This window comes from Amblyomma americanum, chromosome 1, assembly GCF_052857255.1.
Source record: "Amblyomma americanum isolate KBUSLIRL-KWMA chromosome 1, ASM5285725v1, whole genome shotgun sequence".
In the NCBI taxonomy this organism is placed as follows: Eukaryota; Metazoa; Arthropoda; class Arachnida; order Ixodida; family Ixodidae; genus Amblyomma; species Amblyomma americanum.
In genome coordinates, this window is record NC_135497.1 from 377,393,032 (window position 1) to 377,514,927 (window position 121,896).

The 121,896-nt window shown below is 48.1% G+C and overlaps 2 protein-coding genes, 2 long non-coding RNA genes, 1 other non-coding gene and 1 pseudogene across 5 annotated transcripts; 2 read left to right on the forward strand and 4 right to left on the reverse strand.

Moving 5' to 3' along the window:
- Nucleotides 1-6,524: 6,524 nt before the first annotated feature.
- Nucleotides 6,525-6,596, reverse strand: TRNAA-UGC (transfer RNA alanine (anticodon UGC)). Its single transcript has one exon. It is a non-coding gene; the product is annotated as a tRNA-Ala (tRNA).
- Nucleotides 6,597-59,668: 53,072 nt separating this feature from the next.
- LOC144101351 (uncharacterized) lies at nucleotides 59,669-72,281 on the forward strand. The gene is made up of 4 exons (XM_077634465.1): nucleotides 59,669-59,808; nucleotides 60,181-60,302; nucleotides 62,884-62,996; nucleotides 72,061-72,281. Exons 1-4 carry the CDS (start codon nucleotides 59,802-59,804, stop codon nucleotides 72,242-72,244), a joined length of 426 nt encoding a protein of 141 aa, XP_077490591.1. The 5' UTR covers nucleotides 59,669-59,801; the 3' UTR covers nucleotides 72,245-72,281.
- Nucleotides 72,282-80,380: 8,099 nt separating this feature from the next.
- LOC144122289 (chitotriosidase-1-like) lies at nucleotides 80,381-88,270 on the reverse strand (annotated as a pseudogene).
- Nucleotides 88,271-92,345: 4,075 nt separating this feature from the next.
- LOC144101355 (uncharacterized) lies at nucleotides 92,346-95,100 on the reverse strand. The gene is made up of 3 exons (XR_013307986.1): nucleotides 95,031-95,100; nucleotides 93,345-93,570; nucleotides 92,346-92,514 (listed from the first exon to the last, which is right to left on the reverse strand). It is a non-coding gene; the product is annotated as an uncharacterized LOC144101355 (long non-coding RNA).
- A 9,052-nt stretch (nucleotides 95,101-104,152) lies between these two features.
- LOC144101358 (uncharacterized) lies at nucleotides 104,153-105,449 on the reverse strand. The gene is made up of 3 exons (XR_013307994.1): nucleotides 105,395-105,449; nucleotides 104,555-104,613; nucleotides 104,153-104,202 (listed from the first exon to the last, which is right to left on the reverse strand). It is a non-coding gene; the product is annotated as an uncharacterized LOC144101358 (long non-coding RNA).
- A 2,958-nt stretch (nucleotides 105,450-108,407) lies between these two features.
- LOC144101362 (protein argonaute-4-like) lies at nucleotides 108,408-118,068 on the forward strand. The gene is made up of 5 exons (XM_077634491.1): nucleotides 108,408-108,452; nucleotides 109,855-110,135; nucleotides 113,990-116,029; nucleotides 116,508-116,735; nucleotides 117,629-118,068. Exons 1-5 carry the CDS (start codon nucleotides 108,410-108,412, stop codon nucleotides 117,938-117,940), a joined length of 2,904 nt encoding a protein of 967 aa, XP_077490617.1. The 5' UTR covers nucleotides 108,408-108,409; the 3' UTR covers nucleotides 117,941-118,068.
- Nucleotides 118,069-121,896: the final 3,828 nt, after the last annotated feature.

The following is a 121,896-nucleotide window of genomic DNA, read 5'->3' on the forward strand; positions in this document are numbered from 1 at the left end:
TCAGTCGTCTGGTTCCACTTTTTAAACCAGGGAAATCACGCTCGACCTTTCATCATACCGTCCAACTGTACTCGCCAGCTGCGTCGGCAAAGTCATGGAAAGATTGCTGCTACACGCGGTGAATAGTACTTGGAGTGATCAGATTTATCCAACCTTCATGTCTGGGGTCCGACGGGGCCGCTCTTCTATCGACAACGCGGTTGACCTTGTAACGTCGGTGCAACGCAGCAAACGTTTGAAAAGATTGACCGTGGCTTTGTTTTTGGATATCAAGGGCACGTACGACAACGTAACGCATCAGGCCATTTTGGACGCAATAGAAGCTGCTGAGATCGGAGGCCACACGTTCTGCTGGATACGCAGCTATTTATCAAAAAGGTCGTTTTTTGTCCTGACTGCGGACGGACCAACGTCCTTACGCCGAAATTCACGGGAGTTCCTCAGGGTGGGGTGCTGAGCCCAGTTCTCTTCAACCTTTCTCTCATCGGCCTGGTCGACGTATTGCCACAATCTGCTCAGATCTCTATATATGGAGATGATATCTGTATTTGGGCATCAGCGGTGACTCGTCCTCAAGTTCGTGCAAGACTTCAAAAGACGGCATCGATATTATCATCTTATCTTCGCTTGCAGGGCCTGAACATTTCGACCGAAAAAGGTTCTCTTGTGGCTTTCACACGCAAAATAATGTTACGTTACAGCATTCGCATCAATGGCGAAGCGATTCCTTATGAGAGAAGCCACAGCTTCCTTCGTGTTGTGATCGACAGGAACCTCACGTGTAGTCCACATTTCTACATGAGAATGAGACTAATTGCAATTTTCCACGTCCTCTCCTTCCTCGGGGGAAAGTCCTGGGGCGCAACAGTGCGCTCGATGCTACAACTGCTCCGTTCCCTATTTCTGGGCTACATGCGGTACAGTCTTCCGATATTCAGTTCCCTTAGAAAGACAAATATCAAGACTTCAAAGTGTGCAAGCGCAAGCTCTCCATATCTGCCTTGGACTGCCTAAATCTGCATCAACAGCAGCAACTGATCTTGTTGCCCGGGAACATCCTGCTACTAACATTCCTGTTGGCACCATGAGAACACATATTCGGCACCTCACACGGGTTCCCTGTCATCACCTCGCATCACTCCCAATAATTAGGTCGCGTACTGCATTCGCCAAAGTCATTGAATTCCATCGCTCATATCTTCCATTGGAGTCACCCCTGAGTCAAGACCGTGCTCGCCCTTATCGAGTCTTCATGAACCTCGGGTTCACCTCTATATTCTTGGCATAACGAAGAAAATTGGTGTATCACTGCCCGCTCACAAACAACTGACATTGAATCACCTGCATTCTTACCACAGTCACCGAATACATGTTTGCACAGATGTATCAGTTCACTCGACCAGTTCTGCGGGGTTGGTGGTGATACCGGCCAGATCCATCTTTATGAAAGGGAAGATGACCTATCCAACATCTTCAACTGCTGCGGAACTCACAGCCTTAAGGGCTGCGGTAGAGTTCATCAGCCAAATACCTCCACGTGTCTGGACGGTTTTCACCGACTCTAAAACAGCCCTTCAAGCACTGCAAGCTGCGCTACGCCGCGGGTCGGAAGAACAACTTGTTGCTGAGATCCGTCTACTGTACCACGGCACCTTAACTATAGGTCATGACTTCAATTTTTAATGGCTGCCAGTACACTGCGCTTTTAACGGTAATCACCAGGCCGATGCGACTGCGCGTTCTGCTCACAGCAACAGACTTTCAGTGAGGATCCCAATATCAAGACCCGACGCTGCGTGTGGGCTTCGCCCTTCGGCGCTGGAGCTCACACTTTCAGCGTGGAACACGAGAGAGTTTTGCAACCTCCGCCTCAAGGCAGTGGACCCTGGACTGCGCCATCGTCTTCCGAGTAACTTAGCACATCGCGAAGCCACATTGTTATGCCGTTTATGGATCGGTGTTGCTTTTACCAACCACTATGCTTTCCGGATGGGGATGGCCGACAGCCCTGCGTGTGAAAGCTGTGGTTGTGTGGAGACCATCACTCATCTTCTATGTGAGTGCTCTGCATTTGCGAGTGCAAGGCATACACTATGTTGTGCCCTGGACCGCCTCGGTCCTCGCCCATTAACAGAGCAAAAGATCCTCAGTCCTTGGCCGCAGCAGTCGACTGCTCTCATGGCGTACAAGGCACTCTTTGCCTACCTGAGAGCTACTGGATTGAGTGACAAATTGTGACAGCGTTGTGCGTGCGTGTGTGTTATGCCTTTTTGCCCTTCTCTTTTCCTTCTTTTAGTCCCCTAATTCCTCTTCTCCAGTTCAGGGTCGCCTGCCCTTCCCTGCCTTTCCCTCCTCCTCTTTATCTGTCTATCTAGAGAATGCGAAAGCATGTGGTTTAAGGAAAAGAAAAAAGCGCAGCAGCTCTCAGATCAAGACATCTCGATGGACACCTACACCCCACGAAAGCATCATCTCTGGCTCTGGGAAGGTCATATTTAGCGACATGCGAAGAGTGGCTTCACCCAGAGTAGTAAACCTTCGCTTTGAATGAAAATGTAACGAGAAGAGACTCGGTTGAAACTGGCGTCAGGAAGTACATCACGACCACGCAAGGCGCTTGGCATTTTCTCCAAAAGCCAGAAGACGAAAGCGCGAAAATAAATGTTCTAATTCAGGCATACAAACCTCTTGGTGCTACAGATGATCGAAGTGCGCAAAAAATTAGGCAATTCACGCACATGAGAGAAACACAAGGACTGCAGCTGTACGGGGGTTGTCTAATTTTTTGCGCACATCGATCAACTGCGGTATTGTCATGCAGTACTAGGCCCAACAGAAGTGTTATTGAAGTTCTTGGTGCTAACAACGCCACTTTTTAACTTATATATCAATGTGTAATGTATTGGGAAACGTTTCCGGTGATTTTTTTCTTTTTCAATCGACGAGCCTTTCGAAGACATAAGATGCCATGGCTATGGCCAGGCCAGACCACCAGTCGTCTGCACTGTTGCACCAAAACACATTTCGCGCGCTGGAAAACAGGTGAGCCACGTTTTTAAAGCAATGCTGCTTGAAAAAAAACCCAAAAAGTTAGCAAGGCTATTGTTTTCAAATCGCAGTCAGCTGTTCACATACGGCGTATGGCACACGGTGCCGTGTGCGCGGTTTGTTACGCTAGACGAAGCGTTCATTTTTACTACGCTGACCTTTCAGCAGGGCTGGTTTCAGAAAGCCGCGATAGAGAGACGAGCTTGGAGCAACAAAGATTGCACGGAAGGATCAGCTCCTGAGGTTCGGCGCCATGGCACCCTCAGCACAATGTGCAGCTGCCGCCAGGAGGAACGTTGGGAGGAGGAGGTGGAGAAACATTTATTCATAGCATAAAAACTGGGTGGGTTCAGTACGAGAACCCATTGGTCGTCATCAAAATCCGGCCCCTCTCAACCAGTGATTTCTGGTCGAGGGGGCTGTGGCTATGAAGGGTTGCCTCCCAGCGCTCATAAGTCGGATCGGATTGCTGCCCAAGTCTGGGTTTTCTTCACATCCCCAAACCGCGTGAAAGAGTGTGCCAACTGCTCCACAGAAAGGGCAGGACGAATCGTAGGTGTCTGGGTACCATTTACTCATTAGGTAAGGACTTGGCAGAGTATTAGTTTGTAGTCGCCTGATTAGTGCTCTCATATTTACTTAGGGTTTTATGAGGAAGAGGATATTTCCTTCTTGTGATCTTATAGTACTCCGTAATTTCAGCGTAGCTTAGTAAGTTTGAGGGGTTGTAAACTGTGTCAGAGAGAGGCTGCGTGCCAGATGCTCGAAGCAGGAGAGCTCGAGCAGCTGTGTTGGCCGCCTCATTGTCCGTTGTTGAGAGGTGCCCTGGCGTCCAGAAGATCTGGAAGTTGGAAGGATTAGACCTCTCCAAAATTTCCCAACACGGAGCGCCAACGCGGCCTCTGAGGTAATTGCGTACCGCTGCTTGTGAGTCGGACATAACCGTTGCCTCGCTGTTCTTTGATATCGCTAGTGCGATAGCTGCTTCTTCAGCCGATGTGGTATCCACCGCTTGGATCAGGCTGCTTGCAATGATATCCCCACGGGGTGAAACTGCTGCAATTGCCGCGACTCCGTTAACGGGTCCAGCCGCATCGACGTAGATCGTGTTCTTGTTTCCATCCCAGCGCTTAGAGAGGTGTCTAACTCTGGCTAGTCCCCGTCCTCTGTTGTATTCCTCATCCATGCATTTTGGTATGGGGTGAGTCGTGATATGTGATCTCATCTGCATGGGCATGTAGATCTTGTCAGCAACTTCTCGGGGTGGACTGATTCTCAGCTTCTGTAATATTTTCCTGCCAGGCTTTGATGTTGAGAGCCTGACAATTTGATTTACACGGTGGGCCTCTATTAGTTCGTCGATGGTGTTATGGATACCCAGCTGTAATAAGCTCTTAGTGGATGTGCATAAAGGGATTGCCAGCGCCGTCTTAACTGCCTTTCGAATAATAACATCTAGTTGGTCTTTCTACAGTAAACGGCGGCTGTCTCGGGCTGTCTGCTCCTCGAGGAGCTTTTTGCCAAAGTTCCTTTATTCTAAACTTACGACTTAGCAAAGAGTAACGTTGGGAAAAAGCTCCTCGAGGAGCAGACAGACCGAGACAGCCGCCGCATCGGCACTCCCATCAATTGTGGATGCAATCACCGTGGAGCATGGTTTACAGGAGTATGTTGGCTTTGGCCCACCATTTACTGGACCGTGGAAAGACAGGGTGTAGGCGCAGAGCTGGCAGAGCGCGCTCCGCGCGTAGAAACAGAATTTCGTTTTTCTGCGCCTTTTTCTTCAGCCACAGCGTCCAGGGTTATCGCGTTTTGGAAATTCTGAAAAATGATATGGCATTTACAAAGAACTAGCTAGCAATCTATATTTCAGCCGAATGCCTAGCTGTAATAGCGAAAAGTTATATTACCAGGAATTAGTTTTAACCGCCTACAGATGACGTTATTCATCTGTGTTAAGATGTCCTCCAACGCACGTAATATTGTGCTGCAGAAACCGTCCTCATGCTTCTAAAGCCCATATTTAAAAAAAATTTATTATCCTTCAATGAAACAGCCAATTTTTAGCTCCTCTATAAATCGGCATATGTGTGTGACTAAGTTGTTGGTGAAATAAATAAATAAAATAGATCAGTGGATAAGTACCTAATAGGCAATAGGAGGTAAAAAAAGATGAAAGAAGACGGATCGTAAAATAAAAAGAAAAGAGAGCCTTTAACAAAAGAAAGGGAAGAGAAGAAAGCGTTGTACTTAAGGATACCCTATTGTATCTGACTCATAGTTTTCCATTCAGTAGCGAAGGCTACGTTACCGAGGGCTCGCTGCCCAAGTTAGAGGAGTTAGGCATTGGTCATATATCTGGTTCATCTTCTTTACGAGTTCTTCAAGGGCTTGGTATGCACCTTGGTGTTTAAATATTTCAAACGCTAGGTGTTTGTATTTTGTGGTCTTTGGACATTTGCATATCAGGAGTAGTCTTTCCTTTCATGTTAGGGGACATTCTATAAGTTAGTCACGGATGTTATGTGCAGGTTTTCCGCATTTGCAAAACTTGGGGTAAGTTTTGTTGATTCTTAAGAGGTAGTACGGAAATTTACAGTATACAGTAATTTCCTCGCTGGTGTATTCTTTTGTAGTGTAATGCGGTGGTATGAGGGCAATATTTTTATCCACTCATGTGTGGTTGTCCCTCTCCATGTGTAATTAACTAGTCGGCCAATTTTTGTGAATCTTTTTATGTAATTGTGATTCCATGAAGAGCTTGCTTACTGGTATGGTGAGTGGCGTGCCTTAATTTGTGGTTTCTTAACCGGCCATCATGCCGCCACTGTTGCACTTCCTGTTGATCATCGGCCTCTTTGAAAGCAGTGGACTACACAATCACCAGTTTAAAAATTTAACTATAGCTCTTGTCAAAATTTTGATTTCAGCGTAAATTGCCGGCAAGTGGAGGGGCCCTGCTCCCTCTAAGAAATGTTGGGGTGGCGCCCCCCCTCCCCGCCCTCCACCCCGGTTCCGGAGTCCCTGCCGAGCAGGTTCGCCGCCACTCCTTTATGTAAGCTTTTATCAAATTATAAATAGCCCATTTAGAACATCTTTCATAAATTTATTACTGAGCAATGTAGACATATATACCATGAGAAAAGAAAACTTGCGTTAAGCTCCTCTAAGTGGGGTGACGACGATAGCGGGCAGCCGTGTTTTAGGGTCAGAGTGGATCTAACCTGGATCCTTCCTCCATGGTGTCGGCGAGAGCAGCAAATTGAGAGCGAGAAAGGGAGAGTAAATTTATGAAACGAGGATGAGTGTGAGGGTTTTAGGGGAAGGCGAGCGAGGAAAATGCAAGACTCATGGTATTTTTCTTCCTTTGGCGACAGCCACCCCGGACACTAAACTCAAAAAGGGTTGAGCGGAGTGAGTATCTTTTCTGTTTACTCATGCCCCACGGTGTGACGAGGAAAAAAAAGCCGGTCTCGTGGAGGTGCCGGGGATCGATCCCGGGGCCTTTCACATGCAAAGCGAACGCTCTACCACTGAGCTACACCCCCCGGTCTCCTCCCATCGGCGATAAAGAGTACACCTCCGAAGGTACCGCAATAGGCCGTTAGATTGCAAACATTACGTCTACTGTTCAACACCTGATCAGAAGCTGGAAAGTCGGAGGGGAGCCCCGGCCTGCCTCTCCCTCTCTGCCTGCCTCGCACGAGCACACATACGAGATTATAAAGCCCTCGAAACATAGAGAATAAGGCAGCAGCTGTTAGCCCAGCGCCGACTCACGCTGTCAGGTTAAAGCACTTCGAGGGTTAAACACACAGGCACATACGCAGCTTATGATAGATATGCACGCACTAGAAGAATCAAATCGATTATTATTTAATTACAGCTGACGTGTGCACGAAAAGTAAAGACTACCGTAGAAAACCAACGGGGAACGCTTTGGCGATAGCAAAAATGACAACAGGAACAAAAGTACGCGTGTGCCGTCAGTATATGCTACTGGCAGGCCGACTCGGGCTGACGCTGTCAAACTAAACATCTCTATTAAGGGCTCTAACCTTGGAAGCTAATCGAAAACCGCCGCTTTTAGTTTGTGCCTTTGAACAAAAGCGGGTAGAGTCCAGAGCCTTTCTTTAGAGACCGGGCAACTGCCATCGTGCTTACGCAGCGCCGTCTAAGATTTATCGTCGCCATGATAGAATGTGGGATCGCGCAGTTGTGCTTTGGCCTGAGGGTGAGCGGCAGCTGTTTTCTTTTCTAGTCGGCTTTAATTTCGGTACTGCAGTTCGCATGACGCGAAAATTATTTCTCGAGATTGAGTCAAGCTCCCTGAGACGACATGCGCGGAGCTTCAGGTAGCAACGAAGCTCCACAGAAGCTCGTCGAAACGCAACAGTGCGCTGGCTGTGCCTGTGATTAGCATTGGAGGTTAGTGACGGCTCGTTATAAAAGCATTTGCCTCGAATGGCTTACTAGATTGTTATATTCCAGTTGTAAACAGCGCGAAGAAAAAGCACGACAGGCCTGCAGCCCTTTTAGAGATGGCCATTCGCACTGCACCGGGTCTTCCATTTCTGATCGAATGTGTGTGCGCGGAAGCTTGCGCAGACTCATCGCACTCCCACCCTCAGAGCATGCGCCCAGCTAATTATACTTACTCTTCGTAACTTGCTTTTCTATTTCACACCAATCATAACCGCTGCTGGATCTATTGCGGCCGATCCATCGCTGGTCGCATTGTTCATACGCTCGTTTCGTTCCTTTATCGGTAGTTAGGCAAGACCGCAATATAGAATCGAATGCTTTCGGAGAAAAAACAGTCACTTTGAAAAGTTGCGCGCAGACACGACAGGCGCATTTACTGCGGCTTTCCGTGCGGCGTTGGCGAGTTTAACACGCAAAAAATCGAGCCCAGATTAGACTACTGCGTTATCAATGTAGAACAAGGCAGCTTTCGTCGACCGGCCTGTGGTACTCGGCTTTCGTCTTTTTGTCGGCACATGCATCGCCATCCACTTTTCACCTGCGTGAAAGTTGATTCCAAGGTATAAGTTTTGCTGAAAAACACAAATAGCTCAAACATAATTGAAACAGTTACTCCCCTTTCCTTTGTACATAGGTTGAAAAATTGGCGTTGAGGTCCGTTTTAAGTGTACCGAGCAGACGCAAGAAGTCTTTCCTGTTAATGCTTGCAACTCAAAGCCGTCGGTGCTGTTCGTCCGCAGGAAAGTGATGCAGCTGAAAAAGCCTGCAACCATAATGCGGCTGGCCATGTGTTACGCATGCTGCCATTTGCAATTTTTTCGCTTTCGGTAGTTGCTGCATCCGAAGACGACGCAATGGTTTCCACTCAATCTTGAGTTTTTTGCCATGAACAACTGTCATCAATTAAATTTTACTTTGTGTTTGGAATGTGTTCGTCTTGATGTACTCTTAATTTTATGATCGTGAATTTTGGAGCGTTTCTATTTTGCTTTTTTTTGTGCTTTATTGTTTGTTGTGCTGTATTGTGTGTATTATTTGTGCGGTATTTTCATACATAGAAAGTTATAGTACGAAAGTTTGCCATGTATAATGTTGCTGTACACGTTCCGAACATATTTGTCTTCCAAGTGTTATAATGCCAAATTCTTGCAAGGGAGCCTGGGCCTTGTCAAGCTGTTCGTCACAACTTTTAGCCCTGCCTCCTCTTTTTCTATGAAAAAAACGTAAATTGACTTGGCTAAATACATGGTTTGAGATGAACTTTTTTGGTGCGAGATCTTGGTTCGAGGCCACGCTATGGAAACTCTACAAAATGAAGTCTAGGAATACGGCCGCCTCTATATTTCTTATATAAAGAGCATGCTAACTGCAGCGACTGAAAAGTTTATTAATTATTTTCGTTAATCGCAATATTGACGACAGCAGTTCACCTCTGAATATGTGTGCTATGGCCGCATAGCCTGAGTGCGAAAACGGCGTTCGTGTACTGCTCAAGCTGTATATTTAAAAAAAATTATGAAACTAACTTTGAACCCACTGTGCTGATGAATCTCCTTCGACTTCCTTCGACTTGTGTTGGTTTGTTAGTTTGTGTTAGTTTCTGAAGGTAGCACATCCAGTTGTTACCCGCACTATGCGATAGCGGCGCTCTTGATTGCTGCTTACGTCACAGGTCGATGTCTGTCCACAAAAAGTAATTAAGTTACTCTCTCTTTGTGGAAAAGGTTTTAGTCTTGGGATCTGGGGAAAATTTAGAGCAGCGGAAAGCGTGTTTGCTGCTTCCGCCCCTCCTTTAAGCACTCCCAGCGATGTCCAAAAAGCTACAAGTTCGAGCTTGAATAGGACAGTTGTAAATAAAATAATGCAACATGTTTTTTCGTATGTTTTTCACCTCCTTCTAGAGACCTGTTTCTGGAGTTTTAACGAAAATTTTAGATGGTTTTTTCCCTTGATTTTTTTAACAACCTCACTATATTCACAAATGCCAGAATTAGGGCAATACTTCTTGAACTTCCCTATATTATACAAGAATATATATCGGTACACTCTTCTAGCACCTCGATGCTTATCTACTGGGCGAGTTTGAAGATGTCCTCTATATTCGGGGAGAAAAAATTTTTGAAAGTAGCCTCGTTTGAGACTTGTGCCATTTTGAAATTTTTTACAGAAAGCGATAACTGCCGCGAGATGGCGGAAAGAAGCCCGACATATTCCTGCTCACGTGTACATTTATCGCGAAAACTATATTCATCACGGTTTTCATATTTTGATTCATACGTCATTGCAAACTCGCGATATTGAGCACTGCGTGAAAACGCTGCCTCGGCCATGACGTCAATTACAACTTTTTTTCTCCTGAATTATTAGCATTTTTTCGAAACAAAATTCACTGTTGGCCTGCTGAATAAAGTGAGCAGATAATATAAACTTATCACGAATAATAAAAATTTCAAATATTTAAGCCGTTTGATCTCTCGGGTAATCACCCAGCTGGTAAATCATTCCAACAAACATGCTTGAATTCCTCCTGAATTAAGATTTGCCAATGTGATTCTTGTACATAAACATAATAGTGGCAGCTATTTTCTGGTAAATATTGGACCTATTTCATTGACATTCAACGTGGTTAAATAAAATGAAAAGGTCATACTCCTAAGTGTTTCGGAGTTTGTGGACCGCGAAAATATCCAAAATTCTCCCTCCAAAATGTTCTATATGGAACGCTCACGCTGACCTCGAGAGTCAAATTTTCCTTGCTTGGCACCAAAAAATGCATGCTGCTTTAATGATATTACATGTATCCAAAGCTTATGATGGCGTGGAACATAGCATATTATTGCAAAGATTGCAGACTGCAGTTCCTACCCTATTTCATTGCGTGGATAGCTGCGTTCCTCATAAACATTATTTTTTGTGTTCTAAATGGTGTCAAGTCTGGGAGATATAAAAAACCAGAGGTGTTCTTCAAGAAGCAGTCCTTTAGTCTATGCCCTTTATTATTCTACTGAGCTCTATTAGAAGCATAAAAAATTCGCACGCACGTCTATGTGGACGACTTTGCATGTTCCACGGCTGCCCTTGACATTTAATCTCTTTATGCGCGCCTGCAATCGTTCTGAATTTACTCAAGAGATGGTTGTGTGGGTTGCGAGTCGCCTTAAAAACGAACAAGTACGCTGTTCTTTTTTTTTCAAATGAAAAATGCTGCTCATCGGTCTCTAACTTACTATAATTGGTTTTTATAATTGGTTTTTTGGGGGGGAAAGGAAAGGGCGCAGTATCTGTCTCATATATCGTTGGACACCTGAACTGCGCCGTAAGGGAAGAGATAAAGGAGGGAGTGAAAGAAGAAAGGAAGAGAGAGGTGCCGTAGTGGAGGGCTCCGGAATAATTTCGACCACCTGGGGATCATTAACGTGCACTGACATCGCACAGCACACGGGCGCCTTAGCGTTTTTTCTGCATAAAAACGCAGCCGCCGCGGTCGGGTTCGAACCCGGGAACTCCGGATCAGTAGTCGAGCGCCCTAACCACTGAGCCACCGCGGCTGGGCCTCTAACTTACTAGCGATAAAATATTCCTCAAGTCATTAAAATACCTTGGTGTTATTTATGTTGACAATCTCTCATGGAGCTTTCACATTGCCCATGTTGTAGCGAAAGGGCTTCGTGCTGTCGGCATGTTGAGTGCATTAGTGATCACCGGTAGGTAAGGCGGAGCGAAGCACTCTTACTGCTTTATGCTGTGTATGTCCGAACAATTTAAGAATTTGAATGTGTGCAGTCTTCTGGTGCAGCAGATTACAAAATTTGCAAGCTCGTTGTTCTGGAGAGGGTGCCGCTTCGGTTGTGCCTTGGGCTCCCCAAATTTTTGGCTAACAATGTCCTTTACCTTGAAGCCCGAATTCGACCTTTATTATCAAGATTTAAATTTCTATCTGCTCAGACGTACCTCAGGATATATGAATCAAATTTCAACTGCTCTTTCTGTATCAGAAAGGAGGAAAATAAATCAGATCAAATTGAATGAATTCCTTGTCGTTTTTTTTTGCCAGCCGACTTCCTTTTTTGGAGTCTACTGGCCTAGCTTTCATACTCCACAGGTAGTTCTGGTGAAAAAATTGCTTGAGCTTGTAAATGTACCTCCGTCTAACATCTTTCCGACACAAAAAAGCGGGCCTTCCGTTGAAACTGTCTATGATGACTTTTTCCCAAAAAGTGCTAAGCTATTACCACGCCTCATTTTAGATGGATATTTACAAGACCATTTACAAAGCCTAACTATGTGCATAACGATAGCAACTGATGCCTCCCAATGTCACGAAAAGGCAGAGGTCGAAATATATTACGAGCTTCCAGACTGGTCCTTTTCTCCGCGCCTTCTGGATTTCGCCGCAATTTTCCAAGCTGACTTTCTGGCGGTGGTGCTTGCTCTTCGCAAACTAGGCCCATCTTTCTCGACCAAGGATTCTCCTATCTTAAACACCTTCGTATCATTACTCCCTCCACATTTGAGCCTTGTTCATATGCTATGAGTACGACGTCATAGCTGTGTGACAGTCAAATTGCTGATAGCCTGGAAAAGGCGTCCTTCAATGACCCCGTGCTACCTAACCTCCCGTCTACAGCGTACATGATAGGAGCGAGGTTTCGGAGACATATTTTATTAAGCATGACAACTTGATTCCTTTTAAGGTCTGATGATTATCTGCATCTCAGGAGGTTTTTGAGCAGGAAATCATGCCATTCACGGAAGCTTGAGGTCTCTCTAACAAGGCTGCGCTGTCGGATCCCACATTTAAATTTTTATTTGCACAGTTATCGTTTGGCGCTTTCGCGTGTCTGCGCGTTTTGCGGTTAGCAGGAATCAATAGATAATTTCTTGTTGTTTTTTCGCCGCTTCACCAAGATGAGAGAAATGTTCTCAGAGAAGCCATTTGGCCATACTTTGAACTGCCCGATCATATTGTCGTTTGGCGCCACCATACTTTGATTGGTACAGCCACAGGTCTGTTTTTGCCGCCGTTCAGAATTTCTTCCTGGAAACTAATCGACAACCTTGCTAACACTTTTTTTTATTTTGAGTAATATTTTTGTTTTAAAATTTTATCGTCACCTAAAAATCCCAGTGTTCATCTCCTACTTGCATTATGCGTTTTTCGGTTTATCTCGCTGTTCCTCTTTGTTTACTTCTCTTTTCTTCACCAATCATTTTATTTCTTCCATGAAAAATTCATCTGAATAACTCTCTGTTCACCTGAATTCTCGGCCGACCCCCCTGGGGGGCATGTGTCATTGTATGAGGATAACAACAACAACAGCATGTGGGAAAATGTGCGATTCGTGGCTTCATGCCTCAAATGTGATATTTCTTCGTAAGCCTATGACGTTTTTCAATGAAATATGGTTTCGTTTTTGTACTCGAAAGATTTGCCTTGTGCAATCTCTCCTTGACCTCTCAAATGGACGCGTTTCGGACATCCTTCCTTCGTGTGCCGGCTCTACATCTGTTTAGATTGGTTTTTTTTAGATCTTTCCAAAACATGAAAATTTTTTGCCTTTCCGTTTATTACAAGATTAGTTCATGTCCTTTCACTCTGATGTTCAGACTTCGGCAGACGCCTCACAGTTCGAATAAAAGACTGGTATTAGAATTTTCTCTCTTTGCTTCGATTTTTCATTCTTAGTTCGCCTTCCCGAATTCGACCCCTTTTTATTTGGCAGAATTTTCAGCAGTAGTCATCACTATGTGCAAGTTAAACAGCCCTTTGTCTTCTGCCATCATTATGACAGATTCATCACTCTTGTGTTCTTCTCTAGCCGCGTCTGCGGAGTTACAGGCCCTCCGCTTACTCAAATGTTTGTTCCCACCTCACATGGGTTCATTACAGTTGGCTTGGGTCCCTGGGCACAGAGAGTTCATTTAAATGAGGTTGCTGATACCTTGGCGAAGGCATCTCTTCAAGGCCCCCTCATACCTTTCCTTCCGCCCTGCCCATATATTTGCAGCGGCCTGGTTTCGCGGGTATCTGCTATTGAAAAAACTCTATTGAAAGAATGCTATTGAAAGAGAAGGTCTCAGCACTTATTTCCTCTCCTGACTTCCAGCAACTTCTCTCCCCGTGGTGAAGTAAAGAATGCCGATCGCTCAAGCTCGAGGTTTCTTTGACGCATCTACGTTGTCGCGTGCCTCTATTAATCTTCTACCGAGATTGATCTGGTCAGGCGGTCTCCAATTGCGGCCGTCCTGCGCTGAACATAGAACGATAGATCACTTCTTATTGACCAGCCGCCACTGCTCTTTACGGAGGCGCCTGCTAGAGCACCCATTATGACAGCACGGTCTATGTGCTGGTTTTGTTCTATCTCTTGGTGCTGCCACACTTGTGCACAGCAGCAGGAATGAGCTCTCCGCCATTCAAAGTTTCCTTTCAGACACGAAACGGCTGCCATCCTCAAATCTTTCGGAATGCCATCTTCTGGCTACTCATGTTGAAAATTCATATGTTACCAAAACTTCCTAAACTTTGCACGCTTAGCCTCATTCTAAATTTCAGTCACAGATTTCGCACAGTTCTCAATTTCAATCACCGAATCTGCATTCCTTTCTGTATTTATTTTAAACATTTGAGCACCTGTCAATCGCCGCCTGTGTCTTGACCAATCCGACGCAGTGGGTACGCGCCATTATCTTCTTGACGACACCAGTCACAGTGAATATCTTGATGCGGTGAGCCAGGAACTGCTGCCAAGCGTTAACCTTCTTCCTGCATCGTGCAAAGGCTTTCAACTGATTCGCTGCCGAGGCTACAGTTGAGCAATGCGCGTTTTAGTTGTCAAAATGGTACTTAGAATATTTACATAATTTGTGTAGCTTGCATCGAGTTTTGGGAACCTCGAGGATTTTCATACTTCGAGCCATTGGGCATGCCTAGCTCTGCGCCCGAAATCTCGCTGGTTTGTGAAGCGTCAGCTGTCAGGAAATGCCACATGAGGTGACCAGAACAGTGTGTAGACACTGTTCTATGTGCTGTAAATTGTACGAATTTTTGTGTGTGAGAAATTCACTTTTCGCTCAGGAAATCTATGATAATGGACTTCGGAAGATTGTTTACGGTGCGCACCTCACTCGCAGCACACGAGTGTTTTCGCCTTCCATTTCAATCAAAATGTTGAACCTGGGATCGAGATTGCACCTCCTAACCCGTTCTCAGGACCAAACCTCCAAGGCGTGTAATAGCTGGAGAAACAATTTTTTTTCAGCTTCTCTTCGCGCACTCCTACCGTGCATTGTTTTTTTCTTTTATGGACTTGTGCTGAAAATCGACAAAGCATGCAAGATCGTATTGAGTCCTCCGGAGAATATGCACTTTAAACGCGCGTTCACGTTGACGCCGTCGTCAAAGAGGTGAACGCCCGGAGATGCCACGCATTTCGCCAACATCCACGCTGCCAGCAATGCCTGACATTAACGGCACGTCGATGCAAGGAGACCTGGGATGGCTGACGTTACTCCCAACCAAGGAGTAAGTCGACAAGTAAAAACTTAGTCGTGGGAATATGTTCTTGTCCTCTAGAGTTGTGATTTAGGCAAACGTATTTTGTTCGTAGTTGTTACAGTTCTCGCTAGCGAATAGGTGAAATAAAATCTAAAAATAGGTTTAATGATTGTCGCACATTGAATAAACTTCCAGAAAACACGTTTCATCACGCACACATTCATAACGTTCAAAGAGGTGGAACACAAGCACACACACGCACACACGCACACACACACACACACACACGCACACACGCACACACACACACACACACACACACACACACACACACACACACACACACACACACACACACACACACACACACACACACACACACACACACACACACACACACACACACACACACACACACACACACACACACACACACACACACACACACACACACACACACGATGACGCTGTCTCCCGCGCAGTTTTGCATACACTTTACAAGCCGCGGCAGGATAACCTAACAATGATAACCATTTTACGACGAGCCAGCGAGCAGCTGGTAACAAAAAACGAAGGCTTACAAATATTCCTTAATAAAAGAATAGTGCTTAAAATTAATGCACTGGGCTGATTTTCCACGGCCTACTATATTCCTAATTAACAATAGGCAGATTTGAAGTTTACAGCTTCATCCCACAGTCATATGGATGTGAAATTAGCAGGTGCACATGGCGATAAATAAACCGTTTACGAGGTGCACACGACGTAGCGAGTGCACACCACGTGGCCTCTTGTTCTAGAAAACTGGTTTACGTGGGATGTTATCTCGCGTGGTTCATTTCGGCGGTAATCGATGGCGTTCTCGTCACTCAGGAAGGACTGTACCAGCACATGAGTGCCTGGATGCCGCCATTCGGGAGAGACCTGAGGGCAGTACTGAGGCTTTTCCGTCACTCCAACTTCGCTAACGGCGACAACCACTCGCGGCGTTTGGAAGCCGCAACGCAGGCGTCCCGATCGCACCTGGCGTTTGTGGTGTCCAAGTAGTTGCTCAATCTGTTCGTCTTTATGCGCAGCAAAAGCGACGTGCGAGGTGAGTGCTCACAGACGCCAACAGCATGAATACAAATAAAAATGTAAATTGGTTGTTGGAGATAGGAAATAGCAGTATCTGTCTCACATCTATGGCGACACTTGAACCGCGCCGTAATGGAAGGGATAAAGGAGGGACTGACGAAGGAGAGAAGAAAGAGGTCCCGTATAGGAGGTCTCCAGAATAATTTCGACCAATTGTGGATCTATAACGCGCACTGACATCGCACACTACACTTGCGCCTTTGCTTTTCGCCTCCATCGAAATACGGCCGCCGCGGTCGGGTCGAACCCGGCTACACCGGATGAGTAGCCGAGCGCCCTAACCACTGATCCACCGCGGCCGATGGATAGAACTCACGTGCTACAAACTCTTTTTTGGGTGTTAAAAAGCCTTATGTCGTTTTATCTGTTGTTATTTATTATACTTTCGTGTGGCCAAAGCCGTATGTTTGTGATTTCCCGAGCTTAGGAATACGCCCATTATATTGAAGGTAGACGAATAGTATTGCCAGTTTCGAAGCCTTATTATATAGAATGGATTTGTGTTCCCTATTTGAAAAGGGCAAAAAATCACATTTTACGGCACAAAGTTTCTGTAGAGTAAGGTTGAACAAAAATTGGAGGGGACACTCAAGCTCTGCTTTCAGGGTGTGACGCGATAGCGTAATGAGTTAATTCCAATATATGTAGAAGGTTATTCGCCGCTTTGCATTCATAGATCCCTGGGAGTCCTGATAGCACTCCACTGCGGCGCGTTGATGTAGCGGTTAAGCGATGCGCCACTGCTCTGCGATGGCTGGTGTTGCCATCGGTAGGCCTTGTGCGGCCCAGGTTGCTCTTCCCAGGCCACCAACTAGTAATTCAATTACACTGCCACCTGCAACGCTGGACAGTTTGCTCTCTATGCCTGGGCAGGTTTTCGATGACGCCGCAAGGTCTTGTGACCTAGGTGGCCCACTTCCCTCTTACGTTGCTCTCTGGGCACCTCCCTGGCAAAGCCGTGCCGGTGATTTTTCGCCCACAACGCCGAAAGTGTCGCCTTAGATCTTTTCGGAATTTTTGCCCACCCTGTTGCATCGTGTAGTCCTTCACAAAACATTTTCAACATTGCACACTGATCAACACCAGCCTGAGGACGAGAAACGCGAGAAGGCACCAATAGAAATGACGTGAACACCGCAGCTATATAACGTCGTACTTTCAAATAGGAGGAATGCTTTGATAGTGAACTTCGACCTACTAATGTTGAGTTTGCCGAAGCAGCTTGTTTTGTCTCCGAGTCTCTTGGAGACAGAATGCGGCTGGCATGACTTACCGTACTCGTTTCACTAATATTAAGTGAGCGCTACGACATCAGATGGAATATCGCATAGTAAGAACGGTGGCTCAATTTTTAAACTTTAGTCTCTTCACGCAATAAGTAAAGGTTATCCGGACGTGAGCAAATAGTTCTGGGTTTTTTAGTGGCAATTTATTATTGTATTAACAATGGTAGGAAAAGATGTTGCTAGCCGCGGCATCTACCGTCGAAATCTGAAGCGCAGGAGCGGCGTCTAGCGGGAGTAAAGGACAGGGAGACGGAGAGAAAGGTAGTATGAAAAGATAGGGGTAGGGGGTAATATACATTGCGTACAAATTTAGAATATGGAAATAAGAACAAAGAGGAACAGATTAAAATTCGATAAAAAAATTGAACGTCTGGTAGCAGAGAAGTATTAGCACATGTTCGTGCTGTGGGGTCACAACAGATGAAACTCCTGCGATGTACTTTAATTGAGCCATTAGGTTCATTATTTGAGGCCAGCATATGGTTGTAAGCCACGACTGAGGCGAGAGAAACCTTAGTCGAAGGAGGGCAATGAAAGTTGCGCATTTTCCTCTTAGCTGTGAGCTCCAGTTGCTCTTCATATGCAGCACCCGGGATGCCAGCTTGGAACAACATGTGGCGAATGTCAGTATGCATCCTGAAAAGCTGCCTCAAAAGGGTTGAAGATCGCACGTAAGTTCGCGGTCGAGATGTTTGGAACTTGGTACGGAGTTCACAATTTTTACTGACAAGCTACTTCAGCACCGGTCATTATTAGGCTAGGAAAACCAACACCGGAAACACAGTAGAGTAGAGCAGGTACAGAAGCAGCGAAGAAAACTCTAGGTTCTATGCTCTTTAATACACATTAGATATGCAGCGAACTCGATACATACATTTCCTGTTTCATCAGTTGCTACCACTCGGTTTCGTTGCATTTATCTTGAACTGGCGATACACTCGCACAAGGGCGGCAACAAGACACACAAACGCGTAGTATTACCTACACTTCGTCTCACATGAGGGACACATGCACTGACGCCTTCTAGTGTCGGCACGAGGAAAACAGCGTCCAGGAGGAAACCTCTTTTACTTCATGCCATTGAGCGCGGTCCCGTTAGCACAAGCGCAGTGCGTGCCAGAAAAACAAGACAAGACATGTAGATGTCGACGCGCAGCTGCAGTTCAGGTTTCTTATAGTCACGTCTTTTTAATTCGCGTCGCTAGCCGTACGTGTGTGGGGGGGGGGGCAGTGTTGCTAGACCGCCATGAAGTTTCGCATATCGTCTATTAGGCTTTACGTGAACAGCGCACGACAAAATACGGGTTTCCGTTGAGTATATGTCTGCCTGTTACGACGCAGGGCTCTTTTTATTTCGGGCGACGACTGTTGCTTGGTCGCCAAGGGCGACCTGCAATGAGCTGCATTTGAATCCGTTCCCTTGAACTTGTCGCTACTAGCCGCATGTGTTTTTGATGCCACACTCGGAAACCAGCTGCCACGCCTGTCCGGCAGCTGCGGCTGTATAGAAAGCACCGTTCAATGCACGCACATAAAATTCGATGACTCCCCGCTGCATTTCGCCACAAGTTCCAAGCGAAATCGGTACATTTTCTCCTTGAATATCTTCTGCGCAGTGACGTGTTCCCCAGCGATGTGTTTTGTCCGTGGTTCACGGCAAAGTTTGTAATTTTTACAATTTTTTTCTGAATCATTACTACGTATCCAAGGGTTTACTTCTGTGCGTGCCTATTGACTACTATGTGAAATTATGTGCTGCAGCCAATGTACAATTAGTTCTTCGCAGTGGTTTCCAGCTTTTTGAGTATGTTTATTTTTCCTGGTTTTAGTGCGCAAGCGCGACTTCATGGGGTCAAACCCAACCAAGAATCTTATGGCGTCCCTGACCTTGAGGATGCAAAAATAAAGTAAATATTGCCCCAGCTAGATTTTGAAACCGTGGAAGCGCCAACAGCTCATCTGCGCTGTCCACTGCACGAGAGCCACCATGCTATCTCCGCAGACGATCATCCCTCGCATTGCACTGCAACGCACTCTCGTGCTGTGCATCGCACATAGTCGTCTTCATCAACTTCCCTCTGAGGCGCAAAACCATGAGGCTAACAACTTGCTTCTCAGTTTACGTTAGTAAAGTACCACTTTTTGTGGGTCATTAGAACTGAAAGATAGGAGTATTATTTCTGAGTTCTTGACGTGTTCGTGTGACATTCACGAACCTTGATCTATGGATTGAAGTGCTTGGTTTCCGCTACACTTGATCGAGACCAAAAGAAAAAACAGAGCATGGAAATGTTTTACTTACTGATTGTGCGATCGGCCACAGGCAAGGTACGGTTTCTTTGTTTTGAACATAATTCGATCACGTCTAGCTAGCTTGCGAAGTGCCATTGAATGAGGAAAGGTTGCAAATATCAGTGTTCAGACATCAGAGGCTTTTTTTTGTGGGGGGGGGGGGGCGAATGCGTTGCATAGCGAATCTGAAAGCGCTTTCTTTGGTTTGCAAAAGCTGCAGGTACTGCAGCCATATTCTGTATCTCTTCGTAGATGTTGTCATCCTCGCGACTTTCTGGTCGCATCACCATGAGAGAGTACTAACTTAACGTCTACTTGCCTGCGCAGCCAGTGACAGGTTTGCTCTAATCTGCTGCTTGCGCCCGAAGTTTAGCTGGGCTTGAAAGGACTATAGTCGGACACAACTAAATAAGGAAGCGGCTTTTTTCCGTCAAAGGACCCCCTTCCAGCCAATGCAGCCGGCTGATTCTCATGAGCCCGCTAGCGGTAAAATGCAGAGAATAGAAGATGATAGATGTTAGTGCCCTCCCTGTATTGTAGGGAATAGACGCCACTCTGCATTGTCATGCTAGTAGGTTCACAAGGATTGGCCGACACCAGTGGATGGAAGGGGGTCCTTTGACGGGGAGATCCCGCTTCGTTCTTTAATTGTATTCAACAAAGAGGGTCATACAAGTAAATGAGAAATACGCATGCCTTGCTTGAGAAGCTGGTTATTTGTTTTCATTTGCAGCGGCGGTTAATTTGTTTATTTCCAAACTTTATCTTGCCGTAAATACTGCCGTAGAACACAGTTTCGTAAAGCCACGGAGAAGAAAAATAGAAAGCTTGCACGTTCTTTTTTCAGTTTTCGGTATAGTTATTGGCACGTCAGGGATTTTGTACTGGCCTTTATACCCATGCACATGAGCGCAAAGAGACCGGCATAACGAGGATGTCCCCTGTATCACTTACAGGCATCTTGCGCAATGCCTTCCAGCTAACATCGGGCAATAGTTAAAAAATACAAGATACACAAGCAAAAAAATTGAGACCAAGTGCTTCAAAAATGCACTCACCCCGAATATCCTCATAGACTTCTCTTTTTACAGAGTTCAGAGCACTGGATGCGTTTTATTTTGAGGCCCATGCCCAGCCCGGGCCCACAGATTCAAGCCCGAGTCCCGCCCAGGCTCGCTTATACGTTTATTGCTTTACTCCTCTCGACAAGGCGATGCTGCTCCGGTCAACTTGGAGCCCGCGACAGTACGGCGACACGTTTCCCCTCTCCTGGTGTGGGTGACTGGTATTAAACAGGAGCATCGCATTCCAGCCACGGCTTCAGCATCTGAATGAAATGGTGAGTCGGAAACTGTGGTGCATAAGTGAGTAAAGCCACCTGCTCCAAGCACGGGGTCGAAAACGTCGGTCTGCACCAAGATGTGGCTCGGCCGGAAGGTCTCGCATCATGGGACCTTCGAAAGCTTTGCGGATCCAAGAGGGATACTGCGCGCGCATCGAAGCCCGCTTCACTCAAACAATTTCGCAGAACCTTGCTTTGATGATTAAACCCTTACTGTGATTGTTCAAGCAGGTCACAATCACTGTAATGGGAACTTCCACGACAGCAAGCTGGTTCAAACAAACCTACCACTTTGTTCCTATATCGCCGGGTTTACCATGTAACAGAACACTTACACTTGAGTTGGTAGCTAAGATATGCCACAGGTCAACGAGGCGTTACCTTGGCCAGCTCCATTAAGCAGGCTAGACATTTGTCGGCAAATCAAATACTTGTAGCGTAAAAATACAATTTATTTATTCTTTTATTTATTTATACCTCCCGCAGCCTCAAAGTGGCTATTGCAGGAGTGTCTACATAGTATACATGGTAAGCAGTTGCTTTTGCGACTCAATTGGCCTAGTCGGGCTGGAGAGAGACGAGGAAGATCGGAGAAGGAGTTAGGAGGAAGGCAAGGAAATTTTTATACAACTATTTATATTACGTACACATACAGGAACTGATAGGGCTACTCTGTAAAAAAGTCTCGACGAGAGGCAGCTACTCGGCTGTCCGCCGCGCCGGGTTTTTGGAGTTCTTCTTCTCTGAAATTCCTAGATGGAGGCTTGGCCTGCCTAGGAAGGCGTGTCTTGAAAAGTTCACTGTGGCACTCTTGACGCACTTTGACTGTATGGAACACGCCTCCGTCACGAGTTGAGTTTGAGAGGAGGATTGCAACCTTCATCGCGCAGGCACCGGAATGTCAGCGAGTAGCGTTCCCACGGTTCGCATGTGGTCGCACGTGTTCCTCATCACTGCACGGCCCGGGTTACGCACAAGGCCACGCCGCGTAGGGAAATCGCTCGCCGACAGCTTCGCCCTTTGAAGACGAATGGCGCTGATGAAGACTGGACCCCGCTGCCCCCGGATCCTCTCCAGACGGTCAATTACGGCTGGCCTCGGCAGCTATCTTCGTCATGTAGCTTCGTGTGCGCTGTCTGAGCGGCGCTGGTGGCTTTAAGGGGAGGGTTACTGTCGCCGCTGCCGTGGATATGCCGTGGGGTTGGCCCCGCGTCGCCTTCGCCGTCGGCGATCATTGTGTTGACTGGCGCTGGCGTTGGCAACGTTCTCGACTTCAATGATTTTTAGGAAAGGAAATATAACTGGCTCCCTGGGCCAGTGGATACCTCAATCGCGTTTGTGGTACCTGGCGGTGGTCAGAAAGAGATGTGGGCTGCATGCATATGCGCTGACAATGTAGGGCTGCCCGTGAGAGAGTCCGCTGCAGTCGCGCCCGTTGACTGAGTCTTAAGCTAATTACAGTGGCCCGAAGAAGTGGTCAGCAGGCGCAGTATAGAGAAGGAACCTTTTTTCCCTGAGAGAGAAGTCATCCGGCAAGCGGCCGTCGCGAGGTTGTCAGCTTGGTTTACAGCTCCCGGATGTCGCTTTCTCCGACCGGCGTTCCTGGAACTATGATCATAACAGTTGCCTAGAAATCTTGACACATACATGCATACATACTTAAACGGACATACCGAATAGAAGATAAAATGAAGAAAGCATAGAGGTCAATGACATTCAATTGCAGCCAAAAATAGGGGAAGCGCAAGTGAACGAATTTCACCGCGCATTTCTAGCTTTCGTTGGTGCGTGGGAAGAAGCTGTATTTATATATATCATTTCTGCGTAAGGTGAAGAAATATTTAAATCATGATGGCACCTAGTTGATAATGAACTAGAAAAATTAACACAGGTGCTCATTGCCATGAATCGTGGGGAGTTAATGAGCATTAGAGAGCATTAGATACATTGGAGGCACTCGGAGTGCGGACGTCTTGAAAGTTGGGTTTGAGATAATGCGCTGAGAGTAGACGAGGGTGGAAATCCTGTCTTAGTGACGGTAGGTGAAACGAAATGCGTTCGTCTGGACAGATTAAATTTTCCTGCAGTAGAGTTCTTGCTATGGGTTCCGAACAACCAAGCCAACCGTATTCGATAAGAATTCAGATTAGCGTTTTGTAAGCTAAAAGTTCTGTATGACGTGGTACCGCACGTAATGTGCGCTGAATGTTTTCCAGTCTTTGAAGTGTTCTACTATATGTTAGAATGATGTGCTTCAACCAAGACATTTTGGAAGTGAAAAACGGCCCGAGGTATTTGTATTCGGTCACTTCATACAGGAACAAACCATTAAACGAATATGTGAAAGAGAAGGACACCAGGATCTGCTAAAAGACATGAAGACCAGTTCACTGAAGTTATTTTTAATCTACCGCGTGTCACAAGACTGACAGAAGGTGGAAAAAGAATGATTTAAAAGGTTTTGATCCCGAATAGAGGCAATCGGATGGTACAGCACGCAATCGTCCTCATATAAGCGAAATTTAGTAGATATGTTGCAAGGTAGTTGCCATTAATGTACAACAGGAAAAGAAATTGTCCTAAAACAGACAACTTCGGGACCCCTGAGGGTGAATCCACTGAATATCTGAATATGTGGTCGAGGTGAAGCATACATATTGGGATTGAAAGGAAAAAAAAAACTGGCAAACTTGTTGAGTACCGTCGGATTGTTTAGTATGGCGTTAAATTTTTATAATAGGTTAGTATTATGAACTGTATAAAACGCTTTCGATAGGTCAAAGAATATAGCGTTAATCTGGTTACAGAGATAAGGAGAATGAGTGACGTCATGAGTGAATTCAATTAATTGTGAAATGGTTCCAAAGCCGTGGCGAAAACGGTGCTGAAAATCACTGAAGATATTGTTAGCTTCAAGAAACTCCACAATTTGGTTGAAACTATTGTCCTCGAGGAGCTTACAAGAATGGGAAGTTAGCGACAGTGGTGCATAAGTTTTCATAATTCAGCATTTCCCGATTTTTGAAAAGGAAGAAGTTTGGCTAGCTTTAATGGCGTCGGAACAGTGGCGCTTTATAATGATTCCTTAAATATGATAGTAAGGTATTTGCTAGTCCATTCCGCATAGCGTACAAGGAATAAGTTTTCAATGTCCTCCGTACCAGGACTTTTTGTTTCTAAATTCAAGATGAGGTTAGGATTACCTGGCTGCCTACAGAGTTGTCGCTGATGGAGGTACAAGGAGTACCTGCGAAAGTCTGAATTTCGCAGTTATCGATGGTGAATACTTATTGTAAATATTTATTAAACGCATTTGCTATTACGAATGCGTCAGTGGTAGCAAGATCAATAAAGATTAAAATATTAGAAGCTTAAAGAATGATAAGTGTGATTGCCAAAATATTAGATGGTTACATTTTATTTGGTTCTGAAGTTTGACACGAAAAGAGAACTCTCTCGCAGAGTTAGTCTGCAGTCGAAGTTCCTCATTCGCTTTGTCAGACTGGGCAGTCCTCAAAGGGTGTCCAGAACGCTTCGCAGAATTCTGTCGCAGCCTATTGACATTGGGAATCAATTGAAGGAATTGCCTTGTAATACGTGGTACATTATCAATTATCTTTTTACTTTTCGGCACATAGCGCTGAATGCATTCTAGGACAAGGCCTAAAAAAAGTTATAACAACATTCAAGGCACTGCAAGAACTAACATGTTCAAATACTTCATATGCGCTACATAGTGCATTGATAATAGACAAATCGTTGGCATGTCCAAAAAGGCGAAGAGTAGAATATACCTACTGTGTGTTGCGGACCGATCAAGCAATTGAGATCACGACTGTTTTATGCTCAGATAAAACGTCAGTTGATGAATTCTCTTCCACATCACTTTTAACCAGAAGAGCACTGACATGGGCCAAGTCTAAAATTGTCTACCAGGAGTTCCATCGCTAACAACTTGTTTTAATGCCAAAAATAAAGATATGTTCAACAATTCCATATGTCCAGTTTTACCAACTGCGTTTTTTTGTTATTGATGTCGAAGTTTTTCTTTCTTACGATTCTCATTTGTATTCCGCGCACTACACTGCTTACGAGCATTTTGTGACGTTCAAACTGATTTTGCGTTGTTTTCTCACTCACTCAAGTGTGAGCAGTGTATAATGGAGACAAGTTTCGCAGCATGAATAAAACGCACACAGAAGACAAGAAAGAAACAAGACAGGACTGTGCTGCACTTTCAACTGATTTTATTTGAAAAAGCTCGAAGTTTAAGTACATTCAGTCATCATGAAGTGAAACCTAATCGCAATCATCCAAAAAAGCCATTTCATTCTCCAACAATGACAGTGAAGGCGTGCTGACGCAATTGTCACCGGCTTTCCTAATAAAAAGGCTTCGATGAATTCACGCTGAAGCTTGTCCTTGGCGTGACCCAGAAACTGCGCCTTCTTAAACATAGGTTTGCATTTGCACGACCGGCAGTGTACGGTAAGATGGCTGCTTATAGCATCTTTTACAAGATTGAAGTGTTGTAGCGCTCTTTCATTAAAACAACGCCCTATTTGGCCAATGTGCACTTTTCTACACGTAAGAGGAATGCTATAAACGACCTTCGTTACACATTTTGTGAACTTTGTGACGTGCTTAATACTGCACGGCGTCTTCTTCTTTCTCGTTATCATTGGGCAAATTTTTGAAAGCTTGCATGGTGCGGAAAATACAACGTTAACGTTGTATCGGTTGGCGATGTTCTTCAGATTGTGAGATATCTTATGTAGGTACGGTATTACCTGAGTGTAATTCTGTCTCTATCTTTTATCATCCGTTCCTTTACTACTCTTTCTTTTCTGCATTAGGTTCTCACAAACGGCTGAAATACCATCATCAGGGAAGCCAGACATGCGTAGCCGCTCGACTTGCTGGTTGACACTATCGGTAATTTGATGCGGGCAAGTTTTTTCTAGGGCAGCATTGATACAGTTCATGGCAATTCCGCGTTTAATTATCTTTGAATGAGCGCTGTTAAAAAGGACAAGGGACTTTTGTGACCTAGGGTTATATTTCCAACATATGTGGTTCGTTCTGAAAGTAATTCTGAGGTCTAAAAACTATGTCGTGAGCACAGGGAAGTGCGTACGTGAATTTCAAACCTCTTGCTGCAGCTTTAAAAGCCGTGATAATTTCTGCAACTGCGTCGTCAAGGGATGAAATATGCGAATTGTCAAGAATCACTATGTAATCATCGACATATCTAAACATTTTTTAACATGAAGGCCCTTTACTGAATTGTTAACGCGCTTATAAACAAAACTAAGATAGATGTCACAAAGTACGGAGCTACTGATGAACCGATGCAAATGCCAGCGTTTTGGGTATAAAAACTATCATTAAAATTGATGGCCGTCGTTTGAAGATAAAATTCTAAAAGCGTTAAAATGTTATAACTGCTGACACCTGATAAATTACGAAAAGACACATCTCCCGTCTCTTCATTCAACTGTCGCACTTATTTAAACAGTTCATCGTGCGGTACGGAGTAATAAAGTTCCTCAACGTCTACGGAGAAACCGATGGTATATGAAGCAATCAGGTTTTGCTATTGGCTGAGTTCTTGGACGATCTCGTGCGATCCTCGAACCAAGAAAGGAGCTTCAAACTTCAAGCTTGTTAACTGTCTTTGCAGGTATTGTCCAACAGCAGATTGCCAACAGTTCTTTTCTGAGACGATGACTCGAAACGTGTACACGAGTAAACAAACTTTTTACGAACTGTTTAGCTACGAACTCTACGCGTGCAAATTTTTCATTTTTGAATTTCTGTTACACAACTTACACAGCATGCTTCATTAAATATTCCGTGAGTTTTTAGGTACTCTTTATAACAGAAGAGATATTTCGCCTGCTCACTCATTGTGAAGGCAGGAAGACGCAAACAAAGAGCCAGAGGAACAAATGAAACCAGAAGGCATTTGAAGTGCATGTCGTCTTCTTCTTTCTTGCAGGCGCGGTTTTTCCTGTCTGTACAACATTAGTCACTGAGGCGATTTCCACAGCTGCGAACAAAGCCATGTATGCAAAAATGGAAAATACAATGCAAGATGCTATACAATTATGCTTTGAAGTACGGGTACTAAGACCTCAAAGCCGCATACCCTAAGTATGCAAATTAAATCACTCGGTATTAGCGACAATATGTATAATGATTCGAAAGATGTTACTAATCATCTACTCCAAATATATCTGAACAGCCATCTCTATGCTGCTTTCGTTTTGAATCTGCCTCCAGGTACTTCACACACTGTCGGGAAGACGACGGCAGAGCATAGCTAGCTTTTGCGCGGTGTCAAGCGTTCTGTTCCAACGCTTTGTCTACGTGTCCCTTAGCATCTCCGCGGCGGTGCAGAGCCATTCAGCTCTGCCTGTGCTTCCTGGTCTGGAGGAGTGAGCCGTCAGCAGTCGGGAGCTCTTGCGCGGCCACTGTACGGCGCCGCTCTAACGTCGTCACCATCAGTCCTTCAGCAATTGCCACACGCCGAGATTGCCGATTTTATGCTGATCATGGAAAGATGACAACGAATGTGCGGCCTTCGTGCTGCGGAGGACTACCCTTGTGAGTGTAACTTGGGAGTTCCAGGCGAGCTGGTCATCATGAATTTGCCAGCCGAGGAGCTGCTGATTTCATTTCCGCGCGCCCTCAATAGTTCAGAGTATATACAGACTACTAAGAAGCTGGTCAGCCGCGATGCACTATTCACGACTTTGACAGAACCCGAGGAGCGAGATAATACGGAAGAGTTGGCTACATTAGGCGTGTTGATGGGCACTTATGTCCTCTTCTATTCGTCGTTTCAAATTATTCGAGCTCTGAACGGCTCTCCCTCCGATTTCTACGAAGTGTTTGCCGTGAATCTGCGGCACAGTTGCGCTGTGCACCCATGCACATTAGCGACAACCGAGACCGGAATAACGGGAAACCACAGCGACGACGACGACGACCACAAGAACAATGATGACCACAAAAACCACAAGAAATACCAACACGTCCACGACAAACACAAGACTATGAAGAGCAGGACAACCACGACAGCCTGGATGACCCCAATGAATATGACAACCACCACGACACCAACAAGCACGACGACACAATAAGCAGGACAACTAAAACCACCAGAACGACCGCAACCACAGATACCGCGACAACGGCGACAGGTCATTATGATGACCCCTACAAAAAAGACAACCGTCACGACCACAACCATGACGACGTGAGTATAAGGGCGCCATAACTGGGACGACCACCATAACGACGACAACCGCAGCAAACGCAGCAACCACGATGAACACAAGACTACGAAGAATAGCATGACCACGAAAACCAGGATGACCTCAATGATCATGACAACTGGCACAACCCCCACAACCATGACGAGAAAAAAAGCAGTACAACTACAACCATGAGGGCAAGCACACGATTGCAACCACAGCTATCGCAACGACGACAACACAGAATCATCGTGACCACTACAACCAGGGGAACCACCACAACCATAACCTCGACAACATGACCACCAGGGGGCCATAGCTACTACGAGCACCAACACAACGACAACCACAGCAACCACGATGAACACATCTCTACGAAGAACATGACGACGACTATCAAGACGAAACTGATGACCACGACAACCGCTAACACCTCAAGAACCACGAGGACACAAGCAGGACAACTACAACCTGACGGCAGCCACCATGACCGCAACCACAGCTACAGCGATATACGCAAAGACCACTACAACCCCGAGAGCCCCCACGACCATATGCACACTACAGCAACGACCACGATGAATCGATCAAGAGGACGAATATACGGACCACCATGGTCATAACTAAAACTGCAGCTACGGCCAGGACTGCCAGGAGGACCACCACAATCACGGCGACACAACCAGGAAAGACACAACTATTGGACGCCCACCATACCCATGACAACTATGGTAGGAACCACGCACCAAAACATCAGCACAACAACCACGATCACAACCACAACTCCCGCGATGATTACGATGACGAGACAACCAGGATGCACACCCTAACAGGAAAAACCGCCCTGACCACAACCGCCACAAACACAACTACAACGATGACCACGGCATGAAGACAACCAGGACCAACCCTACAATAAGGACAACCACGACGCTACTGCAACCGGGACGACTATAACAGCGAGAAGAACCGCAACGACCAACACTGCAATAACAGGGACAGCCGCGACTACCGCAACCACCAGAACTACGGCGATAACCACAGCGCCACCAACCGCCACGACAACAAATCCAGCGCCAACAATGACGACCACCATGAGCACAAAATCCACAGCGACCGTGAAACGTACTACAACCACGATGAGCATGACCACTACGATGACCGCCAGCACGAACGCCACGATGAGCGCTAATGACGACCACCACGACTACTACCATGGTGACGTCCTGTTCAAAACAATGTGATGATATATGAATCTTCCAGTAGTGAAATTGACCCAGGGAGTTATCAAGTATTTCTATCAAACTAAACGTATTACGAATGTGCATTTCTTTACGAACGCACATTCTCTCCAATAGAGGGAGTTGTTTGTTATTGTACCGGTGGTGCAGGTGAAAATGAATCAATTTTTGCGGTCTATACCAGCAGATAGGAGTAATAAATCAGGGTAAATTAATGCAGCGCCAACTGATGTTTAAACAGCTAGTAAGAAGAAGCCAATTTCGTATTGTTCGTGTATGAAAAGGGCGTTTCCTGTGCTTGGAACAAAGTGTGCGAAATTTGAAATAGTTTCAACAGGTGAGCGCGTTTTCGGTTTAAAGTCCTTGGCAGCGCTCTAAAACTGGACTTTGCCGTGGCGTGACCAAATTTTTTCAGCTGCAGGCGCTGCCTGCTCTTGCAAGCGGCCACATTAATGACCATTTGAGGCTCTGCACGCTATTTCAGAGGTTGGGAGAAACATTCAAGAAAAGAGCGAGACCAGATCTATGATGAACACAACAACCCCAACAACCACAACGGCCACGACGAACACAAGCCTACAAAGAGGAGCACGACAACGACAAGCAGGATGACTTCAATGACGATGACAACCGCCACAAGCCCAACGACCATGACGACACAACAAGCAGGACAACGGGCGTGGTTGCAGACGATCGTGAGAGCAACCATCACAACCACAACCGCAGCTACCGCGACAGCAACGACGATACGCAAAATTGCCGTTTTTAACAAAGGACTCGTCCTAAATACAACAAATTTTGGCTATTGTGCAAATGGTTGAGTTGAAAATGGATAAATAATTTTGTTGGCTCTCGGCAGCAGCAAACAGCGGTAATAAATTAGGCTAAATTAATGCAGCACTTATTTACATTTCAAAAGCGAGTGCGAAGAAACCATGGTCCCAATGCTGGTGTTAGTGCCTTATCACAAAAGCGTGTCCTGTGCTTTGTATCAAGTGCGTGAAATTTGAAATAGTTGCAGCAAGTGAGCCTATTTCTAATATCAAGTGCCCCGCAGTGCTCTGATAATAGCTTGTTGCTTAGACCACCCAAATTCCCCCATTCGCAGGTGCTGTCTGCGCATGCAAGCGGCCATAATCTCGTTTGAGGCTCCGCTCTCTATCCTAGAGTATAGTATGGTGGAAACTTTCATGTAAAGTTGCCGTTCCGTTAATCCCCCCATTTTAGACGTGTTCTGGGCGCTACAAATTGTTAACTGAAATGTTCGGCGTAGCAGGAGTAGTTGGAGAGTTTCCACATTTTGACCTAGTTTTTCGAGCAATGCTGCCTAAATAGTGCGCATTTTTAATCTGAGAAACTGCTGCTGGACGATGCTTGCAGTCTGATTCTTGCGGCAGGTACTAGTTATTTTAATGCGCAGGTGTGCATTTGAGGCTCTCTTACTAAGTCTCCTTAGAAGACACTCGTGTCAGCACCGATACGGGTTGAAGGTTACGCGCACAACTAGGACAGTCCTGTGCCAATAAGCGTTTTGTATGGTATACACAGCCTAGCAGACTGGAGAAAAGCTTGCAGTATAGATTAGAGGAGCAAGAAGCAGTAGAAAGCCGGCGAATTCACAAACGCGCCTCAACACTACGCTCCAGACGCGAAACGATTTTGATTTTAAGAATGCGATTGGGCGCTTCCTACGACCAGGAGCTCCTCGAGAAACCTTCCTTTAAACCACGTCATTCGAGGAAGCCTGAATGGCGTATGGGCTCTAGATTAAGGCGAAAAGGTGGCCGCGAAAAGGCAGGACACTGTCTATTACTTGCGTGTTTTGTCAAGTTGTGAGAAGGAACTTAACTTTACAATGAACCTCGACGTTTACAGCTTGTAAAGCATCTTTTACGAGATTCATGACCAAAGCAGTAGTAAATATGGTTGGTTGGTTGATGTGGGTTTAACGTCCCAAAGCGACTCGGGCTATGAGAGACGCCGTAGTGAAGGGCTGCGGAAAATTCGACCACCTGGGGTTCTTTAACATGCACTGACATCGCACAGTACACGGCCTCTAGAATTTTGCCTTCACCGAAATTCGACCGCCGCGGCCGGGATCTAACCGGTGTCATTCGGGCCAGCAGCCGAGCGCCATAATCACTCAGCCACCGCGGCGGCTAGTAAAAAAATGGCTTGAAACGCTTGCACGTGTGGCTACCTTCGGGACCGGTGAGGTAGAGTTCCGTATGGATTTGGGAATGATGTGAAAGTACTGCTGTTGGTAATTTGGATGAAATCTCTCTCGCCTGCGGACGCAGCGGTGCATTGTTGCCTGCTTTTAGGCAGTGTTTTGCAACGCATGAGCCCGAACAGCGAAATTGACTTTTCGGAAGCCACCACCGTTTGCCGACTGGAAACCAGCTGGGAGCCATAAAGTTTAATGCCCATGAAAAGCCATGTTCTTTCACCGATCGCGAATACCCCTTCAGCGATACGAGCTAAATCACCCTCATCTTCGACAACGGCGGGTCACGTTGAAGGCGCACTTACCCTAAAGCACTGGGCAAGCTATTGATGCGTACAGCACAAACGTTCGTGCTCGGCTCCGAACCCGAAAGACGCAGGTTTGATTCCGGCCGTGGTGGTCATATTTCGATGGATGTAAAATTCTAGAGGCCCGTGTACTGCGCGGTGTAATTGCGCGTTAAAAAACACCAGGTGGTCAAAATTTTCTGAAGCCCTCCACTACGGCGTACCTCTTAACCTAAGTTGCTTTGGGAAGTTAAACCCCCTTAAACCAGCAACCTTTCCAGTGTTCTGAAGAGATTGTGCGAAATTTGAAACTGTTGTAGGAGTTGAGTGTGCTTTAAATATCTCGCGCCAGAGACCGCTCCCTGATAGGTCTTTGGAGTGACTTACCCAAGACCGTGAAGCCGCATGCGCTCTCAACTTCAGAAGTGGCTAAAGCAACTGCGTGTTTGTGAATCTAGACAGGAACGCTTAGAAAAAAGTGATCTTCGGGAAGTGCGGGTACTTTTTTTCTGGGGAGGGGGTGGGGCTTCTTCGAATGTACAGATTTCTGAGGCATTCCTCATAGCTGCTTGGTGTAAAGGTTCATGTATTTAACAAATTAGTTCGGCAAATGAGCACTAAAACTATCGTCTGTTTTCTCTTGCTGGCTGCTCAAACACGGATTCAGTTTCAGGAACCAGCTTCTTTGAAGAAGAAATGCGTTCTATTAATTCCAATCCGAACTCACATAGCACCACTCTTGCGTGCGCACTGGAAAGTTGATATGAGCTGACAAGTAAGGAATCCATCTATTTTGGAGGTTAGGTTATCCAAGTCATCCATCTGGGATGTAAAGAAGATTAATGCGTAGCTGTCGAAAAAGAAGGACACCTCGATTATAGCACTCACTTGGATTACAGTGGAGCTAGCCGTGGACGAGCTAGTTCTTCTCTGGCGTGGTGACGTGGTAGTGACCTGACGTCACCAGCAGTGAATATAATGACTCAACTAGCAACGCCTTTTTCAGTGGGCGAGACGGCAGGAGTGCTTGCACCATGATGTTGAACTGTGTGCTTTTTGCGCAGCTACGTCGCGTTGAGAATGCAGGTCGCATTCGTTCAGGTGATCGTAATTTGCTTATGCTTCGTCGCCCACCCTGCCATGGTTGCGGTTTATTTAGTTTGTCTGTCTGTACTCTGAGTTAGTACACTGCGTTTGTAGCCTCCTATAGAGTGGGGATGTAGAAACTAATCCTGGACAGCATGGATCTCAGACAAAAATTCAAAGGAAGATAACAACCAGAGCACGGTCATATGATCAATCGGTCTCTACTTGCTCGGGGACTGCTGACAATAGCAGCAGCGCCAGCATTGCCGTTGTTATGCCCTCTGCAGCGGATATGTTTGTAGGCTTGCTTGGTAGCCATAAAATCGTGGCACACAACGCTGGCGAAATTAAATCGTTTGATCTTTCTGTAAATCAATGCTTTGAGGCTTTCGAATCGCGTTGTTACTTCACTCGAATCAACTTCCGTGGATCCTAGCGTTTCCACTTCATCCCATTCCGTATTAAGTGACCAATTTAGGTCTCTCACTGACGTTGTTAACATGCTTACCTTAAAGAAGAATCTAGGAAACCGGTGCCGAAGAAATAAGATCATCAGGCATGGCCTAGTAGAGACTGCTGGCGAGAACAGCGATACCCCGATAACAACTGTGAACAAAACTAATAGAAAAATAACTGAATATAGATTGTCCCGAGGTTGAAAGATGCCACAGGTTAGAGTGTGTTCTGCGTAGCGCTTCTCGCTGTCATCTTTATATTAGCGGACTCTCATGTGAACCTTGGAATCCCTAAATGTGCCTCAAAGAAAGAATTGGATATTTGCTCACCGTAGACTTCTCAGCTCATATCTGTTTCGTTCGTAAAAAGCTCTGGGACGTTTCCACTCCTTTCAGGGACAGTGATGCTAAAGTTCTTATGCGTTTTGAACATTTTTTAATAACGTACGTTATGACTGGTGTGACACAATTAACCCCATTGTGCAAAGTTCGTATGCCAGGCCAAAATCTCCAACTAATCAGTCACCCAGAGACTCTCCTTGGATTCGCCGTCCTCCAAATATAACCTTAGCAATTTTAGGATCTCGAAAAATATTGCTAAAAGCACTGTAAATAAGTTTCCAAGAATATTTTCGCTCATTTCGTCGCATTCCTCTCACATCATTGGCGTCACTGAAACATGGTTGAATAACTATATACTGGACGCCGAGATAACCCCGCCAGGATTCAACGTAGTTCGAGCATACCGTCATTTTGGTGTGCTCCTGACATTTTCAGTGCTTCCTGCCCCAAACGATATCGAATCAGTATGGTGCATGGTAAATTTAGAACTCAAGTAGATAATAATTGGCGTATATTACCATCCTCCTGGCTGGGATGAGGTTGTTGAGCGCACAACTGCGCTAGCAACGGCAGCTCAGTTTGACCTCTCTAAGGAGGCAAATAGCCGCGGTGAAGGGCCGCGCGTGGTCCTTTGCCCACTGTGTAACACGCGTGGCAGTGATGCCGCGCAGTACCGCGAGTCGGCTAGCGTCCCTCGTGGGCGTTTTTCTATGGGATGGTGATACGGCGCAGGTAGCTCGGCGCCTTTGCCAGCGGCCGCCTTCACGGGGAGGAGTCGGGCTACCCTGTGTAGCTACAGTTGCGCGGGCTGTCGGAGCCAAATTTGCAACCGCGCTTTGCAACCAAATTTGCAACCGCAAATTTGCAATCGACATACAAGCTGGCAAGCAGAGAGGCCTTTGGCCTTCTGCAGAGCAGCAGCGGGACTTAAGCTGTCTGTAGACTATGATCTACCGGAAGTTGACCTGAGCGATGTGCCTGCATCGAGATGGCCGCGTGAGCTCGCCTTGGTCCCGACGACCAGCGGCGCACCGCGGTACGCAGGTGGCGTACGTGGCGTACCAGTAGCCTCCCTACTGAGTTCCGCGACTTTGAGTGGAGGAGGAGACGGTGCGTCGTCCCCACGGGAGAACTACTCGCATCGTGGGGCGTTGTGCCCAATGCCCAGTGCGCGCAATGTGGTGCGCAAGAAACGGCGCGCCATATTTTCTTCATGTGTCCCGTCACGTGGGCAATGTGGTGATTGGTTTACCGCATGTTTTCTGTTCGTGCAGGCCAGGTGTCCGCCAACCACGCAGCCAGTATGGCAAACTTGTTTTTGTCTGCGCCGCGTTTGTATTGCGGCGTCGGCGCTGTCTGACCGTAGTCTGGCGGCTGCCGGCGAGTGGAATGTACCCAGCGTTGCGGACTCTAAGTCTCCTCATCAGGCAATACCTGTCTGACCGACGTGCAGCGGATGGGGAGGTGCTGTTTCTGCGGCGCTGGCACACCCGTTTCTTTGTCGTACGGGAGGGCAGACTAGCTATGCCGATGCTAGGGTAGTAGCTAGGCCGCCCCCCCCCCCTTCTTTTCTGACTGCTGTGCACATAGATTGTGGTTTGTTTGTTTGTAGCTGTCCTGAGGTGTAGCCTTGGGAGTGTCCCCCCCCCCCCGCTTCCCCCCCCCGGAAGGGGTGATTCTTTTGCACAGTGCCGCGCCAATTTATCAAAAACTATTATTGTTAAATAGGTACTGTGTACCTTTTGGTGACCACCCGATGCTTAGGTGATTAGCCTGTTACACTCGTTGTGGTCATGTACAGACGAGTTTTGATTGTGTAGATTTCGTTTAAGAGTGTCAAAAACTTCCCTTTACATATCTACGCTATTAACGCCATGTCTACTTGCGAAGGTGAATGTATCCGGTAACCTTGGCATGTGTACTTATGTAAATAATTTTTTTTCCAATCACGATATCTATGCTGAACGCCACGCCCTGTGTGCGGCGACACCCAAGAAAGAAAGAAAAGAATAATAAGTGCGGTTTAATGAATTAAACGTTCGGTGAGTTCCGCGCTCTTGCGCCCAGCTTGGCAGGTGGCACTAATAATTTTCAACCATTGAACGTTGTGTCCTGTTGCTGCAGTCTTCAAACGTGTTAAGGTAAACGAAGCATATATGCAAGAGTTCATTGAGCAACATATATGCTATGAACTAAAAGGAAGAAATAAAAGAAAATGCATCCTTGATCATTGTTTTTAAGAGTGGGATGCGAAAGCGTTGTCAAGGGGTCCACAGAATGCCATCGCCCGTTCGGCACGATGCCTTGCCTGTTGCACAATTTAAGAGAAGGAAAATTACGCCCGTGTGGTATCTCGGTGTACACCCGAACCACGCCGTAAGGGAAGGAATATTTCCGACGCGCGGTGCCGACTACTTCTATTACGATGCCGACGGCTTTCGACCGAACGAGCTGTATACGTTGTCGCGTAAAAAGCAAAAAGAAACGCAAAATTGCAAAAAAAAGAAAAATGCAGAGGGAAAGAGGACACGACTAGGAAGGGCTTTTGCATTTCCCCTCATTAGCAGACTGAAAAGTGCAATCCTGTAAGTTTTTGTCAGCGCTAATGCATGCAGTCCATCTCTCTCTCTCTCACTACCACGACGTACCTGATGGATGGATGAAAAAAAAGTGCTGGTGGCTTAGCTCTGGTTAACCGTGGTCAAAAGCGAAAAAGCTGCATCTCCTTGGCTGCCTTTGGGGTCGAGCGACTGCCGGTTTTCAACTTCTATTTTCCTTCACTTACGGCGTGGTTTGAGTGTCCATCGAGATATGTGAGACAGGCGTAATTTCATTTCCTTAAAACCAATTTTCATTTCATTTGCCTTCCCTTACGGGTGCGGTTCGGGTGTCGGTCTCCACGGCAGGCGTCGCATCGATCACACCTAGTGTTCCGCTGAACGCATCAAAGTGCACCGCCATTTTATGAAGAACACACTTTCTGACCTGCGCATGCGATGCCGGCAGACACTTTCCCGCTTGACCGTAGGTCAAGGGTAAAGGTCAAGGCTCAAGGGTCAAGCTCAACGGTCAAAGACGGGACAGTTGGGGTAACAGCCGCTGGTGTCGCTGCTGTAGCTGACGTCACATGTGGAACCTGACTATCGCCAGTTAGGCCCATGGCTTGACGTCTACCTACATTCAAGGGGAAACTTTCGGCAACCTTGACCTCTGGCTATATTCAAGGTCAAACTTGCGGCCCCGTTGACGGCTCGAAAACCTGGCGTAGTGGTGCTTTTAGCTTGAAAACTTTGTTTTCGACAAATTTAAAGTGTTCTTGACCCTTACGGGTCACTGGGCGCCGTGGTCGATCCTCGGTCCAGGATGCCGCACTTGACTGCTGCCATCGTGGCTCGGCGTACGACAAATCGTTGCGCTTCCTCATTCTGGCTGGCCGGCAAGTGGCCCACTGTGTCACAATCGGGTGTCCTATTCTAGGCTCTAAGTCTGCCTTAGGGCAGGTCCATGCGCCCTGCTCTAGTGTAGAATTACCTGGCACCACGAATATTCGTCTGCGTATTGTGCAGAAAAAATCTTGTGTAGTTTGTGCAGGTGCGGGTAGGTACCGGTTTTTGTTCTAGCACAGTCTACCGTCTCCTCTTTGGTAAGCCCTTTGTGTGGGGCTGGGTAGCGTTTCTGCTGACCCGTGTAATGATCGAGTATGTCTGAGTACGTGGGGTTAAAAGGGTCAAAGGTGCCCGTGGTGCAATGTCTTGAGTCTGCTGGGTACCCTCGAGCTAACTCGCCTGCTGCCACGTTTACCCCATGCCCTCATGTCTCGGAGCCCACACTATGTTTAGTGGTTATGCGTCTTGTCTTCGTGTGTAGAATATGATTGGCGATGCTGTCGATTCTGCCTCTTGCGTAGTTTCTGGATTCATCGTTGGTGTCTGTCAGTATAGTGAGGTTTTGTCCTGTTGCGTTGCTGTGCGATATTGCCAAAGCAAACTCGGCTTCTTCAGATACCTCTATGTTTGGGTTGTTTATTGTTGCGCTCGTTATTTCGTTTACCGTATGGTATATCGTTGCGCTCGGCGTACCTGAAAGCGCGACTCACGCATTCACTGCCCCAGGGAGCCAGTTATGCGCCTTCACATTGCTTTCGAAGAAAGTTTGATTAGTTTTGAAAATTGTTTTTGCGGAAAGGGAATAGCGCAGTAAGTGTCGCACATATATCGGTTGACATCCGAAACGCGCCGTAAGGAAGAGATAAATGTGGTTGGGCTGAGCGCCGTTCAAGGTCGTTCTGTGGCCTACTCCATGACTGCTTTACCTAGCGTTGTGAAGATTTCGCTTTAAAAAATTTGGTTTTGTTTTAGCTAATGTTAAACCTGGCTAGACAGCAAAATCTGTGGTGTATCGGGGCAAGTAGGCGCGGCTTTGTGTTTTTTACGTTGAGTGCGTTCCGCACACCTGATAGGTATAGCCCCGCTCTGGCTCAGTGGTTAAGGCGCTCATATACTTAGCCGGAGTACACTGGTTCGAACCCGACCGCGGCGGCCGAGTTTCGACAGAGGCGAAATGCAATCGAGGGCACTTGGGTCTGCTTAATTTAGAGGAATGCGGGAAGAAGTTGTTCTTTATCAGAACGCTGCCTTCACGTCTCTGCAGTTTTTTGGTAATTTGTGGTATATTCAGGGAGGCGCCGCTCTCTTTTTGCCACGGCGATAGAAGTGGAGGCTGGTGGGCCTCTATTGGAACCTGGTGGGTCGGCAGCAGCCGCCCAGAGGAAGCGCCTGCACTGCCAGAGTGACTCGAGCAGCCTGGGCACTGTTGTGTACTCGGTGCCAAGTGAAGACTCCTCGTCCTCGGCCGACGGCGGTTTCATACCGGTTGTTGGCAAGAAGGCCAAGCCCAGACTGCGACAAGCCGAATCGTCCTGATCGAGCACGTCAACGATGCCTTCATCAAGCACGCCAACGTTCATCACGGCGCCAAGTTCCTCGGCGCATACAGCCTTGTTTGTGCCGTTAAACCCAACGGACAGTTCGAACCTTCTGAACAGGCAAGCCATTTCTATTTATCTGGACAGCCTCGTACCTGGAGGAATTAAAGATGTCAGAAAACACACGTTCAAAAACGTCATTGCCATTGATGTGGGGGGAGGGAAGTGCACTAGATAGTTTACCCGCAGTCACCAAACTCGGCAACATCAGTGTACGCCCCTTATTATCCAGGACAGCGGCACTACGGCTGGCGTATTCTGCAACGTCGACATTGCCATATGTGACGCAGATTTACCCATGTTTATCAAGCCGGCAACGAACGGTATTTCTATCATTCAAGTTGAGGGGTTAGGAAGCTCTACATGCATCAACCTGACTTTCAAGGGTGACTGCATACCATCGTACGTGGAGGTTGGGCACTTTCGTCATCCAGTTCGACCTTTTGTGCCTAAGCCACTTCAAAGCAGTAAGTGCATGAGGATCGTCACGTGATCGGTGTCTGCATCAACTCCATTGTGTGCCCGCGATGTTCCGAGTCACACAGCGGTGACGTTTGCAGCGCGACTACCTTGAAGTGCGCCAACTGCCACGGTACTCAAGACTGTTCCTCGAAAGTCTGCCCCCGTCTAAAGACCGAGCGGGCGGTACTGAAGCAAATGGTGCGAGACTATTCTACGCACAAAGAAGCCGCCTCAAAGGTGCGACGACGTCGTTCGCGCCGCCGAAGGTCGTCGAAGAAAGCAGTCTCATTTGACAATAATGCCCCAAACGCAACTGCAGCTTGTCCACCTCCACCAAAAACCGTACCAAATGAAGGGAGCCCGGCGCTTTGTGAGGCTGGACCGGCTGCCTCTGATGCAACTTGGCCACCACTGCCAAAGCCTACTACGCCTACTGTGCCAGGGATGTTGGCGCACTCAGGGCAGTGTGCAGCGCCTACGACTGATCCAGCCAACAGGCACGATCAAGGCCATGGCCCAGATATGCAAGTGGTGGCAATGTTAATGTCACTAATGAATGTGATGTGTGCTCTGCTTTCCAGCCTGCGCACGCCAGCAGAAAATAGCTCACTTCAAGTGCTGGACGCGCTATATCCAGTTCTTGGTGCTCTAAAATAGAGGCATCATGGCTCCTTCGTACCTGTCTTTTCAAAAGAAAGTCAAGCAAGCTTTCATTTACCAATGGAATGCTCGTGGACTCCAGTCCCGGATTTACAATTTACGGCACTACGTCTACGACAATAACTTCCCCATTCTTGTGATTTGTGAACCGAAGACCCCGGACATTAAGCGAATATCCGGTTATGAGGCATTTGCATAACCCACACGCAACAGATCCAGCAAAGTCATCGTTTACATTCGACGTGAACTTACATATGAGCAACATTCAGTTCCTCCGAACGAAGACAATCAGTACGCTTGCCTGACAGCGAAGAGCCGAGACCAGACGTTTACGCTACTGGAGGTGTCATCATCATCATCATCATCATCATAATCATCATCATCATCAGCCTTGATACACCCACTGCAGGGCAAAGACCTCTCCCATGTCTCTCCAATTAACCCTATCCTTTGCCAGCTGCATCCACCCTTTGCCTCCAAACTTCTTAATCTCATCCGCCCACCTAACTTTCTGCCGCCCCCTGCTACGCTTACTTTTTCTTGTAATCCACTCCGTTACCCTTAAGGACCAGCGGTTATCTTGCCTTCGCATTACATGCCCTGCCCAAGCCCATTTCAGCACGTTTGCCTGACAGTGAAGAGCCGAGACTTGACGTTTACGCTACTGGCGGTGTACTTGGCGCCATCAAGTCGTTTCAACGCCACAAGTTTCAGTGGTTTGATGGCAGCTGCACCTGCTTTGTGGGTCTTTATGAGTTACTTCAATACTCATCACAACATGTGGGAAGGCGTTAGGATGGACGTTAGGGGAAGACAGCTTGTGTCCTTCGCCTCTGAACATGACCTCCAGTGCTTTGATGACGGATGCCCGACCTATATTCGAGGGGTGACTTATAGCAGCTGCTTGGTTTCGACTTTCGTTTCACAGTGCCTTATCAACAGCGTCCGGTGGTCTTCGGATGTACAAACCCATGGCAGGGACCATATCCCAACCTATCTGATTATTACCGGCCATTTCACATTTTCCCCAGCCACGTGTAGGCAGCGCATTGACTGAACAGTTTTTAAATTACTTATGGAGGCTGCTTGCACAGAGGAATTCTCTACCGGTCATGAACAAAAAATTAAGGAGGCCATGGAACACGCCACCTGCTTCTTTATCCCTGTCGTAAACTACACCGATTTTGACTTCGAATTGCAGCGACTGTGTTCACAACGGCGTAGGGCAGAGCGCAGATACCGACACACAAAGTCGCGCCTAGACCTAAGAGATGCTAGGCGCATACAGAAGAAGATTCAGCGCAGAATTAGGCACTGCAAACACAACGCTGGAGGACATTTTGCCAAACAATTGATCCACGGAAGCCTTTGTGACGCGTTTTGAGTGTAATTGGGATTCTTCGGACGTCCCCTCAACAGCGCTACCCGTTCAAATCCGTTGCGCTCCACCAAAGGCGCAGTGTGGTTGAGGTAGCCGAAGATTTCTGCGCAAGAATAACCGGCCCCCAAATCCAGGTGCAACGCTGCACTGCAACAATGTTCCACCCTCACGGAATTCTCGGATGGATATACTATTCTCCATGCAAGAACTTGATGCTGCGCTGTTTTGTTGTAGAAGGTCATCATCACCAGGGCCCGATGATGTGACGTACTCCGCACTTGCCAACCTTGGCCAAGAAGCTCGACGGGCTCTTTTGGACACTGGTAACAAGTCATGGACTGCTGGCATAGTTCCTCATGATTGGAAGACCAGTTACTGGTTCCACTTCTTAAACCGGTGCAATCACCGCTAGACCTTTCATCATACCGTCCAATTGCACTCGCCAGCTGCTTCGGCAAAGTCATGGAAAGAATGCTGCTACACGCGTGGAATAGTACTTGGAGCGATATGAGATTAATCCAACCTTCATGTCTGGGATCCGACGGGGCCGCTTTTCTGTCGACAACTTGGTTTGACCTTGTAACGTTGGTGCAACACAGGAAAAGTTTGAAAAGATTGACCGTGGCATTGTTTTTGGATATGAAGGGCGCGTACGACAACGTAACGCATCAAGCCATTTTGGATGCATTGGAAGCTGCTGAGATCGGAGGCCGCACATTCAGCTGGATAGGCAGCTATTTATCAGAGAGGTTGTTTTTTGTTCTGAATGCGGACGGACAACAGACCTTACACCTAAATTAACGCGGAGTCCCTCAGGGTGGAGTGCTGAGCACAGTTCTCTTCAACCTTGCTCTCATGGGCCTGGTCGACGTCTTGCCACAATCTGCCCAGATCTCTATATATGCAGATGGTATCTGTATTTGGGCATCAGGGGTGACCCGTCCTCAAGTTCGTGAAAGACTTCAAAAGACGGAGTCGTTATTGACATCTTATCTTCGCTTGCAGGGCATGAACATTTCGAGCGAAAGTGTTCACTTGTGGCGTACACACGCAAAATAATGTCACTTTACACCATTCGCATCAATGGCGAGGCCATTCCCTATGAGAGAAGCCACAGCGTTCTTGGTGTTGTCATCGACAGGAACCTCACATGGAGCCCACATATATACTACATGAGAAAGAGACTAATTGCGATTGTCCACGTCCTCTCCTTCCTCGGGGGAAAGTCCTCGAGCGCATCAGTGCGCTCGATGCTACAATTGTACCGTTCCCTATTTCTAGGCTAAATGCGGTACAGTCTTCCGATAGTCAGTTCCATTAGAAAGACAAATATCAAGACTCTTCAAAGTGTGGAAGCGCAAGCTCTCCGTATCTGCCTTGGACTGCCTAAATGTGCATCAACAGCAGCAACTGATCTTGTTGCCCGGGAACATCCTGTTGCCTCATACATTGCTGTTGACACCATGAGAACACATATTCGGCACCTCACAAGGGTTCCCTGTCAGCACCTCGAATCACGCCCAATAATTAGGTCACGTACTGCATTCGCCAAAGTCATTGAAGCCCATCGCGCATATCTTCCATCGGAGTTCAACCCTGCGTCAAGACTATGCCCACCCTTATGGAATCTTCATGAAGCTCGGGTTCACCTCTATATTCCTGGGATTACGAAGAAAGCTGGTGTATCACTGCCCGCTCTCGAACAACTGACATTGAATCACCTGCATTCTTCCCACAGTCGCCGCATACATGTTTACAGAGATGGATCAGTTCACTCTACCAGTTCTGCTGGGTCAGTAGTGGTACCGGCAAGATACATGTTCTTGAAAGTCAAGACGAGCTATCCAACATCTTAATGTGGTGCGGAACTCGCAGCCTTACGGGCTGCGGTAGAGTTCATCAGTCAAGAACCTCCACAAGACTGGACGGTTTTAATCGACTCTAAAGCAGGCCTACAAGCCCTGCAAGCCGCGCAACGCCGCGGGTCACAAGAACAACTTGTTGCTGAGATCCGGCTACTGTACCACGGCACCTTAACCAATGGTCATGACATCATTTTTCAATGGCTGCCAGGACACTGTGGTATTAACGGTAATCACCAGGCCGATGCGACTGCGCGTTCTGCTCACAACGATGGACTTCCAGTGAGGATCCTAATATCAAGACCTGACGCTGCGTGTGGGCTTCACCATTTGGCGCTGGAGCTCACAATTTCAGCGTAGAACACGGGAGAGTTTTGCAACCTCCGCCTCAAGGCACTGGACCATAGACTGCGCCTTCGTCTTCCACTTAACTTAGCACGGCTCGAAGCAACATTGTTATGCCGCTTATAGATCGGTGATGCTTTTACCAACCACTATGCTTTCTGGATTAGGATGGCCGACAGTCCTGCCTGTGAAAACTGTGGTTGTGAGGAGACCATCACTCATCTTCTCTGTGAGTGCTCTGCATTTGCGAGTGCAAGACATACACTGTGTTTTGCCCTGGACCGCCTTGATCATCGCCCATTAACAGAGCAAAAGATCCTCGGCCCGTGGCCTCTGCAGTCGACTGCCCTCAAGGCATACAAGGCACTCTTTGCCTACTTGAGAGCGAGTGAATTGAGTGACAAATTGCAACAGCGTTGTGCGTGCGTGTGTGTAATGCCTTTATCCTCTTCTCTCTTCCTCCTTTGAGTTCCCTAATTCCTCTTCTCCAGTGCAGGGTAGACAACCGGAACCCCTTTCTGGTTATCATCCCTGCCTTTGCCTCCTCCTCATTATCTATCCATCTAGAGGAATGCGAAAGCATGTGTTTTGAGGAAAAGAAAAGAGCGCAGTAGCTCTCAGATCAAGACATCTCAATGCACACCTCAACCCCACGAAATCATCATCTCTGGCTCTGAGAAGGTCATATTTAGCAACATGCGAAGAGTGGCTTCAACTAGAGTAGTAAAGCTTCGCTTTGAAAGAAAACGTAACGAGAAGAGACTAGGCTGAAACTGGCCTCAGGAAGTACATCATGACCACGCAAGTCGCTTGGTATTTTCTCCAAAAGCCAGAAGACGAAAGCGCGAAAATAAATATTCTTATTCAAGCATAGAAAATTCTTGGTGCTACGGATGATCGAAGTGCGCAAAACATCACACAATCCACGCACATGAGAGAAACACGAGGACTGCAGCTGTACGTGGATTGTCAATTGTTTTGGGCACATCGACGAACGGTGGTATTATCATGCACTACTAGGCCCAACAGAAGTGTTATTGAAGTTCTTGGTGCTAACAACGCCACTGTTTTAAATTATATATGAATATGTAATGTATTGAGAATCGTTTCCGGTGCTTTTTTTTTCTTTTCCTATCGACGAGCCTTTCGAAGCCATAAGATGCCATGGCTATGGCAAGGCCAGACCGCCAGTCGCCGGCACTGTTGCACCAAAACAAATATCGCGCGTTGGACAACAGGTGAGCCACGTTTTTAAAGCAGTGCTGTTTAAAAAAAACACACAAAAAGTTAGCACAGGCTATTGTTGTTTTCAAATCGCAGTCAGCTGTTCACATACGGCGTATGGCGCACGGTGCCGTGTGCGCGGTTTGTTACGCTAGACGAAGCGTGCATTTTTACTACGCTGACCTTTCAGCAGGGCTGGTTTCAGAAAGCCGCGAAAGAGAGACGAGCGCGGAGCAACAAAGATTGCACGGAAGGATCAGCTCCTGAGGTTCGGCGCCATGGCACCCTCAGCACAATGCGCAGCTGCCGGCAGGAGGAACGTTGGGAGGAGGAGGAGGAGAAACATTTATCATGGCATAAAAACTGGGTGGGTTCAGTGCGAGAACCCATTTGTCGCCAGCAAAATCCGGCCCCTCTCAACCAGCGATTTCCGGTCGAGGGGGCAGTGGCTTTGAAGGGTTGCCTCCCAGCGCTCATAAGTCGGATCGGATTGCTGCCCAAGTCTGGGTTTTCTTGACATCCCCAAACCGCGTGAAAGAGTGTGCCAACTGCTCCACAGAAAGGGAAGGACGAATCGTAGGTGTCTGGGTACCATTTACTCATTACGTAAGGACTGGGCTGAGTATTAGTTTGTAGTCGCCTGATTATGTGCTCTTCATATTTACTTAGGGTTTTATGAGGAAGAGGATATTTCCTTCTTGTGATCTTATGATTCTCGTAATTTCTGCGTAGCTTAGTAAGGGTGAGGGGTTGTAAACTGTCAGAGAGAGGCTGCGTGCCAGATGCTCGGAGGAGGAGCGCGCGAGCAGCTGTGTTGGCCGCCTCATTGTCCGTTGTTGAGAGGTGCCCTGGCGTCCAGAAGATCTGGATGTTAGAAGGATTAGACCTTTCCAAAATTTCCCAACACGGATCACGAACGCGGCCTCTTAGGTAATTGCGTACCGCTGCTTGTGAGTCGGACATAACCGTTGCCTCGCTGTTCTTTGATATCGCTAGTGCGATTGCTGCTTCTTCAGCCGATGTGGTATCCACCGCTTGGATCAGGCTGCTTGCAATGATATCCCCACGGGGTGAAACTGCTGCAATTGCCGCGACTCCGTTAAAGGGTCCAGCCGCATCGACGTAGATCGTGTCCTTGTTTCCATCCCAGCGCTTAGAGAGGTGTCTAACTCTGGCTAGTCTCCGTCCTCTGTTGTATTCCTCATCCATGCATTTTGGTATGGGGTGAGTCGTGATGTGTGATCTCTTCTGCATGGGCATGTTGATTTTGTCAGCGACTTCTCGGGGTGGACTGATTTTCAGCTGCTGTAATATTTTCCTGCCAGGCTTAGATGCTGAGAGCCTGACCATTTGATTTACACGGTGGGCCTGTATTAGTTCGTCGATGGTGTAATGGATCCCCAGCTGTAATAAGCGCTTAGTGGATGTGCACTAAGGGAGTGCCAGCGCCCGCCGTCTTAACTGCCTTTCGAATAATAACATCTGGTTTGTCTTTCTACAGTATACGGCGGCTGTCCCGGGCTGTCTGCTCCTCGAGGAGCTTTTTCCCAAAGTTCCTTTATTCTAAACTTACGGCTTAGCAAAGAGGAACGTTGGGAAAAAGCTCCTCGAGGAGCAGACAGACCGAGACCGCCGCCGTATCGGCACTCTCATCACATGCGGATGCAAATACCGTGGAGCATGGTTGACAGGACTCTGTTGGCTTTGGCCCACCGTTTACTGGACCGTGGAAAGACAGGGTGTAGGCGCAGAGCTGGCAGAGCGCGCTCCGCGCGTAGAAAAAGAATATCGTTTTTTGTGCCTTTTCCTTCGTCCAGCGTAATCGCGATATAGAAATTCTGAAATATGATATGGCATTTACAACCAACTCGCTAGCAATCTATATTTCAACCGAATTCCTAGCTATAGTAGCTAAAAGGTATATTAACAGGAATTAGTTTTAACCGCCTACAGCTGACGTTTTTCACCTCTGTTAAGATGTCCTCAAACACACGTAATATTGTGCTGCAGAAACCATCGCGATGTTTCAAAAGCCTATATTTAAAATTTTTTATTATCCTTCAGTGAAACAGCCTATTTTTAGCTCGTCTATAAATCGGCATATGTGTGTGACTAAATGGTTGGTCAAATAAATAAATAAAATAGACCAGTGGATAAGTACCTAATAGGCAATAGTAGTCAAAAAAAGACGAAGCAAGACGTATCGTAAAATAAAAAGAAAAGATATTCATTAACAAAATAAAGAAAAAAGAAGAAAGCGTTGTACTTCAGGATACCCTAATGTATCTGACTCATAGTTTTCCATTCAGTAGCGAAGGCAACGTTACCGAGGGCTCGCTGCCGAAGTTAGGGGAGTTAGGCATTGGTCAGATATCTGGTTCATCTTGTTTACGAGTTCCTGAAGGTCTTGGTATGCATCCTGGTGTTTGAATATTTCGAACACTAGGTGTTTGTATTTTGTGCTCTTTGGACGTTTGCATGTCAGGAGCAGTTTTCCATTCTTGTTAGGGGACAGTCTATAAGTTAGTCACGGAAGTTTTGTGCAGGATTTCCGCATTTACAAAAGCTGCGGTAAGTTTTGTTGATTCTTAAGAGGAAGTACGAAAATATGCTGTATACAGTGATTGCCTCGCTTGTGTATTGATTTGTAGGGTAATGCGGTGGTATGAGGACAATATGTTTGTCCACTCATGTGTGGTTTTCCTCTCTATGTGTAGGTAAATAGTCGGCCAATTTTTGTGAATCTTTTTATGTAATTGAGATTAAATGAAGAGTTTGGTTACTGGTATGATGAGTGACGTGCCTTAATTTGTGGTTTCATAACCGGACATCATGCCGCCACCGTTGCACGTCCTGTTGATCATCGGTCTCTTTGAAAACAGTGGACTACACAATCACCAGTTTAAAAACATAACTATAGCTCTTGTCAAAATTTTGATTTCAGCGTAAATGGTCAGCAAGTGGAGGGGCCCTGCTCCCTCTAAGAAATGTTGGGGATCGCTTTGGCGATAGCAAAAACGGGAACATAAACAAAAGTACGCGTGTGCCGTCAGTATATGCTACTGGCAGCCCGACTAGGGCTGACGCTGTCAAACTAAACATGTTTATTATGGGCTCTAACCTTGGAATATAATCGGAAACCGCCGCTTTTAGTTTGTGCCTTTGAACAAAAGCGGGTAGAGTCCAGAGCCTTTCTATAGAGACCGAGGCGCTGCCATCGTGCTTACGCAGCGCCGTCTAAAATCTACCGTCATGATAGAATTTGGGATCGCGCAGTTGTGCATTGGCCTGTGGGTCAGCGGCAGCTGTTTTCTTTTCTAGTGGGCTTTAATTTCTTTACTCTAGTTTGCATGACGCGAAAATTATTTCTCGACATTGAGTCAAGCTCCCTGAGACGACATGCGCGGAGCTTCGGGTAGCAACGATGCTCTACAGAAGCTCGTCGAATCGCAACAGTGCGCTGGATGGGCCTGTGGTTAGCATTGGATGATAGCGACGGCTCATTATAAAGGCATATGCCTGGAATGCGCACCTAGATTGTTATATTCCAGTTGTAAACAGCGCGATGAAAAAGCGCGACAGGGCTGCAGTGCTTTTAGAGATTGCCATTTGCACTGCACCGGGTCCTCGATTTCTGATCGAATGAATGTGCGCGGAATTTGGTGCTGACACATCGCACTGCCACCCTCAGAGCGTGCGCCCAGCTAATTATACTTACTCTTCGTAATTTGCTTTTCTATTTCACACCAGTCATAAACAGGGCTGTATCGATCGCGGCTGATCCATCGCTGGTCTCACCGTTCATACGCTTATTTCGAAGCTTTATCGGTAGTTAGACAAGGCCGCTATATAGAATCGAATGCTTTCGGAGAGAAAACAGTAACTTTGTAAAGTTGCGCGCAGACACGACAGGCGCATTTACTGCGGCTTTCCGTGCGGCGTAGGCGAGTTTAGCACGCAAAAAATCGAGTCCAGATTAGACTACTGCTTTATCAATGTAGAACAAGGCAGCTTTCGTCGACCGGCCTGTGGTACTCGGCTTTCCTCTTTTTGTCGATTACATGCATTGCCATCCACTTCTGGCCGGCGGGAAAGTTGATTCCAAGGTATTCTTTTTGCTTAAAAACATAAATAGCTCAAACATAATTGAAACAGTTGCTCCCCTTTGCTTAGCTAATAGGATGAAAAATTGGTGTTGCGGTCCGTTTCAAGTGTACCGAGCAGAAGCGAGAAGTCTTTCCTGTTAATGCTTGCAACTGAAAGCCGTCGGTGCTGTTCGTCAGCAGGAAAGCGATTCAGCTGAAAAAGCCTGCAACCACAGTGCGGCTGGCCATGAGCTTCGCATGCTGCCATTTGTAATTTTTTCGCTTTCGGTAGTTGTTGATCCGAAGACGACGCAATGGTTTCCAGTGGATCTTGAGTTCGTTGTCATATCGCTATGTCCAGGAAAAAGAAAAAAACGCGACAAATATGAGTCAAGCGCCAATTGAGCTGGCACACTGAAAACATGGCGCGGGCCCCGCCGATCGCACAGGCCAGAGAGGAGGAAGGCAGTCGGCACGTTGCCGACGAACTGTGCCAGGTTAAGAGGAAAAATTGGCTATAGAGGCTAGCCTTTCTGCCGATAATTTCTAAATGTTACCTAAATATACCTAGAGGGAAAGCTAGCGCCACCACCTAATCGAGTTCCTGAAAGAGCCACGAAAGAGGAATTCATCCACCGTGGGAATGCCGAGAAGACAGCAAGGCACACTTGGCTTGGCCTTAAAACATGACTATGACTGCAGAAATACAAATTTTGGCAAATTATGTGTTCCAAGGAAGCCTTGTTTTGCAATCACTACGTCCTGTAATAAAATAGGCTGACTGTGCTTTGCAATAAATGAGCAGAAAAGCTAACGATAACCGAATTTGATTATGGCTAGAGAGGGAGTTCTCTTCATGTCGCCAAATGTCGCTACCGTGGAAAATAATTTTTGCGTTTGAGAGATACGCGTTTCACCACCGATATTCTTTCAAAAAATTGATAGCACTTGAAATACTACGCTTTAGGAGCTTCTGCTTTTGTACTGTGAATAATAGAAACGTTTCATTGGTGTGGTCTGCTATTGGGCACGCGCCTTATGTACGTGTATAGGCTATGTTCGCACCGTGAGAAAACTGCCCGAGCTTCGGCTTTCCCATGAGAAACTACTATGCGCGCACCAAGTGTCAGCTCTGGGCGTGTCCTGGCGCTGCTGTTATAGCCAAGAAAAACATCAATTAGGAAGCGAAACCCCTCCTACCACATGCCGCTGACGGCCGTATTGATGCCGACAAGTGGAACATGCGGGTATTTGTATGAATTAATTCATGAAGTTGGAGTCGTTCCTGCATGCAATGCACGGACAACACCAGTCTTTGAAAAGAATCAAACGCAATCCTCGGCGAGTACATTACTATAGGTAGCGCTGGTCGAAGTACATTGCGGTTTTAATTTGTCTCCGAGACTCCTGCGAGAAATGTGCCGAGTAGTCACAGCAGCCGAGTGTTGCGCTGTCAGTTCGCACACAACAAACCTGTTCCCTTCTTTCACATTTCAATGCAGGTAGCACAGGTTTCCGCTAAGAAGAACTTAACTTACTGCATAAATGGCTCCCAGTGAGGGGGCAAACAGAAATTACGCCTAGCAGATATCAGACACTGTGCTCAGCTCACTCCGAGTGAGTCACTTTCGGATGCTTCGGATCTCAAATGAACTGCCTGCGTCGCTGCGCTACACAACCACAAAGTGCACAAGACAACAGTTAAAACTACAACCATGAGAACGAAACTCAACAGCAAAAAGAAATCCAATCCGTACCACAGTCAACAAGCCACTAGATGTCAATCCAGTGTGATGTCTTCCCAGCATGCCTCGGGCGTCTATGGTGGGTGAAGTGAAGCGCCGCCAGCTTTCCCTATAGAAACTATTCTTTCTCCGGCGCGGCCATTGGGTGGACGGATGGAAGGACGGACGGACGGATGGATGGACGGACGGACGGAAGGACGGATGGACGAATGAACGAATGTACGGACGGATGGACGGTCGGACGGAAGGATGGATCGTCCCCTTTGAAACGGGATGATGGCAGTTGCCACCATACTCAGCTTTTTTTCCTTTATTTTTGTTTAACTGTGCGATAAGTTGTTATTAAAGCTCGCCATTTTGATCAAATATGTCTTCCTGCGCGTCTAACCTTATGTCACCTCAAAGTTCTTAAGCCACCAATCTTGCAATCGCTTTTTGCTGATTTTCACCGCAGAATCGTTTACATGACCATATTAAAAACTAAACCCTAGGGGCACAGGAATTTAGAGTGACTGTGCCTGCATCATCATCATCATCATCATCATCATCATCAGCATCATCACCATCAGCCTTACTACACCCACTGCAAAGCAAAGGCCTCTCCCTTGTCTTTCCAATTAGCCCTGTCCTTTGCCAGCTGCATCCACCCTTTGCCTGCAAACTTCTCAATCTCATCCGCCCACCTAACCTTTTGCCGCCCCCTGCTAAGCTTACTTTCTCTTGGAATCCACTCCGTTACCCTTAATGGTAGAGCCGTCCCCGCGCAGTTTGCCTTATCAAGACAGCGGTCTTTGTTTTCCGAAATGTTCGCTAGCTACACAGAGCACGACCATTCGATCATGATGATCATCAGCACGACACAGACGCCGGACGAATGCGAGGCAAGCGGAGCATTGAGAGGGTCGCGCCGGAAGCGGGCCTGCACATGCGCGTGGCGATTTCGAGCTTTCGTCTGGTTTGGCTAGGCGGCGCTGACACGCAGTTCTTGTGCGGCGCGCTCCGTTTACTTCTGTCCGCACCTGTACATGGACCACCCCGTGATATTTGCTCTATGACTGGTAAATAATTTCTAATTGTCTTTCTCCTTGTTGTTTCAAAAGTATTATCATCCGAATGATGGCTGCGACGTGTATTTGGTTTTCAGGTCATGTCAAAAGCAAGAAAACTGGTAATATAACTGCTGCTATGACATTTGTTGTCATTCCAGTTTTTGAAACAGGCTGTTTTAGGTGTTGTAGTGAATTAAAACTGCATATAAACATTTATATTGTAGCCTTTTCCATGCCTCAGCAGACCTAAAGGCCAACTAGGCATCACACCCATCATTTGGCTCATCAAGCCTAAACAACATAAGAGAAGGAAATGGAATTATAAATTATTTAATGGTAGGCAAATACCACTTCAGGATTCATGTATTCTAATGTCTAATGCAGCGTTTAAAAAAATATGTGACCAAAGTTACGTTTTTATAGTCCTTGAAACTTATTTTTTGTGTTGTCTATTTCACTGCTCTCAATTTGCAGAGGTAGGAGTATTCAGTACTGCTTACCTTCTTTTTGTTGTTCTCTTTAATTCATTGGTTGGGCCCTGTTTTCCTGTGTTATTTTGTGTTCTGTAATCGCATAGTGCATCCCTTCTTTTTTGTTTGTGCACCACTTCTGTTCAGTGTTTTTTTTTTTGTGGCAGGCCTCATGACAGCTGGCAGCTTTCCTTTCATTTTTGCCTTCTCCTCTGACGGTGCTCATGGTACTAGACGAAATATAGTTTACTGAAAGGCTGAATTCTAAATTGCACAGCATCATTAAGGTGCCCTCTTCCCTTTTAGCACATGCCATTATTGGTGATGCCTACTGTTACCAAGAATATTACATTGACACAAATTTGTTTCACAAGTGCAGGGCATGCTTTGCTCTCATGTAGATTTTGTGCATTTGCAGTGTATAGTTTGTACATGGTCTCTTAGTTGGTGATTGACACAGTGGCCTCATTGGCTGACTTTTATATTATTATGAAGGTTAGAATTTGTTTTTCTCACTGCTGATGAGCTTTACTGGAGCATATGATGACTTCAACAGTCATATCTTCTTTATTTCTTTAGTTAGGATACTGAGGCTCAAATGAGCGAGCATCTGAGGCCAAAATACCCGTATAACTTCGTGCCGTTTGTCAGCTTTCTTTATGATGTGCATAACTGTTCAAGTAGGAAATAATTTCAGGTCTTAGTGGTCCTTCATTTGATTTTGCTTTTCAGCCTTTATGCCAGACATCAGATTTTGGAGGATAGTTTGTCACATCCTTCATCATTGAAGTAGGTAGCACAATGTACCAGCCGTAACAATTGGTCATTATAACTATGCACCCCACCCTCCCTTTATGAGCACACCAAAGCTGAGATCTGATGGCAACTTTGATAAGTATTGACACCTGAAGTTGTCTTGTTACAAGCATAATGTTACGGACCACTTTAAAATTTCCTTAGGCTATTGGGTTCAAACCATGTTTTTGCTTGCTGTCAAACTCGCTCAACGGCACTTTCATTGTGAAAATTAGTATAACACTTGGAAAAGGCAGCCAAGTTCTTCATTGAATGTGGATGGTGCACACTGGAATCCTGCTCCTGCAGCAAATCATGTGGGTCATATTGGAGGTTGTGTTGAAAAGTAATAAAGCATAGATATGAAAATGGTGATACACAGTTATTACCATTTTGTAGCCCTTGACCAATTTCTGTCTTTCAATGGCACTGTACTAGAAAGAAACTGAAGTGCACTGGAGCCGCTGGAAACCTTTTCTGTGAAGAAAAGGCATACTGACTGTGCTCATGACAATTTGATGATTGTGCAAAATTTCAAAATGACCATTTTACTACTTCTTTACGAACATGTACTCTCTAGTGTCACATAAGGTGTAATGACAGAAATTGTCTCTAATTTTTCCCTGCACTTCAGTTTTGTTTCTATTTATATTTTGTATTTCTTAGCATGAACACCACCGGCCATGCACTCCTGTATTACTTTTGCGGACTTTCTCCGGCGCGGACTTTCTCCAGCGCGGAGTTTCTCCAACGCGGAGTTTCCAAAAAACGGAGTTTCTCCAGCACGGAGTGTCTCCAGCGCGGAGTTTCTCGAACGCGGAGTTTCTCGAACGCGAGTTTCTCGAACGCGGAGTTTTTCGAACGCGGAGTTTCTCGAACGCGGAGTTTCTCGAACGCGGACTTTCTCTAACGCGGACTTTCTCCAACGCGGAGTTTCTCCAACGCGGACTATCTCCAACGCGGACTATCTCCAACGCGGACTATCTCCAACGCGGACTATCTCCAACGCGGACTATCTCCAACGCGAAGTTTCTCCAACGCGGAGTTTCTCCAACGCGTAGTTTCTCCAACGCGGAGTTTCTCCAACGCGGAGTTTCTCCAAAACACTTTCTCCAACACGGAGTATCTCCAACACGGAGTATCTCCAACACGGAGTTTCTCCAACACGGAGTTTCTCCAACACGGAGTTTCTCCAGCGCGGAGTCTCTCCAGCGCGGAGTCTCTCCATCGCGGACTTTCTCCATCGCGGAGTTTCTCCATCGCGGAGTTTCTCCAGCGCGGAGTTTCTCCAGCGCGGAGTTTCTCCAGCGCCGAGTTTATTCAACGTTGAGTTTCTCCAACGCGGAGTTTCTCCAACGCGGATTTTCTCCAGCGCGGATTTTCTCCAGCGCGGACTTTCTCCAACTCGGAGTTTCTCCAGCACGGAGTTTCTCCAACTCGGAGTTTCTCCAACACGGAGTTTCTCCAACACGGAGTTTCTCCAACACGGAGTTTCTCCAACACGGACTTTCTCCAACACGGACTTTCTCCAACACGAACTTTCTCCAACACGGACTTTCTCCAGCGCGGACTTTCTCCAGCGCGGACTTTCTCCAGCGCGGACTTTCTCCAGCGCGGAGTTTCTCCAACGTGGAGTTTCTCCAGCGCGCAGTTTCTCCAGCGCAGTTTTTCTCAAGCGCGGAGTTTCTCCAGCCCGGAGTTTTTCCAGCGCAGAGTTTCTCCAGCGCGGAGTTTCTTCAGCGCGGGGTTTTTCCAGCGCGGAATTTCTCCAACACGGAATTTCTCCAACACGGAGTTTCTCCAACACGGAGTTTCTCCAACACGGAGTTTCTCCCACACGGAGTTTCTCCCACACTGAGTTTCTCCAGCGCGGAGTTTCTCCAGCGCGGAGTTTCTCCAACGCGAAGCTTCTCCAACGCGAAGCTTCTCCAACACGGAGTTTCTCCAGCGCGTAGTTTCTCCAACACGGAGTTTCTCCACGCCCTATAGGCCACAAGCATATCGCGACGAGCATCGGCGAACGCGGCACAGTGAAGTAGCAGGTGTTCCAGTGTTTCCACTGCACCGCATCCGTCACACACATCACTCGTCACGATTCCGTGACGCTCCCGTCGTTCCCCGGGCCACACGCAGCCAATACACGCTGGGAGGATCATTACACGTTGCGACCGTGTAAGTGCGCGACAGCCGGTGATACTGTCGATGTGCTCACCTCCTGCGATGCGTGGGTCGGGGTGCTGCTTTCGGAGATATTCGTGGATGCCGCACGCACGTCCTCTAGCGCAAGAGGCAGATCGCTGGCAGGTAGTTGATGTGCAGCGGTCGCGAGGTCGTCAGCTTCTTCGTTGCCGGCGATGCCGCAGTGACCGGGCACCCACTGTACACGCACGGCACATCCTCTCTGCGTGAGGCGCTAGATACGCGAGCGAACTTCCCGCACTAGTGGGCTAGTGCGGCCGTTAGATTGCAGGCGGCTGAGGGCTGCGCGGGAGTCGCACAGCAGTGCACTCCTGGGCGGCGGAGGGCCGAGGGTGAGCAGCAGGTCCAGCCCGAGCCGGATCCCCGTCAGCTCCGCCGTGGTGGAGGAGCCCAGGAAGGTTGCGTGTTGCTGGCTGTGCAGTCGCAGGGTGGGGATGGTAGCCGCCGCTGCAAGGGAGCAGCTGTCGCGAGCCACTGAGCCGTCGGTGTGCACGAGGAGATGATCCTGGAGGTATTCGTGTATGACGGCTCTGGCCAGCTGCTGCACAGCACAGAGGGGAGTGGTCTGCTTTCCCGCGATGTCGACGATATCTAGCTGTACCTCCGAGGCAGGCATGCCGCGGATGATGGTTATGGCTAGCAGGGCCTGGAGAGCATCGCTGGTCCCCGCGTCCACTGCCACCACATTCCGCCGCATGTTTACCCGGACAGCGAGGACGCCCGGACGGGGTCCGATCTCCTCGGTCAATTCTCAGTCCTGTTCCCTGGTCCGGTGCCCCGGTCTGCCGGCCGAAACAGCACCATCCCCAGCAGGCTCCACGGGACACCCACGGCAGCCGCGGCTCGCTCCAGGGCAGCTCTCCGACGCCGCTGCGTCTTCGTAGTGATGGTGCGCCACAGGACCAGGCTGGCTCCATCATCAGCGTCGCCGCTGTCTGCGGCGTATTGTTGCGGCGCGCCGCGGAGTTGGGCGCGCTCGCTGCCAGAAGACGAGGCCCCAGCCGCAGCCTGGTCTCGCGCGGCGGGATTTGGCAAGGTCGCACCCGGTTTTCTTCCGGACGCCGTCACCCCAGCAGCAACAGCAGCAGCATCAGCAGCAGGCTGGAAGTGGGCTCCATGGGGTTCGCGCTGGGCAGGCCTTTCTCCTTCGGGTGTGGAAGAAGAGAAAACAGTGACGTTGCGAGGGCTTCGAGCTTCCCGTTTGGCCACCGCGATGTCCGTGTTGGTTTTCGCGTCCCTCTCCTCCTCAGACCCCTTTGAGCATCGCCGTTTCCGTAGAACAGACTCGTCCATCAGGGTGCACATGCTCTCCTCGGCTGCAGGTGTCCGCGGTGTGCCCGCAGCAGCAGCGTCAGGAGGAAAGGGCATCACAGCCGGTTCCTCAGGAGTAGCAATGGCGGTGGGAGGCGCAGGGGTGGCCAGAATTGGCGGGGAGGGAGCCACCATGGAGTCCTGCACCTGATGAGCAAGCGCCATGGTGTCCCTCAAGGCTAGAACGCGTGGGTCCGCCGGCGACACGTCCAATCGTCCGGCGACAAGGACTCGAGGTTCTCCGAGGTGGTGAGGAACGCCGCCGTCAGGCACCTCACCGTGTCCCGCAGATCAGCGATCTCGGCCTGCATCCGCCGAATGGTGCTGAACGACCTTGCTCTAGATGCCGCTCGTCTACGTGATCGTGAGCGTGAGTGGCCTGCCCTGCGTTGCTCATCGTCACCGCCAAACGCAGGCCGTCGCTCGTTGACGGTGCCTGTGGCCTCCATGGGGAGACCCCGCAGCGCCGCGAAGCCTTATGCCGAGCGTCCGAAGGAGCGGAGACCTAAAAAAACATGTCCGCTCGCTTCGAGCGCCCGCAGAAGAATCCGCGGTGGACGCAGCTGATTCAGTAGAGAGGATAATCCGTGGCATGCACTGCATATTTTAGGAATAGGTTACTGCAAGAAAGTTACATTTTGACCGTGCTGCCGCGACAGTATATTTACGCCCGTTATGAATTACTGTGCTCCTCGCAGGCGTTCTTTACCTGAACCGACCCATGATCTCCATCTTGGAGCAGAGTGGCATAAAGGCCGAGGTGTTCCTGATGCTGCAGAACAAAATCCTCGATTCCTTCATCGACAAAATGATGGATCTCCACGAGGCCGCGCATGTGAAAATTTTTTCATGTTCGCAGCTTTTGTGCTCTGTGTGGTGTCAGTGTTTCCACTGTTCTACGTATAACTGCAGCTCATGTACGACAGCCGATCCTATACTGGACGAATAACTGAACCCTATGTAGGACAGTTGATCCTATTTTAGTCGCAATTTAATAAAGAATTCAAGATTTCGGCGACGGGGTCGGTGACCTCTGAAGTGGGACGGTGCTTGTAAGCTGATAACGAAACTGGGAGCCTTACTAATTGCGCAGGTCCTCTGCGTCTACTGCGCCTTGCGTCTCCCGTACAAGGAGCGGGCCTGCGGTGGCATCGACATGACAATCGAGCCCTTCTTTCGGGCTCTGGTTCGCGCCGTCAACAAGAAGGTCCTCAGTGAGTGAAACGCACGAGCTGAACCGGTTTTGTTCATTTTGTAGTCAGGGAAGAAGTGTAGAGAGGCAGCACCCTGGCCCCGAATTCGTCCTTTTGTTGATTAGTTACGCTAGATTCTGGGATCTTTCAGAGTTATCTCACATTTCCAGTTTCTTCACAACATGCTCCTTCTCGGTTTTGTGCTATGTTTAGAGTAATCACAAGATTGTTCCCATGGGGTTAATGTTACGGACAATAGATTAAAAGCTATAGGTGGCACCATCGACAATCTGACGCTTGCATTAGCCAGGCCTATTGCGGTAATCGTTACAGTTGTTAACCTTTGCGTCTAGCACCCAAGCAGCACAGGTCATCGGCCCAATATTGCAACAGGATGGTCCCATCCTGGTCCTTTGTAGGACCGGCCTTTTCTAATACGGCTCTAATGTTGGGCCAATTACTTGTGCTGCTTGGGCATAACCACACATTTCTAGAAGGTGGTATCTGGTCTTAAATGCCTTCAATCAGTGTCACAGTGACCAACAGATATTTTTGCCCGCGTACGAGCCTTCTAATAGCCGACGAATGCATATATGGCACCTAAAGGACCGGCTTCACATTCAGCGAATTGTCGACAAAGATTATGGTCAAGTCAGAGATTGCCCATAAAGATCAGTGTTGCTTGAGGCAAAGAACGTTTGCTCGTAAGGCATCGAATAGCCCTCAGGGAGCTTGTCGTAATTTTTTACAACATGCGTGAACGACGAACCCTTGCCTCTTCACGCCGGATAATCTATGCGCCATTGCAGAGGAGTTGAGGACCAAGGCTCGTATTCTGGTTCTTTCGGACTACGGGCTCACCATGTTCGGCGTGCTGGACGAGACCGGCACGCTCGAGTACGGACAGGTGTTCGTCCAGTACTCAAACGACAGACATGCTACGGTACAAGGTCAACGACCCTGCGACCATCTGCTAAGGTTTCCCAGCAACCTGTTTTCGAGCCAGCAAGCATAGCGCAGCATGGTCTCTGTGCGTTCAGGCAGCAGCTTTGGTATTTTATTCGAAAGTATCTATTAATTTGAACGTAGTTAGAAATGGTAGGGGAATAAAGGGCCCGAGTACATGCTTTGAAGGCATATGCAAACGTGCTGCGTGTTCGCGGGCGGTTGTCGCAGAAATATAGATTCTTGTAGTCGGATCTAAACGTAGAATTCTCCGGCGGTATTACGAAGTTATTGCAGTCTGTATACGCGGACGTACGCCTAGTTTCCTCGTTTCCTGATTCTGACCGAAATTATCTCGTTTCGGCCTCGCCTGCGAGATCCTTCGCTGATCAAGGCATTCTTATATCTGAAGCCGAAGCTAGGACTTACTAATGCTCAGTTGTCCAAGAAATGTCCCGGTTATATCTTGGGAGATATCCGTGGTTTGCACGGATCGATGCTTTTAATTTGACAGCACCGGATATGCATTAAAGAATATACAGTGCTCAAGTACCCGTGCGTTGTGCGCTGCTACTCGCGGTAATCTTCAGAAACCGGCATCTGGAGCCGAAAGAGTATACAATACTCGTGGACAGCTTTTTATAGCTATGCAGTGGAAGCTACGAAAGCGAGGCGCAAGGCTTTCATATGCACGGTCTTACCATGCTCTCACGAGGAAGAGAGATAGGCGTTTAAGCTGGCTGTGCGCGCCCGTAGCTTCCGCAGAATGGCATCAAAAAGCTGTCCGCAAGTATATCCATTTTTTATTCATGGGCGTGGAATGAAAGGACTATTTTATTTTCATTACATCGCACAGAGGAGCCCAAAGGTTGACGCATGAGATTCAGTTTTTTTTTCGCCTGACTTTTCAGCCGAGTTTTGCGTTAATGTCACTGAGTATTCCATGCACGGTGGGATGCGCAGGCGACGTGATCGTGACCAAGAGCCCGTGCATGCACCCGGGGGACATCCGCCAGCTGAAGGCGGTGAATGTGCCGCAGCTGCATCACGTGCGCGACTGCACTGTCTTCCCTCAAAAGTGAGAGCGACCACACCCCGAAGAGATGACCGGTACGCACCCTTCCTGGCGAGCGCTCTCTGTTGACACTGTGCTATGCGGGGACGGATGTAACCGTCGCTCTCTGCGTTTGTGATGGATGGCGTGCCTTAGTTCACGTGCGCGTTAGGTCAGAGCTCTGCGAAGGCCAGGACCCGGTGGGCTTTGACTGTTATATGATGTGAGCACAGTCACAGCATGAGATAAAACGCACTGTGAGGTTCCATATTGTGGGACGTAAAATACTTCGCAGTTTCTCATTTCGGAGTCGCAACGATTCCTCTACTCACTGATCTTGGGTCATTCAGCGAGGCCGTTCACCATCACTCTCCGGGCGCATCTTGTTTCCTATGGTACCCCTTAATGTGGTCTCTACCTGCGCTTAGGTTTTGACCTGGATGGCGACGAGTACTCAGTGCTGTGGTACAAGGGCCTCATCTTCAATAACAACTGTAATTCCATGCACTACTACAGCGACCAACCGAAGGAGCGAAAGGCGCCCATTTGGGTGAGCAATATCGCTTATTTTGTGGTCTCTTAGTCTGCTTAATCTCAATCTTGGGGGAAGGGTTTCATAATTTTGGATAAACTATTTTAGGTGTTATTAGTCTAGTTGTACCGACTGCAGTATTGTCTATAATGAGATATATTTAAAGTTTTCAGCTACGTCAACGGTCAGCGGTGGAATACGACGAAATCTGGATTGTCGGCGTATTTTAAACATTGATCACAAATGAGTCGTAATGGAGCCTTAATATGCTACAGGCGACCTTTTAGTTCAAAAAGAGGCAGTAGTCGAGTTATGGTTCCATTAAACAATAGGCTGTAACAGCGGTAAACCTATTGTCTATGTTCCAAAATTTTACTTGCATGTAGAAAGCAGAAACAAAAGGACTCCTGGCAGCTCGTTTTTCGATCGCGAGAGGCAACGCTCTTTGCTCAATGGTGACATTACCTTGCAAAATTTGCGTCTTTTTCACCATTTTAGGTTTAGAGTGGTGGCTTGAACATCGGACTGTGTCCGTACTTGAATATGACGAGCTGTCGGGCTAATTGTATCATATTGGTTGACCAATATGAGTGCCTTGTTGAGTATTGAGGTTTACTAATATGTGTGTCCTGGATGTTGACCAATATGACTGTGCGTAGCTAAGTCAGCACAAACAATCCGATCCAAGCAGATGGTTATTCGCTAAGGAAACAATCCGAAACTTTCTTATAAACAAAGTTGTCTGAGTTCCTATGAGATGCAGTGATGACGTCAAGAGAGTGTGCAGCATGGCTTACTTCAAATAATGGCGCCTTTGTGTGAGAAAACAAGCACAAGTAACGCATTGCCGCGGTGTGCTACTATATACATATTTGATTCGGAGGGGACAGCTGCTAAAAGTCTACATTTCTCGTCGGCTCAAGAGTAAAGTCAGCAACACAGGAATAGAAGCGACCCGCTCGCGCTCGTTTCCTTAAAAGTGCCCCCAAAGATTTTGCACACGTGTAAAGGCCCTCACCTTCAGTTTTTAGACGACTATAAATGGACGGGGTATGAAATCTGTTTATCGTCAGTCTCACGAGAGAACTTGTCATTCCTGTACGGCGGCCACAGGTCCCGCACATGGTGGACTTCGTTTGCCAGTACATCAAGGGTGACAAGATCGGCCTGATTGCCAACGAACACCTCGTCTGGGCCGATATGCTGGCCGGCGGCATCAACTCGCGCCGCTGCCGCGAACTGGCGCACAAATGTGCCCTCAACCTTGACTTCTCTAAGTGCGGCGACCTCAAGGGCATACAGAACTCTGAGAAGCCACCCATGTACCCGGACTTCATAGAGAAGCTCGACATAAAGAACACCTACTGTTCGCGCAAGATTCTCGGGCAGCTCTATCGAAATTGCAAAAAGGTATACTTCCGCGTTTGCCAACTTGTGGCTCAGGCGACTGCAGTTGCTCTAATGGCGAAGACGGCGGAATTATACGAAAAACTCTCTTTGCGAGGATAGGGCAGTTCATAATGCACACGTCTCTTCCGAAACTCGTGCCTGCTCCTGGTTTGTGTTGTTTAGTGCTTCCTTTACTCCCTGACTACTCACTCAGAGTTTAGATCTCAGGGCATCATCTGTGACTGTACCAAGATGTTTAGGTTTCACGTTTTCAAATGAGCGACAGGACTGCTGAAAGTGCCGATGTTAGCTTCAAGGCTGGAATCTGCAAAATCCCAGTTTGAAAACACTTGAGCAACGTTGCATCAACCGGTAGCTTAGGGCCATTGGAGCTCTTGCGTGAACCTGTCGGTCTTCATGTGGGTTCAATTTATAAAATAACATGAACTATGCCAGAGCCGTGAAGCTTCTGAAGTGAAGGTTATATGTATTCATAGATGATCGCATGTCGATCATTGCATAAGCAACTAATGGTTGCGGCACTGTTTTTACATAATATTTAGCAATATATTTGACAGTCTGAACTGAATACGTTGCTCTATGTACAAAGCACATAGTATACTAGAGATATACTGCATGGCTGCTTCTGGCGATGTACTTTGTACATCTTGTTCATCGACAGCGGCGAATAGAACTGTAGCGTTTGTCTGTAATCGAGATGCACAAGAAGTGCGTCGAACTCTGGCGGCCTGTTTGGGTTTTTCGTTATGTGTATCACCGCTAGAGTGCCAACCATCAGGATGCGACCAATGAGCTTCTATACGACATGCCAGTGTTGCTAGGTAGAAGCGTTTTGACTTGTTTAACCTGCCCTCGGTTGCTCTCTACCGACTACGTTTCAATATTATCACGGGGAAAAATCTGATCATTTGTCGCATCTAGCAGTAGTTCTGAGGACCGATGACCAGTGCTCTTCAGCTATCGGGGACCAAAGTAACTGGCCTGACCTCCCCGCCGAGGATCGACACCGCGAGTGCACAGTCATGCGCGCTCGCATGCAGTGAGGCACGGTGGTGAACTTGAAATAGGAGGCCAATTAACTTTTACCCCCGATTGTACGTTCACGGATGTTGTTTGCATTGTTTATTCTTGATGTGCTGAATGCGCGCAACACACTATTGTGTCTTCCATGTGTGGTTCCGGTGAGCAGGTTGAACTGAGCACTGAGTGCCTTGAAGTGGTGGAAGACAGCCTTCCGGACCCCCGACTGCTGCTCGAGGAAAGAGAACCGTTCCTGATAGAAGCCACGTCCGCCTATAAGCGGTACGCACCAATACCTACGTACTCTACAGTATACGAAGTGTGTTGCACTAAAGGAGTTGCAAGAAATTACACACTTTATCTTATTTAGGCCAATAATCTCTAAATGCTGTAGGGCGACAAAAGCGGCCATATAACCATGGAAATCACTTGTCCTATTAAGCCTCTCGCAGTTAGTTGAAGCACAGACAGCTTTGGTTTGGTTTATGGGGTTTTACATCCCAAAGCAAGTCAGGCTCTGAGGAACGCCATACTGCTTTGAAGCCGTGGGTTGTGAATAATCGGTTTTTGCAGTAGTGAGGCCTGTAAGGAATGAAAATAGAACGTGGTTAAATATTACCCCAATTTACTGCTCACAGTTCGATTTCATTGCCAAACTTATGCTATTTAACGGTCTCTACGATAATACCAGGCACCAGCAGCTTCGTACTGAACTTAACACTACTGTTTCAACAAAGGGTGCTGAATATTTTCAAAATGACAACTTTATATACTACGGAGAGTACAGAGCATCCTGAAATAGGTTGATGAAGGTCTTAGGCATTCAACAATTAGCGCCTTCTTTTAGCCCCCGGCAGCAAACAGGGCGTAACTCAATGGGGATATATTAAACTTGTAATATTGTGAAAACTGGAGAGACCTGAGAGATTCTGCGCAAACATAGTTATTATCGTGGCCGACTCTTCCTTCTCGCTGCAAACTCTGACCTGCAAAAATGCTTCGTGCGCTCACGCCAACTATTTCCGACAGCCATAGAAAACCGATGGGATCCACCGAACGACCAAAATTTCCCTGTTTATTTTCAGTCTTTATCTCCACGTGGGTCCAGCCGTCCGAACTAGGAGCGTTATTTCAGAATTCCTGTTTGCTTGACGCTATCTAATCATTTTTCATTACTTGCACCACCTGCACAGTTCACTAACACTGCACCATCATATTTCGTTTGCATCACCTGCACATTTCAGGGATAGTACCTCATCCTTTTTAGTGGTCTGCATCACCTTCACAGTTCTTCTTTACCTCAGTAAACATGGCACATACCCACGTGGGGGAATTGGCCAAGGTGTAGTGGCATAAACAAAGAAATTTCTATAGGAGATTACGCCCAATCTTACCACCAAGCGTGAATTTTGAAAAATGTATCAATAAAAACGACAGAAGAATATTTAAAATTAAATAAAAGACAGAATTTTGGTGAAGAAAAAAAGGATAGAAGAATATTAAAAGATTTAGCAAATCAACCTACGAGTTGCAATTATGTAATCATGGAGAATCCCACAAATTGAACCCAATGCAAAGCCTTTGGCGCTCGCCCCAAACGATAATAACACTGGCAGATATAACGATAGCCCTAACCTGGAGAAAGGGACCTCCAGGAAAATCTTCCTCTGAAGTGCGAACTTTGGACAGTAGAGGAGAAAATGGTCTACAGATTCAACGTCCCCGCATGCGTCACATAGGTTTGTCGGTGTCAAACCACACCTGCATAGATATTAATTCAAACTGGGAATCCTGCACCGCAACCGCGTCATTGCTACCTCACATAGCCTGGTTTTACATGAAAGGGCGTTCCAATTATATGCTAAGTACTGATAATCAGTGTTATTTAGTAAGATATCACGTAACCTGGTTGATAAGTGTTGGAACCGCTGAAAACTAGACGTCGCCAGCAGGCTGACATTCGGGACGTAATGTGTAACTGAGCCGTCAAGAGCCGACCTTGCTAAGTACTCAGCCACCTCATTTGAATTGATACCTGCATAGCCAGGGACCCAGACAAAACGGATATCCTTCAAAGTGCATGGGACAAAAAATCGCAGAAAACGGCTCAAAAAATATTTTTGTGAAGTTTCAAGGCAGAATAAAAATGACAATCAGCGAGCATAATACCGTGAGACATATGACATGGAATTTTGTGCATTGCCATTCGTAGAGCCAAAAATTCCGCAAAAAATATAGGAATATAACCTGGGATACGGACAGAACAGCTCCATGACAAATCCTGTGAAAAGATGGCAAATGCAACTTTTTGGCCGTTGACGGAGGCGTCGATAGAAAGCACCGTATGATAGGGGTAGTCCTCTATCTCATCAGAGAGAAGACCGTATAAAATATTGGCGGGCCTGTGTTTCGCATGAGATGGGAAGATGTGGTCAAAATGGAATTCTACTGCTGCCGGCGTGTCATCAACCCACTGCAAAGAACTGAGATCAACAGCCGTCGGTGTTAGAAGGTTCTTTGCTAAAATAATATGTGGCATTTGATACCGTGGCCAATGATGACAAAAGAATTAGACCGGGTGAGACACAAAAGTAGGAGTGCTGACATTAATCACCGGGTCCATCGACCTGAAGGTTCGCACTGTGAATAATTGAAAGCGGGAATTTAGATCAGGGATACGGGCTTCCAGATAAAGCAGGGCGTTTGAAACTGATTTTGGCAGACCAAGTTGAGTTGAGTTGAGTGGTTGTAAACTACCGGTGGGATTAGCCTTGCAGTTGCTGCCGGCAATTGCTCCACCGTAGCGACACCTAAATAGAAATCACAGAAACACTGTCCGCAAAAACCGAAATAGACACTCCTGAGGTCACCATGTGGAGGCCAAATCCGTGTCCTGCAGGTAAAGTAGAAGAAGGCGAAAAGCATCCCTTCTACTCGACTGGCTCCCGCGCGGGAAAACAATGTCCTGAAGAGAACTGTGAGGAACTCCTGCCTTCTTGAGGGATCCGAATAACGCAGCCCGTTCCGCGTTGTACAAAGTACAGCACAAGAGGTAATGTTCTATGTCACCACACACACCACACGTTGAACACAATGGTGACAACGCTAGGCCAGTCTTATACATCCACGCCGGCGTACGAGCAGAATCCATGCAAACGCGGTGCAGCAAGGTGGTTTGGTACCTTTTGAGACCCTTGGTCACACATGGCTGATGAGGAGAGCTCCAGAAAGAACTGAAGTGGCACAACACCACATTTCTGAACATTTGCTTGACTTCATGAGGGACTCCATGTACTGGAATCCCGGAGAGAGCTGTATGGGCGAGTTTGTCTGCTATCTCGTTGCCTAAGACACCTATGTGCGAGGGCACCCATTGAAAGCGTATACAGAAGCCTTTGCTATGTAGATTCTGCACCAAACGTAGGGATCTAAGACTCAAGGCATCAGTGGGGAACCCGTACTCTAACCTTTGAAGGGCAGATTTTGAATCCGTAACTATGACAGTAGGTTGAGGCGTACAACACCGTAGCTTCTTTAGAGCTGCCTCAATGGCAACGCTTTCGGCCATTGTGGAGGACACGACTTTAGTAAAACGAACAGACCAATCATACTTCAAAGACGGAATATGAAAAGCAGCTGCACTAGATCCTCTGACCTTGTCCACAGAGCCGTCTGTAAAAATTTGAAGATGACTGGCATATTCGGTCTCAAGATGTTCCAGTACGAGCGAACGCATTGCCGCTAAAGGATAATTCCGCTTAGCGCGAACGTGGGGAATTGTCAAGGAACAATCGAGGCTCGGAAAGGACTAAGGTGGCTTCAACGTCTTAGGTCGATCTCGAAGGTCGAGACCCAGAGAATGAAGAGTATTTAAAGCCAAGTACGCCCGGGACTCAGACCTCTTTCGAAGGCGCTGTAGAAGCGCTCTCCCGCAACAGTCTCTCTGAGGCGGCCAATTTGCAGCAAACGTCTTTGTGAAGCGGCTAGCCGAAGAGGTTTCGATTGAGACTCATACAGTACTGCATTGTTTGGAGCAGCCTGCGGAACGCCGAGAGCCCTCCTTAGTCTCACTATGTGCAAAACCTCAAGGCGTTCCAGCTGCGATACCGAGGGGGAAATTAAAGGGAGCTGGTACATTATGCGACTTGTCACCAGGGCATCGTGAAGCATGATCATTGAAGCAGGATGGTTTCCCCATTGCTCACTAGCAACTCTACGAAGCACATTGAGACGCGAAGATAGTGAAGCCACAATCGAGTCCACAGCTCGTCGCCACTGTAGACGTGAGTCAACAGTGACGCCCAAAAAACGCATGTGGTTAACCTGACGAAGGCAAGACTGATCAAGGTCTATGCTCAGCCGCGTATACCGTCGTCCCCTACCTGGAAACCGGACGAAGCCAAATTTTTCCACCGAGAGAGTCAACCCAACACCTTGAAGGTAACTTTTAACTGAAAGCACGGCCTGTCGCGCTAATAGAGCTAAGCGTTTGTGTTGATATCCGGTTAACCAAAGACAAATGTCGTCTGCATATATCGACATATGGACATGCCTACAATGTTTTTGCACTTTTGTGGGAAGACCAGCCATGACAACATTAAAGAGCGTTGGGGACAGGACACTACCCTCAGGTACCCCTCGCGATATCGCCCTTTCGGAGCTCATTGTACTGCCTAACCGCACTCGAAATTTACGATCACTGAGAAATGAGTGAATAAATCGCAGAAGATAGCCCTGTACGCCTATGACCTGCAGACTATTTAGTATTGAGCTCTGGAGGACGCTATCATAAGCCTGTGATACGTCTAGGAAAATAGCTAGTGTTGAAAGTCCAAAAGCACTCTGATGTTCAATGTGGCTTATCAAGTACAGGACGCTATCTTGCGCGCTTAAACCTGTGCGGAATCCAGTCATGCATGTTGGTAGTGCCCTTCTATCCTCAAGCCACCAAGACAAACGCTTACTTGCCATCTTCTCCATGAGCTTAGCCACACACGACGTCAGCGATACAGGACGATACGAGGCCGCGTCTGTCATCTCTTTGCTGACCTTCAGCAGTGGGACTACACAAGCCACCTTCCATGAAGGGGGGAACGTCACCAGACTCTCACACTCGATTGAGGTAGGTTAGGAGCATCTTCCGGTGTTCCAGAGGCAGGTTCTGTAACATTTGATTGGTAATGCCGTCAGGACCTGGTGCACAGCGACGCCGCAGGCTACGGAGCGCTGTCTGTAGTTCTCGAAGTGTGAACGGGGCGTCCATAACAGACGGAGACGTAGCAGGCAGAGCGCAGGGTTGAATGCCTGGTCTGGAATTTACAAATGCATCCGCAAATTCCTCTGCCAAGCACACGAGATGTTTCTGCGTGCGCAATGCAAGCGCCTCGAAAGGTTTACTCGGACGAGAGCCACCAGCAAGACTGCCAACTGAAAATGACAGACCAAAGCAGAGACGTAGAGTCCGCCTTTCTAGTAAGATTAAGGGTTGAGTTTTGTAGTTTGCGCTACCAGAGAAGAGAATGCAACCAAATTCAAGTATGGGTCTTACGTATGCTTTGTATAGTAACAATAATGTGTCGCGGCGCATTCCAAACTTTTTATTGGCGAATCTTGTCAGCCGGCCTAGAGCGTGTTCTCCTTTAAACACATTGTTATTTATATGAAAGCTCTAATGTAATGCTGGGTCATAAGTAACACCTAGATATTTTACGGATTCCACTTGTGGAATCTCTTTAGAGCGATGGGCGAATGAAACGTGCAAAGGCGTGTCTGGAGGAAATACCAAAACGCCGCTTTTGTCTACTTTGAGGGATAAATTATTACCCTGCAACCACACTCCAAGAGCATCCAAATACCCTTCAGAATCTGGTAAACGGAATGAATATCCCTGGCCGAGGCGAAAAAAGGCATGTTATCTGCATGCACAAAAACTGTTATATCAGGATGTATGGGGATGCGACTGAACAAAATTTTAAAAAGCAGCGGGGATTGCACCGGTCCTTGTGGCACATCTCTTGATTGATAATATATATTAGAACATAGGGTTCCCTCAGTGCAATAAAATTAGCTATCCTTGAGAAATTCAGATACCCACGCATAAATGAAGGTTGGAGGATGCAAGTGAGCAAGTCTGTTAAGTATAATAGTATGTTCTACACTGTCATAGGCCTTTGCTACATCAAGAGTGACCAAAGCTGCAACTTCCCTTCCGCGAAGCGAGAGCCGGATTCTGCTCTCGAGATCCGCATGCACGGACCATATAGAGCATCCGCGACGAAAGCCACTCTGCACTGAGCTAAGACCGTTGACGTCGTGAACATGTTTTGTGAGGCGACTGTGCACTATTATTTCTATCAATTTGACTAAATTTGAAGTCAGCGCAATTGGCCGAATATTATCTAAGACGTATCTTTTTCCTGCAACTTTCGCCACTAACATAATTTTCGCTGCCTTCCAAATGCTTTGAATCCATGCATTTTTCAACGAAGCATTGACCTAATCTAAGAGGTCACTTGTAAAATCCTGAGATCAATTTTCAATCATACCAACAGTGACACCATCTGGTCCAGGAGCTGCAGGATGCAACATTTCCAGGACTGAGAGGAGCTCTGATGCGTCAATTTTGGTATAATCCGAAGAGCGTTTGATTGTGCACAAAGGAACCTTTCTCTGGGTCTAAAAGCGTAACGCCAATCCCTCATCAATATGCTCCAGGGTTTCCTGAGCCTTTTTGTGGGGATAACACTGTTGAACTAGTGAGGACTGAGACTGCAGCACTCTTGTTATGTGCCATGAATCTATACAGAGCCTTCCGATTACGAGGAATTGAAAGATATGGATTTAAATTTTGGTTCTCATCCATGGTTTCTGCAGTTGTTTTTTTTGAACGATGAAGGGAAGAATTTGTAATTTAACCAATTATCTGGACTCTGGTTGCAGGATAGCATCTTCGAGCCCGCTTTTATGCGACGATACGCCGTCTCACATTCTTGTGTCCACCAAGGAGACGGCTGTTTATTAGAGACTGCTGCGGGCACAGCGAATATTGAGTGGTCTACTGCATTTTGAAAAAATGAAACCGTGTGCTGAGCCCTGTCTTCCCGGCTTGTACTAACTATAGAGGCAAATGAGGTGGACATCAGGTTTTTACAAAATATTGTGGTTGACAAATTTATGGGTTACACAACTAGTTTTCAGCGGAGATAACCGGATAGTGAATGTTATAGGGAGGTGATCACTAGTTGTACCCGAATCCTCTGTCGACCAATCAGTCATCTCTAGCCTACCTGCTGATGATGTTAAGTCAATGGCTGAGCGAGCAACCCCTCGCATAAAGTTAATTTCTCTAGAATTGCGGCAGCGTACAGCATTGACAGACAGACACGACCAGAGAAGCTTGCCGCAGGATTCAGTACGGCTTCCCCGGTCACTATGGAGAGAATTAAAACCTCCTGCGATGACTGCACTGCTTGTGCCAGCTGTCTAAACAGTCTGTCCTGTGTACACCTAAAAGAAATAGACGTTAGCAATTGTAATATCGGCACAATGCGGAAATGAAATTTTGATCGCCAAAAGCTCACAGTCAGGGAGAAGAATTTTCTTAGAGATAGACGCCTGATGACATAAATGTTTAGATAGCATGGTTACCAATCCAACTCCCCTGCCAATATTTCTATCTGACCTGAAAACTCAAAAGTTTCTTAACGAAAATGATTTGTAAGGTGATAACCAAGTTTCTTGTAAAAGCACAATATTATGTTTATGTTTGTGGATAAGTATTTCTTGATCTGGAAGAGAAGACAATACGAATCGGCAATTCCATTGTAACACTTTCAGACAAGCCATTATTACTGACCAATTAAAGAGGCAGAAACCGCCTCTTTAAGGATATCAACATGGAGAAGAAGTTTGGGTGGTCCTGTTTTAGCTTTCATCTGTAGAGAAGTAGAATTAGATGGTGACGAGGAAGCACGACGCTTCTGCGTACGGCCCGACATTTCGACATCTGTTGTGGAGATGTCAGTGCGACATTCACTGCTAGGAACAGAGATGTTAGGCGGGACCTGAGGAAAATCACGAGGTGATGTAAAGCGGCTAGCACTAGCTGCATAAGTTAAAACAGATGCACGCCTTGCTGTCAGAACAGATGTTTATGGTGACACAGATTGAACTGCAACAAACTGAGCCAGCGCCTCAGAAAAAGTGTTTAGCATTTTTTAACCGCATTTGTAACCGAATTCTTTAACCGAATTTTTTAGCGCGCACACGACGCGCGTGAGTTTTGTCCGGTTAAGAGCAGCGTAGGCATCCGCTCTTCAGCACCGATTCTCTTTGATAATGTCCAACAAGCTACGCTCTTCAATTCGTTTTGCTCACTCGGCGTCATCAGCTGAGTGAATTTTGATGCAAAGGCAACAATGGAGCTGCTCTGAGATGCAGTTATCAGCAGAATGACCTTCTTCACATAAACGGCAGCGGGTCTCCGAATTGCATGCTTTGCCGCTATGCCCAATCACCAGCAGTTGGTGCAATAAAGAGGGCGGAGTTCTAGAGGGTCCACACGGTAAACAATCGGCCAGATATTTAGTTCAGCAGGGCAGGAAGAGCCATCATAAATTGTTATTACAGACTCAGTAGCAACACGCGAGCCGTTTACCCCTCTACTGCAGCGGAGTACTGAAAGGATCCCAACTCCTGCAACCTGATATTCTTCTACAATTTCTTGTGGGGACGATGCTAGGTCGACTACTCGTACGATACCCTTCACAAATGCAAGCTGTTCCGGAATGAATGCTTTCACCGGCAATGAGCTGAAAATTTTGCACTGAAGCAAGTCAGCAACACAAGCGATGTCTGAGGACTTGCACACAATGCCTCAACGGCCAAATGGACGCATTTCAGAGATCTGCAGATAATGGGCTGTCAACGATCTTAGCTCCTGTTGAATTAGTTTGGTAGGTTTTCATGTTGATCGCAACCTCATCGATTGGGACGAGAGTCATGGGAATTGCATCAATGCCATTTTTTGAAAGGACTCAGGCGGCAGGCATTGGGCTGTCCAGCCGGCAAACCAAGCTGCCAACCCGTCACCTGGGGAGGTAAACATCTCTCAGAAAAACGCACCCTCATGTTCACATGAACTACGCCTTAACCTACGCCTTGGCCAAAACCCCTCAACATAGAACGGGCTCACCAATAATGAACAAGCCAGAATCACCAGGAGAACTAAAGAATCGCTGCAGCCAGCAAAACAAGTCATCCAAGCAAACTTCATTCTTCTCCCTTCCCGTTTCCAGGCACAAATCAGAGTTCAGTGACAGTGCTTAATCTTTTTCCGTTGCTCCAGGTACGCTATGAAGATTCGGGCACTGCTGAAGTCGTACCGCATCGAAAGCAAAAGCGAGGCCCTCTGCGGGGCTCTGTCCAAGCTCAGCAAATATGTGAAGGGAGAACGACCCTTCGGATATGGCCAAAGTGCTCGAGAGCCAGGTCGAGCATGTGGTGCGCCAAACGCGCGAGTTTTTCTCTGAGCAACTCGACGAGGCTCACGAGAACCTTAAGGCCTCCGCCTTGTACCAGGTGAGCGTACAGCGCTTTAAATGTGGTATTGAGCTGAGCTGTTGTCGGCGCGGATTGAGAGAAGCTGGGCGTGCGAGCAAACTAGCAGAAAACAGATATGGCTCACGAACGCAGTGATAAGGACTGCCGCTTTATTATCTTGATAACAGTGTTGTAGTCGTGTCATTTTGTTTGTCGTTTGGTTTGTTATTTAGCGGTATGTCGAACTTAATGGCCAAAATAACATCTCAGGGAGGAGTACCAGCAACCGCAGATTTAACGCGGATGGTGAAGCGCATGGCTTGGAGGACTGACCCCAGCGCCGCTGAGCTTTGGCCGTTATATCTGAGACCATGTTGCACGGTGTGTTTGCGGCAGCTGACGATGACGGGTGGCCATAGGATGGACTTCACCATTATTGTTGTTAACGGTGCTGATGCCACTTTAAGCGACACGCTCGATAAATCGTTTTAAGCTTGCGGGCGGCGTCACAATGCACGATAAGAGGCGATAGATCTCTATTACAAATTAACTTTCGTTTGCGGTTGAGTGTCCTTGTCTGCTTGGGCAGAAGGAGCCGCTTTCACGTCACGCCCTTAAAGGTGCAGGTTCAGTGCCTTCACAAAATTTTCAGCGTCTTCTGAAGACACTTCACTGCAATGTAAGTTTTGCAAAGCTCCATGGTCTCGCTTCGGCGTGTTTCATTCGACGGGACTGCACACTCAACACCTTACGGCGACTAATTTAAGGCCAACACCTTGTGGAGGATAAATTGTAAAAGTATTATGCGGGGTCGGGGATCGGGTGACGTACGAGCTTTAGTCTTTCGAAGGTGGCATCCAGAGATTCCTCTGGGTGGAGTCCGATGTGCGCATGCGCATCGTGGTCAACACGTCCTCTTTCCTCCCCGTACCGGCATCGCGCAACCGCTTCAGCCAACGATTCGGGGCGCTGCTGCTGCGGCACCGCACCCTGGTGGCGGTGACCAAGACGGCGCACAGCACGGTGACACGCAGGTGCTGACCAACCTGCTCAGGTTCATGTACGACTGGATCAACTCCAGTCGCGAGTTCCTCTTCGTCAAGGACCCGTAGGAGTTGGGCCTCTACAAGAATATCATGAGCGATGCCTGCTTCAAGGTGCGTGGCACCAGCAAAAGAGCTGCGTTCTGTGAATATCCTGGGCTACGACACCAAAGAGCAGACTTACAAGCTAGAGGGCTGGGCTCCTTTATGTGTTTCGTGCATAAGGCTCTTCTCTGCATCGCCGTTTGCTGGTTAGAGTTCGCCATCCGACGGCCGTAAGAAGCGGGACAGAGGCAGCAATGTGGTTCGCCTGCTCAAACAGTCTGTTTTTTAAACAGAAACGTAGCATACAGTTACATGTTGCAGCTTTGAAAGGAGCCACCATGCGCTGTTGCATGGGAAGCTTTCGAAGTGCTGGCGTTTTGTCTCGTGTTCAGACCTCACAGCTGCGTCGACGGTCTACCAGGATGAAGATGACCTTGTAACTCTGTATAAGCACCAATTGTTGTTGATTTTGTGGTATAAATAGAAAGTTTTAACATTGCACCCACGTACTGCGCATGTACCGGATAAGCTGCGCTTGGCCAGCGGTAAAGTAGACGCACCTACATTAGACAACCGGCTAGTACGATCACGAAGGGGCTAGTCCGTCTTCGCTGTCATAACTCAGTAATAACGAACATCCATGCGACACTGACGATTCCTCCTGCCTTATGTTCGGCTTTGTTTCAAACAATCGGAAATTGCGCACGATCGCTCACTTCACCGGGATAGAGGTTTATTTTGTGAAAGTCCCGAGAGCTTAAGTAGGTTGAGAGGGTATTTATAAGCTCCTTCAAGGCATTTCACACGCTCCCGCTGGGAAGAAGTGAACGCGACTCTATGGGGTAACACAGTAAGCGAATGTCATCGCTCTACCCAGAAAACCGCATAAATGCGCTTAAATATTGTGTGCCATCCTCAGCGTGGAGGCGTTATGGGTGGAGGCTGACTATTCGCCTCCCATCGCAGGTGCCCCGCTCCCTCTCGAGGGACATGCCACCGCACAAGCTGGTGATCCTGTGACTGAACTTTGCGTGCGCATGGTGCCTCAAGATCTTCCAGGGCGGAAGCGACGGGGAGGTCATCTCTAAGGAGTGCCGCCGCCAGTACCTGGTGGGACACCTGGCCCTGATCACGCTGAACCGGCTTTCCATGTCCGGCAACCTGGCCTACCTGCGCAGGGCACCCGAGGGGTGCCCCTCCAAAGAGCTGATCAGGTATATTTCACACCTTTCTTCTAAACCGGAGAGACGTCGCTTGAAGAACTGAATGAATCCAGTGACGTCAAGGTGCATATGCCCCTAATTCTGTGACGTTACCGAACTCACCTGTGAAGAACCAGTGTTTGGTGCTTGCCGGCATCGCCGACATCATCAGAAATTTATATGTCCGGGTTGGCCGGGCAATGCTGACATCGAGGGGCACTTAAGCTTTTGACGGAGACCAAAACTGCCTGTACAAAACATTTGCTAATAATTATTGACCCAGCGGACTAGTGTGTCGAGCTCATTGTCATGATTACTAGGCCCGTGGACCTCTTTCAAGGCAAGGAAACTGACACAGAATTTTTTTCTGTTACCCTTTAAAGAGCAAAATAACCAAAATACGACGCAGACAGCTTCAAAAGATTTCCAGGCAGCAGAGGAGGCACCGATGCCTGTTTTGAGCAAGGGTACCGCTGAAAATTCTCTACCAGTAATGCTCCTATCTCTTATTGACTCAAACCTGGACTTGATCGCTGAAAATTCGCGTAGCCTTTGTTGCGGGCTTACGTTGTGCTCATGTTCTACGTAACATTAACGTAGAACATTGATCACACAGCAAAGACGTCCGTGAGTCTGTGAACATTTTTCTGTACGCACCGCTGCATGCTTCCGCAGTTCACAAATATTCTAAGAAGAGCAAAGATGTAGGCCAATCGGCGAGGCCTAGGTGCGTGGGATTACACCGCACAGTCATCAGATGCTGCATCAATCGGCGATAATCTGCACATATCGATTGCCCTCCTCAGTACCTTGCTTTCTGGCTCTCCTTGAGGTGTTTTCTAACGAAATGCTAACGAACCTTGCCATGAACCACAGTTGGCAGGTTGTGTGACTGCCATTTGTTACGTGTGTACGTAATCTCCATGCTTGGGGAAGTGCTATAAAATCAGCATACGCCGTCTCAGTGTAATTTATTGAGGAACAAAAACAGGCACTGCATGTTTCGCAGATCCAACCTGCGAATTTACAGCTTTTCTAAAGCACCCTCACTCGCTGTGCATCGATATTTGTTTTCACCGCAGTACCCCGAAATACCTGAATTGTATTCCGCCAACCTAATGGCTGTCCACCTAGTATTTATATCGACCGGGAAGGCGAAGAATTCTTCCTAATCCTGCACTCCTACGAGGACATCTTCAAGAGGATCATGATGGACTGGTCCGGCGTTCAGGACATTCAGTGCGACCTCAAGACGCTCATGGACGAGTAGTTTCTACCGTTCATGGTCACCGGGAGCCACTGGGCAATGAAGCGCCTCAAGGAGATCGTCATCAACCCGTCCTTCCGCGAGATGCTCTCTACAGTGTTCCAGCGAGAGAACAACGTCGTCGCCGGAACACTGCAGTGAATACATTGGTGCTTTTACTTTAAATAATGCTTTTACTTCAAGGCGAGGCTTTGCATATGCAACAGAATTTTTCTGGAGGGTGTCTAGGTTGGCACCTCCCTAGCTAGGGGGCATGGTGAGGCTGTGGCTGGTTGGGGATGATTCTGGGGCAGCTGGCATACCCACTGTCTCTTTCGATTTCATTTTGCTGTTACTTGTTTTACTCTGCTGCTCCATAGGCTTCTGGTGCGTGGAGGCAGGTGGGTTGGTGATGGGTGCTTCTTGTTAAGGGTGGAGTAAGGAGATCATTGGGCACTTCTCGAGGGTGTAGGCTTTATTCATTGCGACTTCACACAGAGAAAATTTCTTGTGTTCACATAGATAACGGTGCTCTTAGTACTATTGTAACAAAGTTGTTGTGTACTGAAGAGTATTGTCTACTGAAGTTAGTGCTTGTGTGCGAGTGAACAATGAACACAGCGTGCATGCCGCCTCCTGAATCGAACCTCCCGACGTGAGTGGAGCATTTTCCTCCTTCCCATTGTTCGGAGCCTCCTCTCCCCCCCCCCCTTTCCGGTCTCTGCTGCCATACCACGTCCAAGCCTGCGATCACATTGGACTGTACCGCCGACTGGCCAAAAAACGTGTACACTAGAATAGAGTGCAAATAAATAGATCTTGTGTCCGCAGACAGCCTCGTAAGTAGACGGTTCTGTGGCTCAGTGGTTATGGCACTCGGCTGCTCACCCGAAAGATGCGGGTTTGATCTTGACCGCGGCGATTGCAATTGGATGGAGGCTAAACGCTAGAGGCCCATGCACCGTGCGATGTCAGTGCGCATTAAAGAGCCCCGGTGGTTGAAATTTCCGCAGTTCTTCACAAGTGTCGCTCATAGAGTAGTAAGTTTGGATTTTTTTTCGTGAGGTTTACTTCAAACCTGCTTGACTTCATAAGACCTACTGATGCAAGCATGTTTTTGGTTCACACTTAAGTTTAACACGTTCACTGCAGCGGCGACTTTCGGTAACCTAATCCCTGTGCGGCGCGGGCCACGGGTCGCCCACCTCTAATTTTCTTCGGCGCACTGCGACAATGAACACCTACAATTCGCATGCAGTCACGACGATGCGATTCTTGGAAACGCCCATAAATGGCAACAGCGACATGGCGTGTGTCCTTTCCACAGGCTCTGATAAATCAGATCTTAGCGACCGATTCTTCGCTCGACTCAGTGTCTTGGGTCATCCAACGGTGACTCAATGAGTGAAAGTCTTAAATCATCATTTTGAGTGTTTTCTCCAATTCTCTTACCAATATATGGGCATGAGGAATTTATTTATTTATTTAATGATTTATTTCAATACCGTCAAAGTCCCTGGGGGCTTTAGAGGTGGAGCATAGTGCATGATTAAGATATATATAATCATTACACAGGAATTTCAGCAATACAGCTGGAATACAGGAATTGCGGCAATGCAGCGGCAATTTCAAGTTTATTTCATAGCTTGCAGTGACAGTTTTGTACTGTTGAAATGTATGGCATTAGTGAGTTGCATTTTCTCTTTCTCAGGTGGACTGTTGATGTGTTTTCCAACGGAGAAAGCCGAAGCATATTGCAAAGAAATTGAGCAGCAGGAGGAATACCCAGCATGGATCATTGGGAATGTTGTTGAAGGGGAGCGGGTAGCAAGGCTGACACTCTCCACGCGTGCTAGAAGTGCATTCAGCCAACAAGGAGTCCGAGCTGTGGTAACACAGGCTTGGGAATAGGGGACAGGGAAAGAATTGGCTTTGAGGAAGGTTTATAGCCTTGCAAGGAGTTTTTCAATAGTGAGATATGAAGCTTTTACTGATGGGGTACCTTATGGCTGTCGTATGCAACTACGAATGCTACATACACGAGTGGGGACAGTTTTGCTCTTATGCTGCATGCTACTGACATGAAAATGAGTTAAATGGGCTCCAAGCATACATTTTGCGTTGTGTTTGTGATATTTTATGCAGTTTATGAGCACACCGATATTTTTATTAGTCATAAAACATAGTCCTATACATATGTTCGTTATGTAAAATATTTTGCCCTTATTTCATATAGTGGTGTTGAGGGTTTGTTCAGTTAAGAGAATTGCTGTTCCCTTAAGAGACCTTTATGAATCTGCGGTGACCAAAGATATGGGCGGTGTGGAGGATGGTTTGTCCCCCGTGGGCATCTCCCACAGTCTGTCTTTGATTAAGCCTGTTCAGCCATTTGCTATGCATTGGGAATAAATATTTTGCAAAGGTTCTGGCTCTTGTCTGTGCTGAGGGAGTGCGTGGGCACACTCAAGCTTTAACGATGAGTATCATCATAAAGAGTAGACATTACATAGCACCATTAGAGACAAGTTGCCCAATTCGCCTCTGTTATGTTGCAATCGACTTAAAAAGACTTAAATGTGCACTATAAAGGAAACTGAATACGCCTTTTTACAGCGGGAACTCAATCTGGACGTTCCGAAGATTCTTAGAAACTTCGATTTTTTGTCCTGTGCTACCGATTACCCTAATTAAATCGGAATAAACGTACCAGCTCCCGTCTTTTTTTTACCTCAACGCGGTAGTGAGGAGGAGTCAACCAACACGTCAGCCAGTCCCGCAGCGGCTTGCCTCGCTGCTATCGGCGGAGGCATCGCTGTCATCGGCAGAAATTACACGTGGACGTAAATCAGTCTACGTGTATTTTAATTTCCGTGGTTCTAATTTGCAGCTATATTCTCTGTGACTGAAAATGTTTATTCATAGAAACCTAAAAAACAAAATAAAAGCGAAAGCGAGCTGCCACTGGAATCATTAAAAGCACTCCACGCATTGGTTGACTCCGCCTATATAGCGCGTTCAGTTAAAAAAAAAAGGTGTGAGTCGGGACGTTTAATCCGATGTAATTAGGGCAATCGGTAAAAAGACGAGTTGAGATTCCTCTTTAGTGCACCTTTAATTTCTGTGAAGGCCAAATTTTCTCGTTTTGCCGCGAATCACATAAACAGCACATTGCAAAAATTTGCTCCCGTGAATAATGTGGTAAAAAGGAGCACTAAGCAGCTTGTCACTTATCCTTTCTAAAAATTAGCACTCGCGAAATATTCTGATATTTTGACTTTACCTGAATATGTGAAATATGAAGCTTGAAAGAAATGAGTTGTTTGCAGTATCTCATTTCGGAACATGGACATGGTGCTTTGTCCACTGTCTACTTTGGCCACTGCGCAGTCAGCAATGCATATAGCACTCCTGCACATTCCTGCGTGGTGACGTAAATGTTAAACGATGCAACATGCAGTAACATGGCTGATTCAAACCAACCTGCACATAATACTGCCATCAGAGTAACAATGGCAACTTCTGTTGCAGGTATAGTAAATACTGTTGAATGTTCCTATGCATGATCATGGGTTTTGGTTGCTGTAGTATTTGACCACAGTGGCAGAGTTTGAGAGTTATATCTCAGATGCAATAACCATATTTCAAATGAGGCAAAAAAAATTCAATACCAGGGGGGGGGCACTTAAGCTTCGCCTTAAGGGTATAATGCGCAAGCTAATGGGTTAATGCACCATATATACAGAACTAGGCATCCTGTACTTAGTATTCATAGAACCCTGGGAGTCCTCATACCGCTCCTGGCGCAGTGGTGCTGTGGTGACGCAATGCGCCACTAACCTGTGATGGCCGATGCTGCCCCTGGTGGGACATATGCGATCCAGGCTGCTCTCCTCAGGAACCTCTCTCGAACAATCATTATTATAACTGCCTCGGTGGACAGTTTGCGCACAGTCCTGTGGGCACGTCGTGATGACACCGCAAGGTGACATGACTTAGCTGGCCCACCCATCTTCTAGGTTGCTTCTCTGGGCATTTTTTGCTTACTGTGGCCGACGTCGACGCCGAATGTTCTGCCACATGAACTTTCTAAAGCTATCGCTTTAAAAGCACCTGTGTTCTTAAATTTCTGTGCACATTTCAAAACCCCACATGGTAAAAAGTCTGGAGTACACCAATACAGCTGCCTCACCACCAACTGTTTTTTTTGGGCGCATAAAAAATCAGTGGCCAGTAGCCTTCCCCCATCTGCTAGCAGACGTTTCTCGGCCGCCGTCAGTGAAGAAAAGTCCGCTTTATTATAATGTGCGGGGTGTAAAATCTCTTTGTCCATCTGCTCAGACAGCTTTCGCTGTATGAATCATCTCGGGATATATTCAAACACGCCAGCATACTACAAAGACCGACATGCATCTTGGCTTCAATGTAAAACGTATTTTTTTTCTTTTTTCATCCACGTGGCATTCATTCAATCTGGGTCCACGAAGTAATCGAGGCCCTACGCAGTCAAATGAATGCTTGCGCAGAGTGAATTTTCTCGCGTTTTCTGAACCCAGCGATTGTCATGTGTCCTCTAGGCCTAACCGGAATCATCTAGATGCTCGCCATAGCAGCAGTTCTCTGGGACGCGGCGGTCGTTGACGACGACGCTGACTCGGGCAGGCTGAGGGTCGCCAATAGCCTCTTGATGGGCCGGTCCAGTTCGTTGAGCGCATTGTGAAGCTGTCCCAGCAGCACATTGCGCATGCCGTAGTCGCCGTTGTATTCGTCCATGTAAACATCCACCACCGCGATACCGCCCATACGCATTCGCTTGGCGAACAGCACCTGCGCAGTATCCATCAACCATTAACTGCCTAGCAGGCGTAAACACCACAAACCCTGAAGGCTTATCCGTCCAACGGCTCACTCAATTTTGCCTCGGCTGCTGAGCCCAAGGTCGCGACCTTGAATCCCGGCCGCGTCGACCGCATTTAAATGAAGGTGAAAAACGCAAAACTCTGTGGCAGCTGTTAGCCGCGTTTCGCGCATGTGGTTCTCCGCGTAGTTTTACTAGTCATGTGCAAAGGTTATTTACCGCTGCGTTTAGGGTTTTTATGGATAGCATAAGAGTCCCATGTCCCCGCACTCACCAGTGGTGTCACACCTTGCGACCAGCAACGTAAAAAGTGGCACCTTAGCATATACTAGAGCCACCTACCAAGAAAATAGAAGAGACAGCTGCGACCTGCCACTGTTGGCAGATGGCAGTGGAGAAATGAGCATCATCTCCTCTTCCAGGGGAGAGGAGACAAAGTCAGCAAAGTGGCTGCTATGGGAAGAGCCTTGTCATATGCCATGGCTGGCAGGTGCAAAGTCGTGCATGGCACCTCACAGTGAGGTTCTTATGTTCTCACATTGTCACAGCTTATAATGATTAGGTGTCCAAATTTTCACAGCTCAGCGTAAACGGCAATATTTTTAAATGGTGTGTGTAACTAGTACAAGTTAACATGTACATGACATCTTCATTTGTCATGAAGTGTTTTTTACACCCCGAAAGCTGCTTTGAATGCGCTATCGATAGACCCGTGCGGTTACCTATCGCATAAGTGCGTGAAGTAAATTCCACTCCTGAACAGCTGCTCGAACATACGTCCGCGAAAGCTTTATGGCTTTAATTCTGCGTTGCGGAACTTCGGATGCTACAATAACAAGACACAGCTAAAGAGCACGGGGTATAGCTTACAGAATGCAGGTGACGATAAGGAAAGAAGTGTGTAGGTTTTCGCTGTACACGTGGTCTCAAGCACGGCGGCCACTACCTGTGACGTGAGTGCAAGCCACCACGCCTGATTTTGATGATGCATGCGCCGCCCTGATTTTGAAAGCATTCTTCACGGATATGTTTTACAGGCGAGCAGTAGATTAATTGAGTGCGACCCTTCACAGATCACAAATGTTGCGAGCTAGGATACGCACACCGACCTTGTAGAGAATGGTGGCCATGTCGTAGCCAATCCCTCTGTCCTTTGTCCCGGTTTACGGCAATCTTGCAGTCGGCCTCCTTGTTGTACAGCGACACCCAAAGGTGGGAGCTGAATTCGAGGCAGATCTGCGCACGCGTGCACCGCATGCACGTGGTCAGTGAGCATCTTGTATGCATAGACATTGTGCAAAAGCGCCGTGAGTGTGTGTAACTGTAGCACGTTTATTACGGTTGCGTCTGCTAATGCAGTGTTTAGCACCGTGCCGTGCGGTAAGCACGCTAACTACGACTATTCAAACCGTACGGAAAATATGGCTAAGCAAGCATGGCAGCATAAGCAACGACCACGCTTTAACAGTCACCTCTCCTATACTCTCTGCAGAGTGAAGATAAGTGACTTTGATAAAGCAGGCGAAATGAGCCCTAGAATTGACAGTGCAAGGAAAACTACCGTTGGGCACGCATCTCAACCTAGTTACACACCGGGCGAAACGAAACCCTCCCGGACACAGATCCTCTGCGGCCATTTTAGAAAGTGACAGTCGAATCTCATTATGACGAAGCGGTTTATAACGAAAAATTGAACAATACTAAGCACTGACGATTCTCCTTGGAAGCTCGGTCAATATGGACTATAAAGAACCATTTCGTTATAACGAGGTACAGCTGTATATCTAACGATGATAAGTGCAGTTGGCGGCGGTATTGTGAAACGTGCGAAGAAGCGATTAGTGGCCATGGCGACGACCAGGATGGGTGGCAGCGTAGAAAAGACGCGACATAAGCACCTCGAAATAGGTGAGGAGCCCGCGCTCGTCGGTGAACGGTCCCGCGGGCGCGGGTCCACGGACAGCGGCTCGCAGCTCGTAGCGCCCACTGTTGCGTAGCCTGTAGGCGTAGCCGAACAGCGCCAGGGCTACGCGCTGCCGGACGCGTAGCTCGCCGAGGAACGCCTCGCACGCCTCCACCTGTGCGTCATACATGCTACGTTGGATCAGAGCGTGGGTAAAATTGAAAATAGCTCTTTTACTAAAAGAAATGGCGCAGTAATTGTTTCGCATATCTCGGTGGACACCGGAACCACGCTGTAAGGGAAGGGTTAAAAGTAGGAGTGAAAGAAGAATGAAGAAAGAGGTGCCGTAGTGGAGGGCTCCGGAATATTTTCGACCACCTGAGTATCTTTAACGTGCACCGCAATCGCACAGCACGCGGGCGCCTTTGCGTCTCTTCTCCATCGAAATGCTGCCGCCGCGGTCTAGTTCGAACCCGGAGAATCCGGATCATTAGCCGGGCACTCTATCCACTGAACCACCGGGGCGGGAATACGTAGGTGCAATCCTGAAAACCGGCGCTTGTACAGAATTCCTGGGCTAAGCGATGTGGCGGGTGGGCCACTTGCCACTTACTATGCAGACAGACATCAGTCGCCATTTGCGCTTGCAGAAACGCATTAATAATCCATGTGAAACCGGTAATCCGGCCTCAACAGCTAAAACAAATTTTTTTATTTGACTAATCGGTTCGTGTCGCTTGGAACGTATAAAGCGCAAACAGAAAACAGTTGAAGCCTATCATATCTTTCGCCTGTGGTGATTCTGGCACTGCAGTATGGCAGGGCGCACATTGGTCTCCCAGAGATGCCTCAGACGGTTAGACTATTGCGCAGTGGCTGCTTCGATTTCTTGCCGGCCGCCCGGCTGCAATGTTGCAGCAGTGCTAGTGGCCCAGTTGGAACCAGTCGACAGGCCCGTGATCTTTCTTTTCTTCATATGATCAGAACTGGATCATTGGGCTTTATGGGCACCCGAGCACTGCGCGCTGAATTTTTGTTCGAGACTGAGATATGTCTCGAACATTATTTCCGCTAAAGGTGCTCTTCTTCCTATACCTGCCTATATCGGCTGCTAGTCGACTGGCACCAACTGGGCCATTATGTCTGCCGCACCCTAAGCACGAATAAACTTATATGGAAGTGAAAATTGACCCGGGTTTGAACACCATCGCAGCGGCCGCGTTTAGATGGAGACGAAATGCGCAAATATTGAAATTGGTTTCTGGGGAGAGGAAATGGCGCAGTATCGGTCTGACATATGGGCGGACACCTGAACCGCACTGTAAGAGAAGGGATAAAGGAGGGAGTGAAAGAAGAAAGGAAGAAAGCGGTGCCGTAGTGGAGGGCTCCAGAATAATTTCGAACAGCTGGGAATCTTTAACGTGCACAGAAATAGCACAGCACACGGGAGCCTTTGCGTCTCGCCTCCAACGAAACGCGACCGCCGCGGTCGGGTTCGGACAAGGGAACTCCCGATCAGGAGCCGAGCGCTCTAACCACTGAGCCAGCGCGGCGGGGCAAACGAGATGTAAGTGAACATTAAAGATCCTAGGTGGTCGAAATTATTCCGGAGCCCTCCACTACCACACCTTTTCCTTCCTTTCTTCGGTCAGTCCACCCTTTACCGCTTCTCTTATGGCACGGTTCAGGTGTCCGCCGTGATGAGACACAGATACTGCGCAATTTCCTTTCCCCCAGAACAAATTTTCATTACCATTTTTTTTATAGGGCACAAATGTTTTGGGAGCAAGATATTCTGGCCATGTTCCGCAGTAGATTTCGATCACTAAATATACTGCGTAGACAACGGTGATATAGTCCTTGTGCAAAGCGTAGAAATTTGACGCAGTACACAATGGGAGGAGGTTTTTAAACGCGGCCCCAGAGGTCCTGAGGTTAGCAAAAAGCGGAGGTTGAAACCTCGGGTAAAATATTCTTAACTGATAGAAATTCGCATTTTTTGAGGAGAGGAAATTGTTTGCATCGCCAACCTTAAGTATTCCTCATTTTTCAAGGTGGAAACTTATCCAAGGGCTCGGGCAACATACAATCCCCCGTAGAGGGATTGCGGTAGAGAACACCTTACTCCATTTGTACTCTTTTCGTGTTTAGAGCACGCGTAGACAGAATACAGTTGTGAGCAGAGAAGGAAAGAAGAGATGCTCGTCGCTACAACCGCGGCCGCCCAACCGAGGATAGCGCCTGCTTCCTTCTTGTAACATGGAGTCATTATCACCCCAATTCAGTGAAACGTTCTCGGTGCTGCTTTCGCTGTAGCCATTGATGACCACCAATAAAAAGCCTCTTGCGGAGCTGAAAACAATACCGTTTACCAGGTTCTCTTTGAAGATGATTGGTGGGACGGCCGTCCTGGGAGTGTCTTCCATCGAGTACGCGTGAACAATCAGCAGGTTACTCATGCTACAAGGAATGGCGCAACAACGACGTCTCTTAGGCGGTTTAGCAGCACTGTACAGACACGCAATACACCAAAGCAGGGGGCGGGGGAAGGGGAGAATATTGTGTAACCCTTGGAGAGGTAGTAGTATCAGCACCATTTGTTTTTCGATGTTTCTTTGACGAAAAAGTTGGTCCCCTCATACGGATTGCCCCTAGAAAAATATCGCACCCGAGAAGGGCGATGACCATATTTCCAATTTGCCCCTAATGAAGGCAGTGACGACGAGTAGTCGCATATTAGTTTAACCTGCCCTCTCGCCTCACCTGACAGTGACAGCGTCGATTAAAGACACAAGGGAATGAATTCACGCTTCAAACTCCTGTCGTTACGCCCGGACGTCTTCACTGGGAGAACTTTAATTCCTTGCTTAAGTTCTCGTGTTGAAATAACATCGTGTGATAAGATTTAGTTTTTGGGGTCTTTGAAAAAAAACTCCTGTGGTTAAATAAATCAGAGAGCGTAGCCTTATAAAGGAACCTTGTATCTCTTACTTTCATCCACGTATAGGCGTCTATAGCTTTCGGAACACGGAAGCCACGATAAGCCTCCATTCAGAGTTCTTGGAAGCATGCATACTCTGCCAAGCAACAAAAATTACATTCTTTCGTGATTTCTGCGTTTATAGAATACGTGTGGCCAGGCCTTTACAACAGGAGACCGCATTTCGTGCACCAGAGTGCTGAGAAATGAACTAGCGAAGCCAAGACAACAGAAAAATACAGAAACAAAAAGCGATAACGATAGCCAAGACGAACATCAGTCGCCCTGTTTAATGAGAATAGCCCTTCAGGATAACGTACGTGACTACAGATATCATACCAGGAGCACGTCCACAAGTCTCCCTACAGAGCTCAGGTCGATTTCGATAATATTCTCTTTAAGCAACATACTAAAACAACGCGGACGCCTTGTTACCCAGAATTCTTTCCGCATACAGGTGAAAATGCAGGTCACTGTGTAACTTTGCATCTTAAGAAAAAGCGCCCAGAAGAAATCTCAGGAGAAAGTTAAAGGGGCGCTGAGGACTGCTGCATCCCATTTTTCTCGGACTCTTTTGTGAATGTTAACGCTTATCCGGCAGCAAAAAGAACTTATGACCGGGAGAACTGAATTCAAAAATTTTCCCGCTACCCCGTTGAAACTCATGACGTCCACACCGACTCTACAGGTCAACTTAACATACCGTACCGTGCCATACCTTACCATAACATACCATACCATACCATGCCATGCCATGCCATACCGTACCATAACATACCATGCTATACCATACACTGTGCCGTAATATACCATAACCTGCCATTCATACCATATGCCATACACCGCACCTTACCGTACCATTAGTAGTATTAGTAGTAGTAGTAGTGCAAAACTTTCAGAGCCCAAATCAGGCGTTCATAGTGTGCCTTGCCGGCCCCACCAGGCCGACCTGATTCTTTTCAAGAGAAGAAGCCAGTCAGGTATGCCTGGACAGAACTGGGTTGAGGCAGGGGGTAGAAAGAGAACTTAAGAGTGACAGGACTGTAGAAGGGGCAGCCTAATGCCATTCCATTAAGTTACTATCAGGATAGCGGAACTGTCGGTGGCTGCTGGACACATAAGCAGCTTCAACGAAACAAGCTGGTGTTAGCGCGTTTGCACGATACCTTATGCTAGGTTAGGTTACGTTGCAATATACCTATGCAGGCAGGGCTTCCACGTTGTATGAAGCTCCCCACTTCAGGTCGATACAGACAAGCGTCAGCAGGCAATCTTTGTTGCGATACGCATCGCCTGCACAAAAAAATCAGCGCTTAGCATATAGAGAAAGGGATTGTTACGTGCTTACTAGTCTCAGGTCACTACGTTCTGAGCAAAAAAAATATTGAAAGGGGATCATTCTAGACAACCATTTCGATGACGTTCTTTTTGAACATTTCTTAACAGTGTGCTTTTAACGATGAACACCATTTAGAACGCTTTCATGGCTTTCCATTTCTTTGTAGGAGCGAACTGTGTTTACGACGTGGAGCCGTGTGCAGATTTGTTTTACGTGTGTGCGCATGTTGTGTGAGGTGAGCTCATAGTTTGCACGGTTTATATCGTGCTTCTCTTCTGCAGTATAATGAAGGTCTTTTTGCGTGTTTCCTACAAGACAGCGAAGGTACACAAATGTCAACACGCCCATGAAGAAAGTGCTGTAGTGACGCTCGCTTTCGCTGTATGACGCCTGAGCAGTAACAGGGAGTGCGGGAACATTAATGAAGTCGTCAATACGTTACCAATCAAACTTAATAATAAAGAAGGTAAGCTGAAGTTTATCGCAGCGGCATGCCTAATACAGTACAGTGTAAGTTTTAAACCAGAAAATGCGGTGCAGTAAGTCCCCAGAGGTCCAAAAGAGGGGAATATCAACGGCTTGCATGTGCATTTCAATTGACTTAAGTCTACACTCAGTCTGTTGGAATGGATACGGGTGTCTACCGGATGTTTCAGGTAAGCCCGTCGCTAATGTTTTTAAATACAGACCATGCAGCATAGAAATGCGAGTGCTGGCGGTAATCAGAAAACGGGTTAAACATGTGAACTATGGTTGGATACAAGTCATGAAAGAAGCGACCTTTTCCGCTCAATAGAGACCCTTTCACTCAATTGCGTCGGCCGATTCTCATGAGCCTGTTAGTGTGACAATGCAGGGAGTGTTATGGCAATGTAAGGAGGGCTACTAGTGCAGCTCTGTCAATTCCTAGAATTTCAAAAGCGCAAGTGGCTTCGGCGCTGCTGTTAAAAAATGTTGACCAACGTTCGCCCCATTCGAAAATCTGGAGCCCCCAAAGCGCTCCCACCTGTACCACGGTGAACTAAAGCGAAGGTGAGAGGTGCGCCAGGGACTGGTGTCTGCTGGTGGGCGCTGCCGTAATCACCCACCAGCACCCGCCTGATCACAGCCGTACTGCGCCAAAACTATGGTTCATGTTGATGTTGATGTTTAGTGGGGCCACTAGCGGAGCGCACCCTGACGAGGTCGACGTAGACGGGGTTGAGGTCCGCCGGCAGCCGGTCCCAGTCCAGCTCGAAGCCATCGAAGTTGAACTCTCCGAGCCAGTAGGCCACGCTGTCGGCAAGCAGGACGCGCCTCGAGGCCGCATCGGTGCCCTCGGTCAGGTTATGCAGGCCGGAGCCCACGAGCCGCACAGAGAGCTCCAGCTTAAGCTGTGGGTGACGCGTCTTCAGGGCGTCCATGTCGCGGACGCACATGAGCCCTGCGGATCAACGCGCCAGCTGCGAAGTTCTTTATATGTGTAAACACATCCCTATCGTTAGCACGGAATGATGTCGCGCCTTTTCTCGGCAGTCTTGAGCGAACATCGCCCGAAAACCGCGCGTGAACCGGAAAGAGGACATGGCGCGAGCCTTGCAATTATTTTCGTCCGCAAAAGAAAGGAACCGCCGCGAAGCTAGTGGAAGGGTACCATGCGGGACTTCGAGGCCTTCGCATGCGATCACTGCGAAGATTGGGTTGCCAGTGACCGCGTGTGGCACAGTGATTCTATCTCCTCATCACTGGTAAGCCACGGCGCCCAGGGGCATGGAAGTGGCTGAAATTGAAAATTGGTTGCTGGGGAAAGGAAAATGGAGCAGTACCTGTCTCACATCTCGGCGGACACCTGGACCGCGCCGTAAGGGTCGAGACAAAGGAGGTGCTGAGAGAAGAAAGGAAGAAAGAGGTGCCGTAGTGGAGGGCTCCGGAATCATTTACACCACTTGGGGATCTTTAATGTGCACTGATATCGCACAGCACACGGGCGCCTTTGCGTTTCGCCTCCATCGAAACGCGGCCTCTCGGTCGGGTTCAAGCCCCGGTACCCCGAATCAGTAGCCGAGCAAGTCAAGATTGCGTATGTGGGCGCCCCAGCTTGAGGCTAAACAGCGAACAGATGCAGGACACCTGTAAAAAAAGAGAGAGGGCGGCGGAAATTGGGTGGTCCGGGGCGTGGGCTATCACGCAAAAGCAGAGTCGCAGATGTTATGGGTGCTTCCATCGGTGCAAGAACCGTAAATGAGCGTCAGTTTGACTCGAGACACACTAAGCTTAAGGGCCTGTGTCGCTAACTCGTCAGCGCTTATCATGAGTGGTGTGTCTCTGGCTCCTTACGCGCTGCAACGATGTCGGCAACAGAAGTGTTTTGTGGTGTGCGGCATGACCGGTTCGAGACCGATTTCAGTTATGCGGCTAACACCATCATCCATCCATCCATCCATCCATCCATCCATCCATCCATCCATCCATCCATCCATAACCCATCGTAGACAGTGCTGCACCTGTGCTTCAAAGCATGCATTTCATGCTTAGCAAGGAAACTATCTATTTACGGCTGGAAAATAAACCTGGACTGAATTGAGAATGAGCACTTTACCGAGTCAACTCGCTGTGCTTTAAGACGTAGCGAGCTCTCGTCCTTTACAAGCCGGCGCTGTCAAGTTAGATACATAGTTTTGTCACAAGAATATATGGAGGAAGATCTGGCACTCCGATCTTCAAGAGCAGCCATTATGGGAAGAGACCATGCACCATGGAAATAACGGTACTTAAAACTACCTAAATAAAACAGCCATCACTGATTCTTATCATCGTTAAGACATGAGCTACATAAACGGTATGAAGTCAAATAGTTTTGAGTTGCCGAGGGGCCCCGCAGTTGTATTGCCACTCGCCACTTCGTACTTTGTGGCACTGAACCGAAGTGTCGCTGTGCCTGCTTCCGCGCAGGCACATAAAATGGGTATGCGTATACCGGTGTCGTCCTCCTGGAACTGCAGTCGAAGTCCGTTATAGTCCACGCGCGCACCCATGCAGACGAGGTGTGTGTAACAGTGGGCGCACAGCTTGCCCACAGGAAGCCGGACGAGTTCCAGTAGCACACCACCGCGGTCCTACCGCCGCTCATGCCCAGAACAACCGCGTTGGCGCCCATTCAGCCGGAATCTGCGACGTTGGAACAGCAGCCGCAATACGGAGGGAAAAATTGGAGGCGTAACTTAAGCTCCGCCTTAAGGGTTTGACGTGATAGCGTAATGGGTTAATTCCCATATATGGAGGTCATTTTCTACTTTACATTCATAGATCCTTAAGAGCCAACGTACCCTTCCTAGCGCAGTGATGCAGCCGTTAAGCGATGGGCCACTACCCTGCGATGGCGGGTGCTCCTAGCGGCAAGCCTTATGCAGCCGAGGTTGCTCTATCCCGAGCGACCAATAATTAAACTGCCACCTGCCACGTTGGGCAGTTTGCTAACTGCAGTTTGCTGACACGGTGGGCAGATTGCGGGAGGTTGGGATGACACCGCAAGGTCACGTGACCTAGGCGGCCCAACGGCTTTCTAGGTTGCTCTCTGGGGACCACCCGCTGGAGCAAAGCCCGCGACTTTTCATTCACAACAATAACGCCGACACCGGTTTATCTAGAGAACGGAGCCTTTAACGCTGTCGCGTTAAAATATCTCTGATACAACACCAAACTCGGTACAAAAAAAATCCAAGGCAGTTCTAAAGATCTTGCAGCAATATATCTTCCTGGTTTGTGCGGAAAAGGACACATGCGTGCAGTGCGGTGGGCATTGCGAATATTTTTTTTAAGCTCGCTAGGCTATGCGCAGTATTTTGTCTGACGTTTGACTGCCGCAGAATATAAATTGTATTCTGTGATTGTTCCTTTGTTCCTTTTGCTATATTATAAGCTGATTGTTACTATTCCCTTTTGTATTTTGTGTTATACGTGATGCACCGGTGTTTGTTACTTATGTCATAGACTTGTTACTCTTGCACAAACTGTACCAGCTGATCCTTTATCTTGAAACGTCTTTCCTGTTGCTACATTCGCCGAGGCGAAGACCTACTCGGAGGCCATTCGGCTCTCCTGAACAGTGCCTCGTTGGAAATATTTAATGCTGCCTACAAGGTAAGAATTATGAATTAGGGATTGTGGAATGAGTCAGTCCGCATTACGAGCCTAAGGCGGTTTCATGCTGGAATTTTGGAAGAGAGCTTTAGCATTTCATCATTTTGCAGTCCGTTCGTTAGGCAAAAGCCAATAGTATAGAATAAAAAAGAGACAGAATGTCTGCATCAGCATCGCTAGCAAAGACTTAAAGCGATCAAAATAAATGAACAGGGCTGAAACAACCCTATCGGACCTTGTCTGATTTGCATCGTCTGGCCATGTTGAAAAAGAAAGGAACGCCGACAAAAGGTAGTTGTTAAAATGTTAGAGGTGTCGGCTTCCGAAAAAAGGCCGAAGGGTGAACAAGGCTTCCGTGCGGAAGCCAAAACGTCTGATATTTTAACGACAACCTTCCGTCGGCTTTCCTTTCTCTTTCTACAAGAACCTGCTAACCGAGCAGATGAGATGCTGTCAAACCTTGAATTTAATCATGCTACGACGGTCGTATGGCCAGCCCTTCATCTCTCAAGTGCGAGGGAACAATTCTTCAGTGCCGAAGTCGAAACCTACATTTTAACAACGACCTTTGGTCGGCATTACATTTTCTTTTGACGGGAACCTACTACCCGACCAGATGAGATGTCGTGAAACATTAGATTGCATCGTCTCGTCGCGGTTGCATGCACTTGTCATCCATAAGCACTCTTGAGAGCCCTCCTCCGCATGCGTACCGTATGGCTGTGTGTGATCTCGGTCCCCTCCACCTGGACAATGCGTAAATGCACAGGTGTACACGGTCAGCTGTTGTCTATAGTTATGAAAGGCAAAAGTAGCTTATCGTTCATGGTCAATTGTCAAAAATTTACCAACGGTTTCGAGGTGGTGGTCGTCAGTGGCTAACAGGTAAGAAAATGGAAAATATGCGTTAATTTTCCGTAGTTAAAGGTGTGGAAGTAGTTTCATTCTGTCACAAGCTCAGAAAAAAAATTACACCACATCTGCGGAACAGACTACAGCCTGCTCTGTTTCAAAGTGAGCACTTATAAAAATAAAGCAACTGAATTTTTAATGCTGTGTTATAACTGTATTCAGTGTTCACAGCTATTAGGCCAGTGCACAGCAGAATATGTATTTTAAAAGAATCTGAAAAGGCAGCTGCTTTCAGCCAAAATATATAGCACGTGTGTTCTGCAATTATCAAGCTTAACTGTCGGTCTAATCTAGAATTAATGTTCAAAGAAAGAGACCGATAAGAGCTAGAAGGTAACAAGAGAATACACACTAAACACGAATGCGGTTGTATGGGAGTAAAAAGGGGGCAATCTGTTCTCTTGTGCACTCCCAGCTTACTCCCTTTTTACTCCTTTCTGTTCCCAGTGTACGCGCGCATGTTGAGCCCGAAGAAGCCAACGACGTCAATGAGGATGGGCACGATGACGAAGGCACCGGCCAGTGAGGACAGCACCCACGTTAAGCCCGGAGCGCTGCTGGACACGCCGAGGTAAGGTCGATGGTCCATGCCCGCCTCGACCACGCGAGGAAGGCCCTGAAATGCAGGACGCGACACTCGCCCCCTGCTGCACTACCGAAGTGCTCTGAAGGACAGCGGAGAGTTGTTGCATCTTGGGAGCAGCCTTTCAAAACCTGGCTGTCTAGGAAGTGCATTTCCCCTTTTGTTTTTAACTTTCATGTCTTACACATGGGGGGCCTTTGCTGTCAAGGAGTTTCACTGTGCCTCTCGCATGTCTTAGTGCCTCCATCTACTGATAACAGCAGTCCAGTAGTTCTCACATTTTATGGACGTGTACTGAACACAGTTGCACGTACCATATTAAGGACAATGGCAGCAACATAGGGGATACCAGCCGCGTTTGGTTTATGTAGTGTGAACCCGCCAGGCCGAAACTCACTGAACACATGGTACACCTCTTCAGCTGAGGATTAGATCAGAGATAATCGGCTGGGGTTCTTAAGTGGGTAATAAGACGGCGCGTCGCGTACTGCCTTGCCCTCCCGCTAGCTCCCTGGTACCCATCGAACACATCATCACTTAAATTCCTGACTGTACCCTGCATAGGGCCATAACCAACGTGAAGGGATCCAATCCTTCCATGCAATAAAACGTCTTCAGTCAGTCTCACTCTGCACACTGTGATGATTCAGATAACCCACGATGCTAGTTAAGAGGTGAGAGCCCTGACGCCTAATATACGGCTAAGCTGCTCACACCTCCACTCCTTGCAATCGGCAAACGAGAGAAGAGACGCGAAAGACGCTAAGGAAGCGGCGAAAAAGGACAGGCGATTGAATAACGCACAGGGAGGGTCCAAGAAGAGTTGCTTAGGAGCACTGCAAGGAAAAACGCTGGCACAGTACCATGTCTCCGGCTTGCAGCTGTCGCCGGATGTCGTGGCGGTTGGCGAAGCTGGTGGCCTGCTTGTGCACGCGGTGCTGCTGCTGCTGTGGCGGCGCTGCAGGAGGATGGGAGGCAGGAGGAGGAGCAGGCGCAGGTGCAATCACCACCACGGGAATCTCCGGTACTCCTACAGGACCGAGTATTTCCTCCTTTTTCTCGTCGTCGAGGACCGCAGCGCCAGCCTCACTTTAAATGAGAACAAAAAGGAGCAGACTAAGGTGAGATTGTGCAGCAGTACTCAACTCTCACACAGGAAGTTTTTCATATATTGGTCTGTTGGAGAAGCAAAGTGGACATCAAATGAAGGGGACAAGAGCCTGCTGTGGCAGATGCGGTGAGATGAGGAAGGCAAGGGTAGCAGAGGAGTTTGACAAATACAATACAAATTCAATTATTTCTACATCAGTTGATGGTAGGAAGTGCACCCAAAAATTCTTAGATTGGCTTGACAAAGGAGTGTACCACTTCCTTCAGAAAACAGCGGCAGCCACAGTCTACAGATAGCAGCAACACAATGTAACGCAGCTTACGGCAGAAATTGCTTTGAAAACCGTCTCAAGCATTGAGATGACGGGCAAAATATAACTCCTTGAACATACACTTGGTCTAAGAAGCTGGAACATACAATAATTATAAGGAGATGCTCTACAAATCTAAATGAATGCCTGGTTTCTATATTCGCTGTAGGAATTAATAAAGTTAGGAATTTGAAAGCGAACCATTTGAAGACAGTAACTTGTCCTAAAAGGTGGCATATACGAGCTGTCGTTGCTTCGCGTTATATAATACTTATTTCTTGATTGATGTTAGCTAACTGACTAAACAGTGAATCGTGTATTTTTCTGCTTCTTTCATAACGGTGATTGAAAAATGCATTGTAGAGTTCCGTAACTGGTGCCATTTTCAACGATGAAATAAGAGGTTGATAATGACCATAAAACGATACATTCTCAAATATGCTAACGGCCTTTGTCGTGCATTTTATGTAATATATGTGTGCTTGAAGATGATGTCGTGCCCCACCGATTGGGAAAAGGTAAGGTTAGACAGGAATAGATGAGCGTTGTAAAGTAAAAGCGTGATATTAAGAGGCAACAGGCAACGTACCCTGCGCAGCATACCAGTGCATTCGGCAATTTTCCTAATAAGGGTGTCAGTATGCAAATTTTATGACATATTGCATTGAAGAATCACGCCAACACAAAATGCTGAGGCCGTTGTTTCAATCTGCGTTAAACCAAGCGTTAGACTGAGCTGAGAATCAAGCGATTCCAAAATGAGCTTGACAGAAACCGAGAAAACCGGGAGATTTTATAAACAGTAACGCATTGGATGCTTTAACGTGAAAAGCTTTAAAATGCTAGTTATTTTGCACATTTAAAATTGGCCGGTTTTTCAAAGATCTATGGGGGAACTTACAAGTGAAATTCAGGCTAGTAGACTCTACCTACCTCCCCACCCTATATAAACTGAGGAACAGGCTTTAATTTGGCGCCAGCTCCTAACATGCACTTACCGATGCCTCTGTAGGCTCAGTAAAATGCACCCCACCACGTACGTATAGGCAGTTGTCCAGCATGCGTGAAAAGGGCCACACTATTACACTACATGCGCCTGCCAAAGAAATATGGTGGTACTGTACGTACACAATCCCACACAGCTGGAGCAGAACGGGGCAATCCTGTCCAGCCCTGAGCCGGAGTGTCAGCTAAGGAAGACTGCGGTAGCCGCTGCAGGCGCCCTGGACTGAGCGCTCTACCCGGCCGTCTCCTGCAGAATTTAATTTATGAGAAAATAAGGTTTGAACGCAAAGACGCCCGAGTACTGTGTGGTATCGGTGCACGTTAAAGATCCCCAGGTGGTCGAAATTATTCCGGAGCCCTCCACTACAGCACCTTTTCATTCCTTTCTTCTCTTAGTTCAACAACCTGTATCCCTTCTTTACGGCGCGCTGTGGGTGTCCGCCGAGATGTGTGACAGATACTGCGCAATTTTCTTTTCCCAAGAACCAATTTACCAAATTACTTCCTCACTCATGAGATTGCTTTATGAGAAAATACGTTTTTCGCTTTCTTCCTAACCCAATTTCGATTTCTGTACTTCGCCAATTTCGAAGAAAATGCTCCTCAGTATGGAATGAACGGGAGATGCTTGTGTCTTGGAGTGGACGCAATTTGGCTTCATGTGATGAAAATTCTGAAGTTTATGGTGTGTCAATATTTGATTGTCGCATTCGATTTTGTTTGGTTTATGAGGGTTTAACGTCCAAAAGCGACTCAAGCTATGAGAGACGCCGTAGTGAAAGGCTCCGGAAATTTCGATCCCCTGGCGTTCTTTAACGTTCACTGACATCGCACAGTACACGGGCCTCTAGAAATTCGCCTCCGCCGAAATTCAACCGGGAGATTGTCGCAGTCGTCAGTTCGGCATGTTTAGGGTTAGGAATCAGCGTAATAAAAGATCACATGGGCGTAACGGCCACGGATGCATCTAAACAACTGCATATTTCATCACTTTTCAGATTGATGACGACATTGATTACAACGCCGATATCGTGCGTTGTTATCACCCGGGTGAGTGGCGGATTGGGCTAGTTTGTGCACGTTTGTCATTTTTCGCAGGCGCTAAAAAACACGGACAAAGAAGGAACAGAAAGCCTCCTCCCAGTCCTAGCGGATGGAACCCTGCCGGAAGGAACACCCATTGATGTTCGAGACCTCATCAGACATCTTCAGTTCTGTTTGTCAAACACCTACCTCAAGTTTCAGGAGAACATATTTAAACAGGTCCATAGTACGGCTATGGGAGCATCGATTTTTGTCACCGCTGCGAACTTGACAATAGAGTCACAGGCGTCCCGCGCCCTCTCAAGCTTCACGCCGCCCCCGAAAGTCTTCCTTCGTTGTGTGGACGACTGCTTCTGCATAATCAAGAAATCGGCTATGAGAACATTTTTTTTGCACCACAACAGCACAAAATCGGCCATACAGTTTACTACGGAAGAGAAAGTAGACCGCCGTCTGCCTGTTTTGGACGTTCTAGTGAAACGCCATGGCCCTGGAATGTCATTCAGTATATTCAGGAAGGACACGCACACTGGCATGTACCTCAACTTCAGTTCCGTACACCCGGCCTCTCACAAGAAGTCTGTTGTCGCCTCACTTGTCCGACGATCCGAAAACCTCTGCTCTACACCAAAAGAGAAAGCGACAGATCTGGATACCGTTCGCCGCGATCTGCTGTCTTCGGGCTGTCCCAGTTCCATCATACGAAAACATGAGAATCGCCTTGCTCACCCGCCGCGACAGCATCCCCAGCGAGCGAAGAAAATAATTCCGATACCCTATGTCCCCGGAGTAAGTGAAAGCTTATCCCGCATATTCCAATCCTACGAAGTCGACGTCACACATGTACCCACGCAAAAGATCCGTCACGCGTTGGTTACAGTGAAAGACAAGATAAAGAAGGAGAAATTCCCAGGCATAGTGTATAGGTTTTCCGGCGCTGATTGTGAGCATGTCCACATTGGCGAAACAGGCGATTTGCGCAAAAGATTTCAGCAGCACCACAAAGACGTCTAGAACAAACGCGTGGCAACCAACGCACTGGCTGAGCATGCTATCTCCGAGGGCCATGACATCGACTGGGACAGCAGGAAGATAATTGGATAGAAAAGGGCAAGACTACAGGGCTTTACCTGGAATCTTTTTATATTCAGACGACGGCAAACACGCTTAATCGCTACGGAGGCAATCTACCCCCGATATACTCCCGCTGTTTACGTCATATCATGAAACCAATATAACCTACCTTTATTCTTTTCTTTCATTGTGAACGAGGCCCCCGTAAGCCGGGGCCGGAACGTCATTTTTTAAACGATTGGTCGGCGCTTGAAGAATTTCCGCCATGGACATGCCCGACCAGACGGGTTTCCGTCGAACACTGAATTTCATGGCATTTTCTCTCCGTGCAGGTAGGGAGATTGTTTTCCACGTTATTTGCGTGAACGTTGAAGAAGAAGACGATATGGAATAGGAAGGAGTGGAGACAGAGGAACCTCAATATAATGCAAGGGCTCGTATGAACAAACACAGGGAATGCATTTTTGCAGCAGTTGCAGGGAGCGCTTCCCCTGTGCACATCCAGATGTTTCTTTGACAGTCGAGGATGGCTAACCAAAGGCCACGAAGAGAGAGAGCGAGAGGAAAAATACTATTAAAGGTGGAACTTAAAGGGACTATGCAATAAATTAATTGAGATTGCGTAAAGCAGGCGAGAGATAGGCATTCGATCACTCGTCACCCCAGTGCAAGAATTTTTGAGCTAGCATCAACAACAGCGAAGATATAGACGATTAAAAATTACGCTCCCCCTCTCCCCCCTCAACTCGTACACGAGGAGCACCAGAAAAAAATAAGGAAAACAGCTCTGGGACTGGGCCCCGCCCATGAATACGTCATCCTAGGACGTTTATTTTGCAACTTCCGGTTATCGCTCCTAGACCCCCCGCAGCAGCGTCGGCGGCGTGGCGCCATCTCTCCGGTCGCTTCGCCTTCCTGAATTGCGGCGCGCGTCGGGTTTCTTTGCTTGTCATCTGTGGTAATTAGCAGTAATAAACCCGGAGCTCGAGGTACGACTGCTCGCTTTTACGGCCGCGATGGGCATCGAGTCCTATGCGTTCGCACGGAGAGCCGTGAGAGTTGCTCCGGAACTCCCGACAGAAGGAGGCGGCAGAGGAAAGTTGAAAACATATGCGTGAAGGCAATGCCCTGCCTCGCGCTTGCCCGCAAGGGTCGCGCGGCGGCGCGAGGAGAAGATTTTCACGGCTACCGGAAGTGTGCCCGTGACGTCGTGGCTGCCGTGGCTCCAGCGAATGAGAACGTGTGGTTGCCTGGCAACGTCATGGGAAGTGTGACTTCTTTCTTCCACGATTTTAGCTCCAAAGTCGGTCACTACGAGCACACCAATCGGCCCGTGAATTTAAAAAAACACGGTTTTTAAAAGTTCATAATAAACTGCCAGCTCAGTTATGAAGACTCATACTTGGTGTGAATACTTCTTAGCATCATTTCTAAACATTGAAAACATTTACAAGTGACGTTTTATTCGTTGCATAGTCCCTTTAAGGTTGATTCACACCGGCGAGTCGGAGCCGTCGCGCTGACAAATTAGGTAAATCAGTTACGCCTTCCAGAGCATTAGAAACGCGTTGAGGGAGCGTATCGAATCGGTTTAAACCTGTCGCTCGACCTCTGCGACTCGCCAGTGTGATTTTGCCTACGCATCGCCACTCTGCCGCCACTAGGGCCATGGTGAGCTGGTAGGCGAGGGACGTCTAAGCAAACAGTACCGGCCAGTGGAGAAGACGGGCGCTAGGGTAACAAGGGCATTGTAGATTTGCGAGACGGAAAGAAGAGGATCGCTCCATATTTTCGTATGAAACGGGCTATTTGGGACTCCAGAAAGGGAGGGGGAGAGAGAGGGCGTTCAAATTGGTAGTTGTGGAGGTGCAGACGAGCGTGAATGAAGAAAATGGTCATGGGGATGGCCAGGTGGGTGTGTACCTGTGCTTGAAAAAGGGTAGGGTTTAGTGAGGGTAGTGTACTCCAGATTGCCGGAGTTTTTTGTAGCATAGTTTGAAGACCAGTGAGCATGTGGCTGGGCAGAGAGCACCACACCATCTGGTACTAGCTTGCAAGCTTTTTACAGCCCAGAAACCCTGTGAACGTGGGAATCATTTCCGATGTGAACAGTTTCATCACTTTCTTCCTTTTTTCTAGTTCGCATCGCCAGCCTTCAGAGTTCCTCCGCGCTGTAAAGCGATACCGCGCAGGAGGCCAGCATAACATAAGGGCTGAACAAACAATGTAACAAAGAAAGGTTACACATTCCGATGCTTCTTTTCTGGGCTGTCTTTTTTGTGTTCTGCTTAAATTTTCGTGACCAGTCAGCTCGCGAAAGTTCACGAAAGATTCCGAGAGGGAAACATTAACACAGATTATTGCATGCATGAAATATCGTGTGCAATACCACCTGGAGAACAAGAATGATAACTACAACATATAAATTGCATGTTCATCTTTATATGCGGATGCCTCAAAGAGGAAAGAGAGCGAATAGAGCGACTTAGAAGCACACAAGCCGCAATAGACGGCACTCAGCATACGCGATTTTCTTAAAGTACACAGAACTCTCTCACGCAAAAAGCAAGACACACTGCTGTATACTTCTATTCCCATTTACTTCAGTAGGAGTGCATGAAGCGGCGGATTTTTGTCTTGGAGCTCAGCTCTGCAGCTCATTTCTTTTGCAGTGATAGCCCACTGTAGTGATGGAAACACTGCTCGCGGCATACTTGGTTTCGGTTTACATTTATTTCTCTCCTTCTCACAATGTGCAGAATATCGCTGTTCAGGGCCCGGATTACGGAACTCGCTCCGACCGCTCTACAATTGAGAGCGCTCTAAAATGCCCGCTCCTATTGGTCGCCGCCGCCATTTTGAAAAGTTGCGTCACGGGAAGCTGCAATGGCGTCACGGACAAGAAAAAACGTATGACGTTGAACACCTAATTATGCCCGCGGTTTTAGACTGTTTTTTTCGGCCGCGAAGAGTCGGTCTACAGAGTTTTAGAGGGAAAATGGCGGCGGCGGCGTCTGCTGTTTATTCGTGGCGGAAGCGGCAACGTCGGCGCCAGCAACGACGAAGGACGGTGTACAAGGACGCGTAAAACTTGCCGGACGAGCTGTTCCGTCGGTTATTTCGACTCGATAAGGAGAACGTGGAGTGGTTGTGCGGCGAACTTGCAGACGAACTGCGAGGCGTACGGACGAGCGCTTTCTCGGTGCGGCGGCAGGTGCTGTGCGCTCTCCGTTTTTTTGCCTCCGGGGGCTTTCAAGTGTGCGTCGGCAACGAGCAGACCGTCGGCCTCGCACAACCGACGGTGAGCAAGTGCGTGCGGCGTGTGGCTGAGGCCATCTGCAAAGTCGGCGCACAGAATGGATGGGTGCGTTTCCCGGCGCACCCCGAGGAAAAAGCGGCAGCGAAGGCGACCTTCCTTCCCCGCGGCACCATCCCCGGCGTCGTCGGCTGCGTCGCCGGCACGCTGATTGCCATAAAAGCGCCGCGGGGAGACCCAGCAAACCGGGCAGCATTCTGGAGCCGCAAAGGATACTACGCGATGAACACCATGATCATGAGTAGACTGGCTTTCTGACCGCATGGGTTCGAAAGCCGCGACCTCGACAGTGGAAGTTCACGTCCAAGATTGTCTGCCTGTGTTTCTCGCAGATCTGCTACGCAGACATGAAGATCCTTGCGGTCGACCCTCGCTGCCCGGGGTCTTGTCACGATGCCTTTTCTTGGCGCTACTCACGGCTGCGTCGGAAGGTGGAGCACGGGCTGCTGGAGGATGGAGAGTTTCTTCTGGGTAAGCAGCCTATTGATCATCGGGCCACTTCGACAGCACGTATTAAGCTACAGCAGTGGCTCATACCTAAATGAGGCGGGTTATAACATGGATGACATGCAACAGTATGATGTATCGTATTTATTTTTGTGTATTTACTGTTACTGCTGGTGCAGGGGCACAAGAAACATTGTTATAAAGTGAATCGTATTTCAAGCGTAAAACACCAAGGCAAAATAGGTGTGCACATCGTTATTATCGTGTAGCATATCACAGTACATCATTAACCTAGAAGGCTGTGCTTACAGAGGTACCCCTTAGTCATGGATCTTCTGCATGCCTATGAATTCTGGTTCAGTATACTGGTTTTGAGCTGCTTGGTATGAATCATTTATTACATAGGCAACAACACACTTCGCTGCAAATTTTGGTCGTGCAGGAGACAGTGGATATCAACTGGAGCCGTGGCTGCTCACACCAGTGTCAGGGCATCCTGGTGCAAATACTGCAGAAGGGCAGTACAACGCAGCACATGCCTCAATGCGATGTGCTGTGGAACGCTGCATTGGTGTTTTGAAAAGCCTCTTCCAGTGCCTTCAAAGGTACCGGACACTCCACTACGAGCCGGAGCGGGCGGTGGTCATATTTGCAGCATGTGCTGCGTTGCACAACATCTGTCTTGAAGAAGCCCTGGCAGCAGACGAAGACGACACTACTGATGACCCTGACAACAATGGGCCACTTCTGCTTGCCGGGTACTTGGCGGGGACAGGATCCCGCATGACCTACCTGCGTGGTAGAGCCATGCGAGACCGTATTATTGGCCTCTTTGGTACAACCCATTCGCAGAGGCAAGCACACCTGCAGATGGTGCGGCGACAGCAGCAGCGGCAACAGCAGCACCACCGGCAGTAAGCCCTACACCATCTGGCAGCTGTGGCTGCAATGACTCACCGTGCTGGAATGGCGAGTTGTCGCAGCCACTCTTGCTACGGGCAGTGCCATTGCCCTGTGTTAGTGCGTGAGCCCCTGTGTGATATGATGCCCTTGGCCACTGGTAGCCACATTCCAGCATTTGTAAATTACTTTTTCTTACATGTGCTTGAAAGCCTCCAGTCGCAAGATATGAAGTGCACACACCAACTGCTGCTCCACCGACACACCGACAATGGTCACCAGTATGCCTTTCAGTGCATCAGCAAGCTTGCCGCACAGCTACTGCACTTTCTTCTTCTCAAGTCGAAATACACTCCGAAACAGCTCGTCCAACAAGTGAAATGCATCCTTGTACAGCGTTTTTCGCCGTTGCTTACGTCGACCTGCCCATTTAGGCAAACAGTTGCTTGCGGTAACTATGTGTTTGATGAATGCGCACGAGGGAAAAGTGTGCTGTGGAGACTGCTAGGCACCAGTAAAGCGTTTTTTTTTGCACCACGTTTATTCATTGGTCACAATGATTTTTTTCGCCACAGCTGTTCATACTAGTTTCCCAACTGTGACAAAGCAGGGAAACAAATGCATGCAGCATCAACAGTGATTTGCATATGACTTGTCGAGTGCTGCGCAGAGATTGCACAAGAACAGTTGTATCTTACACTGTGGCCAAACGGTCGAGTTGGCTGTACATTTTTAAGGCGAACAGTGCGAAAGACACAGCCGGAAAGCAGAGGAAACACAGGATTAGCGCTCGTCCTATGTTTTCTTTGCTTTCCGTCTAAGTCTTACGCGCTGTTTGCCCTTAAAAAAAACTTCATCTTGACTGCCAGCTTGAATGCTAATAAACACAGGTTTGGCATGTTGTGCATACTTGTAGGCCCGATGTAGCCCTGGTTTGCACTTTGCTGAAACACATTACATAACTGGTGGAATGCACAGCAAGTGCTACACAAGACATTGCTCTTCGTAGATTTTACTGGACTAAAAAACCATGTTACGTGTACAAGACACACGAGTATCACAGACGATGATGCCAACATGGCTGCATTTTAAGTTGTAAAGGGACCCACAAACGAGAGCCATTAACATTGTTGCATCATACCTTTAAAGGTGGAGCTCAAGCGTCCCCCAAATTTTTTTTTGCCTGCATTCAACACTAGTTCAGAAGTGACTTTGGACGAATGCTGGCAAGCCTCATTTTTCCTCGGGTCTATTGAGGATAGAACATGTTACAATGCACACAATGGACACAATACGGAAAAGCAGGAAAAGTAATGCGAAAAAAAACAACTCAGGAACATGCGAACAAACTTAACAGGCACAAAATCGAAGTGTTCAAAATGTATCCAGAATCCCCATATTATGATGCCCTTCATAACTACAGTCACTTCGGAACAACTTTGCCCCACATATTGCACTTGCCCACATATTGCAATGAAAGAAAACAAGCACTAGAAATTGCACCTTGTGCACCTGCCACAGCTGCAGGTAAACATTTGAAAGGAATGGAAAATAAAAGAGTATAGGAGGCTTTCACACCTGGCAGAGCTTAAATTACATAACTGGAAGAAAATAAACAGTGTGAAGCATCCTAGCCTGCAGAGCTTACAAGAAATAAAAAAATGATGGTATGGCACATGGCAGAGATGATCTTGAATAAATACAGAAACCTGACAGAGAAGCAAACAATGTAAATAAATATAAACACATAAAACGGAAATTTTAACAAGCAAACTAAAAATAGTTCAATGAGTCTGCACCTGGCAGAGAAGTAAATAATGTTCTTGAATAAATATAAACATATGAAGCTGTTCTTTCATAAATATAAAAACACGCAAATAATGCAAATAAATATGAACAATTCAATGTGGTGCAGGTGGCTCAAGCTGCTTTTGTAAGATTAGCGTCGGTAGGTTCACGCTCCGGATGAGCAGCTCTTGCTGCCCATTTGACGCCTGCACAGCATCTGCCACCTCTCGTATGGCCTGCATGTAAAAATACTTCGAATTACAAATTATTACTGACAACCAATTTTGAGATCTCGCTTAAGCTTTATGCAAAATTTCAGGGGCTGAGATATTTTGGACAAAGTATGGTTGTAGAAGACTCGTGTCAGTTTCATAAACTCAGCTGTCCCAACCACCTCCCACAAGAGGCGTCCAAACAGAAGTAGAGGTGCTCAAAAGAGAGTACTGATATTTATGCTTCCGGTGACGGCTTCGACTCTGCAAAGTGCAGTGTGCGCAGCGAGTACACACCTCCAGCATGGTCTGCTGAAAAGCAGCGTCCTGGCGGTTCCGGGCCTCAGTAAGGGAATCCAAATGATGCGATTCATACAGCGTCTGGTGCAGCACCTCACTGGCACCATCGTCTCGCCGTCGCTTCCCAAGAAGGCTAGGCGTGGCGCGCGATGAGGGCTGCAGTGGGGCTCTGGTGTGTGCTGCTGTGAGGGATGCGGCGAGGGCACCGGTGTAGCTGTCGGGAAAGAAAATGTGCTCATCACGTGGTGGAATACGCAAAACATTTGGTACAATGTGTTAGAGGACTTGCCATAAATATACAGGACAGCACCTTGGGCAGCATTGTTATAGCATATTTCATGTGCACATTTGCTAGACTGCTAGGAGATATCACAGCCTCGCTGCAAGAGAAATAAACATTCTGCACTGCGTGGCAAAGCCAGAGAGAGATAGTTTTGTGTATACTGTAGAATCACTGCAGTATTTTGGCTACTGCTGCAAATGCTGCCAGAGAGTATAGTGCTATTACTTTCAAGCAGCTGCCAGAAAGGGTAGTATGGAGCTTGAATAACGGCAAGCCAACTCACGGTCTGTGGGGCTCAGTGTGTCTTGTCGACAACTTGCTGAGGCTCCCCGTTCATCTCCTCTGCTGTAACAGGGTAAATGGCGCGGCTGATTGGTACTGGCAAACCATGAAACCAAAAGAGCACTAGCAAAAGAGAAGCAATCAATAATGCTCAACCACTTGTCTATGCATTCCTGCACCTCCACCGAGACTAAAAAACACCACAAATGGAATAAACAGTGCTAGCAAGGCGCAAGGCACAGACATCATGTTTTTAAACGGCCGACCCCTTGTTGTTGAGAATCGACGCAAGCTGGTTCCACAGCTCACCTTTTCAGCAGCTCTGTATGAGTTTGTTAGGTCGGCAGAAGCCCGAGCCAAGAGCGGATGGCTCTCGATAAACTCTATTATGATTAGCTCTTGCTCGCTCGGCATTCTTCGTGTTGGCGCCATTTCGAGACTATAATTCCCGCTTAGAGAATTGCAGCAGCGAACACAGCGGGCAAAACAAACAGGCAATAGTTTCTGTTCCGCTTTTCGAAAGCAGAGAAAAGCCTTTGCTCTGAGTTCGGGCTAATATGTTTTTACAGGAACATATGCGTGTGCTGCGCTGCAGCAACTTATAGCACAGCCAAGAACGACCGAAAGCAAGCAAGGTTGTTAGCGTGCGCCCAACCGCCTTGCTTGGTTCTTCCTCCTTCCCAACTGAATCATTTGTGCCAGCCGTTTATGAATCCAAAAAAGTTGATTTTATCCAACAAGCCGTGCTTCGTGGACGTCTTGTATTTGCTAAAGCAAAAGAAACAGAACCCGAATCTTATGCTTGGCATGTGGCATCTTTAAACCAATAACACAGGCTTACCTCAAATTGTCTTCGTCGATTTTCGGGCCCGACGTTGCGTGCAGGTTCCTTTCTGGAGGCCCGTGACCTTCACTGGCTTCGATAATTGTTATCCGCGCACTCTGGACAACCAAATAGAACCCTGATTTCAGACGACGCGTAAAAAAGCAGGAACTAGCCGTGGGATCAGCTGTTTTCTTGAAGGCCGCCATGTTGACTGTTTACATCTGCCAGCGCGCCCTCATGACAACAAAACTTACCCACGAAAGCAGTTATTTGCAAAACTGAATGTCCTTGTTTTGCTTCATGGCTGTGAGAGTGAAATACACTTTTATGAAAGAATAAAATAATGTTTATTTTATTCACTGCGTGTTCTTATAAAAAAGTTAGCATACGGCCCCTTGCCGTGCAAATAAACTCTTCCGGGGCGGCACCCTACTAGCCATAGATTGATTCCGCGTTCCGTCACGCGTTGACGTCTCGCCTTGTCGTCATGCTGTCGTCATGCTGTCGTCATGCTGTCGTCATGTTGTCGAGTTCCGTAATTCGGGCCCTGGCTATACCCGAAGCCCAGAAGGTATGCCACTTAATGCGTGGCGTAAAAGAGCAGCTATTTGCCGGAATGGTCCGTGACCCGCAACGAACAGTGTCCGACTTCACCAAGGAGGCAATGGGTATCGAGCGCTCTCTGCAGGAACGAGGCGCCCACTACGGACGTCAGGCTACTGTAGCAGCCGCTTCCCAGTGCACGCCTACGTCGCTGCCCGCCGAGGACCTTCGGGAGCTTGTAAGAAGCCTTGTGCGCGAGGAACTGGCGAAACTTCGCTTTGAAGCTCAACAGGTCAGCGTCGCTGCCGTAACGGACGTGGTCCGCGAATAAATCCGACGAGTTGTGCAGCCGCCCCCAGCTCCACACCCGGCGCCCTCCGTTTGACGTACAGCGAAGTGCTACGAAGTCCCGGGCCAGCGATGCGAGCCTTTCCCCCCGTCTCTCCTGTGCCATACCTGCAGGAGCCAGTCGCAACTGTACCCTCCGTGCAGCAGGAGTTCAGGCCACCCGTGAGCAAAGCGCACGTTTGGCGTACGCCAAACAATCGGCCGCTCTGTTACCTCTGCGGGGAGCCCGGCCACATCCTCCGCCACTGCCCTTACCGCAGAATGGGTTTAAGGGGTTTTTCACCTGACGCACCTGGACCACGCTACGGTGAAAGACCACGGGATATCGAACAGTACTTGGCTGATAACGTGCAATATTCGACCTCGAAGCGACGCCAGTCCCGATCGCCATCCCCAAGGCGGTTCTCTTCGCCCGGCCGCCCGTCATCCTCTGGCCAGTTCAGAGGCACGTCCCCACGTCGGGAAAACTGAAGACGGCGTCCTCCGGCGGTAGGGCTGCCGCTACAGGACCGAGTCAAGAGCCTCCACCCGATGATTCGCCGCGACGCTCCGACCGACGACGACCTGAACCGAAGACCTCGACGACGCGCACCGACCGACTGGTCTCCGCCGAAATGCCGGTATCCGCCGACAACCACGACGTTACCGCACTCGTGGATACCGGCGCCGATTTTTCTGTAATGAGCAGACGGTTAGCCACGGCCTTCAGGAAGTTTCTGACCCCTTGGTCTGGGCCGCAGATCCGGACAGCTGGTGGCCACGTGGTAACACCGATCGGTGTCTGCACTTCGCGAATCCAGATCCGCGGTGTTACTTTCCCTGGCTGCTTTGCTGTGTTACCCGAGTGCTCCAAAGACCTCGTGCTCGGTTTGGATTTCCTTCAGGAGTACGGTGCCCTTATCAACCTCCAGGAGCTAATAGTGTCGTCGTCCACCCAAAGCACTGTCGACGACGATACCGAGCCACGCAGGGCTAAGTTATGCGTCTGTGACGACCACGTATTGATCCCGTTCAGGGCCAGCATGTTTGTTACCGTCGAGTGTGATAACAGCCCCAGCACTCGTGGCATCGCTGAAATCAACATCTCACTGCTTCTGGGTCGGTAAGTCTGTGTAGCTCGCGGAATTATTGAATTGAACTGTGGGCGAACCGAACTTTTAGTGACCAATTTTGGTTCTGAACCCCACTGTTTGAGTGGCAAAACAGCATAGCGTATTTCGAAGAACTTAGCGAATTCGCGGGACAGCACTCGCTGTCCCGCGAATTCTCAGAGAACACGGTCTTTGAAGGACTGTTCTACAGCCCCGCCGCTTACACGTATGTACAGTTTATGCAATTAGTAACCAGAATACATGGTTTGCCTCTTAGTTGAACATTTGAGAACTTCTCTCATCCCGAAAGCTCTAAATCGCTGTAAGGTAAGGACAGCCCTAGTCTTCACCGTTTAAGACTTGATCTTTACGGAAGCTGTAAGAGCTCTAATATATAGGAGCGAGAAGCAGGCCATGCAGCCTAGCTATTTTGGCAGAGACTATACGTACCCTCGCGCCCCTTGGAGAGGAAAGAGAATCCCAAACGGACAAACTTCCAAGTCAAACTCGCTTGTTCCCCTTGGTTATAAGCTTCTAATCGCAGCTTATGAAGACGTTTCCCTCCTCCACCCGCTGTGACGCCATAAGCGAAAGTGCGGAGCCACACGGGACCGCGCCGGCCGGCCACTACGTTTGCAAGACTTAACCGCGATCCGAGCGCTAACCGTTCCAACCTCACTTCTTCTTACTTGACCAAATAATACCTCCGAGACGAAGACGACGAAGCGCATACCGCGAGCTGGTGGCACGACCGCGCGCGGTCGGCCCTGCTTCGCTCGCTCCCTCGTCTGTGATGTCATCAGCGCGGGTCCTACACTGGCTCGCTCCCCCATTGGCCCGGCCCTGCGGCCGCGCCCATCCGGGCCGGAGGTTAGGCGCGAGGCACGTTCCGCCGAGCTCGGGCCAGAAAAGGCTCCTTCATCGGCCGGCCGGTCGCTGCGACATCGCTGCTCGAGTGCCCTGTCCCCCCCCCCCCCCCCCGGCTAGCTGTCCAGGGGTCCGCCTTCACGTCGCAAACCGGGCCTCCCTGAAACGCTCCTTGAGGCCAATGGAGTCCGCCCCGCGGTCGCAACGACGAAGCTGCGGAACAGGTGAGCGCTTTCCTTGGCCCGCCATTGCCTGTGATAGAGCGCAGCGCTCCGGCGGAGCCTATCGCGCAGGCGCTTTCCATGGCTCGCCGTGGCCTCCGTGGTAGAGCACAGCGCCCCGCCGGGGCCTACCGCGGAGGTCACGGGTCAGCCATCCGAATCGCTGGCTGTAGGGAAACCCCTCTGACTGGGTGGCTTAGGATGACGCCACGACCGCAGACTGTCACCACGCCGCCCGGTCCGTTTGGTACGGCGTGGCGGGCTCTGGGCGTGGCGAAGTCATGATGTCCCGCGCGCGATGCCGCTTTTAGCTTGAGTGGCGATTCGCTTTGGACCGAAGCTGATTAGGTCTTCGGTTTTCGCGATGCCGATGTTCTTCCGCGAGATTTCTTCAGGGGAAATGAAAATTGCAGATGGCGTTTTTTCTTTCGCCACTAATTCTTGGTCGGCTTGCGGGAACGCACTAGGCCTAACCCCTAGGTTTGTGCTACTGGCCTGTTGCGCGACGCGTACGCGATTACATCTTGCCTAGAGGCGCATGATCCTTGTTTGGACGCGGTGAAGCGATGAGCTTTGCCGTGCACTTTTTCGTTTAAATTTGCGTCTTTGCCGCTGCTCCTGTGCGAGCCCGCTACAATGGGTGTAAAGGGAGTAGCAAGTCCTGTTATTTGCGCTCGAATGTAGCCGAGGTAGCAGTTATTCCGACGCGTCGGATGGTGTTAATTGACGCATATTGGTTTTTGGATATAGAGCGTCTCGAATCCCCGAGTGGGTTGGTTCACAATGGCTGTGTCGACTAGTCTTGCCTCCTTGCCATACATTAACCACTGCGGGGCGTGTCGCCCGATACTTCCGATCAGGACCCTGCTACCTTGCTCTCAAAGCCATAATTCGTTCGATAGGCTTACCTCATGGATTATCTCAATCAGTTTCAACAACCTTCTCTCGCCTTTCCCCGATTTTTATTTGGTTTTCAGAAAAATATTCATCTCAAGCCAAAGAGCGCTTTGACCGAATGCAAGATCTAGTGTATTTCCGATGTGTCTCTTCAAGCCCACAGCGACAGGATTTGAGGGCGCAGGCTCCTTTGTCAAGCCATGCAAACCTAGCAATCCGAGCACCCTGCCGGGGCATAGCTTCTACTTATTTTGAGAAACGGCTGCGTAATCATCCTACAGCAGGAGTCGAACCCACCACCTCCAAATCCAAGGCGGGTGCTCTACAGAAGGCGGGATTATCATGGCTTCAGCGACGTAACATATACATAGCCCATTCTTGCAGGTGCGCAATAGTGAATCGCCTGTTAGTGCTCGGAGCTGTTCGGTCACGCCATGTTGGCAAAACTGGTCACGCATCGGTAAGCCTTGTCGATATCGTTGACGCTAACTCCTTCCCTTTGGTCTAGGGCGGCCTACTGGACGCTCGCCGGGCGCCCCATCGGCGCTTTCGTTCGCGCAAGCCGTGCAGCAGCGGGTGGTCAGAGCGGCCCCACCCCAGATTCTCTCCAGCACTGCCGCCGGAACAGCCGTCATCACCCGCGCAGAGGGAACCAACGGCAACGGGGCTCACACTGTGGCGCCCAGCGAAGGCGTGCCCACCACCTCGACTTCGCCGACGGCCGCGCCCGTGCAGGCCCGCAATGGTGTCGGCAACACCAAGTCGCAGAATGACGAGCTCAGCATTCAGGTGAGCGACGGCTGCTGCTGCGTGCCCCCACGGACGTGTCTGAACCCTGTGGATGGGTGTGGGCGGCAATGCCGTCGTAGCATGCCAGCAGATAGTTTGCCAGACCGCGTACCGCTACGGCGCATGCGCAGTTCGCCCTGAGTTCGCCAGATGGCGCCACATTCTCGTCAACAGCGCGCCTGCCTGGGCACGTTTGCGGCTCTTGATAGTTGCCACACTGCAAGCCATGGCTTGGTGAGTGGTGTTTTCAGTGACCGTGCATGCACCGTACTGCATCGAGCTTCCATAGATTCCATCTCAGGTTGCACAGATTGCGCCCAAGGCGCGTCTCAAAAAAAATTCAAGCGCAGGCGTTACGCTGCGCAGCAAGCGAAAGTGAATCTTTGTTAGCAGCTACCGCTGCCTTTTCACGTGGGTGCATTTCCCATGAGGCTTTCCATTATACGTTTTATGACTAGGCTTCAGAAATGTCACGTGATGCTAACTCTATTAACTCCCCTCAGCGGACAAAGGTAGCGCACAATCCCCTCTCTTCTGAGGCAGATTGCTGGTCACTGGCCAGTCAAAAGATGAAAAGACGTTTCGGGAGCACTACGGCTCCCTTGTTCACTATGAAGCAATCGGAGCACGGATACGTTCTTTTTTAGCACCCAGTAGCGTTTTTAAGGATTTAGCATAGATAGGATGTAGAGTTACGTCGTTCCTGTTTAATGTGTTAGACGATGTCTGTATGATAAGGGACTCAAGATTCTGCCGTGCTGATGTGTTCTTTTCTGTTGTCAACATCTTTACTTGATCCCAGTTAAGCTCGTGGCCGGATTCTTGCACGTGCTCGGCGATGGCGTTAGATGCTGCTTTCTTGTTTAGGACGTCGTTCTGGCGCTCTCTCAGGCGTCTCCTGAAGTCCTTTGTTTCACCGATATATATTGATGAGCAACCGGCGCAGTCATTCTCATACACAACACCTGCAAATCTCTCACGAGGGAGCTTGTCCTTCACAATCACCAGTTCTGTTGGCAACTTGCCAGCGGGGACGTGCGCGATGTTGACGCCATGCTTGCGGAAAATACGAGCAAGCGCTTCGCTAATTCCCGCTACGTATGGGACAGCAGCTCGTTTTTCTTTTGGTTTTTCTGTGCTCTCGCGTCTGTGTCTACCTTCGAAAAACGCGATAGCAAAAAACCAAAAGAAAAACGAGCTTGTCCCATACGTAGCGGGAATTAGCGAAGCGCTTACTCGTATTTTCCGCAAGCATGGCGTCAACATCGCGCACGTCCCCGCTGGCAAGGTGCGAACAGAACTGGTGAATGTGAAGGACAAGCTCCCTCGTGAAAGATTTCCAGGTGTTGTGTATGAGATTGACTGCGCCGATTGCTCATCAATATATATCGGTGAAACAAAGGACTTCAGGAGACGCCTGAGAGAGCCCCAGAATGACGTCCGAAACCAGAAAGTAGCATCTATCGCCATCGCAGAGCATGTGCAAGAATCCGGCCACGAGATTAGCTGGGATCAAATAAAGATATTGACAACAGAAAAGAACACATCAGCACGGCAGAATGTTAAGTCTCCTATCATACAGACATCGTCTAACTCATTAAACAGGAACGACGGAACTCTGTATCCTATCTATGCTGAATCATTAAAAACGCTACTGGGTGCTACAAAAGGACGGATCCGTGCGCCGATTGTTTCATAGTAAACAAGGGAGCCGTAGTGCTCCCGAAACGTCTTTTCATCTTTTGACTTTGGCCAGTGACCAGCAATCTGCATCACCATGATTCCTGACCAGACGGTATGCCGTCAAACCCTCGACTACATCCCTCTCTTCTGCTTTGCGGCTCCTCTTCGCTTGTCGACCTTGGCTCCTTCTACGCGATGCTAAACCTGAGCACTCCCCTGAATAATCGCGCTACGTATGACATCGGTGCTTGCATGCGCCGCTCGCGTTTTTTGGCACCGCGAGGGAAGAGAAAGGAAGAAATGGCGTGAAAGTACGTGACGGCGTCCCACCATTGGGAGGGCCTGATGTCGAGAGTATAGACAGTATTGGAGGTGAGCGGCGTGCTTCAGAAGTTAATGGTGGAAATTATTCCAGAGACCTCCACTACGGCACCTCTTTCTCTTTTCCCCTCCCACCTTCCTCCCTTCTTTTACGGCGCAGTTCCGGTGTCCCCCGGCACATGCGATTCAGTAAGGTGGCTCATCGTAGTGTAAAGATGGGTTGCGCAAAAACTTCATTCACGCGAATAAAGAGGGGACAAGCGCAGTCCCGCCTTCTATCATGTGAAGGTACCTTTGGGGAAACCCATATTTTCGCGACGTATGAGAGACAATTACTGCGCCATTACCTTTCATCAAGAAACCAATTTTCAATTTTTTCTTCCGAGGTTCGCTTTATTTTCAGCTCATTGAGGGGATTCAGATACAACGTGGAGAATGATTATACACGTCTTTGCATTCCTTGCTCGGCACTCTCGGCGTTGCCTATGCAGCTACTTGACGAACGTCACTTGATGGCTTCAACGAAGTACGGAAATTGGAATGTGGTTGTGTAAAAGCACTACGGGCTCCCTTAATGTGCTCGCCGAAATTTTTATTGTGTATGTTTGCTTGCGAATGATTGCGCACATTATGAAAAAAGAAAATCTTCTTTGTGAATGTGGCGTCCGCATTTTTTCATGCAGGAAACTCGAAATTTCGCCACCAACGCGTCCCTTTCCACCCTTGCTTGCTCTTAGGAGAGAATACACTAGGAAACCTGACACGAGTAGTTAGTGAAATTCCTAAAACAAGGAAATGTGACCAGGAAATTGGTTTTTAAAAGAAGTTGTCCGCCAGCGCACCAGTGAGATCTTACCAACCCTGTCCATGATAGCCTCAGCTGCTTATGCGCCATTAAGTGAAACAAACAGACACGCACACAATTAGTTAAAATGAATCACCACTTGAAATCTTGATTTCTGCAACAGTTCAGTGTAAGTTTCAGTTAATTAAAACGACAAAGCAGAGTTCATACTGCAGTTATTGTGTGCAGACCAAAGGCACAGTGCCAAAAATTTGGCGCCTTCACTCCTTCAAAGAAGGCTTGGTCCTCTCGCTGGCGTGTGTTAGAGTGCTTCGAGTGACGCTGCAAACTTGAGGTTGCCTACAGCTGTCACTTTTCCCCGCAGGAATCTCTGAAATTTGAATTTTTCGCATTTCACTCGTAATTCGAGGTATTTTACAAGTAAAAGATAAGAAGGCGTACTGCTATCGATTAAGAGCTCACTGGAATGGGTTCCGTGCTAGTAGTCCACAGGCGAAAAAGTATCACCGAAACAAAATCGCGAGTTCTCATCCGCGGCGTGGAGACGTGAAAATCTGACCAATGCACTCCATTCACTCTCCTTACTTTACCGAGATCATTTTGAGCTCTCCATATCAACAGCGTGACGCGCAAGTCAGATCGTCAGTGTGGAGGAGTTGACTTTTGACTTTTATCGATTAACCGATGTATGGAGGAGTTTACTTTTAGACAGCTAACGCAGAGGTCAGGCGTAGTTTACGCGCGGAATTTGTGCGTAATTCAACCGCCTAACCGACAATTCTGGACAAAATATCTGCCGTCTGCAGGCTTGCATGTTTTCATTTATGTTCTTGCTACCGTCAAAAGCGTTCCCCATTGTTTTTCTATGGCAGTCTGATCAGCGTGATGCCAGCTAGTAAAGAAAAAGTCGGACTATGACCATTACCTTCAATATTTCCATAAGAGTATCTTAAAATTTTCAAATTTTGTCCAAGAATGTTGGACACGAGTTGTGCGCTGTCGGAATTTAAACCTTAGCCGCGGACTGCCCCGGCGCGCTCTGCAGGAAATCGAGCGGACCTTGCCGTCTCACTTCCCGCGCCGGCCTGCTCAAGGCAAACTGGGCCGGCCGATCCAGTTGACCGCCAACCACTTCAGCGTTGAGATCCCTTCCGGTAACGTTTTCCACTACGACGTGGAGATCTGCTCAGAGTCGCGCAAGGAGACCAACAAAGTGCCCGAGAAGCGCAAGTACCGCTGCATCAGCACCAAGATCAACCGCCTGGTCATCGAGTTGCTCGTCAAGAAGTACCGGGTCGACCTGAGTGGCTGCATGCCCGCCTTCGACGGCCGCAAGAACTTGTACACGCGCCGTGAGCTCAATTTCCGTGAGCGCACCTTCACGGTCGACTTCGAGGAGGACCAGCGGATTCAGAAGTTCATCGTGAAGATCCAGTACGCGGCCACCGTGAATCTGGACGCGCTACAGGCGGTCTTCGACAGACGCGTCAGCCATGTTCCCCAGGAGGTCCTCCAAGCCGTGGACATCGTGCTGCGGCACGGACCGTCGATAAAACTCACGCCCGTCGGGCGGTCCTTCTTCAGGCCGCCGGCCCCAGGCGAATACAATACCCTTGGAGGTGGCTGCGAAGTCTGGTTCGGCTACTACACTAGCGTTCGACCTGCTCAGTGGAAGCCCATGCTCAACGTCGACATTTCGGCCACCGCCTTCTACGAGCCTCTACCCGTGACCGACTTCATGTGCAAACTGTTCAGCGATTGCCGGCGCGAGATGTCGGCCGGAGACTTCAAGAACCTGCGCGACTTCCAGAACGTTCGTCTCAACAAGGAGCTCAAGGGTTTGCGCGTCAAGGTCACCCACCTTCCATACCCTCGCAAGTACAAGGTGGTTCGAGTCACCAAGGAACCAGCCAAGAAGATCTACTTCAAAATGGAAGACGGCACCCGTTGCTCAGTGGCCGACTACTTCCAAAACTGTTACGACCGCCTCAAGTACCCGAACCTGCCCTGCATCCAAACCGGCAGCGAAAACCACCCGGTCTACCTCCCGCTGGAGGTCTGCGTGATCGTCGAAGGGCAGCACTGCAAGAAGAAACTGGACGAGAACCAGACGTCCGAGATGATCAAGCGTACGGCCCAGCCACCGGCCAAGCGCTTCAACGAGATCCGCCAGTCGGTGCGGGATCTGGTCAGCAGCAGCGACCAGTGCCTGCGCGAGTTCGGCATCAAAATCAGCACCGAGCCGACGCAGCTCAAGGGCAGGGTGCTCGATCCGCCGTCGCTGGTCTTCGAGAACAACTACATCGGCAAGCCCCGCGAGGGCACCTGGGAACTGCGGGGCCGTCACTTCTACAAGTCGGCCACGCTGACCCGCTGGACGCTGCTCAACCTGAGCCAGTTCGCGCAGCCAGACAGCCTCGACAACTTCGTCAAGATGCTCATCCGCGTCGGCCAGGAACTGGGCATGAGCATCGAGCAGCCGCTGGACGTCACCACGACTGACACGAACCGCAAGCCCGTGCGGAATATCCTGCTCGAGGAGCAGCGCAAGGCCGCCAACCTCGAGATGGTCATCATCGTGCTCGCCAAGAACACGAGCTACGCCGATATCAAGCAGGTAGCCGAGACCGAGATCGGGCTGCGCACGCAGTGCGTAATGGACAACAACGTGATCAAGAAGTGCAACGCCGCGCTCATCACCAACCTCTGCCAGAAGATCAACGCCAAGCTGGACGGCATCAACAACAGCCTGCTGCCCAAGGAGAAGCCGAAAATCTTCCAGAAGCCGGTTATTATCATCGGCGCGGACGTGACTCACCCGGCGCCTGGGGACAAGCTGAGGCCGTCCATCGCGGCGTGCGTTGGTAGCTTGGACTCCATTCCGTACAAGTTCCACGCCTCCGTTCGCGTCCAGATGGCAGACTCCGCTGCCACTTCGCGCCTGGAGATCATCAAGGACCTCAAAGATATGATGAAAGACACGCTGAAGGCATTTTATCATGCTACCAGGCACAAGCCAGAGCGCATTATCTTCTACCGGGACGGAGTGAGCGAGGGGCAGTTCATGGAGGTCCGCAACCGCGAGGTAAGTTTCGAATGCAAAATGATTTATCCCCGCATCTTTTTGTGGGTTGGTTATGATTGAAAGGGGCAGCAGCATATTGTCTCGCGGATTCTACATCGAACATCATCGACCGCGGTAACTGGCGGGTCTCAATGTAGATAAAAATGCACCACACCACAGCGCTGGACACCACAGCACTGGTGTTCATCGTACCCGTCTTGCACTGCTGCATTTTTAGCTGTCATGAATTACCTGCAAGCCCGATCAGAGAAGCTTCCAAGTTACTGTGGATTCTACCAGTTTTCCATATACGATAAGAATTTACTCACAGCGCCATTACCTTCTCCTAACTTTGTTCGAAAGACGACGGTTCGTAGCTGTTGGACTGTGCACGAAATGATGTTGTCCTGCCCATCCCTTGTGTCAAGCTCCAGAAGCAGTGTTTAATCCATTAGGCGACCAGTTCAGGGCTACAACTTGGCCGTGATCTTGTTTCCAGGTGAGCGCCATCCGACTGGCGTGCCAGGAGCTTTCCCCGAACGAGACGTACGAGCCGGCGCTGACATTCATCGTGGTCCAGAAGCGTCACCACACGCGTTTCATGCCCGCCAATGACCGGGACGGGGTTGGCAAGTGCCGCAACGTGCCGCCCGGCACCACCGTAGACTCTGTTGTCACGCACCCGCTCGACTTCGACTTTTACCTCTGCAGCCATTTCGGCATTCAGGTGCACAGTAATGGAATGCAGTCTGGGGCCCAGTAGTCGGTACTTGGGTCGCAGAAACTCCCTAATGACGCAGAAACGAACTGAACGTGCTCCGAACTTTTCAGTGCAACATTAAGCAGACCACTATAGAGGCAGTGACAGGGAGTTTGGGCGCACCTTACACATTATAAAGCACAGGATGACTGTTAGCTGTGGGCCCGAATAGCAACTGCGCATGGGCCTACTTTGATATTTTATTGTGCAACAGCCAGTAAAGGGTTCCCGCAAAATGGGATCTGTTTGGTTTATGGAGGTTTAACGTCCCAAAGCGACTCAGACTATGAGAGATGCCGTAGTGAAGGGCTCCGGAAATTTCGACCACTTGGGGCTCTTTAACGTGCACTGAGATTGCGCAGTACACGGGCTTCTCTAATTTCGCCTCCATCGGCGAAATTCGTCCGCCACAGCCGGGAACAGGATGTGTCCCAAAAAGGGGACCACAGGATAGTAACAATTTTAAGGCACCCAAATTCATCATCATCATGAATATTATCAGCCTAACTATGCCCAGTGCAGGGAAAAGGCCTCTCCTATGTCTCTACAGTTACCCTGTCCTTTGAAAGCTGCGGCCACCGTATCCTGGCAAACTTGCCAATCTCAACCGCCCACCTAGCTTTCTGCCGCCCCTTGCTACGCCTCCCTTTTCTTGGAATCAACTCCGTTGCCCTTAAGGACCAGCGGTTGTCTTCCAATTCGCATTACATACCCAGCCCAAGCCCATCTCTTCCTCTTGATTCCTAAGTTAAGACTGCCTAAGTGTTGGCGGGGATGTGACGCGAGGTCTGTCGTCTACAACCAGGAGATCATGCTGCGATTCCGTGGGTTGAACCGGCCCCGTGGTGTCTGTGGTGCAGGGCACGAGCAGGCCGTCGCACTACTACATTTTGTGGGACGACTCGAGCTTTACTGCGGACGACGTGCAGTATCTGAGCTACTACCTCTGCCACACCTACGCCCGCTGCGCGCGGAGCGTTAGCATCCCGGCGCCCGTTTACTATGCTCATCTGGCCGCGTACCGGGCCAAGAACCACCTGATGAGCAAGGTGGATGTGTCAAGCTCGAGCAGCGACTCGTCTGGGGGCAAAGCCGACGCCGTCTCAACCCGTCAGTATGTGGAGGCTGTCAAGGTGCTCGAGTCCCTCAAGACTGGCATGTACTTCGTGTGAGGACCAACACTGCTGGGTGAGCGATGTTCAGTACACTGAGCTGTCATGACGTCATTGTACCATACTAAAGTATGGCATGGTGGGTGTGTAGCGTACCAAAGCGGCTCATGGGATATGGGGTATTGTTGTGAAGGGCTCCGCATTGGACTTGAACATCTGCTGGTTCCATAGCGTGCACTGCGATCGCATGGCACACGGCGGTCTTCCCATAGCCACTGTGCCACCACGGCGGGTCAGTTATAGGAGCTATGTAGGCTATGTGCAAAAGAACAAACGTCTCGCCATGAGGGCTCATTGACAAAAAACTACGCTATACAGTGCCGCTAAGGAACTTGTCTCCGGCAAAAAAAAAACGCGAAACCTAAGGCATGAACAGGCTGGTTGCCCAAAGTTAATGCCATCAAAGCTCCTCCATATCCCCAGCATTCTGGCCCATGCGCCTCAAGAAACCGGTCGCGCCATCTCGCGACAGCCGGCGGCGCGTAACTCAATGGCGATGAAAAAATAAAAATTAATACCTCGTCGCGCATAAGTTAGAGAATAGCTGTCTCGCCAAGATGTTAAATGCTTCTTAAAGTTTCTTTTAGTAGAGTTTCATAATTATAGCTTACATGCTGCGTCTACCATACGCAATAAGCTACGATAGCATGGAGTTTATGACGAAGTCCTGAAAAATACCCCACTTCCTTATCGTTCACCAAAGCTCTAATTTACAATATATCGACAAGCTCTTTGGAGCTTCAGGAAGCGTAATGTCCTACCTTGAAAGAAGTATAAAGTATTTTACATTTGAATGAAGCAAAAGATTTCCTACGCTGTTTCTCTCTCATGCATCCTCAGCATTGGCAAGAAACGTGTGGCGCCCTCTCTTGCTGTGTTGGCAAGGCGCACGTCCCCGCTGCAGTGTCCCTGCTTTGGTAGTTTGCTTTGTGAGGTTGAGCCGTGCTGTACGATTGCGCACTTTTATCAAAAGTGCCCCCATCGGAGTGAGGCTATGACCATGGGCTGCTACATAAAATGCTACAAGAAAGCGCGTGCCTTCTATGAGGTATACAAAGAAAACTATAAGGAGAATCTTTTGCTCGACAGGTATATTTTTTATTAAGCGCGTACAGTGACCACACGGGCATAGGTGACAGTGGAATTGCGTGCGCATTAACAGTGCAAAGCAATGAAACTTCAAGGTACTTTGTTCAAGCAGCGAAATGCGTAATTCCCAGACGCTAATACTTAGAGCTCACTCACCGATACTTGTATATGGGTCTTGCATTGTGCGTTGGAAATATTAAAATAGTGAATTAATGACTACATTTTAACAATCTTATTAGGCTCAATAGCAGACAGCTCTTCGAAAGTTTTGTCGATGTGGTGGAAGAGCAGCACGGATGCGTTGAAGTGAATGTCGTAAGTGCCAGGCGGCAAACCTGATGCTGCGTTTTATGGCAATAGGTGATTTGTCCAATGTAACAATTAGCAGTGTGGTGGCTCGCAACATTTTTTTCTAGGTTGGTAAAGTGAATCTCGTGATTCGATCGTTCGCCGTCGATAAGGGCTTTGCCACTGCTGTAATCGATGCTAGTTTCGGCAGTTATATGTCAACCGCTAACGAACACTTCATAGAATGGCATGCTGGGAACTATTCTGAAGAGTGTGCCATCTCTTCGGCATGCAAGTAAATACGCCGTTACACAGAGCAGCAATTAAGAGTCAAACGTGAATTAAATGTTCTTGATTATAATTTAAATTTGGTGAAGAATGAGCGGAAGATACTGTCGGATAACACGAGGTTTCAATGCTTACTGCGTTTCTCTAGCGCGGCTGCTGGGCGCTGCACCCAGCCTGCTTGTGCAATGTGGCGGTCACATGATTAATTAGCGACAGGGCGTTACATGAGCGCGGCCCTGAATATGCAGTGAATTTACCGTGTTGCGAATATGTGCAACAGCACCTACAGGCACTCTCGGACGAGTGGCGCGAACATATTCATTTTTTTTGCATATGAGGTGTAAACCTACCCCCACCTTTTTTTTTGCTGTCGCTCTCCTGTGTACTTCTCGGTATCCGCTCTCTTTGCCTTTAATTCCGCCGGTTGCAGTTCCGGTACTTGAGCGATTAGATAACAATTGCCGGGCCAGCAACATTTTTAGCGTCCTTTTTGTATTTTCGTCGGTTGTTGTTGCCTCTCAAGCGATTGGCAAACTACTACTTCTTCGACGTGTGGCTCCGGGGGGGTTGCACAGACCGCGGTTGTAAAAAGAGGGCGCCATTTCCAGGGATCGATTAACATCCTCCCGCGACTTTTAAATTTGCCTTGATTGGTTTCCACAGCCTACGACACCTAGCACTCGAAGCAGGGTATTTTCCATACCACGCCTTCGGCCTTTTCTGTCGGATGACTGTCTTTGAAGGGCAGAGGAGGCGTCCGATAATGGTGGCCGTCTTGTGCATAGTTTGCATCCCTTGCTTTCTGAGAATACTGGCCAAGCTTTCGCTGACACCTTTTGCGTACGAACTGCATGCGCGTTTTTGCCACTGGCGTGTCCTAAGCGTAAGCATATAGAGTTGTTTGTATTGCTTCCTTTTCGGTTTTGAATGATGTATCGAGTAAAGAATCTTGGGTATCCATTTCTTAGAAATGTTTTCTTTTGTTAATAGTACAGTGTTTTCTTCAACACAAGGTTAGGTGAACGACCATTGTCCGCGCACTTCAACTCAAAGAAACCAAGCGCCAGGTTTCGAGCAAACTTGTGCCCATTGGAAACCAATGGGTACTCGGCGGCACTGGGGAACGAATCACACACCCTCCTCGAGCAGCATGCTTAAAGCGAAAAGTCATTGCTGTTGTCGCGGATTTTAAAAGAAATAGCAAGAATTGGGAACCGTCTTAACCAAAACTTGCTTGAATTTCACTCTTTTTTTGGCAGTGTTCCTCCCACAAAGGCTACGAGAACAATACCCACTGCTCGCAGCATTAAAACGGATGATGAGGAGGAGGGCGGTAACGTGAAGGGCCAAAGATGTGAGCAGATGCATAGGTAGGGAAAAATTCTTTTTCAAGAGCTACACGGGCAGCCGGTTGCAGGTTGGTAAGGGGGAGGAAAGAAAGCACAGCGGTTAGGGGTCTCCTGCTGTGCCTTTCTTCTTCTTCTTCTTCTTCACCCCAGGTATATGGAACATACCCACACGCGGGGATTGGTCAAGGTGTAGTAGAATAAACAAAGAAGTTTCCATGGAAGATGACGACAAAAGTGTAGCCCCAATCGTGAATTTTGAAAAATCAATGAATAAAAACAACAGAACAATATTGACAGTTAAATAACAGTCAGCATTTTGGTGAGAAGAGAAGAGCTCGTAGAACTTTAAAAGAGTTAGCACATCAACCTACCAGTTGCGATTATGTAATCGTGGAGAAACCCACAAATAGAACCCAGTGCAAATCCCTCGGCGTTCGCACCAAACGATAATAATACTGGCAAAGATAAAGGGAGCCCTAACCTGGAGAGAGGGACCTCCAGGTAAATCTTTCTCTGAAGTGCGAACCTTGGGCAGTAGAGGAGAAAATGGTCTAAAGATTCAACTTTCCCACATGCGTCACATAGGTTCGTCGGTGTCAACCCACACCTGCGTAGATATAAATTCAAACTTGGAATCCTGCACCGCAACCGCGTCATTGTTACCTCACACAGCCTGGATTTACACGAACGGACGTTCCAATTATGTGCTAAGGGCTGATAGTCAGTGGTATTTAGTAAGGGATCTCGTAACCTGGCTGATATATGTAGGAACCGCTGAAACCTGGAAATCGCCAGCAGGCTGAATTCGGGACGGGATGTGTCAATGACCCGTCAAGAGCCGACCATGCTAAGTAATCAGCCACCTCATTTGAATGAATACCAGCATGGCCAGGGACCCAGACAAAAAGGACCACCTTCAATATGCTTGGGACAATAATCGCA

Coding starts and splice junctions, on each gene's coding strand:
- LOC144101362 (XM_077634491.1), top strand. CDS start 108,410: ATGGAGTCCGCCCCGCGGTCGCAACGACGAAGCTGCGGAACAG. Junction 110,136..113,989: donor ATGACGAGCTCAGCATTCAG/GTGAGCGACGGC, acceptor CGCGCTCTGCAG/GAAATCGAGCGGACCTTGCC. Junction 116,736..117,628: donor GCAGCCATTTCGGCATTCAG/GTGCACAGTAAT, acceptor TCTGTGGTGCAG/GGCACGAGCAGGCCGTCGCA.
- LOC144101351 (XM_077634465.1), top strand. Junction 60,303..62,883: donor AGCGAAAGGCGCCCATTTGG/GTGAGCAATATC, acceptor TCCGGTGAGCAG/GTTGAACTGAGCACTGAGTG. Junction 62,997..72,060: donor GCCACGTCCGCCTATAAGCG/GTACGCACCAAT, acceptor CCGTTGCTCCAG/GTACGCTATGAAGATTCGGG.